This window comes from Cibotium barometz, chromosome 57 (genome assembly GCF_041138505.1).
Source record: "Cibotium barometz isolate CiBa-2024 chromosome 57, ASM4113850v1, whole genome shotgun sequence".
Taxonomy (NCBI): Eukaryota; Viridiplantae; Streptophyta; class Polypodiopsida; order Cyatheales; family Cibotiaceae; genus Cibotium; species Cibotium barometz.
This window is the reverse complement of record NC_141102.1, coordinates 38,205,935-38,350,113: the sequence shown is the minus strand read 5'-3', so window position 1 is coordinate 38,350,113 and position 144,179 is coordinate 38,205,935. Positions and strand designations below refer to the sequence as shown.

Here is a 144,179-nt window from a genome sequence, read left to right as displayed (position 1 = left end):
CTGATACTAAGAAAAAGGTAATTTCATATTGGGTGTATAAGTGGTGTGACTACTTTTATGTTGGCATGAACTTCCGGCTAGGGGACCTTGGAACTCTTTTCCTTGGTACCCGGGACAAAACCTTACCAAATTCTTAATTGGATCCCATCACTACAGTGGTTGGGCGGTTGGCTAACTTATGGGACTGGATGGGGTTAGGCTGGACTGATGGATCCGTAAATCGAGACTCAATTTCTGTTTACGATAGATAAAGAAAATCCCGGATAGTAATTGTTCTATGGATAGGAATCAACGGCTGTGCCTCTTAATAGGGAAAAAGCATTGATCCTAATGATCCAAGTGCAAGTTTCTTCCTTGATCTGAGACCGAGTATCTTTATAGGTGCAGTCGGCGGATCAGCTTGCTCAGTAATAATGGTCTTGACTATGTTAGAGCAAAGAGTTATCCTAGAGGAATCGCCCGTACTTTTCGGGTGAAGGAAGTTTTTCCGGGTTCGGTTTTGGAAAAACCGACGGATTAGTCTCTTGTCCGGATATCCGTGGTGGGCGAGGCCCCGAGTGTGGGACCCCTGTCCTGCGCGAGAAGTGCTACTTTCGTTGCTAGTACCCCGAATCCGTTGCTCGGTGGGAACAGGGATCTCACACCCCTTTTATAAATGTATTTATATAAATTTATTTTAAATTTTTAACTTAAAAAACCCCTTCATTTAACCTCAGGTGCTATACTTACATATTTTTAAGTGAACCCCCCCGAGCATGATGTACCTGTGGGAGAGAAGGAAAGACAAAGAGAGAGCTAGAGGTACAAGCCATGGAGATGGTGTTGAGAGCAAAAGAGAAAGTAAGAGGAAGGAGAGAGAGAGAGGAGATACTCAAGCCAAGAGAAAGCAAGTTTACACAACTCAAATGATATTCACTGAAATAATGAGTCCAACCCAAAATACATGAGCTACCAAGGCCTTATCCTTTTACCTGCTTGAGAGGGTGTTTACATACGCAATAATGCAGGCTGGCCTTTGTTGACGACTTACAGGAGGAGTTCTCCGCACAGTAATTCCCGGGGCATTTGCCGGGTAAGCCCCAGTCCAGCTTAAGCCCATAAGAGACGGGATTGGATTTATTTTGCCAGGCGATGAAGGTAGACCAAGCATTGAAAGCACTGAAATTGCTGTACTGGGAAGCGGAGAGAAGTGGGTATGTCTTGCAGCAGGGACTGGAAGGGGCCAGCTCCAAGGCACTGCAATAATCCGAGCCGTTATAGCTGCCCAATAGGGTAGTGCAGTTGGGTGTGCAGGAACGAGACGGGATGGACGAGCAGTTGAGAAGCTGGAAGACATTAATAGAAGCGATTGTGAAGAGGGGGTGAGTGGCGGCGAGATCGAAAGCATGCAAGCTGGGCAGGCTGCAAGTTGAGCATTATCCCCCCCCCTCCCCTGTAAAGAAACATATGACCCTCAACCTGTAGTTCGGTTTGATTGGGAAATACAGAGTCGTCTCGTTCTCGCACTCAAGTCCAAACTGGTCGGCTACGGCGGCCTCCTCTTGCAGGCTTTCTTTGCATGAAGATTCGTTAATTCCATTGCTCAAATGGAAAGGGTAGCGGACGATCAGATTCGCGCACCTTGCCAGATCTTTAATGCAAGCGCTGCTGCCCGCGCCTCGAGCTCCATGGCATGGCTCACTGAACAGCACCAATATTGTTGGCCACTGCAGCACGATGACAAGAAGAAGAGGGCTTTTCATGACTACTGAGATCGAACACGATCGATGACAAGAAGAAGAGGGCTGGCGGTGTTACACGATCGAACACGATCGATGACAAGAAGAAGAGGGCTGGCGGTGTTATATTTCCCAACAAGTATGACATCCAGGAAATGTGAGTAACGTACTCAATCGCCTACCACTGATTGCATTAGGTGAAAACTCTCTCATCTTTTGGAAGCTGGCATTATTGACAAGGTGTAGGGGCCCGGGGGACTGCAAATGAAGGGGAAAAAAACGTGGGGTATTGCCTTTACAATCTCTTGAGACGGGGTTCCAAAAAATAATTTTTCTAAGCCTTACATCAATCCTTTTCATTATGAAATTGTAATCTTGAACAAGATTTTTCTTTATACTGAAATCTAAATTTTGAATTTTTTTACGAGGCGTTTTTCCTTCTTCTCTCAATTTGAGAAGGTCTTTTTAGAAATTGAACAAGTTTTGTATTAAGACGAACCTATCTTTTCCCGAACCCTCGTTTCAGGGTGTCCCTGACTCCCCATACATGCATAAGGCGCGAGCAATAAAAGTGCTTCGAAGAGTGTGGTTTTCTTTATTGGTCCAACAAAAATTAAGTGCACTAGATTTGTGATTGGTCAATATTCAAAATTAGCATTAAAGGGGATCATTGACAAGGTGTGGGGGGCTGCAAATGATGAAAGGGAAGAAAATGTGTCCCCCATAACTCTCTCCAATTTCTTCACTTCCTCTTCCCCACCACGAGCAACTATAGCTAGATCCTCTACTATGGGGAGACCTTGTCAGACCACCAAAACTACCACACATCTTAAAAATCTCATTGGATGGGGTTAGACTCTTACATCCCTTGTTACATCTGGCTCACCTATCCCATTTCCACCACAAGATACGTGTATAAACACACTTAGATGGATGAAGAAAAGGGGTAATGGACCTCAACTTTATTTGCTGTAGGATGTGAGTAGTGGGATTAACGATGTGATGGTTGGGGTGCTAAAGGGCTGTTGGATTGGAAATGGTAGACAAGTGGATGGTCACATGATCCCGAGTGGCGAGTAATCTCATGTGGCCGGAATTAGGTGATTGCTGGATCTCACTCGGGATTACTCCTATCATTGGCATGAACGGCGATAGGGCAACATATGCACCGTACAACTGGCACGAGATGGCACCTTGGCATGCATGTTGTTTGTTGTTCAGGCATCCTTTGTTGAATAATAGCGCCATCCGGGACTGCCATAGCCTGAGTTTGAATGTCCGCCTGCTCCCCTCGCCCCCTAGCCTTGTTGAGGCCAGGCGTTACACAATGCCATAGCATGAGAACCGGCCCTGCGCAACCCACCATCACTATGAATCGGTTTCCTAAGAGGCCGTCATTCCCATAGCCATAGGAGGAGGCCATAGCCCTAAGCTCATGCCTGCATCCTAAGCCCACCGTTAATTGAGTTCCGCTTGCAGCACACCCATGCCATAGCCCCAACAGACAGAACTAGTTTACTATGCATTTTTCTACCAACCCTTCCATTAGGAGAAATATGGACTCTCCATTTTGCCCCCCTTAAGGAGTGAATAAAAAAAGATTGGCCTGACCAATCAGAGAGTTGGGATTCTAGATCCATGTAACATTGATCTTTTTGTCATATCTTTACCCGAATCTCTTAAGACAATAAAATAGTAGAGCCCATATCTTAAAAAAATAGAGAAATGTCAGATTTCATGTTAGATTCCATATCTTTCATGTCAGATGTACCTTGTGGTCAACACATGGAAGTTTGAAAACCGAATTTTATTTTTTTTCCATTTTTTATGTTTAAATTTTTACTCTCCCTCCTTTTGCATTTCATTACCTTTTCATTTTTTCCCTTTTTTGGCTGAATTCAATTTCGCCATATTTTCTGCAATTTCATTTCAATAAAGATAAGTATAAGTAAGTATAATTGTAAATATAAGTATAAATATATATTTAAGTGTAAATAATAACATAATTAATTATCCTAGAAATATAAATATGATTTATTTTAATGAAGTGTCATTAATTTTAAGTCTATGGATATAAGTATAAAAATAAATATAATATTAAGTATATATTTCAATGCAAATAACAATATAAGTAACTTTGTAAATAATAAAATATAATAATAATAATAATAATATGTAACAAGAAATAGAAGTATGATTTTATTATTTATTATATTTTATTGAAGTGTCCTTTTTTTACTAAAGCATAAACATAAGGTATTAAAATAAATACAAGTTTATAGATATTTTAAGTTACAATAATAAACATAAGTGTAAATCGCATCCATCCAGTCTTATGAAACCCAAAGCCATGACCCACCATTAGCTTCATTGAGTGCCATCACCTCCTCATGAGTTTTAATGAAATAAATATTACTCCATTAAAATTTTAATAAAATATATATTACTTTATTAAAGTTTTAATGAAATAATATATAAACTTATATTTATAAGTATAAGTAGGGGTTATTTTCATTCACTTCTATTGCATTCTCTATCTCTCACTTTCTATCCACCTTGCTTGTTGCTCCCTTTACGCCTTCATCATGGCTTCTCATCATCATGATGCATTTGCACACTGCATGAGTGAAACCCGTTTTTACGGTCAGATGTGGGACCAGATTTACCCTAGGTTTTGTTAGAGTGTTGAGCTAGAGAATATATTTAGGACTCTAGAGCCCTATAGCTTAGTGCTTACAATTTTTTACGCGGGATGTGATGATATCACATTTTTTATCCCTGACTCTACTGCTCGGTGGATACCCCTAGAGTTCCTCTTCTCCATGAAGAGTGGTGACAACCATAGAAAGGTTGTGCAAAGAGCACTTGCACATGTTCCCCCCCCTTCCTATCTACCTTTGTGCCCCTCACTTTTGAGGAGGCAAGCCTGATCGATCTCATCGAGCGGGATATTGCCTTTGCTATTTATATATTATGCTCTGATTTTGAAAAGGAGAATGATGAGGAGCGTCTTTGGACTTGTCGACTATCCACCAAGAGGAGGTAGCCCATCCTACTAACAATGCAAAACTTGCATCATTGAGTGCCATCACTATAGATGGTGTTGAGTACTTTCTCATGCAGGATGACCTTGAGATCTTGGATTTGAGGGAGGAAGAGCTTTGCTGCCACCTTGTGTCTAGGATGTTGATGAAGACCTCATTGACTTTGACACTATGGATGTCCCTCCACAAGTAACTCAGATTCACCGATACGATGGCATGACCATGGATGATGTCTCTGTAATCATCCACATCCAAAGAAGTGCTGCAAAAGCTACTCCTGAATATGATATCTTAAATACAAAATTTGAGAGGCTCTAAGAGGATCTCTTTGGACCTCGACCACGCATTGACCTCTCGGACCCTGTACATGGTGATAGAGTGATCCTTGGGGGCAGACCTAAATGCGTCGGACGGGAAATAAAATGATGAGGTTGAGAAGGTACGTAATTTTATTTAAATATTCTTAAAAATTTTGGTACGGGGCCTCACGGGCCTGGGGACTCCACACATGTAATCTCGGATGCATCACAACCCTCCACAGCTGGCGAGAATGGCCCTGAATGCATCCATCCCAAATTACATGTGTGGGGTCCCCAAGCCCTTGAGGCCCCACACACAGACAATTTTATCTCATTTGAAAATATTTTTTTTCATGCAATTGTATTTTGGAATAATTTTTGATATTTTATTTTTACATGCAAATATTTTCTTCATGAAATTGTCTATGTCGATGAGTTTGCATCTAGAGATGGTGGAACAAGGGGTGGCAGAGGAAGAGTCCAGGATGCAGCTTTAAAGGAGTACATTGGCAAAATCTTCCAAGACATTATTGTCTTTCACAAAGTATACTCCTGATGGACAAGTCTCTCTCATGAAGATCAAGGCTTTAACAAAGGGTGCTGCATTCAAGTCCATGCCTGTGAAATCAAGCTTAGAGAAGGTGGTGCTTGTGAAGCACTGCAAGATCCTATACTTGTTTGAAGCTCAGCGTGGAGGGAAGATTCATTCACTAGTTTTCCTAGGCCTTGCCACTAGGAAGATTGATCTTCATGCTATCCAGCTCGAGCTCGAAGGAAATTTTGTTGTAATTCCTTGGCTTAAACCTCCTACCGACTCTGCTCTGAGCCTAGTTCTAAGAGGCATACAGTTTATGGTTTTTGTACTTGCTTCTATGTCATGATGTAACAGTTTCTATATTAACAAAAATATATTTTTGAAGTTTTGTTGTATTCATGGCTATCAATAAATAATATTTAATCATTAATTTGAAATTGAAATCAACAAATAATATTTGATCATTAATTTGAAATTGAAATCACAATACAAGTAGACACTTGGCAAGGATTTTAAAAAAATATTATCATTAAGTAAAGCATTTACATCATGATCACATGAGATTGCATTGTGAAATATACATGAGATTATCCTAAACCCTAAACTGTGCCTCATCATCACCATAATCTTCCCTCCACTTCCGCATGCGTAGAACTAGTCGCATATCTTTGTCAGTGATGGTGACTCTCTTGGCATGGACTGCTGCGTACACTGTGTCACCATATATGTCCACACCAAAAAAGCTTCAGCAGCCTCTTGAACAGCTTCCAAAGCTACTACTGTCCATCGTGTGGGGAGCCTCACTATTGTCGACCCGACGATGCCATCGAGATAGCTGGCTCACATTCAAATCATCCATAATCTTCTTAATGAGGCGATGAAAAGGCCTCCTCGTGGGATCAGAAGGTCTGCTATCTTCTGATACTTTCTAATTTCCCAAAGAGTGATGGTGCTGGGTCTCCATCGAGGTTTGCGATGTGTGGGTGATGGTGGGGGCTTGACCTTCATGGGATCAACCCTCTTGGCAGTCTGCTTCATGCGAGCCATGTTCTTGAAAAAGATAAAATAAGAATAGAATGAAACGAAAGACTCTAAACTTATATTTATAACTTCAAAAACTAAAAATATAACTTATATTTACATTTTTATAGAATGAAAATAAATAACTCTTAATTTTTTAGTAATTTTTATTATGTTTAGTATTTGTTTTATTTATAAGAGCCCCTTTGATGCAACATCTCACTAATTCCCTAGGGTTTCTAGAACTTTGTCCCATGTTTCAAGTAATCTAATTTTTAGAGTAATTTTTACGAGAGAAATAGATAAAAACACCCAAGATATTGAGAAAGAAACATCAAATTGTACTTGTATTAAAAACACTTCTCATAGATTATAAGTACATTGAAACACTTCTCATACATTACAAGTACATTGAAACACAGGTTTACAATGCATCATATGATTTACTGAAATCATATTATCCATATTCAAACTGAAGGCATAACCATTATTTTATGAATCCTTCGTACAAGTCTCAAATCCTTGTCCATATAAGAGTGTTGCGCTTTGCATGAATAGCTGCCACAACTGACCATCATGCATGAGGTCCACTGAGTATGCCTCAGCTGCTTCTTGAAGAGCTAGCAATGCTTGGGCTGAGAATCACTGCACATTGTTGACTATAGAACTAAGTCTTGCATAGAACCTATTATGAGATATTCTCTAGAGATCTTGCAATATCTCTCTCACCAGTCTTGCAAATGGCACCCTCGGTGTGATTAAGTTTGTGCTTTTCTTATACTTCCTTATTTCTCGAAGAGCAGGAGTGCCTAGTCTCCATCTACGCTTCTTTTGTGATGTGGTAGATGTGGATGCGTTGTACCTGTAGTAGTGCCTCCATGATTGTCAGATTGAGTGCGCTCACTATACTATTAGTCTCCGTTGGTATATTGACCTGCGGGGCTATGTTGGGCCAGTCTTAGTAGGGTTCCTCTTAGCACTTTGCTTGGTGTGTGCCATGGCTTGAAAGCTAGAAGACTATAAAATGTAAATGTCTCACCACTTATAAGCACTTATAAATAATACTTTAGTCAACTTTAAAAATAACACAACTGTTCACACACAAGTATGCATATACTCTCACACATAAAATCACTTAACATTATGGTTATAGTTAGTGAGATTATGGGTGATATATCACATTGGTTTACAAGCTCTATGTGAAAGCCATTTTGGTTTAGTAGAGTAATACTTGCATCAACAAAAAATTACAGAGTTTCAACTTGCATTTGCTCGTTTCAAACACTTGACTCTCGGGTTTTCCACTTGCTTCCCTCTCTTTCTTGAGTTCTCAACCATTCAGCATATTTCTCTCTACCTGATGAATTCTCAAATCGTGCCTTTCTAACCTCACATATGACTTTGTGTATTACCTGTGATCCATTGGATATAGGTCTCTTCTCCTCTAACCTTATTACTATCTTTCTATACCACCACAGAAGTAATTGTTTCATTGGATTGACATCATAAATTCCACCTCCATGAGCAGTTATCTTATGGAAAGCATATCGTGCTTGCCAATGAGATCGCTCCATGCCCTATGTAGACCATATCGCTAAACTTCCTTCATTTGCAAAGTAAGGACCATGAGCATGCAATATATGCTACATCAATAAACAATGTAATCATAGTTAGTCTCTAAAACCATATAAATTAATTGTAATGTCACACTTACCATGTAATGTGTTATACTACTTGAAGTCCAGGCTTCAGCAACTAATGCATAGAATATACCAATCACCTCCTTAAAATCCTTGGAATCATCTGGTCCAAATGTCATCTTCTCCAAAAGCACTGCCAGTTTGTCAAGAACAATCCACACATTTGCTTTTGCTACTCTAGTCTTTCCTCCATTTCTTCGATCAGGAATGGCCATATGTAACTTTTTCCATGCTTCATATTTCTCTGGTTGTGGTACTAGTAGTTCTCCATTTTCATTTCGTGGTGTAGAGAGGAATTTCCTTGCTTTTGAGCCGCTAAAGCAAGGCTTGCATGGTACATTGCCACTTGCTCTGGACTTTTTTCATCCTTCTTTATTTCTACCTGGCCTCGATGTAAACCCATCCCAGATAATACTTCTTCCACCCTTTTACATGTTTCTTGGGCATCAGAAGCTGGCTGCATTTTATAAGCATATTCATAAACCGATTTGTCTATGATCCTCACTAGTGCATGCAAAGTGCAAAAGTGTACTCTTGTCAAGGGGATATCAAGAACAGGATCCCACTTAGGATCTACTCGTACCATTTGGTCCCCATGGCAAACAAATTGATCACCTGTAGGACACCCTTCTCTACCTGTTTCTTCCCATTCTTACCTTTCTTTCTAGAATGCATATAATATATGCAAGGAAACTCTGCATTTGACACACCAAACATGCACTTCAATGTTTTGAGATCTCCAACAAGGTGCCATTCCACTTGATACTCACCATGACCTTCCACGTGCAAACTTTTACCATGATTTTGATGTTGCATTGTACTAGGTATCTCTATCAAGTTAAAGAAAATCTTAAAAATCTTATAATCTTCCTTTGGTACTTCAAATGCAGCAAGCCACAAAATTTTATTGTCAGACTATACACTAAAGTAATCATCAGGAGGATGACCAGGCAAGATGTTAGGATCTAGTGCTCTATTCATGAGAGTAAGACTAACACGTTCTAACTTCTAACCTTTGATAACCTCACTTTCATCAAGCTTCAAACCAAATTTTAGCTTGCCTCCACATTTTGCAACAGTTATACTGTTAAATTTTACCATTAGAGATTGTAACTTGCATACATCTAATACAAAATTGTTATTTGTGTGCAAGACAAATGGCACTTCCTTTGACCCATACTTGCATACATTTTTATGACATAAGTGCATTGGCTCACCAATTAATTGTTCCACCTTACTGTTTAATGATTGTCGTGCGTGCACCACATGAAATGGTTTAGGAAAAGGCAATACCCTTTTCTTTTGCAACACTTTTTTAAACCTTGTATCTAAATTTTTGTATATCATGCCATAAGACTGAGAACTTATTCCTACCTTATCACATATTCCCTACATATCATTTGATGTGAAGGAATCACTTACCTCTTGTAAGCATTGTATGATAACTTCATCACCAACTAACTTAATTGGGCATTGAAGCGCAGACTTCACCATATCTTTAGTGAGTACCTTTTCAATTCCTTGATTCACTTCATTTTCTAGATTGCTAAACATATTTTGCATGTTATCACGTTGTGCATAGATCCTTCGCCTGTATTGTCCACCTGTCTTTGCCAATATGTGCATAGGTTTATATGACCTTTGGCGTTCACATACCTTCCGTGTTGTTGTGGGTCCATAAGTGATAGTCTTCTCTAGCATTGTCTTCATCTTCTTATTGCTAGCTAGCCTGTAAATCATCAAACTAGCATTTTGCATTACTATATCATGCATAGCATCTTACAAAACATTGTTCTCTTCTTGTTTTACCATCAATGATCTATTAAGTTTCATGATCTGTTGTGCAGAAACATGGGCTTGGGTTGCAAGTCTTCAAGTATAACCCTGTAAGCCTGCATTACCCTCACAAACATGCTTGACAAATGATCTTAGTCCTAAGAATTGGGGAGATTATTGTGTAATAGGATCAGGTGGATATATAGACCCATCAACCCAAAGATCTATATGTTTTTTCCCTGCTATTCTATGTAATTGCATCACCGACGGATTCATCATTGAAACCTCAATTCTCTTGTACAATGGGGCATACTCTTCATCTAGTTGGAAGTGTATACTTCTCTTCTGAGAGCTTCTTGATTCCTAAAACATCAAAAAACTAAAAACACTTAGATATATCACTATCTCCATTGAGGACAATCAATGCCTACAAGAAAACTCACACAAAATTTCATGATTATTAACACATATATGTAACTTAACACCAACTTTAACACATATTATTATTATTAACCAAATGTAATGCACATATAATTATTATTAACCAACATTAAAATATATCTTGCTATTAACTTTATTATTTAAAGAATAGTAATGCACATAACCAATAGGAAAACATAACTTATAGAACTCAATTGAACATAACCAACATCAAAACATTGCTAACCTCCATTTTTGTTCTCTATTACTTCTCTGTGTTGGCTGTGTGTTGTCTCTTTGTTCTCTAGCTTCTCTGTGTTGGCTCTGTGTTGTCTCTTCTGTGTCTCTCTGTGATAGCAAGATTAATGAAGAGGGAAATGGTTTCTTGGCGCCAAGAAAATGGCACCAAAAATTCAAATCACTCTTCATTCTCTAGCTTTGTAGTGAACAAGTGCAATAGAACAGGAGTGAAATACAAACTGTTTGGCAAATTTGAAAGTAGAAGAAGAAATGAGCCATGGAAAGAAGAAATGACCTAAAGAGAAGAAGAAGAAGAGAAAATTCGTAATGCACTATTCTCTAAAATAATAAATCTAAACACATTCTTAAAATCTTAAAAAATATCTATTCTCATCAAATCTCTATAAAAAAACATAAAAACGAACCAGAATGTAGTTAAAGCACGAATCTACATACTATAAAAAGAAATTATGAAATACAAATTACAAATCAAGATATTCCATTTTTAAGATAAATCCTTCTAGAATCACAAAATGATTGTTTCTTCAGTCTCATAAATGAATCTGGGCATCTAAGAATTTCATATCTTTTGAGATATTCGAAACCATCTCAAATAAAAAATAGTTTTTGAGATATTTGAGTTCTGAGCAGGTCTGGTACAGTTCTTGGACAGTCAATAAAATAATAAAGTGAATCTATTATAAAACTAATATTTTGAGATGTATAAGATTCAAAAAGAGAAGAGAGAGGAGCAATATTATAACAATATTTTTGCACTTTTCCTTGATTCATGGAAGAGAGAGAAAGCCCTTAGAGAGTCAGTTTATGAGTCCAAATTTTTCCTAATGACCCCTTAAACTCCTCTTTCCACAATCGACATACCAATAGGAATCTATGTGCTCCTTTCCCATGGTCGGCCTTGTCTCCCTGACCTGCCAGAATCACGTTCATTCGTTTAGTGCAACGATGAGAGGAAGAGAGAGAGTAACCCAAAATACACGAAAGCCCGCAAAAGAAGGCAAGAATGATGGGGAAACAATTGACATGTCATTCGAAAATTGCAATGATCAAAGAAAAAGCTATCCATCCGGAAAGCACGGACATTGTAAACAATCTAAAACTTATGTTGTTTACTACACCTAGCCAGGAATCGCAAGTAGGTCACATCATCTAGTTCTTTTAAAGGCATAAGTATTTTTTATGATTTTGCATTCTTGTCTATTATATTGCTTAATGCCATACATGAATGACTCAGATTCTAAACACAAATGAACAATTGAAACCAATGGCCAATGACTTTAAAGGACGAATAAATTTAGTAAAGAAAAAATTGAAGTTGAATCTTTGGACCCCAGGAGTAAGGAATAACAAAATAGTATATGTCTTAAAAAATAATTGTTGATTTACCATTAGGTCAACACATACTTTGAGAGGAAGTATTTCTTCTAAATGGATCCATCAATGGCTTGTTTTTGAAGACTGTCTAAGAGGAAACACAATTTACAAGAAGATTCAAATGTTGCGTCATCTTGAGTATAACCACAAAATTAAGGGTGTTGATATTCCAAAGTGCAAAATTGGAAGGCCCAAGGCAAATGAGAGACCAATGTTCTTATATCAAATAGGGGTAACAAGAAATATCATTCGTGTTTCACAAGCATTGTGCTTAATCTTGATAAAAAATGCAAGGAAGAAGTACTACAAGGGCATACTAAGCAAAACAGAATTGGCATGGGATCTTTCTGAGAACAAGGGTGGCATGACAAAGACTGAGTGGGAAGATGCCTACATAAAGAAGAAGATGGAGGAGTGGGAAAGGCAAATGCCAACCCGTGTCGCGCAAATGGAGAGAGAAGAATACAATGTAGCTATACACAAGAAGTAAGAAAACTTTCTAAGCATTGGAACTAGTAGGGTTTGAAGATTGCATGTGCGATAACTTAATGAATTGTGAAGTACCTTGCAGAGCCATAAGAAGCATCCAGTTGATGAGGATAGCAATAATGACAAGGGAGAGGATGATGTCACTATGTCTGTAAATATTTATGCATATTGTGCAAACTAATTTCCACCTCTTGCTTGTGCTGCGGGTCTTAATGTGTTGCACTTTTTCCAATGTAGACAACAAGTGTGACTGCGAGAGAGGTAAGGTGTACTTTTACGTAAGAGAAGAAAGTGTGTGATGCTTCCTCCCTTGCTAGTGGATGAGAGCTTCACCAGGTGATTCTCCTATCCTTGTTGTTGGTGTACTATGCATGATAATCTTTTCCATGTAGTATCCTAATGCATTTCACTCTTGCCATTGTAGAGGGTTGATGTGCAATTAGATCCACAAAACAGACATAGGAGAACAAAGTTCGATGATTCCTCCCCTGCTATTGTACTTGGCCAGCATATCGATGATGAGAAGGTGATACAAGAGCGTCACCAAGTGATTCTTCTATCCTTGTTGTGGGTGTACTATGCACGTTAATATTTTCCATGTAGTATCCTGATGTGCTCACTCTTGTCATTGTAGAGGGTTGATGTGCCATTAGCTCCACAAAAGACACATAGGAGAAGAATGTTTAATGCTTCCTCCCTTGCCTGCTGGACTTGGCCGGCATGTCGATGATGAGAAGGTGATACGAGAGTGTCACCAATTAATTCTCCTATCCTTGTTGTGGGTGTACTATGCATGATAATCTTTTCCATGTAGTATCCTAATGCCTTTCACTCTTGTCGTTGTAGAGGGTTTCATTAACTCCATAAAGGACACATAGGAGAAGAAAGTTTGATGCTTCCACCCATGCTACTAGACCTAGTCAGCATGTCGATGAAGAGATGGTGATACACGAGTGTCATCAAGTGATTCCCCTCTACTTGTTCTAAAGTGGTGGGTGTACTATGCACATTAATTAATTCCAGTATGAATGTTTTTTATGAAAGCAACCTGGGGAGAGAGCAAGTATAAGGAGAGAGCTAGAGGTTTAAGCCATGGAGATGGTGTTGAGAGGGAAAGAGTAAGTAAGAGGGATAGAGAGATGAGATACTTAAGCCAAGAGAGAGAAAGTTTGCATGACTCAAATGATATTCACTGTGATAATGAGTTCCACACAAAAACATGCTTCTATAGGCAGTAAGGCCTTATATTTTTTCCTAGACCTTAATAAGGGGCATTCACACCTAAGAGGGTTTTCACTCCAAATAAACTAGAAATATTGTGAGATGGCCGTTCACACCTAAGAGGATGTTCACACCAAATAAACTAGAAATAACCTTTCACACCATGCACTGAGAGAGAAATAGATCTATATGTATGTCAACGCACACATGGGTGGTTGCAAGATGAGGTTATCTAGTTTCATGTAGTGGGCGCCCTTGGCTTTAGCTGGAAAACAGGCATTTTTTCAAGAAAAATAGCCAATCTCTCCTAGTTAGCCAAGGAGTTTCACTTCAAGGTCTTCTAATGAAACATCATATGCAAAAGTTGGGCACCTAAAACTATAATCTGATCGAATATCCAATAATTGCAAATCCCCTTTTCTTTAGGAACCAAGTTTGTATACAGGCCCTGTCGTAGGTTTAGATAAGTACAGTGAATGTGAGTAAATTGCCTATAACTTTTACATTATTACTCATATGATATTCCCACTTTGCATATCACAAATACAAATAACATAGAGCTTAACTTGATTTATCGAGTAATTTTTGATGTGTTCTACTATTTTCTATATTATTTAAAAGATATTAAAATTATTAAAAAATATACTATTTTATCCTCCCACCACATCTACCATTTAAAATGCTCAAATTGTATGGATCTAGTGATGATTAGATTGGGAAAGATTAGTATAATGTGGGTATAAGGTAAAATTTCAAATCTAACGGTTGGTTTTTTGTAGATGTACTTTGGAAAATTTGTTATGACTGTTAGAGGCCCATTAAATCAATTGTAATTTAATTCTCGAAAATTAAATATTGAATCTTTCAATCTAAAAACTCTAGGGATCAATACTCTTGTTGCCATGAATTTATTAAAAAAATTTTGGCTTAATTTGAGTATGGGAAGGTCCATTTTCAATCCTCCCAAGTGAAAATTCTCATATTGTGTCCACTCTCCCCTTTTCAAGTCTAAAACCAATCCTAGTTAGGTTTGGAAATCTAGGCTTGGTAAACTTCAAAGCTTAGGTTTCATTCCATGTGTGAGGCTTGGGTAGGCACAAATCTTATATATGCATGTCACTTTATGTCCACGTGAGCTTCGAGAGGATCCACATAAGCAGCTTGCCACCTCAGCTTGTCACCTCCACCCTCCATGTCAACATGGTCAACCTAGTTGACTCCCCACCTCATCATCCTAGTCATCATTAATGTCACATCTTCTTGCCACCTTTGCATGCCACCTCGCACTTGGTGACATGGCATGCCACATCATGGAATTGCCACATCAACCATAATAGTACCACATGTCAAGAGAATGCCACGTGTCATCACGCACACGTGGCACCTCCTTCCCACCTCTCCTTTTTTTTCAAAAACATATTTTTGAAAAAGTTAATTTAGTAATTTAGAGAAATAGAATATAGAATATTAAATAATAAAATATATATAACTTATTAAATAAAAGAATTTAAAATCACTAATTTTAAAGGATTATATTTTGAGATTAGATCAATAATATTATTATTAAAGTTCATATTATTTAATTTAAAAAAAATCATTTTTTTAATTTAATATTTCTTAAAAAAAATTATGTAGAATAAACCTTTGAATAAAATTTAAAAAAATACTTTATTAAAAAAAGCAGTTATATAATTATAAAATAAAAGATATATTTATTTATCTAGTAATGATAAATATTTAGGCTTGTTAATAAATATTATTAATAATATTGATTTTTAAGTGGATAATAGTTTATCTTTAATTATCTTTATGTTTATCTTAATTATCCAATCAATCTTAGATAGAAAATCCAACGAGATTTGAAGTGAATAACCTATTTTTCCTATATAATCACACATCTCTAGTACTATCCCACACTTATCTCTTGTACTATCCCATCATTGAGCCGTTATAATATTTTCTCTCTTAGCTTCCTTGAGAATGGGTTCTCAAAGTCGTAGGAGTCGGAAACGTGATAGGACTAGACTTCCCCCCGTCCACCAAGTTCAAGAGGAGGAGAGGAGAAGGGTAGCTCGTGAGAGAAAGAGAGAGTGGAGAGCACGTCAACGAGCAACACCTTCCGTTTGGCGATGATCCAAGCCTTGCTCCTCCTCTTCCACTTCCTCTCCCTCCGCCCTTTTCCCCCCCACTACCCCTTAGTTTAGATAATCCACATGAACCCGCACTTCCTGAGTCCCCTTCTCTTCTATACAAGAACCCACCCCCCCTCCTTTGGGCGCCCTTCGTGTGGATAGGAAAGAACTATCAAAGTCAGGGGCACATTGTCGTGCCCATGCAATCTTCCATTCCTATTTCAAAGACCTCACACCTTCATCACAGGCATGTGTGCTTGATGCTTTGATTGATCTACCCAACATGGCCAACTGCAGGGCGCTTTCCGACATTGGAGGTCGAAGAGAGAGGAGAGCTGGCATGGCGGTGCTACAAAGTGTTCGTCATTCCTATATAGTTAACATGAAGAGGAACTCTGTGGATGCTTTGGCTGCTCGACGGGCTATTGTGGCAGCCATAAGAAGCTCCCAAATGAAGGGTAAGGTTAGTGCCACATCTCGCATCCTTTCCATAGCACTACACGCACTTAGAGTTGGGTCTATTAGATGACAAAGTTTAGATGCCAATGAGGTTGGTGCTTTGTGGGCGAGTAGTGGTCGTGTAGCTAGGGATGATCGCCTACTAGATGAAACCACTAGAACCTTGATAGAAAGTTTTTGGGAGGAGAATTGTCGTGCCTCACCAGTTTTCAAGAAAGCTTTGCATAAGAGAGTGACAAGAGGAGTGTTCATTGAGCACGGTGCTTGCTTTCTTGAAATGACCCAAACAAAGTTGTATTCTCAGTTTGTGGCTTCATTTCCAAAGCTTAAGATTGGGCAAAGGTCATTTGAGGGGTGTAAGCCTTGGTTTGTGAGTTACTCACGTCAGCGTGACACGTGTTGTTGTCGCTATACCATGTTGAGTTCAAACTTTTTTATGATGTGTTCCGTTCTCATAGAGAGTTGCCTCGTAGTCCTCGTGATTTCATCCACTCCCTTTTGTGTGCACGCACGGAGGATGCCCAGTTCCATAGGATGCCCAGTTCCATAGGATGCCTTGTGTGGAGAGCAATTGCACATCATGTGGTTCACTTGCACATCTACAAATGGTAGATCTTGATGCAAGTGACCAAGCGATAGTGGCATGGCAACGTTATGAGTATGTGACACACCAGCTCCAAAGTGGTGGTGGGGACAGTCCACCAGGAAGTTGCAGCTCGTGGACAAACATACACCACGTTGTCACTTCACATTTAGGGAGCAGATCTACCCCTATATATGGCAGAGTCATTGTGCCAAGTGGCAGGATCGTCAGTTCCGAGCATGCCTAGCAGAGTTTCCTATTGGTGTGGTTGTCTCTGTGATTGATTTTGCAAAGAACTACACCTTCACACCTTTTCAGAAGATACAATCTGAGTATTGCTTCTCAGAGCAGGTAATGGTTATATTTCATAATATTTGTTTTGTGTTTGAGCTACATTACTTATTTGATTTTTTGTGTCCTAAATGTCTGTATTGCTTACCTCACCAAGTTGCTATTATGTTCCACATTAGCTACATGAAGAGGCTCATGTAGATGGGATAGCGAGTATCCTTGAGACCCGTGTCATTATTCAAGAGTATCATTTCTATATCAGTGATGATAGTTCACATGATGCACATTTTGTGCAACACTGTTTTCGTCTCCATGACGATTTTTTAGGAGATTGTGGGATCATACGTGGCCAGCGATGGGTTTGGTCGGATGGTTGTGGCGTATTGTTCAAGTCATCACGACAATTCTATTGGCTCTATAGGTAGTACTTATGGTTCTCTTACATTTGCAATTAAACTAAATTCACTAGAACATCTTAAAGAAAACAATAACTAAGACTATCTTTTATGGATTTATAGGTGGCATGTGCAGTCTAGTATCCCAGTGATTTGGTCATTCTTTGAGATTGGTCACGGGAAGGGAGAGCATGATGGTGCGGGCGCGTGTGTGAAACGTGCCCTGAGGCATCATCAACTGGGCAGGATGCTCAGCGGTTCAGAGATGCGGGCCACGTAGTCGAGTGGTGCTCCCAACATTTGTGTGGGAGTGCAGCATCATCGTATCCCAAACGTGATGCTCGGATTGTCAGGAGATTTTTTTGGCATGTGGATGGTGACATGATTGACCGTAGAGCCTCCCATGATTGTGACATAGTACCTGGCACCTTGGGCTTACATTCCATCAGGAGCAGGTGCATGGTGGCCCCCACGATTTACACACGACGGTTTGCATGCTTCTGTGGAGCATGTATGGATGGCGATTGGTCACATTGTGCCTCGAGAGGATGGGTAGATGCATGGATACAGACATTCCTCTCCCCCGAGCATCCTTCACATCGAGTGTTGTTTGATGAGCACACAGGTCCTGCGTTCATGGTCAGTTATGATGACCTGACAGATTTGGTACAGGAGGGTGATGTATTTGCTGTTATATTGCTAGTGAGGGAAATAGCGAGGGAGTAGACTACTATCTGATGAGTTGCACAGATTTGGTACAGGAGGGTGATGTATTTGCTGTTATATTGCTAGTGAGGGAAATAGCGAGGGAGTAGACTACTATCTGATGAGTTGCACTAGGCCAAAGTGCATCCTTGACCAGGATACAGTGGATGATCATGGGTTTTCTTATGATGCCCATAGCATGATTGTGGTAGGCCGGTTCTACCAGCAGATTCAACTTCATCGGAGTCTTGAGTTCCAGCAGTGGAAGTGGGAGTTAGAGCCATTTCAGTTCTCTCATCTAGTGGTTGCTACTAGGCTCACTCTTGATCGAGTACAGAGCCGAAAACATAGTTCTCACCCTCGTTTTCGGCTTCGAGTGGATGATCAAGAGAGCATTCTAGAGCAATTGAAAGTTAGAGAGGGTGCTGCTGACTAGATCTCTATCTTGATAAGTGACTAAACTCAGACTAGTTGGGTTAGCTCACTTACATTGTACTTGGATTTTTTGGGAGTGACTAATCTCAGAATAGCTGGGGTAGCTCATTTTCAAAATACCTTGATCTTTTGAGTTAGTGGCTAAACCCAGAGTGGCTGTGTTAGCTCACATTCTGATGTACTTAGTTGATGTTTATATCATTATGAGTTTTCTCATTATTGAGGATCATTGCATTTTAGTTGATGTTCATGGTTTTCTAATTTTTTTACACTTTGGCTATCATATTGTTTGTTGAAAATCACCATCACCATGTCCCCCCCCACATGCTTGCAAAGTTTGGTTCCCATCGGAGCATGTTTGGGTACGATGGTATGGGGAAGGCCCGGATTTTCCATGGCTTCTTAAGCACCAAGAGACTTGAAAAATCCGCACTAGCCGCTAATTACCAGTCCAAACATGCCCCAATTGTGACCAAACTTTGCAATTATGTGGGGGTGGGTCCCTTGCACATGCTTGCAAAGTTTGGTTCCCATCGGAGCATGTTTGGGTACGATGGTATGGGGAAGGCCCCGATTTTCCATGGCCTCTTAAGCAACAAGAGACTTGAAATATCCGCACTGGGCACTAATTACCAATCCAAACATGCCCGGATTGTGACCAAACTTTGCAAGCATGTGGGGGTGGGTCCTCCCCACATGCTTTGCAAAGTGTGGTTCGCAGCATGTTTGGGTACGATGGTATGGGGAAGGCCCGGATTTTCCATGGCCTCTTAAGCACCAAGAGACTTGAAAAATCCACACTGGGCACTAATTATCAATCCAAACAGAACCCGATTGTGACCAAACTTTGCAAGCATGTGGGGGTGGGTCCCCCCACATGCTTGCAAAGTTTGGTTCCCATCGGAGTATGTTTGGGTACGATGGTATGGGGAAGGCCCGGATTTTCCATGGCCCCTTAAGCACCAAGAGACTTGAAAAATCCGCACTAGGCACTAATTACCAATCCAAACATGCCCCAATTGTGACCAAACTTTGCAAACATGTGGGGGTGGGTCCCCCCCACATGCTTGTAAAGTTTAGTTCCCATCGAAGCATGTTTGGGTACGATGGTATGGGAAAAGCCCGGATTTTCCATGGCCTCTTAAGCACCAAGAGACTTGAAAAATCCACACTGGGCGCTAATTACCAATCCAAACATGCCCCGATTGTGACCAAACTTTGTAAGCATATGTGGGGGTGGGTCCCCCCCACATGCTGGTTGCAAAGTTTGGTCCCCATCGGAGTAGGTTTGGGTACGATGGTATGGGGAAGGCCCAGATTTTCCATGGCCTCTTAAGCACCAAGAGAGTTGAAAAATCCGCATTGGGTGCTAATTACCAATCCAAACGTACTCCGATGTTGACCAAACTTTGCAGGCATGTGGGGGTGGGTGCCCCCACATGCTTGCAAAGTTTGGTTCCCATCGGAGCATGTTTTGGTATGATGGTATGGGGAAGGCCCGGATTTTCCATGGCCTCTTAAGCACCAAGAGACTTGAAAAATCCATACTGGTGGGTGCTAATTACCAATCCAAACATACTCGGATTATGACCAAACTTTGCAAGCATGTGGGGGTGGGTCCCCCCCACATGCTTGCAAAGTTTGGTCCCCATCGGCGGAGCATGTTGGGGTACGATGGTATGGGGGAGGCCTTGATTTTCCATGGCCTCTTAAGCACCAAGAGACTTGAAAAATCCGCACTGGGCGCTAATTACCAATCCAAACATGCCCTGATTGTGACCAAACTTTGCAAACATGTGGGGGTGGGTCCCCCCACATGCTTGCAAAGTTTGGTTCCCATCGGAGCATGTTTGGGTACGATGGTTTGGGGAAGGCCCGGATTTTTCATGGCCTCTTAAGCACCCCGAGACTTGAAAAATCCGCACTGGATGCTAATTACCAATCCAAACATGCCCGATTGTGACCAAACTTTGCAAGCATGTGGGGGTGGGTCCGCCCCACATGCTTGCAAAGTTTGGCTCCCATCGGCGCATGTTTGGGTACGATGGTATGAGGAAGGCCTGGATTTTCCATGGCCTCTTAAGCACCAAGAGACTTGAAAAATCCACATTGGGTGCTAATTACCAATCCAAACATGCCCCGATTGTGACCAAACTTTGCAAGCATGTGGGGGTGGGTCCCCCCACATGCTTGCAAAGTTTGGTCCCCATCGGAGCATGTTTGGGTACGATGGTATAGGGAAGGCCCGGATTTTCCATGGCCTCTTAAGCACCAAGAGACTTGAAAAATCCGCACTGGGCGCTAATTACCAATCCAAACATACTCCGATTGTGACCAAACTTTGCAAGCATGTAAGGGTGGGTCCCCCCACATGCTTGCAAAATTTGGTTTCCATCAGAGCATGTTTGGGTACGATGGTATGGGGAAGGCCCGGATTTTCAATGGCCTCTTAAGCACCAAGAGACTTGAAAAATCCGCACTAGGCACTGCATGCATGTGGGGATGGAGTCCCCCCACATGCTTGCAAAGTTTGGTTCCCATCGAGGCATGTTTGGGTACGATGGCATGGAGATTTTCAACAAACAATATGATAGCCAAAGTGTTAAAAAATTTAATAAAATCAAGAACATCAACTAAAATGTAATGATACTCAAGAATGAAAAAACTCATAATGATATAAACATCAAATAAGTACATCAGAATGAAAATGAGCTACCCCAGCTAGTCTGAGGTTAGTCGCCGCCCATAAATCTAAGTACAATGTAAGTGAGCTAACCAAGCTAGCTTGAGTTTAGTCACTATCAACAGCAACCCAATCAAAATCGTCATCTCTGGTTGACGTGCGCGTCGAGGCTGCTGTGCACGTCGAGGAGGCTGTGCCGACTGCGGGGGTGGTCGAATGTCTATGGGGAGGTCTGCCTCAAAGGCAAGATCGTGAGCTGGTGCCGGTGTACTCAGGAGCTCACGAGTCCCAAAAGCTGCTATAGCCCTCTCTCTCTCTCTACGTCATGCTAATGCAAGACGTCTCTGCCTATAAACCCAAAATCTATAATCTACAATGGTATGTGGTTGCCACTCTGCTCGTGTAAGCTCCTCTGCTGTAAGAACACACTGCTCATGAGAAGCAGCACTGCTGCTAGCACCATCACCCGAGGTGCCACTAGGACCAGTCTGGCTCTCATGTAGGACTCTCTGGTATGCATCAAACTCATGTGAGCTCCAGTCAATCTCTGGAGGAACCTCAGGCTCCTGATCTCTATCATCGAAGGTGTGGAGTCCTAAGTCAATAGCTGATGTAAAATCAATAGGCCTGCGAGTCCTAGCATCTACTCGAACGAGGCCTGGGTGAAGATCATCAATGCCCAAAATTCTGTATGTCACTAGGTCGACGCCGCGTGCACGGCAAGAGGTACATGCTGAGAACCGTACTAGCTCCTAGGTGATGCAAGACAAATGGAAAAAATGTCCACATCCCAGGGCATATCCACCCACCAGTAGTGTCAATGTCCTCAATACATAAAGCGCAGCATGCATCACGTAGGAAGGGTGGTGCATCTTGAGGGAGAGGTCGTCGAAAAACCTCTGTTAACAGGCCGTGGATATAAAGGTAGGTAAGGCACTGTCACGTCCGAGGATCTACAAAACTCTCGAACATGCAGCATCAACTACTCTGCCCTATGCTGGGCAATCCGCTCCATAATCTGGTGATGCTGTGCCTCAGCTCTAGAGCTCTCTACCTCGGTCCGATCCTACGCAAAAAAGTAAAGCATAAAAATAATTGATTAGTCTCTCTCATTAGGTATTACTTAAAGAAATTTATAACTTAGGACCTTAATTATAACTCTTTTACGTGCAAGAGAAACCTACCTACTGGATGTCGGACTCTCTCAGATGCTGTGCCTTTGTAGTAGCTGCCTCTGCCGTCTGTAATGCAGCACTAAGGTGGTCAATCTCCGCTCTCGCCTCTACCAACTCCTGAGAGTGAGTCTCTCAGTGGTAGGTGTGGGACCTTACGTGACACAATCAACCATGCCGCTCATGTAAAAATATAGAAAAGTACATATAAACATGTAAATAAATGACTAAAAAAACTTATGAAGTAAAAACTATGTAAATACCTCGACATGTGTCGGTATCGATCGTGAGAACAGGCGCACCACGTGCTAGATGCTCTCCGTGGTACTCCGTACATCGATGCCAACCTGGGTGTGCCAAGAGCCTCTACTGTCGACATAGGCACAAATGAAGGATCTGTAGGAGCTACACGAAGGGCTGCTGGTGGTGGAGGCCGCCTACCCTGGTCCTGGAGACGGCCTCGGCCAAGGCACCACCACCCGGCCGATGGCTAGTGTAATCCACCTCCTCCCTTAAGACAAACTCCACATATAATTGCTTTGCGAAGTATATGGGAATCTGGCAGTTGTTCGGCATCCTCCCATATGCGGTAACATATCGACTATAAATATGTGCCGTCGTACAAGGATGCGAACACTACAAAATAGTAGGCTCCATCCCTAATCGGCGGACCAAGATCACAGACCTGACGATATGTCACACCATGTGACACAAGAGCAGTGCGATGGTGGGCTATCCACTCATCTACATAAACAATATCGTGAAGACTACGAAGGGACGAAAGCATCGCCTCCAAGTCTGCCACCACGATATGTAATGTAGACGGCGTGTCTCTAGCACTCCTACAGATAGCCGCTAACTCACGGTCTATCTCTGCGAGATGAGGTCCACAATAGATGAGCCGCCTTCCTCGTGGCCCTCCTCATGTGACTCCATGCTAAAACCTAAGCCTAACACAAAGGTCCAATGTGAAGGGTCCAATGTGAAGGGTCTAATGCTTAGTGCTAAGTAGCACTAATGAAGCTATAAAACAATGCTAATGGGCCCACTAATGCTAATCCAAATCAAGAGAGCAAGGAGAGTGAAAACGACTTCTCACAATGAGGCAAAAAAAAAAGTTTTTTGGTTTTATAACCTTGATCGAGGTTCGGTAGCATCATGCAATTTAAGGTTTGCAAGATGTACGCTCTGGATTTTAGGGTTAGTGAAACATACGGCCAAGATACACACTTAATTTTAGGGTTGGTGAAGGATCGATGGGCTGAGATTTGATATTAGTATCTCGTTCGAGGTATATGGACGACTTTGATTTTAAGTCATTACCACGACCAAGGTATGTCGATGGAGATTCATTATATACCTCAATCGAGATATTTAAACGGTTGAGATCGCATCTTCCAACGTGCCTAAATGGACGGTGGAGATTGCGTCTCTATAACTTGAACGAGATATTTGGACGGTGGAGATTGCATCTACATATCTCGAACGAGATATTTGGACGGTGGATATTGTATCTCTGTATCTCGAACGAGCTATTTGGATGGTGAAGATTTGATCTCAATATCTTGTTCGAGATACGTGGACGGTGGAGATTGTATCCCTTTACCTCGAACAATGAATGGTCAAGATTTGATTTTGATATCTCGTTCGAGATACGTGGACGATGGAGATGGGCTAGTCAAATATGGCTAGGGGGATACAGCGTGGCCCTGATGTGGATCCGAGTGGCATAGATATCTCGATCGAGATAATGTGGTGGCGGTGACATGTAATGGTGACATGGATGATGACTGGAAACCCGGACCTGCTAGCATGGCATTAGTTGGTATCTCAATCGAGATATGTCGATTTAGGCTTGGGAGGCACGTGTCGTGTTTTAATTCACGGGTGATATCACGATCGAGGTACTCCGCCCGAGATGCATGGATGTCCTAATTTTGAAGAGAGTGAACGAAAGTGAGTACCCTCATCTTGCAACCTCCCACACATGTATGTGCATGTATACACACACACGACACACAGACACATACACATGCATGGACACATGTTCACACAAATACACATATAGACACGCTCACATGCATGGACACATGTTCACACACAGAGATATGCGCTCTTACATGCGCACACACACACACACATTATATTATGTGCATGTATAAGAGGGAGAATATACTTACATACACACACACAAATATATTATGTATGTATGTATGTAAGCATGGATATATAAATAGATCTATATTTATGTCGACACACACACATGTATGTGCATGTATACACACACACAACACACACACACAGACACAGACACATGATATGCGCACACATGCACACAAATACACATATAGACACACTCACATGCATGGACACATGTTCACACACATAGAGGTATGTGCTCTTACACGCACACACACACACACGCACTCAAGCTTGCACATACACATACATATATATACATACATACACTCATACATACATAAGTACATGTGCACAGACATGCATGCACACATGTATACATAGACGTAAATGCATACACATTTGCACATGGTACATGCACACACTCACACGTAGACATATGCACGTGCACATGCACATACATAGACAAAAAAAGATGTATACATGGATATATTCACATTCTCACACACAGGTACATGCACACACTCGTACATGGATACACACAAGCACAAATCCCCACGTATTAAAATTTAATATTAATTTACAATATATGTGTATGTGTGTTTATATATTTTATAAATTCACATGTATATATAGGTATATGTATCTAAATATTATAAAACATAATATTTGTGGGTGTGAGAGAGAGAGAGAGAGAGAGAAAGAGAGTGTGTGTGTGTACATGCGTGCATGAGAAAGAGAGTGTGTATGTGTGTGCATCGTGCATGTATGTAAGAGAGAGAAAGAGAGAGAGCTTCTATATGTGAGAGAGTGTTTGTGAGAAGTGAGAGAGAGAAACAAACAGAGAGAGAGAGAGAGAGAGAGAGAGAGAGAGAGAGAGAGAGAGAGACTGGAAGTCTATGTGTGAGAGTGTGTATGTGGGGGGGGGAAGAGTGTGTGTTTGCATTAGTGCATGTGCAGATGTGTACATGTGTGTGTGTGTGTGTGTGTGTGTGTGTGAGAGAGAGAGAGAGAGAGAGAGAGAGAGAGAGTTTTAACATTTGAGAGTGTGTGCATGTGTATGTGTGAGAGAGAGGGTGTGCATGTGTGTGTGTGTGTGTGTGTGTGTGAGAGAGAGAGAGAGAGAGAGAGAGAGACAAAGAGACATTACATGTAAGATGCATTTATTTGAGAGTGAGCACACCTCTCACCACGCATTCCCCCATTAAATTTTAATCTAAATTTTAATTAATTAAAATTATATATATGTGTGTGTGTAAATCTATTTAAATGTGTGTGTGTGAGAGAGAGAGAGAGAGAGAGTGTGTGTGTGTGTGTATGCATGCATGCGCATGCATGTGTAAGAGAGAGAGAAAGCTTCTATGTGTGAGAGAAAGTGTGTGTGTAAAGAGAGAGGGAGTGTGTGTGCATGCGCTATAGAGAGAGAGAGAATTTCTATGTGTTAGATAGTTTGTGTGGGAGGAGAGAGTGTGCGTTTGCATTAGTGCATGTGGAGGTGTTTACATGTGTGTGTGTATGTGTGCGTGCATGAGAGAGAGAGAGAGAGAGTGAGAGAGAGTGAGAGAGGTGTAAAGAGGGAGAGAGTGAAAAGAGAAAGAAAGATAGAGAATAAAAAGTAGCTTTTAATAAAATAAAAATTAAGTTAAATATATATATGTATATGTGTGTATACATGTGTGTGTGTATATATATATACACATACATACATATATGTATATAGGTATACACACACACATATATATATACATACATACATACGCATATATATGTACATACGTATGTATGTATGTACATATAAATACATACATACATACATGCATACATACATACATATATATGTACATACATACATACGTACATACATATATATATATGTATGTATGTATATGTGTGTGTGTATGTATATATGTATACACACACACACACACATGTGTGTGTGTGGGTATATATGTATGTATGTATATACATATATATGTGTGTGTGTGTATGTATGTATATGTATATACATACATATTACAGACACACACACACACACATATATATATATATGTGTGTGTGTATGTATGTATATGTATATACATATATATATGTGTGTGTGTGTGTGTGTGTAATATGTGTGTGTGTATGTATGTATGTATATGTATATACATATATATGTGTGTGTGTGTGTGTGTGTGTGTGTGTAATATGTTTATCTATATATGTAAAAGTGAGCACACCTTACCACCCATCTCCACAAATTAAAATTTAATCAAAATTAATTAAAATTATATCTGTATGTGTATTTATATTTTTAAATACATGTATATATATATATATACATACATATATATATATATATACATATATACATATATACATATATATATATGTATGTATGTATGTATATGTATGTATGTATGTAAGTATGTATAAGTATATGTGTCTATGTATAGGTATATGTATCTAAAACATAATATTGTATATACAATATATTCACATGTGTGTGTGTGTGTGTGTGTGTGTGTGTGTGTGAGAGAGAGAGAGAGAGAGAGAGAGAGAGAGAGTTTCAACATTTGATATAGTGTGTGTGCATGAGAGAGAGAGAGGGAGAGGGTCATATGCATGTGCATGTGAGAGAGAGAGGGAGAGGGTCATGTGCATGTGTGTGTGTGTGTGTGTCTGTGTGTGAGAGAGAGAGGTTGCTATAGAGAGGGAACTAGTTCTTTTCTAGACAGTAGCTCATGTAACTTTTTTAGACATTTGCCTCATGAGAGGGCAAATCTTCTTGGATAGTCCCATAGTTAGTGTTTGGAACATGGGAGGGTATTTTGGTATTCCTTCACACTTCTTGGCCATGTTGAGGTCCAGGGAGGGTATTGGAATTTATGGCCCCTCTACATGGCTTTAGTAGTAGACCTTAGTATATTATTTCTCTAGGGTTTAGTAGCTTGGTTTTAGTAGTAGACCTTAGTAGATTATTTCTCTACGGGTTAGTGGCTCCTTTTTTGGATGGTTCTATTTTCAGTTTTTTATATGCCTTAGTGGAGAATCTCTACATCTTGCACTCTACTCTAGGCTTTGGGTGCTCGCTTCTAGGCTTTGGGTGCTCGCTTCTAGGCAAGTGATAAGCATCTTGATTAGGATTAGATCCTAATCTCCTCCATAATCCTTTTGTACTTCAGCCTATTTAAAGGCTCCTCATCTAATGAAGAAAAAATTAAGCTTTTGCCTTATTCACATTGTCATTATGCTCATATCATTTGTCTTTAGCTAATCTAGCCATGTTTAAGCATAGTCTTGCTCCCTAGTTCTTTATCCTTGCTCTAATCATTTGTCTTTAGCTAATCTAGCCATGTTTAAGCATAGTCTTGCTCCCTAGTTCTTTATCCTTGCTCTAATCATGTGCTCAATCCATCCTTGAGCTCCCATGTTTTCTAACAGTCTGCACTCGTCCTGCAATCACTCTCTCTCTCTCTCTCTCTCTCTCTCTCTCACTCTCTCACTCTCCGCCTCTCTCTCTCTCTGCCATAGCATAGCCTCTACTTCCCGCCTACACAAAAGGGGCCTCTCTTCCCGCCTGAGCGCAAGCTGTATTCAATTGTACTGTCTCCCTCTCTCCCTCTCTCTCTCTCTCCATGAAGACTACAGTTGTGCTTTAATGGTCTTCTTTGCAATAACCTCAGCCTCCTAGCTCCCTCATAACTGCGTTAATGGTCTTCTTTGCAATAACCTTAGCCTCCTTGCTCCCTCATAATTCGCTCCACATGGAGTCTCATAGTGTACAAAATGGCAGTACACGCTCTGTATAGATTCCCCCATTGTCTATCACACAACACATCCCGAGAGAACTTCTGCCAGGTCTTCGAAACTACTGGGTTGCAAAGAAGAGGGAACGAAGAAGAATTGAGAAGAGAATGGCACGTACGCGCGAGGATGGTGACATTGATGAGCGAGAGGCAAAGAAAATCTGCAGAGCAGTTTCTCAGTGCTGGCGCAAACAAACAAACGGGCTTTCCGAGGGCCTTCAAACAAAGATTTTACAAAAGCTCCTCCGTCATCCAACGTTCTCACTCGGGGGGTGCACCTCAAAAATATGTAAGTCTACCACGTGTGATCATTAGGTGGGGTTTTTTTAATCCAAAATATTGGGTAAATTTACAGAAATACAATTACAAGTGGGGTATTTTAATTGTACTTTGGAAAAAAATCGTAAGTTTATAAAGAAAAAGGGGTAGTTTTATTAGCTCAAAATTCACAGATAAGGGGATTTTTAAATACCGCTTGAACGCACGTCGTAGGAGGGGCTTCCATATAGTGGACCCCCCGAGCGTTCTCAGTGTTGCAGCACATGTTAGAGACAGTTGAGAGACTCATTCTCTCTGTCATACATTATCTGAGGAGAAGACACCCCATTCAAATAACGAGTTGTTTTTAAAGCGGGCTACTGTCGTGGCATGCCTCAACGGCGCTGGTGTTGACAATCAAATGAGTGGTAGTGAAGTTACCAAGGCTTTGTCATTGTGGCCAATTTTTGGCTGCAACATGAAGCGGAGGAAGGGTCACTTCCCTTGGATTCTTGTCACTGTCAATTGCATAGGGCAAGCACTATCACAATTTTCGGCTGCAACATGAAGCGGAGGAAGGGCCACTTCCCTTGGATTCTTGTCACCGCAATTACATAGGACAAGCACCATCACCAGTGAAATCAACGAAATCGTGTTTCAATTTTGGTCGGTGGAAAGTCGCATCTTCCCAAACAAGAAAGATGTTGTTCGAAAGAGGATAGGCAAGAGTGCGCATGTACTGCATCCAGTGCATCTACTCGATTTGCCTCAGGTATATCACTCTGTTGAGAGTGTTGTAAGAGCTACACAGTTGCTCGCATATGATTGATAGTGTATCCGGATATGCTCTTCTATACGATACTGATTTCTAAATGTCAGTGGTTTAGAGTGCTTGACAGTACTTAAATTTTGTATGATAGGGCATTAGAGTGCTTTACCATGCTTCCAAATGTTTGCAAAAAGTGCCTCACAGTGCATTACAATGCTTAACCATGCACTATAGTGCTTTACGAAGCTTTACAATTGATTTCAGATGCTTCTGAGTGCTTGATGGTGATTCCAAGAAATTCCAAGTCATGAGTGCATCTTAGTGCTTCTGAGCATTTTAAGACCACTTCTGAGTGCCCGACAGTGCACTATATTGCTTAAACATGCTTTATAGTGCTTGACATACTTCTTCAAGTGATCACAAGTGCTTCTAAGTGGTTCATAGTGGTTCCAAGTAATTTTTTGTCATTCCAAGTGCATATAAATGTTTTTGTGTGCTTCTAAGTGCCTTTTGTTGCTTCTGAGTGCTTAATAGTGCTTCAAAAAGCTGCCAGGTGCTTGAGAGTTCTTCCAAATGCTTCCAAGTGCTTATGCTCGTAATGACTTAACAGAGCTTCAGAAGTGATAACAGGAGCTTCTAACTGCTCCAAGTGCTTGTAAGTGCTTGTAAGTGCTTCCAAGTGCATCTAAATGTTTTTGTGTGCTTCTAGGTGCCTTCTTTTGTTGCTTCTGAGTGCTTAATAGTGCTTCAAAAAGCTGCCAAGTGCCTGAGAGTTTTTCCAAATGCTTCCAAGTGCTTAAGCTCCCAATGGCTTACCAGAGCTTAAGAAGTGATAACAGGAGCTTCTAACTGCTTCCAAGTGCTTGTAAGTGCTTGTAAGTGCTTGTAACTGCTTGTAAGTTCTTCTAACTGCTTCCAAGTGCTTGTAAGTGCTTGTAAGTGCTTGTAAGTGCTTGTAACTGCTTGTAAGTTCTTGTAAGTGCTTCCAAGTGCATCTAAATGTTTCTCTATGCTTCTAAGTGCCTTTTGTTGCTTCTAAGTGCCTTTTGTTGCTTCTGAGTAATAGTGCTTCTAAGTGCCTTTTGTTGCTTCTGAGTAATAGTGCTTCAAAAAGCTGCCAGGTACCAGAGAGTTCTTCCAAATGCTTCCAAGTGCTTATGCTCGTAATGGCTTAACAGAGCTTCAGAAGTGATAACAGGAGCTTCTAACTGCTTCCAAGTGCTTGTAAGTTCTTGTAAGTGCTTGTAAGTGCTTGCTAGGGCTTCTAAATGCTTGCTAAGTGCTTGCTAGTGCTTCTAAGTGCTTGCTAGTGCTTCTAAATGCTTGCTAAGTGCTTGCTAGTGCTTCTAAGTGCTTGCAAGTGCTTCCAAGTGCTTCTTGTGCTTGCTAGTGCTTCCATGTGCTTCTAAGTGTTTCCATGTGCTTCTAAGTGCTTCCAAGTGCTTGTAAGTGCTTACTAGTGGTTCCAAGTGTTTCCTAGTGGTTCTAAGTGCTTCCAAGTGCTTCCAAGTGCTTCTAAGTGCTTGCTAGTGGTTCCATGTGCCTCTAAGTGCTTCCATGTGCTTCTAAGTGCTTCTAAGTGCTTCCAAGTGCTTTACTTGCTTCTAAGTGTTTGCTAGTGTTTCCAATTGCTTCTAAGTGTTTCCTAGTGCTTCCAAGAAATTCCATGTTATTCCAAGTTCATCTAAATGGATCCTTAGGTTTCTAAGTGCTTGTAGGTGCTTGAGAGTGCTTTATAGTGCTTTTCAACCATTTACTAGTGCTGCCAAGTACAGAAAGTGCTAATAAGTGCATCTAAGAGCTTTACCCAATGAGTGTCATAGCTTTACACTCATTGAAAGTGCGTCATAATGCTTACCAATGCTATAGGTTGCTTGAGAATGATTTATAATGCTTGATAATGTGTCTAAATTTGTCTTCTTTGTCACAGAGGGACTTCTATATGTGGTTCCACGTGGCTCATCCTAACATAAGGATCTCCCTAAGATGTTTTGAGGGTCTAAAGCCATACTTCGCACGCAAGTTGAAGGACCGCAACACTTGTTGTTGTGAATACCATGTGTAGCTTGTCTACTGCAAGGAAGCTCTTAATCAGATGCGCCAGGGAAGATATGGGCTACATGGCCGGCCATGCAGTTGTTGTTGCAGGTGCCTTGTTTGCAGTTCTCATGATGGGGAACAGCACAGTGCGCAGCCTCCAATGCCACATTTCCAAGCTTAACAGACCTGTGGGAGTCTGTATTGTCCCCAAAATCCATTGACTGTGCTTATTACCATAGACAATGTCTTTTGGGTACATGCAAACATTGTGGCATTAAACAGATCTCCTTGTGTCCACATGAAAAAAAGCGATGACATCTCTATGATGACTGTCAAGCTTTTTGATGACGTTCCTACATCGGAAGTGGATGAGAACGGTCAAGCAAATACTCGGAAAGATCTTGTTGTTCGCCAAGTCAGCCCGAGGACTTTCACTTCCTTGCTTCAAAGCAAATTGGAAAACTTCATCAAACACAATCATAAGTACACATGGCAAGCTAAACAATTCAAAGTGTTTGGATAAATTTCCAGATGATGTAGTGGTGTCAGTAAAGAATTTTGCAGAGAATTACTCCTTCAAGGTGCAGAATGAAATTCAGTCAATGCATTGGTATTCAACTGAGGTGACAATCTTGATCCACATTTCCTACCTGCATGATGTGCTTGGTACCATTCGGAAGACAACCCACTTCTACATCTCTGATGACAAAATCCACGACACTTTGTTTGTGCAGCAGTGCTTTATTTTTGCACAATGAGTGGCTGAAATCTCAAGGATGCAGTGTCAAGCGACACTGGGTGTGGTCTAATGGCGCTGCTTCACAATTCAAAGCAAGGAACCCTTTCTATTTTGTAGCCCGATACTTCAATATGACAGGTATTGAGATGATGCACAGTTTCTTCGCATCTGGCCATGGGAAGGGCGAGAACGATGGGGCTCGTACGGTGCTCAAAAGAGCTCTCACATAGGAGCAGCTGAAATCTGACGGATGGGTGTTACATAACGCTTCAAGTGTGGTGTCATTCCTCAACGCAACCCTCAGGAAAGAATTTCCATTGACAGGGAAGAAAGTCGATCGTAGATTCTAGGAGGTCAAGCTCGATGATGTAGTCTCAATCCTTCCACTGTGTCAATGGCTACAGTCAATCAGATATGCACGGACTACGGTGCAGGCCATTGTCTTGCTTTTGCCATGCGTGCATGAAAGGCTAATGGAGGAGATGTGTAAACAAGGACCACGTTGAGAGGTGGCAGTACTTGCGAATACAACCGACTGTCAATGTTCAAAACGATGGAGAAGCATCCAGCAATGATGAGTTAACAGGAGTCCCCATGTATGCTGGCCAACCATGACGACCTAAGTGATGCCTTGATGGTTGGCCAGAACTTTGCAGCAGTGAATGCAGAGAAGAGCCAGGTGGTGCAGACTTCTACATCTTGAAGTGCACTAAAACCAAGCGCTTGACCATCAAATCTGAAAGGGATGAATGGCATAACCGTATTAAAAAGAACTCATTTGTCTTTGAGGGACTCTTCTACGACAAGGTAAATGGCCAAGATGACACCTACGTTCTTTTGGATGACAATCCCCCTGGTTTTATCTACTCCCACCTGCTGCGATGCATCAGGTTTCCGATGTTCTTGGTAGAAGGTGAACCTAATGTACATGAATTGTCAAATGATGTATTTGAACAAATCTATAATAGCATGCCCCCAGAGGAGAACTTGTAAGTTCTAACTTTCAAGCTAGCACAATGTGTCCTCCTAAAGAAGCACTATTTTGCACGTTCAACTTTTTGACTGTACTTTAAGTAGTAGACAAGCACTTTAAGACCACTTGACAAGCACTTCTCTAGTACCTACACAAGCACTTCTAGGATCTACACAAGCACTTCTAGGATCTACACAAGCACTTTCAGAACTTGAAAAGCACTTTAAGTACCTAAACAAGCACTTTTAGTAACTAGACAAGCACTTTTAGTAACTGGACAAGCACTTTTAGACCACTTGACAAACAATTGAAGTTCCTACACAAGCACTTGACAAGCACTTGATGGTAAGCACCTGTTAGGTACTTTTAGTACCTAGACAAGCATTCCAGACCACTTGACAAGCACTTTAAGCACCTTGATAAATTCTTGTCAAGCACTTTCTAGTACCTAGACAAGCACATGTTTAGTACTTTAAGACTACTTGATAAATTCTTGTCAAGCACTTTCTAGTACCTAGACAAGCACATGTTTAGTACTTTAAGACTACTTGATAAATTCTTGTCAAGCACTTCAGTACCTGGACAAGCACTTTTAGTATCTAGAGAAGCACTTTCAAGCCACTTGACAAGCACTTCAATACCTAGACAAGCACTTTCAAACCACTTGACAAGCACTTTCCAACCACTTGACAAGCACTTTCAAACCACTTGACCAGCACTTTTAAACCACTTGACAAGCACTTCAGTACCTAGACAAGCACTTTCAAACCATCACTTTCTTATTAAGAGTCAACAAAATGCAACCACAGTTTAAACTAAAGAAAATGACACTAGATCGACACAAAATCGTTCCAAGGTCAAAACCATTTTTGTTTGTATATATGTCAAGGAGTGTTGGAAGTTAGCCACACAATAAAGGCACGGTGTCAGAGCACATTAAGCTACACAGTAAGGGCATGGTGTCATGGCAGTGAGGGGGCTATAGGCAGCCCTCTGTACAATGGAAAAAATGCCTGCAAAAGCACTTCTAATTTGTTGTTTTACTCTTTGGACGCTTATACTTTCTTTCTTTAGGATCCAGGTTGGGGGCTTCAATTTCTTTCATTTCCTCAACATTGTTCCGCACGATTCTCCAATTCGATCATTGCAAGGCATCATCCCTGACATCAAAAGGGCACTCTCTGATAGTTTTTGCTCTGTCAGCACTCGCTACCCATTGCAACACAAAGTCAGCCACATCCTGTTTCATAAAATTTTCCCACTGCCCCTCAGTCTGCTTCTCCACTTCAAGAAGGATCACATAGCATGCAGGATCATTAGAGTACATTTTATACAATGAGTCATCTAGCACAAGTGTATTTATCTTATTGAATTTTGGAAAAAGATGCCAGAAGGTATCCAGGATTTTCAAGAACATTGGCCTAGGAGGAATATCAAAGCGCCAAGTGCAAACATGGCAAGCGGTTTGCGACAGCCAGCCACTCATGCATTTCTTGACTTGAGGCAGATTTGATCCACCATAGCTCATCACATTGCTGATAATTTAACATGGTATCAGAGCCTAGCTTAGAATCCATCATATTTATGAGCCCATTATCTTGCTAATCACCTAGTTAATTAGGATTAGGAAAAAATAAAATTTTTTAGCTCTTTTTCAATTGACCTCTGTACCCCCATCTGGTGCAGGAGCTCTCTGTCCCTTCACACATAACATTGGGCCAAACCCTTTTATCCAAACATAGCTACACTCCCTGTGCTTCAGCCCATCAAGACGAATCGCAAACCGCCAAGAGAAGCTGTAGATTTTTGCGTTTTTTCAAGCACCATTTTTATGAAGCAAAACTAAGATCCCTTCTCCACACCAGATATAATTGGTCTATTTCCTCTTGGCCCCAGGGGTTTTCAAGGGTGCTCTACAAGCTGGTGAAGACAGTTTTTGATTTCATCAAGTCTACAATGAGATCCAAGCTTTGCATCAAATCTACAGGTGACTTTGGTAAAACAGAGATTAAGCCTTCAATGTTTGGTCAAATCTTGTGTTTCTTGGCTTAATCCTCTACTAGACTAACTCCTATTGATGGATTTGGAAGGAGTTGAGCTCATTTGAACTCTAAGGCCCCAGATTTGGACTCCCCGCATACTCTATTTTCTGCACACAAAATAGAGGATTATTTTGCTAATTAGTGATTAATAAGCACTAATCACTGTATCTTGGTGCAATTGACGGTTCAAATTAACCATTTGGCATCTAATATAGATCCCTATAACTTCATATTGCAATTCAGAGATAGTTTGATACTCCAACCATTTAGTACAGATTTCTTACCCTTGGCTTTATGTAATATCTGGTGAATTTATGCTATAAATTTGTTGTAATCATCACCTAAACACCAGATTGAGTTGTAAAAGGGTAGACACTACCCTTGAATCTTGAAATTGGATCAAGAGGTAAGACCCCCTTCACATCACATGAGCACGGCACAAGAGATAGTAGCCAAATTTAATGGTGGGGAGCAGTTTTATACATGGCAAACAAAAACCATGTATTTGCTTATGAGGAAAAATATGTGGGGGCTAGTTGAGGGAAGAGATGAATGCCCAAAGGTGAGTGGGAAAAATGAGTGGAAGAGCAGGAATGAGAAAGCATTAGGACTCATCGCACTCAGTTTAAATGATGAAATCATTCACATCACATCAGAGGGATACAATGGGCAAAAGATGCATGGGATGAACTCAATAAATTATTTGGCACTCAAGCAAAAAATTCAAAGATAAATTTGTTAATGAAATTCTACAAACTACATATGAAGGAAAGTGAACCTTTAATCACACACTTGAACAAATATAAAAGAATTAAGCAACAACTGGCATTCTTTAGCATTAAGCAACAACTGGAGAAGAAAACACATTAAGCAACAACTGGAGAAGAAAAAGCATTTCTTCACCCGAGGAGGATTCTTACGAGGACGAGGACGAGGAAGAGGCAGAGTAGGAGGAAGGACCTTCACTTGCCACAACCGTGGGAAGCTAGGACACATGGCAAGAGACTACTACAGCAAACCCAGTGAAGAAGAAACAATATCGGCAAACTTCATGGAGGCTCCTAAGGAAGTGGAGTCAGATCATCTTTTCAGAGAGAGAGAGAGAGAGAGGAACCCCACAACCCAATGTAACCTGCCCCAACAGAGTAAAACCACCTCTGAGGAGCCACCACCAACACAAGCAGCAACACTTCATCTCTGTCCGCTCTCGGCACCCTGCTCTGTCCACTGTCCTGTCTCCTAGGCGGCCCACACCAGCCTGCCTTGCTACCGGCCCACCACCAAGTAGCAACACTTCATCTCTGTCCGCTCTCACTGTCCTGTCTCCTAGGCGGCCCACACCAGCCTGCCTTTCACCTGCAGCTTATCTGCTCTTCACTTCACAAGCCACGCTTATACCAGCTGCACTAGAGGGAGCCCCAGGCGACTCTCTCTGCAGTCCTTCAGAGCCCCCAGCTCTTCACTCCACGGTGGTTTCCCTTTAACCACTCGCTTGCCAGCTTCAGCTGCTCTTTACACCAGCCCGTCGGTTGCCCACTCGCCTTCACACGGGAGGCCCCATCCGTCTCTGCTGCCTATCAGCTCTCTTGTGGTTTCTCAACATAACTCTCTCTGGCTTCCCCTCTGGCTACTCTCTCTTTGGTCTCCCTGGCGACTTCTCTGGTGACCCTGCTCTCGCCACTTCTCTCTTCGCTTCCCTCTCTATGTTGGCTCTGCCCGCTTACACAAAAACCCAGCAGCAGTCAATGCAACTACAGGCTGAACAACAACCCAAAAAACTCACCGGCCAGCTCTCTCTTCTCTTCAGTATCCTCAATGGTGGCTCTTTCCCCGCGGGGCGGCCCACTGTCTATCGCCTGTACTCTGCAGCTTCCCCTTTCCTTAGCTCAACCCCACCAGCAGCTCGCCTTGCATGCCAGCACCCACTTCTTTCCCAAAGGCAGTGCCCCACCAGCCTCTGCCTTCTCCAACACGCAAGCCCTCTTACTCCTTGTGCTTCTCTTCTTCCTCTATCAACCATGCTGTCACCTTAACGGCAGCCACCTCCACTTAGCCAAGCCCATACGCCTGCCAGTGCTTCCACAGTTCCCATATGGCCCTGTCCTTCTATCTCTCACAAGGCTTCACAACAAGCCCAATCATCACAAGGCGGCCAGCTCAACAATTGCCAACCTTCAATCCTCTCATTAGGGGAAGGTTGAGGTCTATAGGGGCCCTTTAAGATGCCATGTGATTAAAAGGTTATTAAGGAAAAGAGCCAATCGTGTGATGCCATGTATACAAAAATGTTGGGTGATTAAAGGTTGTCAAAAGATTCTCTAGAAGATGCCTTTTTGTACTTTTCATTTCCAAAAAGTGGGGAGAAAAGTTTTTGAAATTTCGGACGTCCATAACTTCTACATATGAGCTCAAATTTTGTCGGAGATTACAGATCCAGAATCTACTCGTCGAGCTCTTTCCATAGATATGTCACATGATATAGTTTTGCTCGCTCAATTTCAAATTCAATTTTGGCGGGAAACTTTGAAATTCAAACTTCTAGCCGTTTGAAGAACAAGAAGGTATCTAAAGTCAAAGAAACTTAACGTTTTAACAAAAAGTCATTAAAATCATAATATGGCAGCTTAAAGGGCCCCTATAGACCTCAACCTTCCCCTAATGCCTCGTGCGCGCTGGTAGCCCGTCACCCCACACGTTATACTCTCCACGCGTGCAGCAGCTACCCACTATCTATGGGCTCACTAGCCCGTCTACTCTTGACCAGGGAGGCCCACACCCGTCTCGTTGCAGCCCGTCAGCCCAATTCGAACAGCTGCGCTCCACTACTCAGCCCCACCAGCAGCTCGCCTTGCATGCCCAGCCAAGGCGGCTTCTACACAAGGTCACAGTCGGCTTCGCCTGCTCAATCAGCAGCAACCACGCTCAGCAAACCTACTGCCTTCACTGCTTTTCACAAGGGGGGCCCAAACAGTTAACACGTTGCCCACACCAGCCAGCCACCTTCGCCTGAGAGTCTCCTCAGCAAAGCGACCCCCCATCTGGAACAGAGCCACGGCCCTTTTTCTATCTGCAGCAGACAGCTGCCCGACTCGCCGCCTCTGACCGTCTTCTGGAAAATACGTTGGTAGCGTAGTAAAGTTCCACGCCTACTTTTCTTTTTTGGCCATTTCTCTTTATATATTTTTCATTTTACCTTAAATACCTTTACACACATATTGCTAATGGTTGCATTGGGCCATCAATCATTAAAAAAACTCCACGCTTTCCACACACCTCTTTCTCAAGGTAACACCGGCCCTCTCAGTGTTTAATGCCCATGCCTCCGTACACATTCCAAATACAGCCTTTCGATGCCCATTCTTTTCTAGGACGCGCACACATCCAAGCTGCCACGGACAGCTGAAACCACCTCCATCTGACCTTACTCCGGGTAGGCCTGCAACACGCTCAAATCCAAACCGATCCACCCAGAGCATCTGGCAATGCATTCCCAAACAAATCCTTTATTCAAACCATGCATACGCATGTACACAAGCCAAAAAGACCACTCAAATTTTAGCCTGACATACTTTGCCACCCCCCCATCTGCTAGAGCATTCATGCTCAGCAGCATTCAGACAGTTTCAATAATCATCCACCAGGATCAAAAGGAAACATCTGCTCATCATCCCATTCTCCAGCATCCCTCAAACACCATGGGTGTATCACTGCATACCAAATATTAACCACATCCATAAAACCATTTCCATTCATCATCTGATCAGCATTCACCGACTCTAACCACACAGCATCATCATCAAGCTTTTGCTCTTCACCCACAACCAACCTTCTCATCTTCAAAACCTGTGGCATTCCAGCATTTAGCATCCCATTCACCAACTCCAGTGAAGGCCAAGTTCCAGCATTTTGACCTGTCTGCACACCAAAATCCACATCCTCTCCAACAACAGTGTCCACCAGCACTTCCAACTCCTGCAGTTCAGGCATCTCTTCACCACCATACAGCTCAACTGGCTCAGAATCTTTGTCTTCCAGGGACTTTGCCTTTAGCATCTCAGCAACTCGCAAAGAAGCCTTAGCAACACTCTCGATCATATCTGCATCCATCTCCACCTCTGGCTCCTATTCATCAAGGCTAGCAACTTCCCAGATATCATCCTCAGGCACAATGCTCTCCTCACAACGCTCTTCATCAGCCCAATCCACATGCATACCTTCTTCAGTGTTGCCAACCCCCCTGGTATCATCGTCCAAAGACTTTCCAGCACACAATGCACCTAATGGACAAACATCCATACCTTTCATCGCATGTACCAGATCACCATTAAGCTGTCCCAGAAAATCCAAGATGATAGGATCTTCCTCCATGCTCTCCACATCTGCATCACAAACCATCTTCACTTCATCAGAAGTCTCTACCCCATCCTCCTCCCTCGTAGAATCTGTCAAAGAATCATCCTCTAAGCAACCTGTGTCCGGCTCCTCTTCCTTCTCCTCATCAGCCAATCCCAAGGCATCATCCTCTTTGCTTCCCTGTGCCTGCATGTCATCCAGATCCAAATGATCTCCAATATAGGGCCTTCCAAATCACTGTCAGGTACAGCCATGATGTCCAAATCCAAAGAAGAATCCACTGGCAACTCCTTATCTTCACTTTGCTCCTTCACCTGCTCTTCATCCACCTGCACATGCTTTTCAAACTTTGGAAAAAAATCAGAAGGCATATAAAACATACCCCTTTGCACCTGTATCGGCCTTTGAGGTTCTTGTCTGATCAAGCTTTGCATAGGACTCTTATCCACCTCAACTAGATTTACTTGCTTATTCCTTGCAACAGACACGGTAGCTAACTAGGCATGCCGGTAGCTTCCAATGCATGTTGAGTGCTTCCAATGCATGTATGCTGGTAGCTACCTAGGCATGCCGGTAGCTTCCAATGCATGCTTGTAGCTACCTAGGCATGTCAGTAGTAGCTACCTAGTTATGCCATTAGCTTTTAATACACATCAAGTGATTCAAATGCATGCCACTAGCTTCCAATGCATGATGGGTGCTACCTAGACATGCCGATAGCTTCCAATGTGTGCCAAGAGCTTCCAATGCATGCCGGTGTAAATAATTGGTGGAACACCATATAACCTTTATAGATCCTTATGCCACATTACCTCCGCTTTATCAATACTCACAAAATTGGAAAATAAAGGATTACTAATACATATTAGAAGAAAAAAAAACTTTGGATGTCAATAATATCAGATTATAACATCAAATTTTGGATGTCAATAATATTAGATTATAACATCAGATTATAACATCAAACTGAAGTATGGCCAAGGACATTCAAAATATGGCTTCCTTCTCACATAATTCAATGTGATAAACTTCATCTGGAAGATGAGACTCCATCTCAGTAATCTGTGGAGTATCTGATACTTGCAAAAGACGAAACCATTCGTATTCAGTTGTTCTGAAAGGAAAAAATACGGAAGTAGGAAACCCAACACATTTAACTTCAGTGATCTCAGTACCCAATACTAGGGAAAGAATCATGGTGTGATCATAACATTTCCCAGATAAATAGTGTAGCATAAAATTTCTGACAGATTAGTTCAAAGGACTTGTAGGGCTAGGAAATTTGTGGCAAAAAAAAATGGCCAATAGCACCACAATAAGAATCAGCAATTGCTTTCCAAATTAAGCTTCAATCTCTGATTATAGGCCTTCTTTTATGAGAGACAGCTCCACCCATAGGTTAACTAACCAATCAACAAAAGTATCAAAAAAGCCCAGAAACGGCCCTCAATCCTTCTTGTAAGAAATCAGCTTTCACAAGCTGACTAGCCAATCACCAATACAACAACAACTAGAAAAGGTCGGCTCCACACACATGCTTACTACCTTCAACAAAATATCAAGATCTAGAAAACGGCCAGTTTCCCCTACAGTGGGTCAAGTTTCCTGTATATACATTAAGTTGGATTTACACAAAAGAAAAAAACAAAAGAGACCGCTCTTCTTGCAACCTGTCAACTTCACATAAGCTTTCTTTTGCAAAGAGTTGGCTCCACACAACTAACTAACCATCAACCAAGAAGAATACAAGAAACTAGAAACGGCCAAGTTTCTCTTTGCACAGTCACCTTCACCAGTTTAACAAACCATTCACCAAGAAGATCAACACTACAAAAATAGCCAGTCTTCTACATGTATAGCGAGTCTTCTACATGTAGTTGGCTTCAGCACAGTCTAAATAGCCAGTCTTCTACATGTAGTTGGCTTCATCACAGTCTAAAAAGCCTTCAAAATATTAAAAACAATACAGCAATGGGCGTCTTTCTTATTGCAGCCCCTCATCGCCTTGTACTCGTAGTAGGTTTTTATAGAATCGTGTCTATCTTGCAATGTTCATCTTCCACCGCACCTTTCCTCACTAATTCATGCGTGCTTTTCTAACATATCCGGCTATAGGTGTGGTGGGTGACTAAGCCACCACTACCTCTTCTCTCTCGCTTTGCCATGCAACTAGAAACGGCCAATCCTTTAGTTGATGGTGGCTAGCTTCTTTTCCTTCTCCAGCATTCTTTTAGCTCTTTAGTGCAGATCCCTTCTTGTCTCCAATCGTGGAGGCGCCAAAAAAACCTTGCTTTACCACCCAGATACTGGTGGATTATTGAAATCTAACCTTTCCCAAATATGCATCACTACAAGAAGAGAATGAGAACATACACAAACTAGAGAGAGATGGAAGTGAGAGAGGGGCCATGGGTGAATTTATGATCTGGCGAGGTTTATGCGGCTATATGCGCAGCTATTTACGCGGCTATATTTTTGCTTCCCCTCTGCTCCCTTTGCTGTACACTCTCTTCCTAATGATGGCTCCACCTCACCCTTTGTCCTCTCCTCACACAAAGTCTCATCCCCACCCTTTGTCCTCTCCTCACACAAAGTCTCATCCCCACCCTTTGTCCTCTCCTCACAAAGTCTCCTCTAAAGTCCCCTCCCACTGAAGGAGGGTCCCTTACAAGGTAATCGAAAGTCTCCTCCCAAGTCTCCTCCCAAGGACGATTCCTCTCACAAGGTAATGTCTATCCCATTTGTCTCTCCCACCTCTTCATATATTCATGGTTTTTAAATGGTATGTTTAGAATTAAGGTTTTTGATTGGTATTCTTTTCACTCTCTCTTTCTCTCTCTCTCATGCATAAGCTTCTTATGTTTAAAATTTCTGAATGGTATTCTCTTCTCTCTCTCTCTCTCTCTCTCTCTCTCTCTCTCTCTTTCTTATGCATAAGCCTAAGAGACTTATGCATAAGATGCATAAGTGGCTTATAATTAAACCTTCTTATGCATAAGGCTTAAACCTCCTTCTATTCATACTTTTAGGGTTTTATATTACTAATTCTTTTCTTAACTTTTTGTTTTGTTTTGTAGGTCTTCTAATCCTCTCTTTCAACAACGTCACAAAAAAGAGGTAAATGCTTTTCTCTCTTTCCTCTCTTTTCGATTTTGTATGTATGCATTAGGTTCTTAAGGATTTTGTATGTACGCATTACTAATCCTTTCCTCACCCTTTTGTTGGTTTTGTAGGTCCTCTAATCTTCTCTTTCAACATTACCAAAAAGAGGTAAGTGCTTTCCTATCTTTTTATCCTCTCTTTCCTCTATTTTTATCTACCAAAAAAAGGGGTTTTGTTTTGTAGGTCCTCTAAGCATAGAGCTTAATTTATGAATAGAGCTCTAATCATAGAGCTTAATTTATGAATAGAGCTCTAATCATAGAGCTTAATCTCTGCATTAAGCTCTATTCGTAGAGCTTAATGCATAGATTAAGCTCTATGCATGCATAGTGTCGGGGTACGATTTAGTTTAGGCTAGCATGGTTTGCATAGTGCTTTATGCATAAGCCTCATGCATAGCTTTCTACATAAGACCTCATGCATAAGGCCTCATGCATAGATTTATGCATAGGTTTTATGCATAAGGCCTCATGCATGCTTTATACATAAGCCTTATGCATAAGCCTCATGCACAGCGTTATGCTTAAAGCTTTATGCATAAGGCCTCATGCATACTTTATGCATAAGCTTTAGCATAGCTTGCATAAGGCTTGCATAGAAGCATAGTTTTGCATAAGGCTTGCATAGCGGCATAGCTTGCATAAGCTTTTGTATGTAAGCATTACTAATCCTTTCCTCACCCTTTTGTTGGTTTTGTAGGTCCTCTAATCCTTTCTTTCAACATCGCAAAAAAGAGGTAAGTGATTTTCTATCTTTCCTCTATTATTATTGCACCCTTGGGTGCTGGAGATTTGTTTTGTAGGTTTGCGCATAAGCTTTATGCATAATGCTCATGCATGCTTTATGCATAGGCTTTATGCATACGGCCTCATGTATGCTTTATGCATAAGTCCTCATGCATAGTTTTATGCTTAAGGCCTCATGCTTAAGGCCTTATGTATAGTGCTTTATGCATAAGCTTTATCCAGAAGGCCTTATGTATAGTGCTTTATGCATAAGCTTTATGTAGAAGGCCTTATGCATAAAGCATCATGCTTAAAGCTTTATTATGCATAAGGACTCATGTATATAAAGCATTATGCTTAAAGCTTTATGCATAAGTCCTTATGTATGCTTTATGCATAAGCTTTAGCATCTTGCATAAAACTCAAATTTAGGAATTTTGGAAAATATGCACATTTTTGGGACAATACTTTGTTAGATCCAATACAATGTTTACTGTGCGATATGCAAGATTTATTATTGGATGTTCTCAACAAGCATTTGAATAATGCGATATGATTTATGTACTATTGTACATTTGTAACAAGTATATATGATGGTGGGATGTAAATTTGCCTACACACACACACACACACGCACCCAAAGAATTAAGTTTGTTTATATCACATAGCCTCTAGTTGACCACCATCAAACATAGAAACTTTAACAAAGAAAGGATATTCAATGTAACTTTAAGTTGTAAGAAAGACTAGGTGATAGAATTAAAAAGATCACCATCTGTATTAAATCAAAATTCTTGAACAATGGGTGAACCATAAATCTAAAAGCTTAAGAAAGCCTTACAATCTGAATAATGATTGAACTATGAGTTTGGTAGCTTCATACAACATTGCTAAAAGATTACAAAGCTAGTTGCCCATGTGCTAACAAATCATTCTTGCTCAACTGCACTGACGTGTGATGGTGCCTCACTTTCATGTTGATTCAATTGATTCTGTTTGGCCTTGAGTATTATAGCCTTTAGAATCTTGATTTTCTCTGGAAGTCGTCCACCCTTGGGCTTCCATGCCCAAATGATGCAGCTAGTGTCTTCCCAGCGCTGAGGATCATTTTTGTTCTCTCGCCAATACTTGTTCCAGCAATCCTTATAAACCTCCACATCACTTGCATTCTTCTTCTTTGAAATTGGTGCCCAATATTGTATCTGACCTTGTAGGTAGTTTATGGAGTTGTTGTTTTGATCACAACATCACTTGTTGTCACTCCCAACCATATTGGGTAATTTGCATCACAAGGTTGTACAAGCACAAATTCTCTTTTAGACACATCAAGAGTCGGGTTGAACTCTTCAGCAGGTCTATTGCGCATTGGACCACAATAATGGTCCTCATTTACATCAAACCTTTCATCTACATCATCCTCCACTTGAAGGTTAAGAGGCTCAGCTTTTTCGCATACACTCCTTGGCCAAAAGTCATGAAATCCAATGTCTTCCCTTGCACTAGGGTTTGCATGTTTAGCATAAGATTCTCCCAATAGGCAAAGACAGGATTGATCCACTTAGCATAATCACTTTGGTCTCCTTTCTCTTGCAAGTGCTCTTTCCACCAATTGACATGTTTTTTTAAGCCCTCCACAAACTTCTCATTTTCCTTAACATACTCAAAGGGTGGCAATACTTTTGGAAAACCTTCAAGAAGCTTGGGTCCTCCCTGGTCATTTCTCTTCCATAACTCTATACCGCTTTCTGGTATAACCAATCAACATTTTTGGGGTGTACTTTATATTGCATCAAAGGTATTCCATCACTCATATAAAACCTGAATTACAATGGCTTTGAATGTCCAATCAAGCTATCAGCTCCATCATGTAAGCATCCCTTGACAAAGCCTTTGAAGTCTGCCACCTTTTGTAGGAGAAAGGATGCTGGATGCATGCTAACACACTCATTAAAGATCTTCATCAAATGTGGAAATGTGAAAATGGTTTATTTACTCAACTTCTCAGAGAAGCGACTAAACAATGCATCAATATCTTCATGAGTATGACCAACAATATCTTCATGAGTATGACCAACAATAAGAAAACCAAGCTGCACCATGTCAAACACTCCTCGTGCAACCAATAGGGATAGATACGCAAATACATAACGATTCTTATTTTCAGAACCACAATTGTCAAGTTGCAACAACAACGTCCTTGGAAATCTCTTGAAAAACTTCCTTGAATTTGATGGCATTAAACTTGAGGCATTGACATTGCCCCTATCCTGCACATGTGTGTTAGTATGAAAGACTGACTGCATATGTGAAGAACAATTTCCCTCTATATCCACATTCGTTTCTACATCTGTCCCTGCCTCTGCATCCTCAATGCTCTACTTGCAATATGTGTTTCTCTCCTTTAGCACTTCCATATGAAATATTGACTGCATATGTGAAGAATAATTTGCCTCTGTATCCACATTTGTTTCTACATGTGTCTCTGCATCTGCATCCTCTCAATGCTTTGCTTTTGCAATATGTGTTTCTCTCCTTTAGCACTTCCATATGCTGATGCAGGGCCATAGTAGACAAAACACAATTAAAAAGATCTGTTCGTGGTTCTGCATCTGAGTTTTGTGAGCTCAAGTCACCATACATGTGTTGCTCTCCTCTTTCTAAGTTAAACATTTTGAGAGAGATGAAATTGTGAAGTTGGGATCACTTGGCCATAACCCCAAGGCAAAGTGACCATAAGCTGTTTGTCCATGTCCATGGGTGAGCATTCCTGTTAAGGATACTGGAAGCCTCTCAACCCCATTGAGAGATTTAGAAAGTGGTTTAATTTGTGGTATGGCCGTCTTGCTCTGGTCCATCTTATCATGTATAATACACAAATACCTGTTTGGGTTCATTTCAGAAGAGCTCCTCCAAGCATAGTATAGATTTTGCAACATGTGTGCCCTTCTTTGTGCCATGTATCTGGCACGCTCCTCTTGATTTTTTATTGATTCCAACTTGACCTTGATTGCCGTACAAATGTCACATTTTGAGAAGGTGCTGGTTTTTGATAAACTAACTGTCTTAAACTCTGTGTTCCACAATCTTGAGAATGATGGTTGTGACAGTGGCCGGTATTCGAATGAGACAAGTGTGTCATTCACTTCACGCAATATGTCCACCTGTTTGTACATTGCTGGTAGAACACGTTGGGCCTTGCGGGCTCCATGTATAGTTGTCCTTGACCTATGTGGCATTTGATCAGCATTATTATCTATGAATCCCTGTATGATTGATTTTTCCATCTCAACATGTGTCATGCCCTGCCGTATTATCCCATTGTTACCATGACTGACATTACATGCACCATTCAAGAACTTCTTTCTGAGCCTATAGAACGTTGACTTACCAATGCCATGCATTACATACCATGCTTTACTACAAACCTTCTTCCCATCAAATGTGAACTCAAAGCTCATCTTGACCTTGTTTATAGGCCATGCCCATGCAATCCAGTACAAATGTGTATCGTGTACTATAACTCTGTCCCCAAAAGTGTACCCTATCTTGCATGATTTTGGATCTATCTCCAAATTGACAACATTGCTTCTCACAACAATCAATGGTTGCGGCGTTGTGAATGTTTGTAACATCACATTTTTTGCTAGCTCCATGGGTTTTATCGTAATTTTTCATTACCCTTACCCTATGGACATAGCTCCTTTTCTTATTTGTCCCTTCAATGATATCATAGTCAGTGATCATGGCATCATGGTGTCTGTCACATCAAAACTATCGCCATCATTGCCCTCTACATCATCATCCTCTTTTTCATCACTTGAACTGTTTAGGCTATTAATATTTTTTTGCATGAAGTGATCTTGAATACCCTCATCAATAGAAGAAGATTCTGTGTCCTTCACTAATGGTTCACCATTCTCAAATGTGAGTTGCATGAAGTGATCTTGAATACCCTCATCAATAGAAGAAGATTCTGTGTCCTTCACTAATGGTTCACCATTCTCAAATGTGAGTTACATGATTGGCCAACTAACCAAATTCAGACCTGAAACACAAGTTCAACTTGGATCAGGGATTTAATATTCACGTGATCACAAGATTTTTTGTGATAATAACACATGTGAACAAGTTATTCACATGTTCTCATGTTACCGTTCACAAAATAATAGGTCACTTGCCATTTGGGAACCCCTTAAAAGCTTGGCTACACATGGGAATAAGCTATTCACATGTTCTCATGTTACCATCTTCACATAATAGCACGTTAGTGGCCACCTAAGAAGATGTTTTATGCCCGATAAAGATAAAATTTTTAGGCCCTTGTGAAAGCTTTATGAATATAACATGTGATCACAAGATTTTTTGTGTTATTAACATATGTTATTAACATATATTATTAACATGTTCACATGTTCTCGTTTACGTCAGTGAAATCCTTGACTTGGATGCAAAGATCCTTCTATAATGACACCCAAGCTACTCTCCCCTAGTTCTCTACAATTTATAGCCTCATATGGGTGGACCAGCAATACTACTCCATTGCCAAGTTTTGTAGATCTGTTGTCATCCCAGAGGATGACACTTTTCTCTTTCCAGCTCTCCCTATCTATAAAGTGATCTTCTTGATCAACAAGAAGTTTCATAAAATTATCCTCTTTGGTATTGTAATGTCTTTGTCCATAACAAGGTTGACCAATGGCCATTTGACGATGCTTCCAAATGCTTGAGACATTGTTCTTGCATCCATTGTGGCAAATGAAATGAGAAATGTGTCATCAAAGCTTTATTGAACATGTATTATTGCAAATGTCTTACCAATGAATTGAAAACCACATGTTTGAGATGCATCAATGGAATGAATAAACCTGCGTGCCTTCCTTGCAGAACCATCAATGAGAAACACTGAAGCACCCTTTTTTAGACCCTGCAATCCCTGAGAAAATCAAGATCTCAATAAGAAAGATTGAAGCGATGTTTTTACGAGAGTACACAAAATTTTAAATGTAATTCAATCTCAACATGAGTTCAGGCTCTAATCAAAGTTTGAATCTCACCTATCAATGCTAGTTTGCTAGGAGGCTAGGCTCCATCTAAAGCTTGAGCCTTGCCTACATATGCTAGCTTGTTTAGTAGGAGGCTCCATGAGCCTCACCATCATATGTTAGTTTGCTAGGAGGCTCCAGTTAAAGTTATCATCCTCACTTGCATAATATATTAGTTTGCATATGTTAGCTACTAAAAGGGTAGGCTCCTCCAACAACAATTTGAGCCTCACCCGCGGATGCTAGTTCACTTCTAGGAAGCTAAAAGTAAAGTTGTAGGAAGCTGAAAGTATATTTGGGTGTGTATGGGAAAAGAGGGAAGAAAAGAAGAAATCTCAAGCTCAAGCTCAAGCTTAAGGCTCAAACTTGAATTTGAGCCTTGTTTATTACACAAGCAAGTAGGAATAGAGAGGGAAGCTAGGATAATCCTAGAGAACAAGTGGGATGTGGGTGAAGAAGGGTATATAAACAAAAGTGAAACTACCTATAATCAAAAGACCTGGGACCTGGGGCATGGTGGGCATGGTGGGCCTGGGGAATGAAATCAAAATCAAAATTTCTTTTTGCATGATGACATGTGCGCCTCTCTCCCTCTGCCCACTCTCCTCTTCGAAATAGAAATTTTGCATGACGATGCGTGCGCCTCTTCCTCTTCGTGCAGCTGCTGCCCTCCCTCTGCAGCGCCCCTCCTCTTCTCTCCTTGCCGTCCTCTCTCCCTCTGCAGCGCCCCCTCCTCTCCCTCTCACCGTTGCCCCCCTCCTCTCCCTCTGTAGTGCCCCCCTCTCGTCTTCGCCGTAGCCCCCTCCTCGCCCCTCTCTCCCTCTATAGCACCCCCCTCTCCTCTCCCTCTCGCCGCCTGCCCCCTCTCCTCTCCTCTCGCCGCAGCGCCCCCCTCTCTCCCTCTTCGCTACAGCCCCCTCCTCGCCCCTCTCTCCCTCTGCAACGCCCCCCTCTCCTCTCCTCTCACCGCAGCGCCGCCCGCCCCCCTCTCCTCTCGCGTAGCCATGCCCGCCCTGCCCCGCTTCATTTGAAATTTGAATTTCAAATTTCCCCCCAACTACCTGCTCAGCACCCGCACCCCAATTTTAAATTTTTCATCCATGTTAAAAAAAAAAGAATGATCAACCTCACACATCCCTTCCATTAAAAACTACAAACCCTTAATACGATTAACGCGATTCTGCACCCAAAAACACAAGCGATTCTGTGTGGTGAGCGAACGCGATTCTGTGTGGTGAGCCTACAGTGCTCGTAATCTCCATCCTATGCAATAATCATCTCTGTTTCCTGTCTCTGAAGTACTCGCTCAGTCCTGTGTTTCAAACAGGTTCTTTTCCTCCTGCAATCGACACGTCTGCGTTGGTTCCGACCTCTGTTTCCTGCAAAACCATCATGCCCACACGCCATCGGAGACTTCAAGCATCCATCACGTCTGTGCGACATCGAAGACTTTTGTGCGCCCATCTGCGTTTCGTGTGTTCCCTCATCTAATTGAATACTTTACGCAACAAGTAAGTCCTTCTTTAATTGATTGTCTATATCAATATAAACGCTTACTTGATTGCATGCTAAGTGTGCCATTTGTCAATTGTTGCTCGTCGTAGATTGTTTGCACTTCTTGCTACTCTCTTTCGTATCTTCACATATGTCGAGAACCTGTAAAATTGATCTTTATGCACATTATATAATCTAAATGACAAGGATTTCCTATATAAACATGGTATATGTGTCACATATCTGAGTGCACAACTTGGATATAGACTCCATCTTAAGTTCGAGCCTCCCCTACATAGAACTTATGTGTTAACGCTCGACCTAGATTGAGTCTTCGTTCTCCATGCTAGTGTACCCTGGCCTTAAGGCTCGAACTTGAGTTTGAGCCTTTGCTCTCCATGCTAGTGCACCCCAGCCTTAAGGCTCGAACTTCAGATCGAGCCTTCGTTCTCCATGCTAGTGTACCCTGGCCTTAAGGCTCGAACTTGAGTTTGAGCCTTTACTCTCATTCTCCATGCTAGTGTACCCCGGACTTAAGTCTCTCGACCTTTAGATTGAGCCTTTGTTCTCCATGCTAGTGTACACCGGCCTTAAGGCTCAAACTTGAGTTGGAGCCTTTGCTCTCGATGCTATTGTACACCAGCCTTAAGGCTCGAACTTCAGATTGAACCTCCCCTACATGGAACTTATGTGTTAAAGGCTCATTCTCCATGCTTAACTTTACATGGAACTTGGCCTTAAGGCTCCAACTTGAGTTTGAGCCTTGCCTATCTATGCTAGCGTATCCCTAGCATATGAGTGCACAACTTGGATCTAGGCTCCAGCTTAAGTTCGAGCCTCTCCTACATAAAACTTGGCCTAAAGGCTCGAACTTGAGCTTGAGCCTTGTCTCTATATGCTGGTGTACCCCTGTCATATGAGTGCACAACTTGGATCTAGGCTCTAGCTTAAGTTCGGGTTTCCCCTATATGGAACTTGGCCTTAAGGCTCGAACTTGAGTTCGAGCCTTGCCTATCTATGCTAGCGTATCCCTAGCATATGAGTGCACAACTTGGATCTAGGCCGGGCCTCTCCTACATAAAACTTGGCCTAAAGGCTCCAACTTGAGCTTGAGCCTTGTCTCTATATGCTGGTGTACCCCTGTCATATGAGTGCACAACTTGGATCTAGGCTCTAGCTTAAGTTCGGGTTTCCCCTATATGGAACTTGGCCTTAAGGCTCCAATATACTACTGTACCCCTGGCATATGAGTGCACAACTTGGATCTAGACTCCAGCTTAAGTTCAAGCCTCCCATACATGGAACTTCGCCTTAAGGCCAAACTTGAGTTTGAGCCTTGCCTCTCTATGCTAGCGTACCCCTAGCATATGAGTGCATAACTTGGATCTAGGCTCCAGCTTAAGTCAAGCTTCTGTATGGATTAAGGCCAAACTTGAGTTTGAGCCTTGCCTCTCTATGCTAGCATATGAGTGCATAACTTGGATCTAGGTTCCAGCTTAAGTCAAGCTTCTGTATGGATTAAGTAAATGCAAGTGAGGCCCCCGCTATTCAAGAAAACTAAGTGAAGCATCAATAATTGTAGCATGCAGTAAGTTTCTTAAGTTTGATAGGTTTTGATTTGATATGTAGCATTTAAATCCATTTTTTTCTAAGGTTTTGAAACTTTTTAGTGCTTCACAGGAATGGAAGCTAGCAAAGCACCCGCTACATCGCAACCACATATCGCAACCACATGGTGCACCAATCTTTACTTTGGATGCTCTCGAAACAACAACTCAAGCTAAAAGTGTCACTCCTAGAATTAAGGTGGATAAAACCTTCGAATTGAGTAACCAAGAAGGAGTAAAATGATTTGTTGATAGCTATGATGCTAGTGCAAACTTCAAAGGAGTCCTCCATTTGTTTCTGTCTCAAGGTGATACATCATATGGAGATATGGGGATTGTGGTAGGCACTAAGGATGATGTGGATGCAAGAGAAAACCCATGCTTCACATGCAATGTATTGCTAGAAGGAGAAACTACAAAAGCAAATAAGTTTTGCTTATCATTGGACACTTTTCACCCAATGGACATGATTGGCAGTAAACTAGGAAAGGACAATTCTATTGTAAAGCTAGGATTGAAGATCATTGACTTTTCCAATCAAGAAGACTCAGGGGTGGATAATGTCGGTGAGGCATGCAAAGAAGGCTTTGGATTCACGAAAAAAGTCCATACCTGAAATGGAGACAACAACCACTCAAGTTAGGAAAATTGTGGAGAAAAAAGGCAGGGCCATAGTGAAGAGTGCACTTGAAGCATCTAGAAATGCTGGTGCAAATTCTTCAAAACATAAAAAGGAGGGTGACAAAACAAAAGTCCTTGATGTAAGCACAATAGCAGCTGAAGACATGGAAGGCTCTTAGGTGCAAGAAGAGGAGCAAGCACTTGCAAAGAAGAGAAAGGCAAAGCACTCTACAAAGGTTCAAGAAATCTCTTCAAAGAGGCAAAGGACAAAATCAGCAAGTGGTTCAAAGGAGATAGATGCGTCCGATGACGAGCTAATGGAGGTTGAGACTCCAAACAAGGGCAGCAAAGCAATGATCTCATTAGAAATAAAGAAGGGATATTATCCCTTTGGTCTAAATGAGGTCTTCAGCATTGATGTGATGAAATGTTATCCTGCTCCTTCAAACTATGTGTATAGAAGGTTAAATAAGGATTGGGTTCGTATTTTGAGCCAAGACTTTATTGAGGACCCAAAGCAAGAGGAGATACTTGCAATTTTGATGCCTTGTAATCACGCTACAAAACAACCCCTTATAAACTGGCAAAAGAAGATATTCATAAACTTGAATATTGGATTATCTCTGGACAACACTCCATTAGTGCTACAAAAATCTTGTAGGCTCTAAATATGGCTAAAGTGACCCCTCAACTGCGTCAGCAATTTAGGTTTAGGAGATCAAAGATAATTGTAAATTGCCCGCCCAAGATTTCTCGTGACATTTCCAAGGATGCAAATTTATCTGTTGCAAAGTCAATGCAAAAGGAGCCATTTCTCGATCAACTTCTATAAGCTCGAGCACAATGGCATGCAAATGGTCGTCCTAGTAAACCTTTGCCTGGTGTCAATCTACCCGAGATGGACGAGTCTTGGAAGGTAATCTTTTGATTCTTTGCTACATCTTGGTAAATCATAGACATACATTAATTCTTCTTTACTTTTCATAATATCTTTTACGGATCTATAGTTTCAAGTGTAGTAGTAGCATAAGAAAGATGCATGTGAGGCTTCTTCTCAAACTGCATAAACTTAATAGTTTGGTTTGAAATTGAACTTCAAGCCTCACCTCTCTGTGATGGTGTAGCACTTGCATATCTAATTGTGGCTCAAACTTAAGTTGGAGCCTCACTTGCAAGTGCTAGATTTGCATACGAAGGTGATGCTCAAACCTAAGAGATCGAGCATCACCATTATATACTAGTTTAGCACTAGCAAATGAGGCTCAAACTCAAGTTTGAGCATAAGGTCCAAATGATTGAAAACCCTAGGTGCATGATTCCTCCTAATATTTTGTGATATCTATAGTAAGGGGGCTAACTGCTTACTTTGCAACTTTGTAGGCCTTTGTGGAGACCACGAAGCACACACTACATAAGAATTTTGTCAAAAATGATTTACACTTGCTTCTATGTGATGATGATGCATGGAAGAATTGGGTTAAGATCATGAGGCTATATGTAAAAGGCTTGCTACTAAATACAAAGGGCGAAACGCAAACTAAACGTCTTGATCAAAATCCCAAACTTCCAACTTTAAAGAGTGGGCAAATTCAACAGGCACCAGCAACAATCACGCGAGGCCCAACATTGTTTAGGTGCATTTTATGCCTTCAAAAGAGTGAAGTTTTGGACATTCAAACAGCACTTCTTGACAATAGAATATTGCTTAAGATGGGAAAGCAAACCCATCAAAGAATGGATATGGAGGAGATGGCTTGGAAGCTAAAAACAGATCAAGTGCTCAAAGATGCAATAACCACCTTCTATTTTGATCTAACAAGGGAAAAAATGACTTGGGAACAGGTGTGTGAGACATATAAGCTAGGGGATTATGATTATAATCAATTGAGGAGCTACAGCCAGTCCTTTGTTAGGGACGCTCTCAATCGTTCAAAAAAAATCCTTCACTTCCAAAAAGTGTAGTAACTTTACTGAATCACCTATAGAGAGCATCTATGGATATTGTATCTCAACAAGAGTCTATTCCTTGGACAATTAGGGGGGTGGGGTTTGATATGACAAAGATTATAGCCTTATGTAGTGAAGAGCATGTACCATTTCAACTGGCAATCATGGACCTACATGGTACAAAGGAGCAACTCTCGTCAGAATTTTTCTCCAAGTTGGCACTTGCTTTGAACACACTAAACTCACAATATGAATATCGTTCAAAAAAAATCCTTCACTTCCAAAAAGTGTAGTAACTTTACTGAATCACCTATAGAGAGCATCTATGGATATTGTATCTCAACAAGAGTCTATTCCTTGGACAATTAGGGGGGTGGGGTTTGATATGACAAAGATTATAGCCTTATGTAGTGAAGAGCATGTACCATTTCAACTGGCAATCATGGACCTACATGGTACAAAGGAGCAACTCTCGTCAGAATTTTTCTCCAAGTTGGCACTTGCTTTGAACACACTAAACTCACAATATGAATATATTCTTATGTGTTTTGTTGATTTCATCACCATTGGAATGCCTATCGAAGGGATTTCTAGCAAGTCCACAAAGGTGCACTATGAATTTGGCGTAATCCACACACAAAAAGATGATGCCTGGACATCTGGAACAGTTGAGATTGCAACTGTTATTCTTTTCATCATCAAGGTTGACAAGTTTGAGGCCATTGATAATGTTCTCACAAAAATGTATTCATCTCAGGCTCTAATGGCCAAAATAGAGAATTTATCTCGACAAAGGCTTTATTGACGGTCTCATTCACAGGGTTTTGTCCTGAACATAGCTACGTTGTAGAGATATATTGTGGTAGAGTTGTGCTAGAGGAGAGCTTGCTAAAGAAGAGATGATGTATTGCTTTATGCAAAGATGATTTGGAAGCGATGGAATTAGAATCAAAGTGCTCTGCTTTTTAGACGTCACCCGTCCTTGTAAGAGTGGTGTGGTGCAAGTGGCGGCACAAAAAAGCAAACACTAGATGATGCAGAAAAAGAGAACCTTCAAAATCTTCACATTGACGACCCACCAAGTATAGAGGAGGAAGATGAAGGTGATGATATTGACATATGATAAAGAAGTTGGAGATGCTATAGACTTTGAAGATGCAGGGCAAAGGAATGAAGAGGACCAAGGGAATGATGCTCTATTCAATGAGGATGCCGAAGACAATTTTGAAGATATTGGAAGGCATGAAAATGATGATGAAGGTGGGAATGGTGATGATATATTGGATACTGCAAAAGCCATGGAAGCTTCAAATGTTGGGGTTGCTATGGCCGTTGAGAAGATTGGGGATACAGATGTCAACAAGGCTTTCCATGCTCATAGCCCATCAAGCTCTCAACCAAAGAAAGATAGAAAAGTGCATTGATAGTGCTTATGAATGTACAACGAATGGTGATCATTGAAAGGAGCTTATCAACAACTAATATTAACATAGGTCTTGTTCAAAGTGTGGATTTGTTGAAATAATTATTAGTCTTTTGATTAATACATTGGCTTTTTTGGATTCACTTTTAACATTTTTCTATTAAAGTGAATATTTCTATTCTAATTATCCTTTATTTCATGCCAACGTCTGGTACAAATGATTATGCACACTTACTAAGAAATTACTCCATATCCTAGTGTAGCAGTGAGGCTCAAAATTAAGTTTGAGCCTAATACAAATGATGATGCTGTGTGAAGTTTTTGGGGAACCTCAAACTCAACTTGTACATGTGTACATGAGTGATGTTTCGTGTTGTGGTAGAGTCATGGAGCACCCATTGACTCAGGGTGGGCGTTGTGGATACGCCAATCAAGCTTAGGGCCTTGATGGAAGTGTATGTGTAGAAAAAATGATCAAATCCTGGAAGCACAAGCTTGTCCGGAACGTGGTCCGCTAAAGGTGGTATCAGCTACTTGGCCTTGTTTGTGTGCGCGTCCCTACAAAATAGAGTGGGCACGAAGTTGCATTTGAAGGTGTGTGAAAGAAGGTGGGCAATTAATGGTTGGATAGCCAATTTAATATGTGCATAAGTTAGATCTTCATGGTGTGAAAAGCATTATGGCCATTTTCTAGGCCTTACAAAAAATGATCAATAATGATCCACGTGGCCTGCAATGAAAAAGACCACATGGAGGCTTGTGTTATTGCCAACACGTTGGCCAGCATAGCAATGGAAACGGCGTGGCGGGTGATGTGTAGCTGAAAAACAGAGAAGGTTTGGGCGCCTTGTAAAAAAAGGGTCGCCTGGTAAGTGAGCCAGGGTCCAGAAGTGGTGAATGGCCTTGAAGGCGTTGCAGCAGACAGCGTACAGGCCAGCAGGTAGCTGCCGTGTGCGAAAGGCCAGTCTTCAGAGAGAGAAGAGTACAAGACGACTGGGGAGCGTGGCTAGCAGCACATAGCACTGGGAAGAGGCGCTGGGGTGAAGTGGTCGCTTCGTGTATCAAGGGCTGGCAGGTTAGTGTGCGCAAGACCAGAGGCGAGGGGGGAAGGCCTTGTGAGAGGGCACCACCTTGTGGGAGAGCTACAAGTTCTCAGGCGTAGCAGGCACACGCTAGAAGAAGCCGCCTTTGCAGCTGGAAGCACTCTGGAGCGGACAAGCCGACATGAGCGTGGGTTAAATAGCCGCAAGTGTGGAGGGCGCAGCAGGTTCATGCAGAGGAGACTGATAGGCTGGCGACAGAAGGACTGCTGGTCGACTGGGCTGACGGGCAGACAAGAGAAGGGTAGCCGCCTTGGTTTTGGGCGTGCGAAAGAGCTGCGGGCGTCAAGAGAGGACGGGTTGGTAAGCTGAAACTGGCAGAGAGAGGTGATAGTAGAAGGAGAGCTGGTGATGGATTAAAGGAGGCCGCCTTTGAAGTGGCTTGGGCTAGGTGAAGCTGGATGTGAAAGCAAGGGCAGGTGCTGAAGACCGGGCTGTGGACAAGCAAAGTGTAGAGGCTGGTGGGGCCGAAAGCACTGCAGATAAGCTGCAAGAGGAAGTGAGGAAGTGGCTGGCAGAGGATCAGCACAGAGAGCCAGAGAGAGAGAGTGTGTGTGTGGTTTTTGTGAATTTCTATCTCCTGGAGTTTCAGGTCAGGGGTGTTGCTTTCTGTTGATTAGCAGTGGTGCTGGTGTTTGAGATATACAATTCTGTAAAGATAAGGATCTGTTCTAAAATATAAAACTTGTTCATGCTCTCGGGTCTGGTGTTCTGGTGTGTTTGCATGCGTGTGTGGAAGTGTGGCACCCTATAAGGGCGTAAACAGCTTTACCGCTTTTGTGCCATCTTTTTTTGGTGCCTCCAGAGAGGAGCATATTTCCTCTGGTTTGTGAAAGAAGACAGGGGTTGTGTGAAGTAAGGTTTGGAAAGATGGCTCAGGATTTTCCAGAGTTTTGGGGATTGCCACAGGAGAGTGCAATCAGGTTTCTGGAGAAGATGGAATTTACAGCCTTGATGAAAGACAGGGCAACCCCGGAGATCCTTTCTCAGATTTTGACTTATTGCTTGTAGGGTGATGCAAAAGCATGGCTGCAGATGTTTGTGACTACACACAGGAATGCTCATCGACAGGATCCTAAGTACCGTGTAGTCAGAGCTGCATTTTTGGCACAGTTTGTCCATGTGAAGAGTCCGAATGAAGTGTGGAAGGAGTTGTATAACATTTAGCAGAAGGACGATCAGGATGTGGATCAATATCTGATAGAGTTTGGTAGACTGTGGAGTCTATGGTGTGAGGCTTTGATTCCTGAAGTACTCCCGCAGATGATAAAGAGAGACCGATTTGTGGCTGGTGGTCTGGAGCCAACCCTACGTCTGAAGGTGGAGCTGAAGAATCTGGATAGCTTTGAGGAGGCTGTCAGAGTTGCTCGTGAGAAGGAGTGGAAGGTGAAGCGTCTGAGGCAGATGGGAATGCAGGAAGAGAGGAAGAGGTTTGTGAAGATGCCAGAGATTGAGAGTATGCATCCTGGAAGAAAAGCTGCTGTTGTTCCTAAATAGGGGGATTCTTTGAAGAAAGAGGTTCATGAAGCAGTGGAGCTCATGAAGTCTTTAAGTGTGAATTGGATAGAGTCTGCAGGAAGAGGACGAGGCATATGCGTTATGGGAAGGAAGACTGATGCATCATCTGGTTCTGGAGGAAATTCAACAGATATTGGAAGAGGGAGAGGGTATCTGAGTGATGTGCAATGCCGCAATTGTGGTGAGTGGGGTCATATCAGTCCGCAATGTGAGAGAATGTGAGAGACCAACCGAAGCTAATGGTGGCATATATCAATTGTCTTTGGGAATGAGTGATAAGGTGATGGGTCCTAATATGCAGGTGAAGGATGCAATTCAGCCCAATGTTTGTGAAGTCCATAAGGTCACATTTGCAGAGCAGGGTATGGGATAGATTAGCCTGTTGGAAATGAAGAAGGATGAGGGTTCTGGAATCAGCCCTGAAGAGCTTTCAGAAGGTAAGGAGGAGAAGGATGAGGTTATTGATGATGATGCTGTGGATTGTGAAAGTGATGCTAATGCTGAGGAGCCTGATGTGTTTGAGTATGGATATGACGGATGATCTTTTTGATTCAGAAATGAGTAATGAGTCGGTGGTTGTGAGTAGTGAGGATGCATGTGAGGCTATTGTTGTTGGTCAGGGGGACCAAGATGCTTTGCCTGGGAGTTTAGGGAGCTTGGACTTGGTAGAGATGCCTGTGCAAGATGTGGAGAATCTTGAAGGATCACCAATGGTCTTGAAGCTGGAGAAACTACAGGGAAGTGACAATGATGAGTCTACAGTGCATGAAGTTGCTGTGTTTGGTGTTGATGGGCTGAAGGGAAATGAGTTCATGGTGGACACACCTCATGTTGATGCTCAACATATGGGCGAGTGGTTTGGCTATAGTCCTTGTTTGGCAGTTTGCCCAGAGGAAGAGTTGGAAGCCAATGATGTAGGTTGCAAATTGGATAACCATGAGATGGAAGTTGATGATCAGATGTTTGTTATTTCAGTATATGATTATGAGTGGGACTCAGATGTGTCAGAGGGGAGTAAAGGTGAGGAATGGATGTTTCCATCACAAAACTGTGTGAGCTGGTATGGAGTAAAGGTGAGGAATGGACTCAGATGTGTCAGAGGGGAGTAAAGGTGAGGAATGGATGTTTCCATCACAAAACTATGTGAGCTGGTATGGAGGAGGAAGTGCAACAGTAGATGGTGATGAGGCCATATATAAAGAGCCTAGGGGGTTGCTGAAAATGGACAACCATGACAGGGTGTATCAATGGTTGTTTGATAGAGGAAAATGCTTGAAGGATTGGAAGGTAGATACACCAAGATTTCTGTTTGATCCACGGGGATAAATGTTTTCTGTTGTACAGCTGCTGGACATAAATGTCTCAGCAGAAAAAAGGGGGTTGCTAAATATGTGTGAAGTTTTTGGGGAACCTCAAACTCAACTTGTACATGTGTACATGAGTGATGTTTCATGTTGTGGTAGAGCCATGGAGCACCCATTGACTCAGGGTGGGCATTCTGGATACGGCAATCAAGCTTAGGGCCTTGATGGAAGTGTATGTGCAGAAAAAATGATCAAATCCTGGAAGCACAAGCTTGTCCGGAATGTGGTCCGCTGAAGGTTGTATCAGCTACTTGGCCTTGTTTGTGTGCGCGTCCCTACAAAATAGAGTGGGAACGAAGTTGCATTTGAAGATGTGTGAAAGAAGGTGGGCAATTAATGGTTGGACAACCAATTTAATATGTGCATAAGTTAGATCTTCATGGTGTGAAAAGCATTATGGCCATTTTCTAGGCCTTACAAAAAATTATCAATAATGATCCACGTGGCCTGCAATGAAAAAGACCACATGGAGGCTTGTGTTAATGCCAACACGTTGGCCAGCATAGCAATGGAAACGGCATGGCGGGTGATGTGTAGCTGAAAAATAGAGAAGGTTTGGGCGCCTTGTAAAAAAATGGAAACGGCATGGCGGGTGATGTGTAGCTGAAAAATAGAGAAGGTTTGGGCGCCTGGTAAATGAGCCAGGGTCCAGAAGTGGTGAATTGCCTTGAAGGCGCTGCAACAGACAGCGTATAGGCCAGCAGGTAGCTGCCGTGTGTGAAAGGCCGGTCGTCAGAGAGAGAAGAGTACAAGACGACTGGGGAGCATGGCTAGCAGCACATAGCACTGGGAAGAGGCGCTGGGGTGAAGTGGCCGCTTCATGTATCAAGGGCTGGCAGGTGAGTGTGCGCAAGACCAGAGGCGAGGGCAGGCCTTGTGAGAGGGCACCACCTTGTGGGAGAGCTGCAAATGATGAAATCATTCACCACATCACAGGGATACAATGGACTAAAGATGCATGCGATGAACTCAATAAATTATTTGGCACTCAAGCAAAAAATTCAAAGATAAATTTGCTAATGCAATTCTACAGACTTGACATGAAGAAAAGTGAACCTCTAATCACACACTTGAACAAATATAAAAGCATTAAGCAACAACTCGCAGTCATTAGTAAGAAGGTAGAGGATGATGAGGCACTAGCAGTGCTTTTGAAGAGTGCGGACAAAGGAGAATATGAAAACATTATGGCAACCTTAAAGAATGTACCAGAATTGAAGCTACATGAGATAGAAGGAGCTCTACTAGACCAAGAGATTAGGTCAAAGAGAGAAGAAAGGGGTGGACCCAACAATTGGAGAGGAAAAAGCATTCTACACCCGATGAGGATTCTCACAAGGACGAGGACGAGAAAGAGGCAGGGGAGGAGGAAGGACCTTCACTTGCCCCAACTGTGCAAAGCCAAGACACATGGCAAGAGACTACTAGCAAACCCAGTGAAGAAGGATCGACATTGGCAAACTTCATGGAGACTCTTAAGGAAGTGGAGTCAGGCCATCTTTTCTCAGAGAGAAAGAGAGAGAAACCCCACAACCCAATGTAACCTTCCCCAACAGAGTAAAACCACCTCTCAGCCACCGATGATGTAGACCTTGTGGTAGATGTATGTGTAAGAACTTTAGTCAAGGTCACGGGCACTTGTAGTAGTAAACCTTGGTCACATAGAGAGAGAGAGTGTCAAGGACTATGAGTTAGGGACTTGAGGCACTGGTCGCGGGCTACCAAGTAAGAGGGAAACTTGGTATAGGGTCCAAGTGTGCTAGGATTATTCACTTGAGGGGAGGCGTTGAAATATACAAGTGAATGGGTGTATGTGTGGGACCAAGCTCTTAGCAAGAGGGTGTAAAAGAGAGTCTATAAATGAGTGGGTAGCAGTAAAATGATGAATGGAATCTATTGGGAGAGAATAAAGGGTAGCATGAGAAGATCTAGGATGTGTGGAGATATTCTGGGAAAAGTGAAGAGGTGGAGAGAATCAAGAAAAAGAGGTGGAGAGAATCAAGGATGAGGTGTCCCCCCCAGATGTAGGGGAGGTGGCACAAATCAAGGAGGAGATCATGGACAAACTTATATAAATTGAGCTTGTGCTAATGAGAAATTACTGGTTTTTGAGTATTCATGCCTACATTAAGCTATCACTAATCTCATCTTAATCATCATCTAATCACTTGCTAATGATGTTGATTCTTGCATTTGATCCACCATAGCTCATCACTTTGCTTACATTTTTACTGAATCTACATCAACTAAATCTACATCTAGTACATCCTTAAGTTCTTATATAGATGCTAATCATGAGTTACCTTTTAATCCCATGTTGGAAGATATAGAAGATATGGAGGTAGTATTAGAAATAGGTATCTTTAGAGTTATGGACCTTGTAAGTTGTAGAAGATGAACAATCATGAATTTACTCTAATACTTTATTAAAATATTTACTCATTCATGTTATGTGAAAATTGAATCCACTACAGATTTTTATTTTGTAAAAGTTTTCTCTAAATGAATAGGCCTAATTCAGATAAAGAGGTAGTTCCTATCTACATGTCTCAGCTTGCAAAGGATGATCACATTTTGTCAAAGTGGCCATCTATCTTTCAATGCTAGTTGAGCAAAGATAGATGTTGGTTCATGAGCATGCATTTGATGTCTAAACACATTATTCTTCTCTCAAGTCATGTTTACATGTGGCTAAGCATGCTTTTAAATGACTCATGGAAGAAACACATTCCATGCCTCTCTCTAAAATCCTACTTAGAACTTCTCTCTTTCATCTTTAATGATATTGAAAGTAATTGGGTTATTCAATTTTTAAGTCAATCACTGAAATTCTATCTTTACATGTTTTCAAATACCGATGTAATTTTGATGAAGATACTGATGTATTTTCTGACATAAATACTGATATAATACCAACCCATATACTAAGCCCCCTAAGAGTCGCTGCCTAAAAAACACTCTCTATTTAAAATGTCAGTAATGGGGATAGATCTCTTGTAGTGTAATATGATTGATTATATAATTGTTGAGATAAAATAACAAGCATACTTAGATTTTATATAACTTTAAAATCCAAATTCTAAAAAGCTAAGCAACAGAAGATTTCACCAAACATTGCATGCTTAATCTCTGTTTTACCAAAGTCACTTGCAGATTTGATGCAGAGCTTGGATCTCACTGTAGACTTGATGAAATAAAAAACTGTCTTCACTAGCTTGTAGAGCACCCCTTGAAAACCCCTGGGGCCAAGAGGAATTAGACTAATTGTATCTAGTGCAGAAGGGATCTCAATTTTGCTTCAAAAAAACGGTGCTTGAAAAAATGCAAAAATCTGCAGTTTCCCGATTCGTCTTGATGGACTGAAGCACATGGAGTGTAGCGCTATGTTTGGCTAAAAGGGTTTGGGCCAATGTTATGTGTGAAGGGAGAGAGAGCTCCTCCACCAGCCTAGGGGTACTACAAAGGTTAATTGAAAAAGAGCTAAAATTTTGATTTTTTTCTAATCCTAGTTAACAAAGTGATTAGCAAGATAATGGGCTCATAAATTTGATGGATTCTAAGCTAGGCTCTGATACCATGTTAAATTTGCAGCAATGTGATGAGCTTTGGTGGATCAAATGCTAGAATCAACATCATTAACAAAGAGATTAGACGATGGTTAAGATGAGATTAGTGAGCAATTAACTGATAGCTTAATGTAGGCATGGATAATTAAAACCAGCAAATTCTCATTAGGCCAATGCCTCAATTTATAGAGTTTACATCCAAGCATCTAATCCCACTGATCTCTCCTTGATTCACTCCACCTCTTTTGCTTGATTCTCTCCACCTCTTCCCAAGATATCCCCACATATCCTAAATCTTCTCATGCTACCCTTTACTCTGTAGATACTTCTCGCCTTGTCAGACCTTCTCTCTCATTTACAAACTCTCGTTTACAGTCTCTTGCTAAGGGCTTGTTCCCGCACACACCCTTTTCACTTGTATATTTCAACACCTCCCCTCAAGTGAATAATCCTAGCACACGTGGATGCTATACCAAGTTTCCCTTACCACGACCAGTGCCTCAAGTCCCTAAACTCATAGTCCTTCACACACACACACACTCTCTCTCTATGTCCAAGGCTACTACAAGTGCCCATGACCTTGACTAAAGTGCTCACACATACATCTACCACATGGCCTACATCATCGGTGGCTCAAAGGTGGTTCTACTCTGTTGGGGCACGTTACATTGGGTTGTGGGGTCTCTCTCTCTCTCTCTCTCAGAAAAGATAATCTGACTCCACTTCCTTAGGAGCCTCCATGAAGTTTGCCGATGTTGTTACTTCTCCACTGGGTTTGCTGTAGTAGTCTCTCGCCATGTGTCTTGGCTTCCCACAGTTGTGGCAAGTGAAGGTCCTTCCTCCTACTTTGCCTCTTCCTCTTCCTCATCCTCATGAGAATCCTCCTCAGGTGAAGAATGATTTTTCTTCTCCAGCTGTTGAGTCCAACCATTTCTTCTCTTTGACCTTGGTCTCTTGCTCTAGTAGAGCTCCTTCTATCTCGTGCTCAGGTACATTCTTTAAAGTTGCTACAATGTTTTCATATTCACCTTTGTCCACACTCTTCAGAAGCACTGCTAGTGCCTCATCATCTTCTACCTTGTTGCCAATGGCTGCCAGTTGTTGCTTAATGCTTTTATATTTGTTCAAGTGTGTGATTAAAGGTTCACTTTCCTTCATATCCAGTTTGTAGAATTGTATTAACAGATTTATCTTTGAATTTTTTGCTTGAGTGCCAAATAATTTATTGAGTTCATCCCATGCATCTTTTGCCCATTGTATCCCTGTGATGTGATGAATGATTTTATCATTTAAATTGAGTGCGATGAGTCCTAATGCTTTCTTGTTCTCCTGCTTTTCCACTCATTTTTCCTAGTCACCTTTGGGCATTCATCTCTTCCCTCAACTAGCCCCCACAGATTTTTCCTCATGAGCAAATACATGGTTTTTGTTTGCCATGTTACATGTATAAAACTACTCCCCATTAAATTTGGCTCTCTTGTGCCGTGCTCATGATGATGTGAAGGGGGTCTTACCTCTTGATCCAATTTCAAGATTCAAGGAAGGGCAGTGTCTACACTTTTACAACTCAATCTTGTGTTTAGGTGATGATTACAAATTTATCAGCATAAATTCACCAGAAATTACATAAAGACAAGGGTAACAAATCTGTACTGAATGGTTGGAGTATCAAACCATCTCCGATTTGCATATATGAAGTTATAGGGATTAGTATCGGATACCCAATGGTTAATTTGAACCCTCAATTGCACCAAAATACAATGATTAGTGTTGATTAATCATTCATTAGTAGAATAATCCTCTGTTTTGTGTGCAAAAACAGAGTATGCGGGGAGTCCAGATCTGGGGCCTTAGAGTTCAAATGAGCTCAACTCCTTCCAAAGCCATCAATAGGAGTTAGTCTAGTAGAGGATTAAGCCACGAAACATAAGATTTGACCAAACATTGAATGCTTAATCTCTGTTTTACCAAAGTCACCTGCAAATTTGATTCAGAGCTTGGATCTCATTGTAGACTTGATGAAATCAAAAACTGTCTTCACCAGCTTGTAGAGCACCCTTGAAAACCCTAAATTAGACCAATTGTATCTGGTGCAGAAGGGATCTCAGTTTTGCTTCAGAAAAACGGTGCTTGAAAAAATGCAAAAATTTACAGCTTCCCTTAGCGGTTTTGCAATTCTTCTTCATGGGCTGAAGCACAAAGAGTGTAGCTATATGTGGCTAAAAGGGTTTGGGCCAATGTTATGTGTGAAGGGAGAGAGAGCTTCTCCACTAGCTAGGGATACAGAGGTTAATTGAAAAAGAGCTAAAATTTTGATTTTTTTCTAATCCTAGTTAACTAGGTGATTAGCAAGATCATGGGCTCATAAATTTGATGGATTCTAGGCTAGGCTCTGATACCATGTTAAATTTGCAGCAATGTGATGAGCTATGGTGGATCAAATGCTAGAATCAACATCATTAATAAAGAGATTAGATGATGATTAAGATGAGATTAGTGAGCAATTAACTGATAGCTTAATGTAGGCATGGATAATCAAAAACCAAGAAATTCTCATTAGGCCAATGCCTCAATTTATAGAGTTTACATCCAAGCATCTAATCCCACTGATCTCTCCTTGATTCACTCCACCTCTTTTGCTTGATTCTCTCCACCTCTTCCCAGAATATCTTCACACATCCTAAATCTTCTCATGCTACCCTTTATTCTGTCCCAGTAGATACTTCTCACCTTTTCACAGCTTCTCTCTCATTTATAGACTCTCTTTTATAGCCTCTTGCTAAGGGCTTGTTCCCGCACACACCCTATTCACTTGTATATTTCAACACCTCCCCTCAAATGAATAATCCTAGCACACCTGGACGCTGTACCAAGTTTCCCTCTTACTTGGTAGCCCACGACCAGTGCCTCAAGTCCCTAAACTCATTGTCCTTGACACACTTTCTCTCTCTATGTGTCCAAGGCTACTACAAGTGCATGTGACCTTGACTAAAGTGCTTACACATACATCTACCACATGGCCTACATCATCGGGGTGGCTCAGAGGTGGTTTTACTCTGTTGGGGCAGGTTACATTGTGTTGTGGGGTTTCTCTCTCTCTCTCTCTCAGAAAAGATGGTCTTACTCCACTTCCTTTAGGAGCCTCCATGAAGTTTGCCGATGTTGTTCCTTCTCCACTGGGTTTGCTGTAGAAGTAGTCACTTGCCATGTGTCATGGCTTCCCACAGTTGTGACAAGTGAAGGTCCTTCCTCCTACTCTGCATCTTCCTCGTCCTCATTTTTCTGCAGTGGTACTATACTACATTCAAATGTCACAACCAGTGACCTCAATGTCCATACATACACCCAATGGCAACTGTTGACCTCCTTGCAACAGCACACACAATGTCTGCACAACCAATCTGGCTTTCTGCAGTTCTTAAAACAGGGTTGGGCACAGAGAATCGATGACTTACCCCCAGTGCCCGAATCGCTTGCTTCCCAAAAAATGAAGGTCCTAATGCGCCCGAAATGCGTTTTCGGCCCAAAAATTTTGTCCATTAGGACTAGTTGCCCTATAGCTTTACTCCCGTGATGAAGAAAGCTCCTCAATCAGAGATCGTTTGCCGGTGCCTCCCGTAGAGCTCCCGACAAGGGTGTAGTCGCCAACACAAATAGGAAAGAGTAGATGAAGCTCTTACCCTCGTATCGCTTCCAGTGCTTCTCTTGCTTGCAGCTCAGCCCTTAGCATGAACCAGGTTCTGATACCATGAAAAGATGCAGGAGAGAAGAGAGCTTGAGCTCTTGTAAGCACACACACACTCACAAAACCCTAAAAGAGAACACACAAGGTGAGAGGCTGAAAATCTTCTTCTTCTTCACTCAACACTCAACACACCATATACAAAGATAAGAGTACACACTATATGAAAAGGTACTCAACCAAATACATACTAGGGTTCTCTATAGTGTGAACCCAACTAGATGAGCTGGCGCTATGACTATGCCAGTCTCTAGAATGGCTGTCACCACACAGCCTGTCATCCCACTGGCCGCATATCACCCATGATCTGACCAACCATGCTAGTGGTGTAACTGTGGGGCCTATTTCCCAAGCGAGTCATCAGTGTCCACCACCTCACTAGAGATGACCAACCATGCTAGTGGTGTAACTGTAGGGCCTATTTCCCAAGCGAGTCATCAGTGTCCACCGCCTCACTAGAGATGAGCTCGATATCTCAACACGATGAGTCCTAATGCTTTCTCATTCTAGCTCTTCCACTCATTTTTCCCACTCACCTTTGGGCATTCATCTCTTCCCTCAACTAGATCCCACAGATTTTTCCTCATGAGCAAATACATGGTTTTTATTTGCCATGTATAAAACTGCTCCCCACTATTTCTTCTGCCGTGCTTATGATGATGTGAAGGGGGTCTTACCTCTTGATCCAATTTCAAGATTCAAGGGCAATGTCTACCCTTTTACAACTCAATCTGGTGTTTAGGTGATGATTACAACAAATTTATCAGCATAAATTCACGAGCAATTACATAAAGACAACGAGAACAAATCTGTATTGAATGGTTAGAGTATCAAACCATCTTCAAATTGCAATATGAAGTTATAAGGATCTATATCAGATACCCAATGGTTAATTTGAATCCTCAATTACACCAAAATACAATGATTAGTGTTGATTAATTACTCTTCATTTGTATCTAACGTTTAGTGTTATCACCAAACAACCAGTTTATAAATCAATGATTCTTTGCTTTAAAATGCACAATTTAATGATAAGAGGCATTGGCACTATGTCAAACTTCAGCATAACAAAATGGGTGGTCATACGTCGGTAGTTAGGGATTCTCAAGCATATACAAGCTTGTAAAATGTACTCGGTGGATTTGGCATAGGGTTCGAAGTTTCGAACGGGGAACCGAATGTTTGTAACAAAAAAATATCATCAAATGAAGGCTTATTCACTAATATATAACCTTTTCGTGTGTGATGTTTAGCATCACTTATTGTCACATTTAATGTTGCACTTTGTGATGTTTAATAATATCACTCAACTAGGATGGTTGTGGATGAGTAGAAACAATTTGTTTTTTTAAAGAAGGTCTCTCTCTCTCTCTCTCTCTCTCTAGCATTTCTTATTATTTTTAATTGCATGATATACTCTTGTTTGAGATTCTCTCTTACATGTAACTCGCTTATAGTACTTTTTTACTCTCCCGCCTTCCTCTTTCGTCCAAAGTCTCTCTACCACATAGTGGATATCACCCAATTTTCGGGCAAAAGTACATGAGAAAATACATGGAAAAATGCCCCAATGTCCATCCCCAAAATGACCTTGAGCCCTTGGGGTCATGCAAGAATGGTCCTTAGGTCATTCTACCACCTGTTGTACATGAAAAGAATGGCCCAACGGCCATTCTTGGAAGCTCCATGGCCATTCTGAAATGACCTTGAGGCCCAAGGGGGCCATTCCAAAATGACCTTGAGGTCTTGGGGCATGCCGGAATGGTACTTACACTTGTTGTGCATGAAAAGAATGGCCCTAGGGCCATTCTTGGATGTTTCATGACCATCCCAAAATGACCTTGAGGCCTTGGAGTCATGCAAGAAAGCCCCTTGGGCCTTTCTTCTACCTGTTGTGCATGGAATGGTGGATATTTGAGGCCTTGGAGTCATGTAGGAATGGTCCTTATACCAGCTATGCATGAAAAGAATGGCCCTAGGGCCATTCTTGGATTCCCCAATGGCCATCCCAAAAATGAACTTGAGGCCTTGGGGTCATGCAAGAATGGCCCTACGGCCAGTCTTAGATGCCTCCATGGCCATCCCAAAATGACCTTGAGGCCTTGGGGTCATGCAAGGATGGTCCTAGGGCCATTCTTCCACCTGTTGTGCATGACAAGGGAATGATAAATTTAACTTTAGGGAAAAATTCAAATTTCAATTTTTGGGAGGAAATTTAAATTTTAAATTTTAGGAAAATTTTTGAATTTCAAATTCGAGGATGTAACTTTGTTCATGGTAGCTTGGCCGTATGGCCGATCTAGATTCTTTTGTGTGTGGTAGCTTGGTCCTAAGGCCACTCTAGATTCTCTTGTGTACACTAGGGCCAATGCAAATGGAGGCCAATCTACTCTCTCAATCTATTTAGTCCATCTCCCTCAAAGTTTAGACCCAATTTCAAATTCCCACTCTCACTTTAGATTGTCTACTCCATCTCTCCCAAAGTTTCCCACCCAATTTCAAATTCATAATATTTCAAAATTTGCCCTAGTTTGGACTCAAAAGTTTTCCCTACCAAGCTTTCCGTGCATCGGCATCATCTCAACATCCAACCAAAACAACAAAAAGGTGCACTTCCTTCTAGTTTGATTTTCCTACGTACGTGAAGTTCCATTAAAGTAGGTTTTTCCTACGTACGTGAAGTTCCATTAAAGTAGGTTTAATTCATATGCATATGTTAATTTTAAACTAAATAACTCTAAAATAAACTAATTAATCAACTAAACCAATCAAACACTAACTAGATTGTAAACACCAGTTATACATAAATTAGAATCTTAACATCAGTTAAATTTTAAACAAATTAAAATAATTAGAGAGAGAGAGAGAGAATTGTGTGTGAGCGATTAATTAGAGTGAGAGAGAGAATTGTGAGTGAAAGATTAATTAGATTTTAAATTAAACTAACTAGAGAGAGAGATTAATTGTGTGTGAGAGTGGGGGTGTGTCGATGTTTGAAAGAAAAGAGGTCAAGAGCAGAGAGTGACGTTCCAATTTAAAAAAAGAAATTATTAAAAATAAGGAGGAGAACCTTTTCCTGTGCCTCCTCCTCCCACCTCTAGCTTTCGATATGTAAGTTGCAATTTAGCTTCTTTAAATTTGATTTGCTTCCTAGTTGAATATGCTCTAGCCATTGAAGAAGATCTGGAGTTGTTTTGTCAAATTCAAGCCATCCCACCTCCTACTTTCACATTCGCTTAGAAGATGATGAAATCCGCCTCCGCCTCTGCCTCTCCCACACCTCAACCTTTGCATGTACTCACCTCCCTCTTCTCACTTACGGCTTGTACTTGCCTCCCTCTTCTCGCTTACGCAGCTGCTTTCGTGGGGCTAGCTATATAAGCAAAGCTAAAGCTAGGGTTACTCCTATAATTTAACCACTATATTATGGTTATGTAAGCATTAACCATAATATAATGGTTAATATAGGTTAACGATTATATAATGAGTAATGTAACCATTACTCATTATATATACATTAACCTATATATGTAACAAACACACACAAATAATATGTATATGTAATCGTATTTTTTAGGCACAAACATATATGTTGTATACTATACCAATGTTTTTAATTATTATAATAATATACAAGATATATTATTATATTTATTATAGATTATCATATATTATACCAACATTTACGCTCACGTATTTTATATATTCTATTTTATAAATACATTATTTTATCTATTTTTCTTTTTTTCACTTGAAATAATAAAATAATAAACTATTCACTAAAGTACGTATTATTTCAAAGAAGATATTTACTATAATTCTATTATCTTTATAACATCCATCTTTATTTTTCTAGAATTGATTTACTTATTTTCCTTTTACACAAATGCACACTTATTTTATATATCGTTCTTTCCTTTCTATTTCAATAAAAATATTGAAATAAATTGAAATAATATTGGAAGGAAATTTGAATTTCAAATTTTGGGAGAAAATGCAAATTTCAAATTTTGGAAAAAATTTGATTTTTAAAATTTTGGGAGGGAATTCAAATTTCAAATTTGAGGATGTAACTTTGTTCATGGTAGCTTGACCCTGGGGCCAAAACTAGATTCTTTTGTGTGTGGTAGCTTAGTCCTAAGGCCACTCTAGATTCTCTTTTGTAGAGTAGGGCCAATGTAAATGGAGATTGCCCTAGAGCTAAGCTACTCTCTTAGTCTATTTAGCCCATGCCTCCCAAAGTTTAAACCCAATTCAAATTCCCACTCTCAGTTGAAACTCTTTAGCCATCTCTCCCAAAGTTTAGAATGGATCTAGGGGCTTGGCTACCTAGATCCTCCCAAAGTTTAAACCCAATTCAAATTCTTTTGTGTGTGGTAGCTTAGTCCTAAGGCCACTCTAGATTCTCTTTTGTAGAGTAGGGCCAATGTAAATGGAGATTGCCCTAGAGCTAAGCTACTCTCTTAGTCTATTTAGCCCATGCCTCCCAAAGTTTAAACCCAATTCAAATTCCCACTCTCAGTTGAAATCTCTCCCAAATTTTAGAATGGATCTAGGGGCTTGGCTACCTAGATCCTTGCAAGAGAATCTAGCTTGGCCCTAGGGCCAAGCTACAATAAATAAATCTACATGATCTTTGCTAGCAGCTTGGCCCTAGGGCCAATCTACCAACAAAGATTTGGTTGCTTTGTTGATGGAAGCTTGCCTAGGGCCAAGCTACCAACAAAGAGGATGTTGATTAGTTGCCATTTCCAACATGATCTATGTGCCTTGGGCCGGTCATGCAAGAATGGCCCTGAGGCCATGCCACCTTGATGCTCTGGGGGGGCCAATCTTGCATGCTTTTTGCGGCCTTTAAGGCAAAACAATGACCTTATTTTGCCATGAAAGAATGGCCCTTGGGCCATTCTTGCACCTACTGTGCATGAAAAGAATGGCCCTGGTGCTATTCTTGCACCTGTTATGCATGAAAAGAATGTCCCTATAGCCATTCTTGTTTGTCCAAGAGCATGCAAGAAGGTTGGGTGGCACCAAGGCTATGCTAGAATGGCCCTAGGGCCATTTTTGCATGTAACAAGAGCATCGAGGCTGGCCCTACGGCCATTCTAGGATGCCCCATGGCCATTCTTCCACATGTTGTATAATAAGAAACGAATGGCCCTATGGCCATTCTTGGATGCCGCCCAAGAGCATGCAAGCAACCTTTTTATAATACTTGATATTTTGTATCAACATTATACAAAACATCAACTTCCCACAAAACTTGATGTTTTACATCAACTTTGATGCAAAACATCAAGTTTTGATGGAAAAGTTGATGTTTTGCATAACATCAACTTTTTCATAAAACTTGATGTTTTGCATCAACTCGATGCAAAACATCAAGTTGTGTGGAAAAGTTGATGTTTTGCATCGAGTTGATGTAAAACATCAACTTTTTCACAACTCGATGTTTTGTGTTAAAGTTGATGCAAAACATCAACTCTATCACAAAACTTGATGTTTTACATCAAGTTTGCTCCGGAGAAGAAAGTTGGAGGATCGGAGATTGATTTTCACAAACGGCCTATTTTAGCAATTCTGTTCACGTTGGGATGCTCAAATGACCTATTCCATAAATTTTGAGTACCAACATGACTATGTTTCGACGATGCGATTTTTTGCATCAGCAAGTTGCTTTGTGGCATCTGCTAATTGCATTGAAACATAGTCGTGTTCATAGTCAACATTTGTGGAATAGGTCATTTGAGCATGCCAGCGCGGACAAAATCGCTAAAAAAGGTCGTTTGTGAAAATCAACCTCTGATCCTCTAACTTTTTTCTCTAGAGCATCTAAAACTTGATGCAAAATATCGAGTTTTGTGGTAGAGTTAATGTTTTTCATCAACTTTGATGCAAAACATCGAGTTGTGTGGAAAATTTGATGTTTTGTATCAACTTTGATGCAAAACATCGAGTTGTGTGGATAAGTTGATGATTTGCATCAACTCAATGCACAACATCGAGTTGTGTGGAAAAATTTATGTTTTGCATCAACTCGATGCAAAATATCAACTTTTCCACACAACTCGATGCAAAATATCAACTTTTCCACACAACTCGATGTTGTGCATCGAGTTGATGCAAAACATGAAGTTTTATGAAAAAGTTGATGTTTTACATCGATTTTATGCAAAACATCAACTTTTCCATAAAACTTGATGTTTTGCATACAATTAAAGAAAAAATATACCTAGGAAAAGGTGATATAGGTAGAACATAGGTCTACAGCTAAGGACGTGAAAAACACATATGGTTGCAACCTTTGACTATAAATTTGAGAGGAGGTCATTAAAAAAAATGCTTGTCTATGTAACCATGTAACCTTTGTATCATAAATAATAATAATATCGCTACATAGTAGATGCCAAAAATTCATGATAACAGAAGAGCTAGATGAGATATCCATGATGACCTATAATCCATTGGTTTTAATCCAAATGTGCAAGGCTCCATTGATTTGGAATACCACAAGTCGATTGATTTGCCAATCCTGATTTTTGGTCTATAATTCAATTTTAAAGCTAAAGATATAAGCAAATACATGTGGTGCGACAATCTATGTCGAGGAGGGGGGTGCATGTGAGCTTGGACTGCCTATGTGCAGTAGTATGCTCTCTAGCATAGGGGACCTTGAATCTACCATCATCCTGAAAGCTCTAAGCTCTTCTCTACCACCATTCCAGAAGCCCTAAGCTCCTCTCTTTTCTCTTTGTACACAAAGACAATGTCGCGTGTGAAGATTGCATCTCTCAGCATCCTTTGTTGTCCTCTAAATCATTATAACCAGAGTTCATTCTACACTACCCTTAGACATACCATCTTTCAACATCCTTCACATGCACTATAAATAATTATAACTAGAGCTCATTCTTACACTACTCTTAGATATACCATCACCTATGTTCATGATAATGGCTATTTAAATCAAACATCAACATATGCATACTATGAATTTTTGCCACCACCACATATGTACATGATATAGGCTACAATTTCTTCTCACCACCCTTATCCATATTGCATAACAAAAATTTCCTTCATGAAAACAAATGCATTTGCGGGTCAAAATTTACACCCATAGGCTATATGATGTCTGCCTCTAAGATTGTCCTGTGTTGAAAAAATATCTCTTTTAACATGCTTAGGTTTACTCAGAGCCTCCATAGTTACCATATTCTACATATATATATGAATACAAGTCTACCTTTTCACACCTATAAGTTGACCTCGTTAAACTCTTAGCATTGGTTGTATATCATGCCCACTATCTGCTTATAAAATAATAGAGCAAATAATTATATCATGCAAATTATCAAGGTAAGTATATACTAAAGGCTTCACTATTTTGGTCTAGAAATAGACTCAAGGATGGTTGTAGTTTTTTTCATAAATTATGGAGCTTATATTGTTATGTATTCTAATATTTTTGAGTGCTTATCAAATAATGTGCATATTTATGCATAGTGGTAGAATTTGTCCCAAAAAGTCCATTAAAAAAAGTGTCTATTCATGAAATTTATAAAATAATTTTTTATTTGAAAAAGATTGATATTTCTTTAAGTTATGTAGACTCCTATGTAATTTTGTAAGCCAAGTTTATTTTTATGTCACAAACAAAAGCAGTTTATAAATCTATGAAGGTCATACATGTTTTCAATCTTGAAAAAAATAGCAGTTTATAAATCTATGAAGGTCATACGTGTTTTTAATCTTGAAAAAAATAGCAAAATTCATGTATTTTTTAAATTTATACATGGAATTCTAGATGTGTTTTCAAAAAACTATGTTTTTAAGCCATTTTTGAGATTTCACACATTTTGGGAGGGAATCTTTTTAGGTAACCCTCGTCAGTTACCTATTTTGCTCGCAATAGTGTTCTTTTATGGGATGAGAGCAACACCCAAATGATGTACAAGGGCTTGACATTGTGTGTGCTTCCAGAAGAAAACTGGGTCAACGTTGAATAACTTGGTGAGCATTGCATAGGTGTGGCTATTGATAGGGCGCAAGAGGGTACATTAAGTGGAAATGGTTATGAGGTGGAAAACATCAACTTAGTTAAGTGGCCTATCAAGCAAATTACAATGTTAGACAATACTCCATTGCAGTGCTATGCAGCCTTTGAATACATGCAGGGTGATGGCGAGCAAAACACTGTTGAGTATCCAATGGTGGATTAGGAGGTCCCAACCTCAAAAAAGAGAACCTATAATTTCATAAAAAGGACTCCGAATGAGAGAGAACCACCAACTTCAAGTTTCTATTTGTTAATAGAATGAGTGCAAAGGGTTGCCTCTATTGATTGTTGTAAAAACAAATGTTGTCAACTTGCAGATCGTGACATGATAATGCGCATTGTTACCATATTATAGTAGTGATGTGTGTGAACACACTTAGGACCGCCGGGGCACTTTTTCCCTCACTAGGAGGTTTTTTCCCCCGTGCATTGTATATATGCCCATTATCTTCTAGGGCTTGTTATCTTTCATTTTTGGCACTCATAATACACTACTGTGTTGTGCTCAAGCTTCCTCATCTTCTTGAAGTTGTGTGTGCATTCCTGCAACCCTAACTCCAACAATTGGTATCAGAGCAGGCTTCCTCCTCCCGGGCAGCATCACCGGCACCTGCCGCTTCATCTCCTCCGATTGCGATGAGGTTTCACGAGCGTCTGCAGGTTAGTATATGCCGTGGGCAAGCCTGTAGGGCTTGTTCGTTTCAGAATTTTGATCTGAAGTCATTTCGCCCTCCGTTTTTGCATTCCAAGTACTGCGCAGGCAAAATCGTCCTACTGTGCAGATTTTCTGTCAAGATTAAAATCTGCAGGACAGGTGCCCATTCGTCTGTTTTGGGCTGTGCTACATAGCACAGGTCGATTTTATACAGGTTTACCTCTTACAGACAGCATTTACATCTAGTAGTACAGTCATTGGCCATGGCTGACAACAATGATGTATTCCGCATGTTGGCTGCTGAGGATAAGTTGGATGGCACCAACTATCCATTGTGGGCATATATGATGCGACATGTATTGGTAGCAAAGGGGTTATGGAACATTGTGCAGGGTATTGATGCACGTCCTATTGTGGCTGGGAATGCTGCAAACACATCAGAAACAGGTACTGTTGATGATGGTGCAGGCACAAGTGCTGTAGCAGCTGTTCGAGAACCACCACTTTCAGCAGAGCAGATTCGTTGGGATGGTAGAGATGCGCAGGCTCATGCCTTGATTGCGCTGTCTGTCAAACGTACCATTATCCCACATATTCGCTCCTGCAGGACTTCTAAGGATGCTTGGGATGTACTTGCCACATTGTATCAGGCAAGAAATGAGGCTCGTGTTGCTTACCTCCGAAAACAGTTGGAGAGTGAGCATATGAACGAAGGTGATTCTATGGATAGCTTTTTGACAAAGATCAAGGATTTCAAAGAGCAGCTCATTTCTGCAGATGAAATCCTGTCAGACAGTTCACTTGTGCAGACTGTTTTGAATGGTCTACCAGATTCTTATCAGGGTTTTGCTTCCACTCTTCGCTTGATGATGAAAGGCAATCCCAATGCCTTATCATTTGAGGAGTTAGTTTCTGTTTTGCTGCAAGAAGACTAGTCAAGGCAAAACAGGAATATTATGCGTGTCGCAGATCAAGCTTTCGTTGCTAGTCAGAGAAGCGGGAAAGGTAAAGCTGGCTTTCCTTCTAGTAAGCAGAAATCTGCAAATGCTGCGCAACCAAAGAAGGAAGACAAAGATGAGAAGAAGGGTGACAAACAGAAGACATTTTGCAAGTACTGTAAGGGAAATGATCATGTCATCAAAGCGTGTCCTAAGCTGGCTGCGAAAGAGGCTAAGAAGAAAGAGGCTGGTATGGTTGTTGTTGCAGATGCCTCTCCTTCTAACAATGAATCTGCTAATGTTGTTCAAGATACAGAATGGGCATTCAATGCGCAGTGCAGTTATGACCCATCTTTGCATGACACATGTATGTCTGCAGTAGATTCAGATGTATGGTACTTTGACAGTGGTGCCACTAAGCATATCACCTCGCAGCGCAGTTTATTCACTTTCCTTGAGTCTGCTCCCACAGGGAATACTGTCACTTGTGCCAATAACTCCTCTTATCCCGTTAAAGGAGTTGGACAGATTGTGCTGAATGTTGCAAATTGCAACACCTTTACACTTTTTGATGCATTGTATGTGCCAGGGATCAAAAAGAATCTGCTGTCAGTCTCCGCATTTGCCAAAACAGGTTTGGTTGTAAAATTTGTGGATGACAGATGTACTGTTCATGATCTCTCTTGTGGTGACATCATTGTAGCATCTGGTTCACTATGTCGAGGGCTGTATAAGCTCAATATGGATGGCAAATGTGTAGAGGATTCAGCATGTGCTATTATGGATACGCAGGCTATTTCAAATGCAAAACTGTGGCATGCACGTTTTGGTCATCTGAATTTTGCAAGTTTGCTGCGCCTGCAGAAATCTGAAATGGTGTCTTCTTTGCCTAAGCTTGAGGCACCTGTCAAGCATGTTTGTGAGGGCTGCATATTGGGTAAAATGCAGCATGCTTCCTTTCCCAAAGATGGATCAGTGAGAGCTGAATGCAGATTGCAGCTTGTTCACAGTGATGTTTGTGGTCCCATGCAAACTCCATCATTTGGAAACTACCTTTACTTCGTGACTTTCATTGATGATTTTACCAGGCATGCATGGGTATATCCTTTGAAGGCAAAGTCCGAAGTGTTTTTGTGCTTCAAACAGTTTTTGGTTATGGCTGAAAATGTGTCAGAAAGTAAGATGGGCACCCTCCGTTCAGATCGAGGGGGGGAGTATATGTCTTCAGAATTTAATGCATTTCTGGCTGAGCGTGGGATAAAACACCAATGTACAGTGCCGTATACACCACAGCAAAATGGTGTGGCTGAGAGAAAAAACAGGTCTCTCATGGAAATGGCAAGATGTATGGTTAAGAGTCAAAGTCTACCACATGGTTTTTGGCTTGAGGCTGTCATGTGTGCCACTTATGTACTAAACAGGTGTCCCACCAAAGCATTACAGGTTGTCACTCCATATGAGGCTTGGCATAGCCGCAAGCCATCTGTTGGCCATTTACGTGTTTTTGGTTGCCTGGCATATGCATTAGTGCCTGTGCAACATCGCAGAAAATTGGATGACAAAGCTGTCAAATGTATTTTTGTTGGATATAGTGCTGAGAGCAAAGGCTATCGTTTGTATCATCCACAGACAAAGCGCATTTTGGTTAGCCATGATGTTGTATTTGTGGAAGATGCAGTTCAGCCCTTGGTTTCATGTACTAAGGAGACAGATATCAGCTCACGTGATGTCTATGATACATTGTTGCCTCTTTTCAGTGGTGCACAGTCAAGTGCAATACCTCATGAGGCAGTTTTTCAGCCTATGCAGGTTTTAAATGATGGCACAGATCAGCCTATATCTGATGCAGATGTGCATGATGCACTTGAGGATGAGAGACAAGAGATTGAGGGCTCTAGGAACATGCCTAGATGGCTGGTGCAGACTTTGCGTGACAGCAAGTTGGATGCCCCTTTGTCTAGTCGCACTCGTTCTGGCTCTCATGGTGCCTCTTATGCGTCAGATTGTTATGCATTGGCTGTTTCTAGTATGTGCGATGAAAGTGAGCCTGTTTCATTTGATGAGGCACAAAGTTCAGAAAATTGGATGGCTGCTATGCAAGCAGAATACGATGCTATTATGAAGAATAGTACATGGTCTTTATGTGACTTGCCCCCTGGCAAGAAGGCCATTGGCACTAAGTGGGTATACAAATTGAAGCGTAAGCCTGATGGCACAGTGGATCGCCATAAGGCTAGGCTTGTTGCAAAAGGTTATGCTCAAGAGAAAGGCATTGATTTTGATGAGACTTTTGCTCCCACATGTCGTATGCCCACTGTTTGTAGCATCTGTGCATTAGCAGCTCATAATGGTTGGAATGTACATCAGCTGGACATAAAGACTGCGTTCTTAAATGGAGATTTGCATGAGGAGGTGTATGTATCGCAGCCTCGTGAATTTGTTCAAAGAGGGCAGGAAAACAAAGTGTGCAGGTTAAAAAAGGCTTTATATGGTTTAAAGCAAGCTCCACGAGCTTGGTATGAAAAAATACATGCATATTTGACTGCACATGGGTTTCAGAATAGTCCAACAGAAAGCACTTTGTATGTTAAACGTGTGGATGGTGTACATCTAATCATTGCTCTCTATGTCGATGACATGCTGCTCACAGGACCAAATGAGAGTCATATTGCTGATTTTAAGGCTGATTTGAATGCCTCTTTTGAGATGTCAGATTTGGGGCATTTGCATCATTATTTGGGGATACAATTTAAGCAGTGTGATGGAGGTATTGCTTTGTGTCAGACAAAGTATATTGAAACATTGTTGCGGAGATTTGGCCTTGAAGACTGCAAGCCTATTGCTACTCCAATGGAGACAGGTTTGAAGTTGAGTCTTCATGATGCTGGAGATCACTTTGATGTCACACTCTATCAGACAGCTGTTGGTTGCCTCATTTATGTATGCATTACGAGGCCAGACATTCAGTTTGCAGTCTCACAGGTGAGTAGATTTATGCATAGCCCAGGCATTAAGCATTGGCAGGCAGTGAAGCGTATCTTTCGCTATTTGAGTGGTACTCGGCATCTTGGGTTGTTTTATCCCAAGGGGGGATCATTGCCGCCAGATTTACATGTTTTTTCAGATTCTGACTGGGCTGGTTGTTATGACACACGCGTGTCCACGAGTGGTTTTTGCTTCATGCTTGGAAGCTCATGCATATCATGGTTGAGCAAGAAGCAGCCTACTCTGGCCACTTCTAGTTGTGAAGCTGAGTACAGGGCAGCTTTCACAGCTACGGTTGAGTGTGTGTGGCTCAGACGCCTTATGGCTGATTTGGGTGTTGGGCAGCCATCTGCCACCACCATCTTCACTGACAGTCAGAGCGCATTGGCAGTCGCGCGGAACCCAGTGTTCCATGCTCGTACGAAGCACATTGAGGTGCACTACCATTATGTCAGGGAGAGACTCTCTGCAGGAGAGATCAGTTTGGCTTATGTGCCAACACAGGATAACCTTGCAGACCTTTTCACAAAGGCTCTGCCTCGTGAGAAGTTCGAAGCTTTTCGCAAAGCTTTGGGCTTACTCCCTTTTGTGGATTCGTCCACATAGCTAGACACTTCCCTATACATGAGTGCTAGCTCTTGTTCACCGCATCACTCCAGGGGGGATTTGTTACCATATTATAGTAGTGATTTGTGTGAACACACTTAGGACCGCCGGGGCACTTTTTCCCTCACTAGGAGGTTTTTTCCCCCGTGCATTGTATATATGCCCATTATCTTCTAGGGCTTGTTATCTTTCATTTTTGGCACTCATAATACACTACTGTGTTGTGCTCAAGCTTCCTCATCTTCTTGAAGTTGTGTGTGCATTCCTGCAACCCTAACTCCAACACGCATACGCCAAGATTTTTGGGGACACTCAAGAAATTCGGACACACTATGTATATGATGTGCTCTCTATGTCTTGGCTACAAGACTAAAAAATAAAGAAGATTAAATATGAATTTAAACTTAATGAGATGGGTGTCTATTGCCGATCATGGTATGAGGTGCATGGAATCTGGAAGACATCCTTTTACCACTACAGGGAGAGTTTGAGGCTGGTGTGCATCAACATGTACATGGAAACACAAGGATAGTCCGAAGAATCCTTGAGACTACTGGCATGGCTAGAGCACTGCTTGAGGACTTAATCAACGTTAACTCGGAGAGTACATGCCTAATAAGAGCAGAACTATGCTGGATGGCTCAAGGGAGACTTAGTTAAGGATACCCGAAACATACAAGCAGGTTGACATATTAGATAAGATCAATACAACGCTTGATCAATTGGGATATGAAAAGAAGTTATCCAAGTCTTCTTTTGGGAGCATATGGAATCAAGAGTATCCCCATGTGGCATTGACAAAGACAAGTGAGTTCTTTAGGTGCAGTTTGTATAGTTCATTGAAGGCTAGAATGGGAGCCAAGCCAAGTCTACAAGAAAGAGAAAAAATCATGGAGGAAATAAAAGTTCACATGAGTCAGCAAACAGAGTTGTGGAAACATGTACTATGCATGGTGTGCATTTTCAGAATTATAACTAGAGAAATATGTGTGCATCATCCATGATAAGATGGATAAAAAGAAGACGGCCATTCATAGACTACGAACGGTACCAAAGGACACACATTCAGCATGGCAGTTGCATGTGGCATTGATTGGTACGATCACTCATTGACATGGGGAGGGGCATTACGGTCACTTTATGCTAAATGGGTTATGGCCATCGGATCCTAATCTCACAATTGGATCAATTGCATTGTGTTTGCATAACCTAGAACGGTTGCATAACCTAGAACGGTTGGATAAGCACCCCCTTAGTGATCTAGCTACAGATGGGGCTTCAAGGAGAAATGTTTCGCTTCTCCATGCCTTGAGCTCAAGGGAAGCTTTAGATTACTTACCACTATGATACTGATGGTAAAGAGCTTATTGGGTGGCCAACAGGTATCGTGTGACAATGCACATGCAAATTGCACAGCAACCATTGTTCCAGGAGAACATGCATCATGTCCAAATGATTTACAAGGTGTCAATGTGATTTCATCTTTTCATAGATTGCCAGAGAACTTGCTACTGCAACTAGATAATTGTGTAGGTGAAAACAAGAATCGATATTTGTTTACATATCTATCTCTTCTAGTTGCAAGGGGGGTTTTTAAAACTGTTCAATTGGAATTTTTAATGGTCGGACACACACATGAGGACATAGATGCAATGTTTAGTAGGTTCTCAGAAAAATTGAGAGTCGGATAGACCTTCACTTTACCACATTTGATGGACACCTTAAGGACCAGCTCAAGCTCTTCACCAGTGCCTTTTTTGATAACTTAAGTGCATGAATTCAAGTGATATTATGATGGATACATTTGTGATGGGCAAGATGCACTTATAGGCCACCACTCTAGGCCGCTTCAATTTTGATTCTTCATGAATGGGGACATACCAATAATGCAATATAAAGTACATGTAGCAACACCTAATTGGAGGCCTAGTAACGAAGGTATTCCACTGTGGAAGAAAGATAGTTAAGGTAAGCCAATGTTACCACCAGGTAATCCACCTTTGTTGTCGAGGCAGAGCATGTAAAGGGGCATGATGATGTGATATCAGGTATAAAGTCTTATATTAGATTTTGGCAAAATCTTGGAAACGGTTCTTTTGTTCCAAGATATTATAGACCTATGATAGATTACTGGAATAATGTAATCCAAGAGCTTGATAAACCAATTATAGCATCGGAGGCGAGATTGTACAAATTTTTTTGGCCAAAGTCTTAAGGCTCTCAACAGGGGGACATGGATTATTCCTTTGAGCATGAAAGGTGCTTAGGTTACGAGGAGTGTAATGATCATTATTGTGGGTCTCAATGAGAGAAACCAAGGGAAGAATTCAACCTAATGCTAGATGTCTAGCAAGGGGACTTTATCTTGTTTCTCCCACCAATCAGAGATGTGTATCCTATTTGGCTTGCTATGGCTGAATCAAACATTGATATGGATAGGAAGTCACCAAACTACAAGAAGATTTCGATATAGTATTGGGCACCGTGTGTAAGAAAGGGTGGTTTGACAAATGCAAAGGCCTATGCTGATTGTTGGAAGGGGTTTTGGGTAGAGAACAAGGTAGATCCTCGGGTGTGGGAAGAGGCAGATGCAATTGTTTGGTCATGGAGGCCCAGACAACCAGGGCCTTATACGAGAATTAAGATACCAGTCAAGGAAGTCAAAAAATCACAAGAAGGAATGCGCCTAGGTGGAGCAGATCAACCTCATGAGGAAGACTTTGACATTGCATGTCTTGAAGAGTTATGACTTTTGTGGGTGCTATGACTTTTGTGCTTGAAATTTGCATGATAGTAAAAATGCACCAGTCTTACTTATTTGAAATTTTCTATTTCTCACAACCTAATTTGCAAATAAGATTGTTTTTCTACCATCGTACTTATTCAAGACTTGGTATTTAAATTTAAAGATTGTTTCATTTAATTGTTGCCATTGAAGGTAGAGTTTCATTTATTAGTTTGATCCACAATCATGAAGTCTGTGGGTATTTCTGTACAAGACATATGCGGGTATTTCTGTACAAGACATATGCGGCTTCCTTATCATGGTGTTTATCGACACCACCTTCCTACATGATCTATCTATCTCCTTCCAAGTATGTAATGGCCCAACGGCCATTCCATACACATGTACAAATTCCTACAATAAGTAAAAAATTCCCAATTTATACGAAACATACCAATTTCAAAATTCCCAAAATGTTAGATTTTTCCCATTTTATCTAATATAGAAAGTTCATTATTATAACATATATAAAGGGTTTAGATTGGAAAAAGATTGTGAAATAAAGTTGTACGATGCTCAAAGTTTGACTTGCCTTACATCATCTATAAAGTATTAAGCGCAATTATTGCTTTACAACTTAGTTGAGTATTTTGACATGGATACCATCCAAATACAAGCATGTAGGTACTTTAGAATGAAAACTTAATATTCATATACAATGAATGACACACTTATTATATTGAATGTAGATTTTTCATCCCCCCACCCAAAACCATGGGATACTACTTAATCTGTAACTCGTTGGCTCTTTTGGATGTTACATTTTTGGCCTTTTGTTTAGGTTCATTTTGATTGTAGCATGTGTGATGTTTGCATGCCAATCTTGCAATCCAATGGCTTATAGGTCTTGTTTGTTGTGATTTGTTGTTTTGTGTTCTAGCTCTGTTTGATGTGGGTTGAAATACTTTCCAAGGATATTGACCATTTGTATTTTGGGTTTATGTTTATGTGATCTAGTTACATATGATGTAGATGAATAACTGGAGTGATTAGGTCACGTTTTGGGTTGGGTTGGGTTAGATTTAACCATGGTTAGTTTTTGTTTATGTACAAAAGGGCATCTTAATGTCTTTTTTTTTGTATTGACCACCATCAAGAGAGCAAGGAGGTGTGACGTTCTCTCTCTATCATTTTTGAACACTTATGTCTCTATGCATCTCCTCTCTCTCTCTCTCTCTCTCTCTCTTTATCTATCTCTTTCCCCCATACACTCTGGTATATGCACACATACTAAAACACACTCATGTACAAATACACTCACCTCTTGCATGCATCTCTACCCCCCCATACATTAGTAATATTACAATGTTGTATATTGCAGAATGGCTTCATCAACCTGATCTCAAAAAGCTCGTCACAGCACCAACAAGATGTCATTAACATTTCTCAACCGACATTGTCCAAGAGCATTGAAAATGTAAGGCCAAGTGAGATTGTGTCAAATTTTGTGCAAGGAAGAAACGTAGCAGGCTCCTCTAGCCCATGGAGATATTTGTCACGCAATTGGTGGAAGAGAAGGACGAGATCTTGCCCTCTCTACCAAAAAATTTTGGGAGGCTGGTGCAAACTATGATATTGCAGGGCTAGTTGTCTTCGCACTTTGTCAATGATATGAGACTACCACGTATACCATTGAATAGGATTTATGTGAATCTAGTCATTCAAGCTACACACGACCATCTTTTGGAACTTGAAGAGAGCTTCAATAGGCATGGTTATGTGCCATCAATGGGAGAGTTAATTGTTTCTGAGACTTTTCCCGGGGAATCCCTCGCACAACATAACCCTAAGGACCCAAGATGGAGGAATTGTTGAAAGAACGGTAGAGGGGGAGGAGCAAACCCTAATGTATATTGCAAACCCTAACCATAGAGGGAAGCCATCTCCACTCTCACACAAAGCATAATGCCATCATCCATAATACACACAACACACTATGAGTTGTGTCCACACACATCTAACCCTAGCTAATGTCCACACACTATGACCAGCTGGACACACGGTCATTTATGTCTCACACATGTTCCTACCTAACATGCCAGCACATAGCATAGCTGGCTCACACTGACATCGAGCTTGAATCTCAACAGCCCCTCTCAAGCTCATGATGTACTACCGATGAAGATGTAGATGAGCTTGGGATATCAAAGCTCTCAACACTCCCCCTCAAGCTCATCCCATGTACTCCCAACATAGTACGGAAGTACTCAAACTTCTCCCTGCTAAGTGGCTTCGTAAAGATGTCTGCTCTTCAGTCTTCACATACTGTAGATCAACTGTACCATCTAGCACCTTCTCTCTGACAAAATGATAATGGACCTCTTTGTGTTTGGTCCTCACATGAAACACTGGATTCTTGGCCAACTGTATACTGCTCATGTTGTCACAATGAATGACAACTTTGCCATCAATAGGCTCACCCAAATCTGCCAAGAGACTCTTTAACCAAACTGCCTCTCAAGTAGCAATGGCTGCACCTCTGTATTCAGCCTCTGTACTAGATAGAGCAACAGTAGGTTGCTTTTTGCTACTCCAACTCACCACACGGCACTTCCAAGTGTAAAAGCATATCCACTAGTAGACCTCCTGTCATATGAGCTACCTGCCCAATCAGCATCTGTGTAGCCATGTATATCCAAGCTTTTACCACTCTCATAAAGTAGACCATAATGTGCAGTGGTCTTAACATATCTCATAATGCGTCTCACTGCATCCAAATGAGGCTTTCTAGGGCTCTGCATAAATTGAATGACTAGCCCCACAGCATAACTCAAATCCGAGCGTGTGATAGTCATGAGTTTGTGCCCATGGTGGTGGTTAGATTATGCCAATGGGACATACCCCCTGAGGGCAACTGCTCTCACTGTGCCCATCTTAGCCACTGGACTAAAGGTTTCATCATAGTCCAAACCTTGGGCTTGTGCATAACCCTTAGCTACCAATCTTGCTTTATGTCTCTCAATAGAACCATCAGATTTGCACTTCACTTTGTAAACCCATTCACATCCAATAACATTCTTGTCCTTTGGTAATGCAACCAAGTCCCATGTGTCATTATGGACCAATGCGTCCATCTCTACATCCATTGCTTTCTCCCATACACGCTCTCCAATAGCCTCTGTATAGCATGTAGGTTCCACATGCTTCACCATAGATGTCATATATGCATAGTGCATAGCAAAATCTCGATATGTCAATCTGTCAACTGGATATCTGACTCTCTAGGATCTCCACAATGCATGCGGGTCACTCTGTACACCTGTCACTCTAGCATGTGGTGGCACATATCTATCCTATCTAGCACCAGGTGTGCGTAAAACAGGTATGCCAAGCTCCTCATCCAAACTCTCTGAACTAGATGACTCATAACCTGTGATTCCAATTCCTTCGACCTTCTTCTTTCCTTTATCCCCATTGCACTACTCCCAGTGCTCACACTCTCATGCCTCAAACGTCCTGACCATGGACGTACTGTACTACTCAGCCTCTGCTCTGCTAACCCAGACATAGAAGTAGAACTAGAACTTGCTTGTGGCAAGTTCACAGGCACATCAGCCTCAAGTGACTCAATGACACCCTCATCTTTTGCTTTGTACCAACTAGCAAGCTCATCAAACACCACATCTCGTGAGATGACCACTTGTCTAGTTTGTGGGTTGTAACATTTGTATGCCTTTCGATCCTGTGCATATCCAACAAATACACATTTCTCTGCCTTAGGATCCAACTTCCTTCTTCTTTCATCAGGCACATGTACATAAGCTATGCATCCAAAAAATTTGAGGTGTCCAATGTCTGGCCTATAACCTGTAAGCCGCATCTCTGGCATGCTTCCATGAATGGCTGCTGTAGGTGTTTTGTTCTGTATATACACTGCAGTAGCACATGCTTCTGCCCAATAGTAATCTGGCATGCTCTTTTCATTGAGCATTGCCCTAGCCACTTCACATATGACTCTATTCTTTCTCTCAGCCCGCCACACCAATTTGGTGAGGTGTATACCTGCAAGTCAATTGTCTTCTTATTCCATGCTTCCTCAAGAAATGCTTAAAAACCTTTGAGGTGTATTCACCACCTTCATTTGTTCTCAAACATTTAATCCAATAGCCATATTGCTTTTCTGCAAAAGCTTTGAAATCCATGAACTTTTCCAATACTTCACTCTTCTCTCTGAGAAAGTATATCCATGTCATCCTGCTGAAATCATCTATGAATGTCACATAGTATAAACTGCCTTTGATAGATGGGTTTTGTGCGGGACCCCATACATCGCTATGTACTATCTCAAGTGGCCTGCTACTCATATTTCCTTCTCTAGGAAACCTCAACCTTGCCTGCTTTCCAAACTGACAGGCTTCACAAACATGCATATTCCCATCATACTTGAATCTAGGTAATCCACTGACAATGCCTCTTGTCTGCATGTTCTTCAATCTTTGTATATTGACATGTCCAATCCTCTTATGCCACATATCAATGTCCTGTACCACATTCTTGCTTTTAGAGAACATGGTTGATTTTAACTCAAGAATTCCAGCATCCAGCTTAAACAATCTTCCTTCTTTCTTGCCTTTAGCAATGACTCTACATCCATGTTTGAAGTCCTCAACGAAGCAACCATGCTCGTTGAAACGATCCTGTAATCCCTGTTCCACCATTTGACCAACTAAGGCCAAGCTCTTTGTGATAGAAGGCACGTACAATACATCTGACATAGACTTTGTTTAACCATTGTGCATAACCAATGGTACACTACCAACATGTGTAATGACATGCTGGGCGCATCATCACCTGTCTCCACATAGCCTTTCACATCCATAGGCTTCATATGCTCAAACCATTCACCATGACAAGTCATATGGTTTGATGCTCATGAGTCCATATACCAAGTATCATCATTCTCAGCATTTGTCATCATCGATCCCACAACATGCTTCATAGCAAACAAATGATTTGCAGTGCCATCATTACTGCTTGATGCATAGTTTCCACCATGTTGTGCATAATTTCCACCATAATGACCACCACGTTGTGCTCTACCCCCTCTCAAATCATTCTGTTTGCGAAAACAATCTCTCGCCATATGACCATATTTCCCATAATAATGGCATTCCACATCTTGCATAGATGTTTGTTGGCCTTGCCAACGTCCTCTACCACGGGGGTTACCTCTGCCTCTCTGAGGTGTATATCCACGACCACCTCTAGCACCATATGAAGGCTGAAAATTCTGTTGTGGTGACCTGTCCTGCCATCCACGACCATTACCACCACGTCCACGTGATGCGAATCTCCCCCTGCCGATAGGCCAAGCTCTCAGATCTGATAAGAATCGGTGTGCTCCAAGCTTCACAGCTCCAATGGCAAGCTTCACAGCTTCTCTTCACAGCTTCTTCTCCCTCTTCACTCACTCACTCATAAACCCTAATAAACAGCACAAGGCTCTGATACCATGTTGAAAGAATGGTAGAGGGAGAGGAGACACACACACAAGAGCAAACCCTAATGTATATTGCAAACCCTAACCATAGAGGGAAGCCATCTCCACTCTCACACAAAGCATAATGCCATCATCCATAATACACACAACACACTCAGTGAGTTGTGTCCACACACATCTAACCCTAGCTAATGTCCACACACTATGACCAGCTGGACACGCGATCATTTATGTCTCACACATGTTCCTACCTAACATGCCAGCACATAGCATAGCTGGCTCACACTGACATCGAGCTTGAATCTCAACTGGAATGTGATTTGGTGGCAACAATAGAATATGTTTGATGAAAAGCTCAAAGAAACAGAGAAGTGGGCTCACCTTACTAAGAAAAGTTTAGTTGTTTGGGACGAAAACCATAGGCTTGTGTCATGGTTTCATAGCATTGAAATTAGTAATTTAAATTCACTCTTCTTTCTTGGGAATGTTTTCTATCTTTCTTGAAAGCTCCAATATAACTTTCTTCATTTTCTTGGATAGAATGGTTACATTTGAATGATATGTATCCTCAAGTTCGGTGTCGCGTCATTTCCTTCACAAAGGAAGAAGAGACAGAGTTATTAATAAACCTTGAAAATCTCAACATGTATATAAATATTTTGCAATACAGATGTTCAATGTCTTGTATGTAAGTATTCTCTCTGAAGCTATTAATTGTTTTTTTCATCATGGGTGGTGACTCGTGTGCATTTACCACATACACCAGGCCATGATATTTCTCTGATCCACCTCTAGCAAACCCAAATACTCTGCTACTACAGAAGCTAACACAAGATGAACGGAAGTGACCACAATAAGTACTCGCAATAATAAAAAAGTGGGCAAACCAAGTAAGTACAGTGTCCCAATGGCACTGTTGTCCCAATTTGTTTTTTAGGTAATATTTGTGCATGCCTCTAACATTTAATTCAAAAATGTTACTTCTTTAGCTCAGATTTTCTTAAAGTTTTCCATCTTGATTTGTAAGAATGGGATGACTTCAAGAAGATGATTCAAAACAAAAACAAGAGGATTGCCTAAGGAAGGTGAATGCACAAAAGATGACGAGGAGGTGTACCAGAATTACTTAAAGAAAACAGAGATGATTTTCAAGAAAAAGGTGTACACATTTGTAGCTATTGCAAATCCTACAAATGGAAAGGATTTCTTTGATGTGGTATTTAAGTACCACGATTATCATGAGAAGCAGCAATTCACACAATCAAGACACTGCAACTCATTGTTGCTCGCTCCAGCTTGCCTCAAATGAGTAAGTTTCATCTGATGTGCAAAAAGCGAAAGCTGGTTCAAATAAATTTTGAGAGTGTACTAATGAATGGCTGCTCTGGTTTTGTAGAAAGGGCAAGTTGGCTCAAACCATTGCTAACGGAGAGAATACCATGAAGTTTGCATGGGTTCCATGCGAAGAACTTGCCTTCTACACGTTCTTCAACAAGTACGTGTATTGGCGTCATGTAATAACCACATCACTTGATATGAAGGCAAAATAGAAGAAAAGAAGCCAATCTTGCGGAGGTTCACATGGAAGGAGAATCAAAGGGAAAAAATTTCTTGAAAGATTATTTGAGCGATTGCAAAGCAAAACACTTCCACACTGCATTTGTATCGTGGCAAAAAGTGTCATAGCATCGGCTCAGCCATACCTCCTATGTACAGCAAGCCACACCATATATAGGTATGCTTAGAACAGAATATTTCATTCCATGAGCTTGTACACCAGGTATATGTATGCTGATAAGACAACTGAATTATCCTATTTATTACCATGTGGTGGATTTTGATGAACGACATAGTTTCTTTCCCCAAGGTTCATCATCCCACAGATGAGTGGGTGTTGAGGTTGAGGATAGTGGCATATCTCTAGAAATCTGGATAGAAGAACTTACCGGAAAAGAGGTCTAGGCCTTGTGGAAAAATATTATCCATGTCTTGCTCCCTATGATATATTGCATGCCTTGCTCCATGTTAACCATTTGTTCGATGTAATTTTGTGAAGCAGATCTACATCAACCTAAGTGGTCTAGAGATGACGGATCCAAGAAACCTATAGGCCATGGCAAGAAAGGTGTAACCAGGGGGGCAGGGAGTGGGGAAGCATTGCCTACAAATGTCGCAAAAGATGCAAGTGGGCGAGGCAAAGGTGCAACTACTAATCTTGGCACCAAAAAAAGGGTATCAAGTTAAGTGGAAATAATTGGTCCCAAAAAAAGGAAGAAATTCACAAAGAAAATAAAGGTTGTAAGCAAAGATGAGGAGGATGATGATGATTAAAAGGAGGATGATCACACGCAAGATGAGGAGGTGGAGGAGGATGAAGACAATGACACAAATACTTTAGACAATCCTCCAAGTAGTAATGTACACTAACCTTCTTTTATAGCTATTCTAATCGTTTCCTTCAAAGCATGTGTTTAATTGTGTAACCATGTACAAGTGTTTTGAAATATAGTACCAAAGCACATGGCTTTTTTGGGAAACATCACTAATATAGCTGACAATATAATTGGGAAAGACCTTTCACAGTAAGTGCATGAAAATCCCAACTTGTATTTTGAACATAAGTATTTGCACATCCAATAGGGTTCTAATATTTACTTGTTTCCCAGGCAATACAATAGGCTAGCAAAGTTTGATGGCGGCTTGAACAAGTCTAGAAATATAGGAAGCTATCCCTCATCTTTGGGAGAATGTTCAATGGTGTGGGCATATTTTTCCATACGGTTGCCTATAGACAAGGACACTCCGCTAGTCCCTCACTGGAACATTTGGAATAAAGAGCTTGTTAAGGTTGCATGTGTTCTTGTTGCCAATGCATTCTTAAGAGAGGATAGAACCTTTGTAAGCACTTGCATCGGTGATCATTTTGGTGATGTAGTGGAGATAGCTAGAGCACACGATCTTTCTCTACAACACACTTTATATCTTGAGTTGTAAGAGAGCTACCATTGCTCGATCGGAGATAGATTTTGAAGAGGTATGAACCACCACTTTATTTTCTTCTAGTATTGGGAAATTAAAAGAAAAATCTAAATTATTATTCTCACAAAAACGAGGTGTATGTCATGAGTGTGCAGGTAATAATGTTGATTGTTGGGATATTTGTTCGACACCCACCAAGCATCAAACCTCCAACATATATGAGCATGAACGATAAGGATGCATCTGCTATATGACCTCTCGGTTTACACACTACACTCACCTCGTGCATCACTCCGTCTAAAAGGAAGGCATGCCACTCATATTAGGGGGATAGATAATCAACTACTACGAGGTGCAACTAAGCTACCCATTGAGACTGCAAGGTATAGAATAAACAGTATGCATTTTTTATTGCTAATGATCGATACAATGTAAGACATTGATCTTAAGTTTTTTTTCATTTTGGCAAAGGGCTCCTTGGTACTTTCACAATGGAAGGGAAACTAGTACTACATTTCTTTGCAAGGACTGGTGTCATGGGTAACACATGCACGGAGCTTGGCCGACATTGTATAAGCATAGAAAATGATTGGTTGTGCTATAATAAGGAGTTGGCTCATTTGCAAATGTGCCCATAGATCAAGGTTCCACATGGTTTCAAGGTAAAGAATCCAAGAAATCTATTCAAACAAGCACACAACCTCAAATTTCATTGGAGGAACCTTGGCGTGGACAACCCCAATGGTTGCGAGGGCATGCTTCATATGTACCATGTGGTGCTACTTCTACATCTCGACAACTTTCTTACTATCCACCACCACGTGGAGCTACCAATACAGCCCAACAACTTGCCTATTATCCACCACCACTAGGAGTAGAAATGACACCAGCAATGATTGCATACCCTTATGGTATACCACAGCCTAACATAACGAACCCATATCAGTATCTGAATGAAGGGGGAGCTCCATGACCCAACATAAACCAACAAGATCATGCAACTTCAAGTAGTACTGGTGCCTCACTTGGAATATGAGTCAAGCGACATGACCATGTCATTGGTTGCCAAAAACATGTATTGTTGTTTTCCATGGATTTTGTATTCATTGTCTCATGTATGGAAGTGACTTTTATCAATATCTTGCAAAAGTTTGTGACGTGTTGGTGTGTAAATGTGTCAATATCGAGAGAGAGAGAGAGAGAGAGAGAGAGAGAGAGAGAGAGAGACAGAAATTTCATGTGCTACATGTGAAATATCTTGCAAAAGTGTGAAATGTGCTGGTGTGTAAATGTGTCAATATTGAGAGAGAGAGAGAGAGAGAGAGTGAGAGAGAGAGAGAGAGAGTGAAAGAGAGAGAGAAATGTTCTATGTGTTACGATTGAAAAGATATAGGGGAGAAGAGAGCTTGAGCTCTTGCAAGAGCTTGAGCTCTTGCAAGCACACACACACTCACAAAACCCTAAAAGAGAACACACAAGGTGAGAGGCTGAAAATTTTCTTCTTCACACAACACTCAACACACCATATACAAAGATAAGAGCACACAATATGAAAAGGTACTTAACCAAATACATACTAGGGTTCTCTATAGTGTGAACCCAACTAAATGAGCTAGCGCTATAACTATGCCAGTCTCTAGAATAGCTGTCCACAGCCTGTCATCCTACTGGCTGCATATCACCCATGATCTCTAGAATGGCTGTCCAGAGCCTGTCATCCCACTGGCCGCATATCACCCATGATCTCACCAACCATGCCAGTGGTATAAGTGTGGGGCCTATCCCCCCAAGCGGGTCATCAGTGTCCACCGCCTCACTAGATGATCTCGATATCTCAACACTCCCCCTCGAGCTCAACTCCATCTCATGTACACCAAGCGAAGCCCTAAATCTGTGGAGCTTCTCTGTACCGAATGCTTTGGTGAAGCTCTCAGTGACGTGATCCTGTGTGCTGACATAAACAAGGTCAACCTCTCCTGCCAAAACCTTTTCTCTGACATAATGGTAGTGGACCTCTATATGCTTTGTGCGAGCATGAAAAACTAGGTTCCTGGCCAATTGTATACTGCTAATGTTGTCACAGAAAATGACAACTTGTCTATCCACTGATAGACCCAAATCTGCAAGTAGCTTTCTCAACCAAGCTACCTCACATGCTGCCATAGCAGCACCTCTGTACTCGGCCTCTATATTGGATAGAGCAACCGTAGGCTACTTCTTGCTGCTCGAAGACACATCAACACTCCCCAAAGAAAACATGAAGCCACTAGTATATCTTCTATCTAAGATACTACCAGCCCAATCAGCATTTGTGTACCCATGTACACATATCTCTGTCCCAGTTTCATAAAATAGTCCACAATGCAAAGTAGACCTCACATACCTCAGTATGCATCTCAATGCATCCAAATGCGGCTTCCAAGGAACTTGCATAAACTGACTCACCAACCCAACAGCATAGCTCAAATCTGCCCTGGTGATTGTCATGTCAATCAAGCTTCCTACTATGCACCTATACATAGTAGGATCCTCCAAAATCTCTCCTGAATATGCACTCAACTTGCCATTCTGATCCAATGGCACTGAGATAGGCTTACAGCCTGTCATACCATACTTGGACAACATGTCGAAGCCATATTGTCTTTGCAGTAATCCAATACCATGTGGTGACCTAATCACCTCAATGTCCAAGAAATATCTGAGCTCCCTCAGATCCTTCATCTCAAACTTCTGTCTAAGGATCAAAGATCTCTGCATCATGGTCCCCCGTAATGATTAGGTCATCTACATAGATGACAACAAGCACAACCCCTCTATCACTGTGTCTCACATACAACGAGAAATCTGCATTGGCTACATGAAAGCAAATAGTGACAAGATATTCAAAAATCTTGTCAGACCATGCTCTTGGTGCTTGTTTTAAGCCATACAAGGCTTTCTTCAATCTGCAAACATGCTCGGGGTGACTCACATCCTGATAACCTAGTGCTGCAATATATACACCTCTTCCTACAAATCCCCATGCAAGAATGCATTCTTTACATTCATCTGATGTAAAGACCATTGCTTTGACGCAGCCACTGCTATCACAACTCTCACTGTTGCCATCTTGGCAACTGGTCTGAAAGTTTCCTCATAATCAATGCCATATGTCTGTGCATATCCTTTGGCTACCAATCTAGCCTTGTACCTGCTTATTCTTCCATCACTATTATGTTTTACTTTGTACACCCACTTGCATCGAACGACTTTCTTGCCTTCAGGCAATTGCACTAAATCCCAAGTCTCATTTCCATATAGCGCATCCATCTCTTCATCCATAGCTTTCTCCCAACACACATTTCCAACAGCCTCATCAATGCATGTGGGCTCTAAAACCTGTACAACTTTTGCCATGTATGCATAGTGATGTGCCACATAACCATCATAGGTAAACCTCTGCATAAGATTCTTCACTCTTCCAGATCTTTGTAGCTTTGCATTCATGGCTTCCATAGCCTTCTTTACACCAGGTGTTCTCATAGCTGGTATCCCAAGATCCTCATCAAGGCTCATCTCTGAGAGTCACTAGACTCTCCATCAACATGAGAATGCCCCACAGAAATGTCAGGCATACTAAGGGGCTCAACCACTTTCTCTTTGCCTTTATGTGATGTACTAATCACATTTGCGAGACTGGTATAATGACGCAGCCTGCCATTCCATGGTCTATCAACTGAACCACTAGATGAGGACTCTCCTGGTCCACTCAAAGACTGTGATTGCATTCTGTGCAACCACATTGTCACTCACATCAGTCCCAATAGCTTCTTTTTCAGCACCATACCAACTGCTCATCTCATCAAAAGCAACATCCCTGCTTACCCTCAACTCACGTCATGTAGCAAGGTTATAACACCTGTATCCCTTTTGCTCAAGGGAATACTCAACTTTTGGATCCAGCTTAGTTCTCAGCTCATTTGGCACATGCACATATGCAATGCATTCAAAGAATTTCAGATGAGACAAATCAAAATTTTTGCCAGTAAACCTCTCCTCTGGAGAGTTACATCATGTATGGCTGCAGTTGGAGTCCTGTTCATGATGTAAACTGTTATAGAAACAGCCTCATCCTCAGCCCAATAGCTATGCGGCATATTCTTTTCTCCCATCAATGCTCCCGCAATCTTAGCAATGTGACTGTTTTTTCGCTCCAGCAACTCCATTTTGCTGCAGAGTGTATCTGCATGTAAACTGTCTCTGAATACCATTCTTCTTCAGAGAACTCATTGGAGAAGTACTCTCCCCCTCCATCTGACCTTAGGCACTTTACATGTTTCCCTGTTTGCTTTTCAACAGCCATAGCTCAGGAGCTCACAGAGACACCAGAGAGGGTTCAACAACAAAGAGAGGTGGCAAGGACGAGACTCCAAACAGTAGGGGCTTCTCATCTTGGGAGTGGTGGTTACAAAACCATGCGCCATGAATTCGTAAGTATTTGTAGCAATTTTGTTTATCTAAATGTATGTATGTGGGCTAAATGTTGATATCTAAAAGTTGTAATTGTTAATTGTTTATGTAGGAGTTGGCCATGAATCGCCCGCCAAGTAGGTGAGAAGAGAAGTACGCTCACAAATATGGCCTTGTGGCCTTATTTGAGATGCTTGAAGTAGAAGGAGAGACCATCAATTGGGAGGCATTACCATAATGTAAGTCCTCTAAACTATTAGAAGGCGAGAAGAAGCAAAAGGAGAGACCATCAATTGGGAGGCATTACCATAATGTAAGTCCTCTAAACTATTAGTATATAAGCAAAATATTCATGAGTAATGTTTCTTGTTTATCTGAAAAAGGAGAGACCATCAATTGGGAGGCATTACCATAATGTAAGTCCTCTAAACTATTAGAAGGCGAGAAGAAGCAAAAGGAGAGACCATCAATTGGGAGGCATTACCATAATGTAAGTCCTCTAAACTATTAGTATATGAGCAAAATATTCATGAGTAATGTTTCTTGTTTATCTGAAAAATACAAAAACGAGCACGATTGTCTTTTGTGCTCTATTTTGGACAGAATGGTGATGTCTGTTTACTGCTATTGAGTCCTGTTGACTGCAGGCAGCAGGCAACACCATTCTGTCCAAAAAAAATTACTGGTATGGTCGTCGGTATACCCACCGGTAGAAGCGTCGGTATATCCGTCAGTATGCGTGCCGGTATATCCACTGGTATATCTGCCGGTATGCGTGTCAGTATAAGCACTGGTATATCCGCCGGTATGCATGCCGGTATAAGTGCTTGTATAAGTGCTTGTATAAGTGCTTGTATAAGCGCTAGTATGCGTGCCGGTATGCGTGCCGGTATAAGTGCTTGTATAAGCACTGGCATATCCGCCGGTATGCGTGCCGGTATAAGTGCTTGTATAAGCGCTGGTATACGTGCCGGTACGAGGGCCGGTATGTGTACTGGTATGAGCGCTGATATGAGCGCCGGTGTGAGCGTCGGTATATATATCGGATATTACCGATGCTAATACCAACGTTGTGGTTCCGGGCGCAGATACCAAGGTTTATACCGATGATGACGGGGCTTTTTTAGACCCCGTTTAATGACGTCGGTATAAGCGCCGGTATTAGGCTATAATGTAGTAGTGAGTGCTGAATACATGCCATCTCGCATGTCTTGGTCGTCCAAGCTGAGCCACTCCCCTCGTAGAAGTCACCACCTCCTATACTTGAAGAAACGAATGCACAATGTTTGTCTTGCAAATGAAGTACCTATCATAAAAAACAAACAACCAACATGAAAACATAAAATCAACAATCAACAATCAACAATCAACAATCAGTGTCTTACAATGAAGTACTTATGGATAAAAACCATCAGCAATCAACAGACATAGTAATTCTATAATCTTACCTATAGGTAACATCTGACATAGTAATTCTGCACTCAATGATATCATCATGGTGAGTTCTCTTGAGATGCCATGACTCACCCACTAATAACTGAGTTATCCAATCCTCAAATGGACACTTGCATTGATAAGTAATATTAGTTTTCTTAACTACTTCACAGGATCCAAACAAATGTGCAAACAAACCAAATGGTATAAACCAACTTAGATGCACATCTCTAGAGCCTGTGGATGATTTCATGGCAGCATGAACACCAGTTTTTATCTCTACCCTACATGCTTCTGACATGTCTAAGCTAGGATTATAACATTCCTGGCTAGACAACGGTGCTGAGATGCCAATTCACTTGCACTCTTGTTGTCATAGATCAAAGCACTTATCTCTGCATGTAAAACATTCTACATTATGCCATTCATGCAGAGTGGATGGATATAAAGCTACAAGCAACAAACATGCTTGTATTAAAACATGCAGAGTGGATGGACTCAAGCAACAAACATGCTTGTATTAAAACATGCAGAGTGGATGGACTCAAGCAACAAACATGCTTGCATTAAAACATGCAGAGTGGATGAACTCAAAGCACAAGGACACAGCACAAGGCCACAAAGCAACAAACATGCTTGTATTAAAACATGCAGAGTGGATGGACTCAAAGCACAAGGACACAAAGCACATAGATACAAACTTAATATTAGGCTTATGTCTTTCACTGAAGTTATCATGATGCACTCGAATCTCTTTGTGCATATAAACATGTTGAATGAAAGCCTCTGTTATTGTGCTCATACCATTTGTGCATCTTCTGAACTCTATGATTCTACCTTTCCATTGCTTGTTGGGGTCTGTGACATCTTTGACTGATCAAGGATCCAGTTACCTTCATCATCTCTCTTGTTAAACACCTCCAATGTGTGAATATTACTGATATTCCTCCTCCTTGAACACATCTAAATTAATAAAGCTATATTGCATGATTAATAAATATATATGTTAGATTGTAAGCAACAAATAAAGATTAAAACAATAAGAAATAAACAGTAACTTACTACTTTGATTTACATAACCTTGTTGCTTTGATTTACACAACCTTATTGCTCCTATGAAAATAAACATAAACACATCAAGACAAAACAATAACAAACCCTAAACCTATGATCATTACTTACATTAAGATAAAACATAGACAAACCCTAAACCTATGATCATTACTATTGTATTTTATGCCACTTGAAATCATTACTGTGCAGAGAAGATTGTAATAAACAAATAACGATTAAAAAAAACAAGAAATAAATAGCAATTTACTGCTCACAACCTTGTTGCTCCTATGAAAATAAACAGCAACATATAAAGAGAAAACATAAACAAATCCTAAACCTATGATCGTTATTGTGGTATTTTATGCCACTTCAAATCAATATTGTGCAAAGAAGATTAAAAGAAATAAATAAAGATTAAAACAAGAAATAAACAGCAGCTTACTGCTTTGATTTACACAACCTTGTTACTCACAACCTTGCTCCTGAGAAAATAAACAGCAACACATCAAGACAAAACATAACAAATCCTAAACCTATGATTATTACTCACATCCAGACAAAACATAGACAAACCCTAAACATATGATAATTACTCACACAAGAATTTGAAGCCGCTTTACATCAAGATAGCTATCTGTGGTGCAGAGAAGAGAAAGTTCATGTGAGAAAACGGGGATAACTCACATACGTTTTGTCCAAATGAGATGAATTTTTAGGAGAGAGCTATGGTGTAGAACAACATGACTGTAAATTTTCGTGAAGAAAGAACCAGAGTTGCAGAAGATATGGCAAAATTGAATTCCGCCAAAAAAAGGAAAAAAATGAAAAGGTAATGAAATGCAAAAGCAGGGAGAGTAAAAATTTAAACATAAAAAATGAAAAAAAAAATAAAATTCGATTTTCAAACTTCCATGTGTTGACCACAAGGTACATCTTACATGAAAGATATGGAATCTAACATGAAATCTGACATCTCTCTATGTTTTTAAGATATGGGCTCTACTATTTTATTGTCTTAAGAGATTTGGGCAAAGATATGACAAAAAGATCAATGTTACCATGGATCTAGAATCCCAGCTCTCTGATTGGTCAGACCAATCTTTTTTTATTCACTCCTTAAGGGGCAAAATGGAGAGTCCATATTTCTCCTAATGGAAGGGTTAGTTGCACAGGAGGGTTGGTAGAAAAATGCATAGTAAACTAGTTTTGTCTGCTGGGGCTATGGCATGGGTGTGCAAGCGGAACTCAATTAACGGTGGGCTTAGGGTGCAGGCATGAGCTTAGGGCTATGGCTATGGGAATGACGGCCTCTTAGGAAACTGATTCATAGTGATGGTGGGTTGCGCAGGGCCGATTCTCATGCTATGGCATTGTGTAACGGGTGGCCTCAAGACTATGGGGCAGGGGGAGTAGGCGGGCATGCAAACTCAGGCTATGGCAGTTTGGATGGCGCTATTATTCAACAAAGGATGCCTGAACGACAAACAACATGCATGCCAAGGTGCCGTCTCACGCCAGTTGTACGGTGCATATGTTGCCCTATCGCCGTTCATGCCAATGATAGGATTAATCTCGAGTGAGATCCAGCAATCACCTAATTCCGGCCACACGAGATTACTCGCCACTCGAGATCACCTGACCATCCACTTGCCTGCCATCTCCAATCCAACAGCCCCCTTTAGCACCCCAACCATCATATCGTCAATCCCACTACTCACCTCCTACATCAATGGAAGTTGAGGTCCATTACCCCTTTTCTTCATCCATCTAAGTGTGTTTATACACTGAACCAGATGTAACAAGGGATGTAAGAGTCTAACCTCATCCAATGAGGTTTTAAAGATGTGTGGTAGTTTTGGTGGTCTAACAAGGTCTCCCCATACTAGAAGATCTAGCTATAGTTGCTCGTGTGGGAAAGAGGAAGTGAAGAAATTGGAGAGAGTTCGGGGGGACACATTTTCTTCCCCTTCATTTGCAGCCCCCACACCTTGTCAATGACCCCCTTTAATGCTAATTTTGAATATTGACCAATCACAAATCTAGTGTACTTTCTGTTGGACCAATAAAGAGAGCCACACTCTTCAAAGCACTTTTCTTGCTCGCGCGTTATGAATGTATGGGGAGTCGGGGATACCCTGAAATCAGGGTTCGGGAAAAGATAGGTTCGCAGCCTTTGCCTTAACACAAAACTTGTTCAATTTCTAAAAAGACCTTCTCAAATTGAGGGAAGAAGAAAAAACGCCCCCTTAAAAAATCAAAATTTAGATTTCAGTACAAAGAAAAAGTTTGTTCAAGATTACAATTTCATAATGAAAAGGATTGATGTAAGGCTTAGAAAAATTAATTTTTGGAACCCCGCCTCAAGAGATTGTAAAGGCAATACCCCACGTTTTCTTCCCCTTAATTTGCAGTCCCCCGGACCCCTACACCTTGTCAATAATGCTAACTTCCAAAAGATGAGAGAGTTTTCACCTGATGCAATCACCTATCGGAGGGTGGATACGAATGAAAAACTTTGAGGTTCTCTCTCTGTCTCTCTCGCGGGGTGTCGATAGTCAACCTAAACAGTGGTAGCGCGATTGAGTACGTTACTTACATTTCCTGGATGTCATACTTGCTGGTAAATATAACACCCCCAGCCCTCTTCTTCTTGTCATCGATCGTGTTCGATCTCAGTAGTCATGGAAAGCACTCTTCTTCTTGTCATCGTGCTGCAGTGGCCAACAATATTGGTATTGTTCAGTGAGCCATGCCATGGAGCTGGAGGCGCGGGCAGCAGCGCTTGCATTGAAGAGCTGGCAAGGTGCGGGAATCTGACCATCCACTACCCTTTCCATTTGAGCAATGAAATTAACGAGTCTAATTTATGCAAAGCAAGCCTGGAAGAGGAGGCCGCCGTAGCCGACCAGTTTGGACTTGAGTGCGAGAACGAGACGACTCTGTATTTCCCAATCAAACCGAACTACAGGTTGAGGGTCACATATTTCTTTACAGGGGGGATAATGCTCTCGCTTGAACGGATCCTGCAGCCTGCCCAACTTGCATGCTTTCGATCTCGCGGCCGCCACTCACCCCCTTTTCAAAATCTCTTTTATTAATCACCTAAAAATATCTAAAAATATGTAAGGATAGCGCTTCAGTTCAAATGAAGGGGTTTTTTAAGTTGAAAATTTAAAATAAATTTATATAAATACATTTATAGAAGGGGTTTTCTTAATCGATTTTGAAAACAAACTCATAAATTCATAAAGAAAAAGGGGTCATTTTATTCATGAAAAATTCATAAGTAAGGGAGTTTTTAAATACCCTTTAAACGCATGTGATACATAAGGTTTCTTAGTAGTGCACCCCCGCCGAGACACCATGGATACCTTTAAGCCACCATAGCTTACACCATAAGGGTTTTTAAATACCCTTTAAACGCATGTGATACATAAGGTTTTTTAGTAGTGCACCCCCCAAGACACCATGGATACCTTCAAGCCACCATAGCTTACTCCCTCTCATTCTGTGATATCTAACAACCTATCTTTTTTTGTTTTCATAATTGTAAAAACTCTGTAACTTTCTAGATTTTCTTTCAAGCTTCATTGCCCCAATTTCAAAATATCTTAAACCTATCCCAACAATGCCCAATGTTACGATTTTGGAGCTTTAAAGCTTTGTTGTTAGATTTCAAAACATCTCAAACCTATCCAAAATTTATTCAATCTTGTTTCCAAAATTTCAAAACATCTCAATCCTGTTCAAAATGCATCAGTGTACCTGTGTTCACTTAGAAGTCAATTTGAAACTTTGCACTATTTTCAAGGTTTGCTTTACTTTTTTCCAAACTTTGCATTTTTTTCAATCTTAGTTGCTCAAATTTCAAAATGAATAAACTATATCTAGAATTCATTGAAGCTTGTTGCTCAAAATTCAAGACATCTCAATCATATACAAAATGCACCTTAGAAGTCAATTTGCAAATTTGTATTTTTCCAAGCTTCATTCAACATTGCCAAAATTTCAAAATGCCTTAAACCCATGCAAAATTTATTTGAGCTTGTTGCCTAAATTTCAAAACATCTCAATCCTATCCAAAAAAGCATCCTCGTCTTGTGTCCACTTAGACACATTGATGGTCCTAAGTAGCTGAGTATATAACCTTACTTTATTGTATCTTAAATAAGTCTATATTAATGGTCTACACACTACATAGTATCTTATTTCATTGTCATGAAGATCTTTTTGACTCTTAATTTGTAGCATGTGTTAAAGTACTAACCTATTCTACTAAAATAACTTACTATATCAAGCTTTGTAATTTCCTTACCCTCCCTCAACTAGTACACCTAGAGTAAACGGGCCATAATTAAGAATACTAAAGATGAATCTAGAAATGGGAATCAAGCAGTATATTTTTCTCTACAATACCTCCACCCAAGCATCACAATTTCATTCCTAATCCATGCGAAACATTTCTCAAGTATTTGCGTTCAAAAAGATGGGTTGTATTGCTGGGAGTGGTAGGGACCGATTTAAGTATACAAAAAGATGGGTTGTATTGTTGGGGAGTGGTAGGGATAGGTCTAAGCATACAAAAGGGGGAGAAGAAAGGCCAACCTTGGACCATGGAAACATTCAAATTTTGGAAATCAAAATTTGATAGCTCGTCGAATTGTCAAAGATATGGTTCTATCTTTCTTCACTAACATGCATATGAAGGAGGTGTGTGTGTGTGAGTGAATATGGGATGTTTTATTATTCCCTTGTACCCTGTCCTCTTTAGATGTTCCCTCTAGTTCCTATCCATTACCCCTTTTCTTCATCCATCTAAGTGTGTTTACACACCTATTTTGTGGAAATGGGATAGGTGAGAGGGATGCAAAAAGAGCTATAAGAGTCAATCCCCAGACAATGAGGTTTTTTAGGTATGTGGAAGTTTTGGGGGTCTGCCACCCACAGTCTCCGCATACTAGAGGATCTAGCGGTAGTTATTCATGGTGGGGAAGAGTAAATGCAGGCCCCGGGGCATACCCCCACATTTTCTTCCCCTTCATTGGCCGCCCCCTTACACCTTGTCAAACACCCCTTTAATGCTAATTTTAAATTTTGACCAATCACAAATCTACTAGTGCACTTTTTGTAGGACCAATAAAGAGATTCACACTCGTCGAAACACTTTTCCTCCTCATTCCTTATGCATGTATGGGGACACCCTCACAAGGCTTTCGACGAAAACTTGGGAAGAGGTAGCCAAGAGATTGTAAAGGCAAAAGCCTTCTCTATGGGGGCATACTCTAAGATTCCTTGGGGAGTGTCTTGTTCTTCTTTATGCACATTGCACATATTATGTGGAAGTGGAAGTTGAAATCCTAGTTAAGAAAACGTTTTGTAAATCTACTAGAGGGCTACTTTGGCTAGAGATCTCATTTTGGGCAACTTCTAATCAATTAAAACAAAATGTCTGTGATGTCCAGACTCCAAGTTAAAGGTAGGAAGACAGTGGAAACATGTAGCTTGAACTTTCCTTCAGAGGGCAACGTCCAATGACAACACACTTTGTCTTTAGAATCAACTTTACTCTTCTTTACCTTCAACTTATCACTAAAATGGATCACGATAAACTATTGTGAAAATTTCCATTAAATCACTTGTAAAGTCATTTGCGAGGATATGGTGGCTAAATATCTATCTCTCTTGATATACCTTGTTAGATATCACAAGATGAGAAGGAGAAAGCTATACTTAAAGGTATCCATGGTGTGCATGTGGAAGAGAAGCAAGTACAAGGAGAGAGGTGGACATTCAAGCCATTAAGATGGTGTTGAGAGAAAGAGATAAAGTAAGAGGGAGAGACATATGAGATATTCAAGCCAAGAGAGAGCAGGTTCATAACAACTCTAATGAGTCCACCCAAATACATGCTTTTATAGGCACCAAGGACTTAATATCTTTTAACCTAGATCTTAATAAGGAGCAATCACATCTGAGGGTCTTTACACCAAATAAACTAGAAAAAACCTTTCACACCACTACGACTCAGGTAATTCCAACATAGGCTTCAAACTTAAGGCCTAGGTGGACATTTAAAAAAAAAACCAAGTTGCATGTGCTAGGATCTAGTCTTTCTTCTAATTAGTGGCATTTTGACCAACTTTGGTACTTTTCACTTGGACCTTTGTAAAATAACAAGTTGTTGCACTAGTGAAGCAAAGGAGCACCAAGTAGACGAAAAGCTTTTAGATTCGACTAATGTTTTACCTTATACCAAACTTTGGAGATGATGACATGGATTGATAAAAACCACAAGAATGAAAAGAAATGTAGAGATTTGACAAAAATGCATATAGTAGTAGAAGTTGATGTAGACATAGAGCTTGGTAGCTTTGCGTTAGAGTCATACGCAGTAGTAGGTGGTGAAGAGGAGCTAGGCGATAGCATGCATAGGGAGAAATGCTGCCAAGAGGGGAGTGTAAGCGAAGAGGTCCATGCTAGAGCCCGTGGCTTGGAAGGTAGCGCCATGCTAGGTAAAGCAGTGGCTTGGAAGGCAGCATGCCAGGTAAAGTGGTGGCTAGCTGAGTATTGGCGATGGGTGCTATGCATTAACAGGCTTCAACGCATTTGTTGATCATAGCTTTGATGATGTTGGCAAGGTTGGTTAAAAAAGTAGTATGAATGGGGAAGTTCAGAGCATAGATAACCATTGCTCTCCCCCCTCTCTCTCTCTCTCTCTGTGTCTCTCTCTCAAACTTTAAACATAATTGAAACTTGTGGCATTAAACATAGAAAAGTTTAAAGAAAATTGTTATGCTCCTTATTTAAGACTGCAACCAGCGCCTTGCTTGTAGCCATCCCCTTGCTTGCAGGGAGTGATTTGAAGGCGGCTGACAGGAGGCTTTCTCCGCACAGTAATTCCCAAGGCAAAGGCCGGGGGAGATTGAACGCATGCAGGCTGTAGGATCCATTGAAGCCAGAGTCGAGCATTATCCCTAACTCCCTAACTTGGACTAGAGAATGGTAAGCTTGCAGATTGAGATATGGAACGGTCTTCCTTCCACTTTACGTTTGCACGATCAGGATTGGTTACAGATTTGGATGCCAAACTTGTTGATGCCAAGTTGGATGTCCCAGCATGCACTAATATTATAAACGTCTTTGCATTGTGAGTATGTACAGATGTCCTCAGCAATTGCTCTAGTCCTTTTATCACTTATTCATATGGTATAACACTGCTCATATGTAGAGAACACCTTGCCGAAGAACATCATTGACCAGGTGTGGTTTGTAGATAGTTTATGGTACACTTATTTAACCAAACATTCACCTGAGCTACACCACTTTCAGAACCTTTTTTGGACACCAAGCTTGGCTACTCATATGTTCAGTTTTTTTTCATATTATTGATAGGTATAGTGTGAAAGGAAAATGGGATGCTCATAAGCTGCTTGTCATGCTTGGTTATAAGGGTTATTATTTGTAGATCACAATGACATTTGTGATCTTCTGTAATGGAAACTTGGCATGTTTCCATGGATTTCAAAGAAAATGGTCTATTGTAATTTACTTTGATTCTTTATCTTCTCACTCTTAATGGACTATTTACCCACACTCCAACTCACAATATTGCTGTACTTTTCTTTGATTTTTTATCTTCTCCTTGTATTAGCATATTGCAATACTTCTCTAAGTTTTGTTCTAGTCTGAACGTGAAGAGTGCGCTTGAGAGCCCACAAGACTAGTGTGATATCACAACGATGGAGGTATGCTAATATGTTCATCTTTATTGTGTTTTTTAGCTCGATTGTTGTCTTTCTTCTATCAACATGGTTGTGCTCTTATATATCAGATGCCTTAAAAACCCAATGGCATTGATTGTGGATATTACACAATGGCATGCATGATGTTCTTGATTGAGGTAGGATTACAAGGCAAGAGGGCAAAGAAACAGGTAAGCTTTGAAGCCTCTTATTTGTTAGTATACCAAGTTTCTTGGACGTTTATATTACTATTACAGGCCGAAATTACAGTGCATGCTAGATTGGTGTTGGTCATCTCTAGGAAGTAATCTCGGGATCTTAGAGTAAACTTGGGAAGTCGAGATTACTGACACAAAATGGAAATAGAGTAGGCAAAAGGATTACCTGTCATGGTAATCTTAGGTGGCCCAAAATTACTCTTATAGTTCAAGATTACTATGTTGGCAGCAAGAGCAAAGTGCGATACAGTCTTCGTCCATGGAAAGTCTGTTATAGTAATCTTTAGTGGAAGAGATGTTATAGTAATCTCGAGTGGCCCAAGATTACTCTTACAATCCAAGATTACTATGTTGGCGAGAGCGAAGCGCAATACAGTCCATGGAAAGTTTGTTATAGGAATCTCGAGTGAAAAATTTGGTATGGTAATCTCAGGTGACCCAAGATTACTCTTACAGTCTGAGATTACTATGTTGGCGAGAGCAAAGTGCGATACAGTCTCTATCTATGGAAAGTATATTATAGTAATCTCAAGTGAAAATTCTATTATAGTAATCTCGGGTGGCCCAAGATTACTATCATAGTCCGAGATTACTATGTTGGTGGGGAGAAAACCGCGATACAGTCACTGTCCATTACAAGTCTATTATAGTAATCTTGGGAGGCTCTAGATTACTATGTTGGCAGGGAGAAAACCACGATATAGTCTCTACCTATTACAAGTCGATTATAGTAATCTAGGGAGGCTTGAGATTACTCTCCAAGTTTGAGATCACTATGTTGGCAAGTAGTCAAAGTCTCTCTTCTATGGAAAATAATCTCGGATTAGTGGGGGGCCTCCAGATTACTCACATAGTCCGAGATTATTATGTTATGTTATAGGGAGCATTGAGTCAATATCTGCCCAATGCATAGTAATATCAAAATCTTGAGATTACTTTACAACTTCCTATAGAGAGCTAAAACGTCTTCATGTAGTGTCATTGTCTGTTTGCCTAAGTTTTTTTATTTCCCAAGATTTCTTTCATGGGCACCCACCTTGTGCACGGAGCTCTAAATTGAAAAACTCTTTTACTTGTTAACTCTCAATGAATCGCATTCATTCGCCGCATGTGCTATTTATTAGCACATTTAACCCATAATGAATGATGGCATTTTGAATTGCATTCCTCTCAAGAAAGATTTGGAAATCCACCCCTCTCGAGATTAATTTGTTCCTCAAATTACTTTTTGCTGGAGATCACCGGCAACTGTCACCCGCATTGCGAAAATGGATCCAACAGCGCTCTTCCCCGATTTTACCCCGCACTGTCGATCCCACTACTCACCTTCCATGTCAAATAAAGTTGAGGGAGTGATGGATAGGAACTAGAGGGAACACCTAAAGAGTACAGGGTACAAGGGCATAATAAAACACCCCATATTCACTCACACCTCCTTGTCTTAGAACATAAGCATGTAAGAGATAGAAACATATCTTTAACAATTTGATGAGCTATCACATTTTGATTTGCAAAATTTTAATGTTTCCATGGTCCAAGGTTAGCCTTTCTTCCCCCCCTTTTGTATGCTCAAATCAGTCCCTACGACTCCTAGCAATGCATGTATGCTTAAATCGGTCCTACCACTCCCAACAATACAACCCATCCACTTTTGTAAGGGACTAGACACTAGCTTTAGATAATTACATTGCAAAGATCTTCCCATTTCCATAAGGAAACCACTTCAAATCCATTCATAGACGAGTTTAATGGTGAAGGTTTCCATACGTGTCAAGTAAGACTCAAGTTTGTTCTCATGAAAGATGAGCTTTGGGGATAGTAAGTGGAAGAGAGAAATGTTCAAGATTAGAAGGGGAAAAAAGATTTTAGATAGGGAGAGATGAGAGAGGAATACTCAAAGTCTATGCAATATTCACATACACATAAGTTTGTTAGAGATGAACCCAAATTTATAGAATAACCAAAGTCTATGCATATACATACCCAAAGGCTATGTATGTATACACACATACACATATATATACATCAACACATGATACTGTTACCTTGATGGATAAATGATATATATAATCATAAAGAAAGACATAAATAAGGATTCTTGTTTTGTTGTTCATAATGTTATTTAAAAGTCTTCCCACTAGCAACAATGAGTCTTCTAGTTTTGACACGGTTTCTCAATCTTTTATTATTGGCTTACGCTACCCATCCTACTATAGTGTCTTCTATTATTGTCTTACACTACCCATTCTACCATAGTTAGAGTTATAAAATTATTATGTTAACAAGGTATAAACTATTGAGAAAATAAAAGCTAGAACAAATGTATATTCCAACAAAAATAGGACTTTGATTTACGTTGATTTGTGTTCTCTTTTGGATTGACACTTCACTTGTGTTTTTATCTCCATAACTTAAACATTTCCCTCTTAATCCCTTAAATTGTATTAAGTCTTTAATAGAAGGTTTCTTGGATAAAATTTTATACCATTGGCTCAATTTGGTTAGCTTCATGTTTTAAATTCGTACATATATTGCAAGCACATCATTGTCTCTCTCTTTGTGTGTGTGTGTGTGTGTGTTTACATTAAAGATAAGAGCCAACTCAAGGATTCTCACCTTTGTTGGATAGCCCCTATAGTGGCAACTCAATGGCAACATCTAAATGACCTCTTGACTATTGAAGGATTCAAAGATAGAAAGTGAGGTATGGATACTTATAAATTTGATGCAACCATGCCCTATGACAGAAGGTCCCTTCTTCTCCCCACTAATAAGCTCTGTCATTTTTCAACTTCTCACTTATGTTGTAAAATTAAACTTATGAATTTTCCCCAGTTGTTATATTCAAATAAGGTGCATTTTGGATATGATTGAGATGTTTTAAAATTTTGGGCAAAAAGCTTCAATGATTTATAGATATTGTTTATATGTTTTTAAATTTGGGCAACTAAGGTTGAAAGAAATGGAAAGTTTGGGAAAAGTTGAACAAACCTTAAAAATAGTGCAAAGTCCCAAATTGACTTCTAAGTGGACATAGGTATGCCGATGCATTTTGGATAGATGAGATGTTTTGAAATTTTAAAAAATAGGATTGAGATGTTTTGAAATTTGGGAAACAATGTTGAATAATATTCTAATAGGTTTAAGATGTTTTGAAATCTAACAACAAATCTTCAAAGCTCCAAAATCCTAGCATTGGGCAATATTGGGATAGGTTTGAGAAATTTTGAAATTGGGGCCATGAAGCTTAAAAGAAAATTTGACACCACTGATACTTTGATAATTTCAACACCCCCTCCACTCTCAACTCCCCCCTCCCCGAGTCTTGAGAGTGGAGTCGTAGTAGCGAGAGGCCGGCCACACCAAAGGTTCTATATATTTTGGTTCCATTGTCGGGACATCACTCTCTTGCAAAGAAAAATGCATAGCTTGCTTGGTTATTTAGGTTACTAACGAGTTTGGAATGGAAAAGATATAGAGCCTCTTGAAGAGATGCAGGGGAGAAGAGAGCTTAAGCTCTTGCATATGTCTGTGAATGATTATGCCTTGAAGATTAAGGGCATTGTAGAATCCCTTGCATCTATTGTTGATGATGATGATGAAGGTGGAAGTATCTGTACGTGGTCTCGGGCCACAATACAAGGCATTCAAGATGTCTATTTAGACTCGAGAGAGAACATTCCTAACTTTACAGATTTGGTGTCAATGCTGATCATTGAAGAAAAGAGTGGGTACCAAAACAGGACACTTGAGTTGGTTTTCATGCAGGAGATGAGATAAATAAGCCATAATCTAATGTGTATGACACTAACTTAGCCTCCACTTAAGTAGGTTCTTATCGCCTAGTTCTAAAAAAACTGTAAAAAATAAAAATACAAAATTTGATCATCTTTTTTCAAAAACTAATCATAACTATGCTTGCACAAGTAGTCTACACCTATAGTTACAACAAATAATGCACTTACACAGCTTTCCCCTTTGATGAAAATCAAAATTAGGCTCATAATTAGACATTTTATGTATTAAAAACAGGTTGCGCAAAAGGCCATGTATGAGAAGAGGCCCAAAAAGTGGCTATAAAGTTTTGGAAAATTCAAAACAAAGTAGTATTTACCCTATATAACATGGGTGCACCTCAAGTTTTACATTATTAGCTTGCATATGGAAGGAGAAAAATTCATGCTCCACCTGTATAAAAAAACGTCATTTAAATATTAGCGAGTCAAAAATTTATCCAATAATTATCGTTTGATGATTCCAAGATTTAGTTTACATCATGGGCTTTCCATCAAGCCAAGTTTCATGATCAAACTATGTCCCTTCTAAAAGTTATGTACAAATTACTACTATTTTGAAAACATCAAAAATCATGCGTTTTATCAGCATGTGTCTAAGAAAATTAAAATATTGCCTTGCAAAAGCTAAGAAAAGTGCAATTTAAAAAATCTCAAGGATTTTTTGGGTCTTGAGGAACATCTGTGGATGTTAAGCAATTCAAAACTCTTAATAGATTGCCCACAAAAATTCAAGAAAAATGCTAACTTTCAGGACACTTTAGTGTCCTCAGGACATTTTAGTGTCCAATTACAGAACTAGTGTTAATAGTGGAGAGTCTAGTGGCTCGGAGATGAGCCTTGATGAGGTGCTTGGGACTCCAGCAATCAGGACACCTGTTGTAAAGAAGGCTTTATGAATATAAAGTTATAAAGATCTGGAAGGGTCAAAAACCCTGTGCAGAGGTTGACTTGTGATGGTTATGTGGCACATCATTATGCTTATATGGAAAAAGTTGTGGAGGTTGTAGAGCCCACATGTTTTGATGAGGCTATTGAAAATGTGTATTGGGAGATAGCTATGGATGAAGAGATGGATGCATTGTATGGAAATGAGACTTGGGATTTGGTACCATTGCCTGAAGGCAAGAAACCTATTGGATGTAAGTGGGTGTATAAGGTGAAACATAATAGTGATGGTAGCATAAGAAGGTACAAGGCTAGATTGGTAGCCAAAGGATATGTGCACACAGATGGGATTGATTATGATAGAGGAGACATTTTCCTCGGTGGCAAAGATGGAAACTGTGAGAGCTGCAATTGCGGTGGCTGCAACTAAAGGCTGGTTTTTACATCAGATGGATGTAGAAAATGTGTTCTTGCATGATGGTGACTTGAAAGAAGAAGTGTATATGGATCAGCCACCTGGTTTTGAGGATACAGGTTGCCCAGAGTATGTATGTAAGCTTTATAAGGCCTTGTATGGACTAAAGCAAGCTCCACGAGCATGGCATGACAAGATTGTTGAGTATCTTGTCACTATTGGTTTTCATATGGTAGATGTAGATCACTCTTTGTATGTGCGCAAGAGTGATAAGGGTATTGTGATCATCACCATATCCGTAGATGATCTTATTGTTGGGTGACAACTTGGAAGAGATTGAGCATGTGAAAAGCCTTCTCAAAAAGAAGTTTAACATGAAGGATTTGGGAGATCTGCGCTACTTTTTGGGCATTGAGGTCCTTCACACACCTGATGGTATTTGGCTATCACATAAAGACAGTATGTATTGGACAATGTATTGGACATGTTGTCCAAGTATGGGATGGCTAATTGTTGTAAGCCAATCTCGGTGTGCCATTAGATCAAAATTGAAAGCTTAGTGCGGATGGAGGCTATGTGTTGTTGGAGGATCCCACTTGTATAGAAAGATTGTGGAGAGTTTGATCTATGTCACGATAAGCAGGCCAGATTTGAGTTACATTGTTAGCTTACAGAGCCAGTTTACGCACGTTCCATGTAAACCACATCTTGATAGTGTGTGATGCACACTTCGGTATTTGAGAGCCACTGTTGATTAATCATTATTTTATATAGAAGATGTACCATTGGAGCTTTATGGGTACATAGATGCAGATTGGGCAGGTAGCATCTCAAATAAGAGATCTACTAGTGGATTTATGTTTTCATTGGGGAGTGCTGCTATGACATGGAGTAGCACAAGAAGAAGCCCACCGTTTCCTTGTCGAGTACAGAGGAGCTCCAGTTGCAGTGTGTGAGATAGCTTGGTTACGCAAGCTACTTTTTTATTTAGGGTTGCATGTGGAGAGAAAGGTTATCATATATTGTGACAATCTTAGTAGTATACAGTTGGCCACGAACCCAATTTTTCATGCGTGGACGAAACACATTGAGGTACATTACCACTTCATCAAGGAGAGAGTCTTGGCAGCAGAGCAGCTCAAGGCGACATCAACTTGGCCTATGTTAGCACATAGGATCAAGTCATTGACATCTTCACGAAGGCCTTGGAAGCTAAAAAGCTCACAGATTTCAAGATATGCTTGGAGTTCACGAGCTAGAGTTAAGCTTGAGGGGGAGTGTTGAGATGTCAAACTCAACATGAGCTGATACTCACGAGGCACCTTCATGACCGTTCGACTTTACATCACTGGCGGGCTTGGTCGTTGGCAGTGACATATCTTCGCCAGAGATTCTACAGCTGGACTACACCAACTAGTCCACACTTATCCACTCCACTTAGTGTGTTCACATTATGGACCGCTTGTATATACTCTAGTATGTGTGTTATTCACTTTATCTCTTTTGTAGACCTCTTTTTTTATGTGAAGAAGAAGAAGAATTTTCAACCTCTCGCTTTATGTGTTCTCTTCTACAGTTTGTGTGACTGTGTGTGTTTTTCTTCTCCACAATATGAATCTCATTCTTCAATTGAATCTTTCATGCCTTGGTATTAGTTTCATACAACTTCACCAAGGTGTCCCATGCCTCCTTGGGTGATTTAGCATCCTGTGTATGCCTAATCATAGTGTCCTGTATGCTAATAGAAAGCCAATACATGACTTTCCTTGCTCCTTGATTCAAATCCTTGTATTCTTTTACATCTGTAATAGTTGGATTAATCTTTGCTATCTCTAGTGCCTTCTCATGTTCACCTTCAATGTAGTCCCAATAGCATTTTCCCATCAGGAAATTTGTTAATCTAAACCTCCAAGCATAGAAGTTTTTCTTTTCAAGCTTTTCTGCAATAATTTGGTTAATTCCATCATTCGACATATTGTCTGCAACACAAACTCACCAAAAACAACACTCATGTTTAACCTGCACAAATTGCTATATTCTTTGTAGCGGTACTGTACTGCACCCAAACTGTCACAACCAGTCACCTTAATTTACACACATACACCCAATGGTAACTTTAAGACCTCTTTGCAAAGCAGTACACACAGTGTCTGCACAACCAAGCACCCTTCCTGCAGTTCCAAAAATAGAGTTCTACAAAGGATCAAAACTTACCCGCAATGCCCGTGAACGCCTACGAACTGAAAAACAGAGGTCCATATGTGCCCAAAACACAATTTCAGCCTGAGAAATGTTGTCATACAGCTCCGCTCCCATGAAGAAATCTCCTCAATCGTAGTTCGTTTGTCGGTGCCTCCCGAAAAGCTCACGACGACAAGTTTCTAGTATAGCCAACACAAAGGGGAAAGAGTAGATGAAACTCTTACCCTCGTACTGCTTCCTGTGTTTTTCTTGCTTACCTCTCAGCTCTTAGCATGAACCAGGCTCTGATACCATGAAAAGATGCAGGGGAGAGGAGAGATTGAGCTCTTGCAAGAACACACACACTCATACAAACCCTAGAAGAGAACACACAAGGTGAGAGGTTGAAAATTCTTCTTCTTCTTGACACAACAAAAGAGGCCTACAAAAGAGATAAAGTGACTAACACACATGCTAGAGTATATAAAAGCGGTCCATAATGTGAACATGCTAAGTGGAGTGGATAAGTGTGGACTAGTTGGTGTAGTCCACCTGTAGAATCTCTGGTGAAGATATGTCAATGCCAGCTACCAAACCTGCCCGTGATGTAGATGTTAAATGGTTATGCAAACGCCTCGTGAGTGTTAACTCATGTTGACCTTGACATCTCAACACCTCCGGCATGGCGAACCCCTTTCTAGGACTCCACTCTCAAGCCTCGAGGAGTCGAACTCTTTCCGAACTCAACATGCCATCAGAAACATAATGCAATAGAATGAAGCAACTCTCACTTTTCTCTTACTTGCTTTTGCTGATTTAGGGATTCCTTGTGGTCGTAGTGTCAAGGGATGTACGCTCTTGCAACAACTGAACTCTATAATGCCATCTCCACACCTCAAGTGTAGCCATTGAGCTCCTCCTCCTTCTCCCTCACACCCTCTCATTCTCTCTTCTCACACACACCTCTCACACACACACTCACACATAAGCAACAACTCACACCCACACTCACACAAGCTTCGAGGCAAGCTAATAGATAAGAAGATAGGCAAGAGAAAGAGAAGAGATACACAACATAGAAGAGAAGAGATCTAAGCTTTCACCTAGTCTTGATATGACATTCCAAGCTCTATTGAAAGCACAAAACCATGCTTACATGAAAAGAATACATTTTAGGTTTACAAAGTGGCTTTTATCCCCAATCCTTAGAATTCACATTGGGCGGTCATTAGGACTAGAAAATAATGCCTGTGCTAACATAAACCTCATCCACTAAGCCATGTGGTACGTCTTTAATATACAAGCAGCACGATCACCACAACAATGTGAATATGTAATATATATTTTTTAATACACCAAAAGTTAGGTGGCTGGAAATAATAATATTACTCCTATGATATGATGTATGCATAATAGGTAATCTTCTAATCAGATTCGTCAAACTCATATTGGTGGTATGTAATACAAGTTGCACCTCGAAGCAACAAATATTAAAAGATAAAGATGTTTTGGAACAAATGGAAGAAGAAGAGAATTCTATCCTCAATGATTTGGAGAAAAATAAAAGAGCTGCTCATGATGCCACTATTGTTGGTGGATCTAGATGAAGATACTGCCTCATCATCATCAACTAAATCTACATCTAGTACATCCTTAAGTTCTGATATAGATGCTACTCATGAGCCACCTTTGAATCCTATGTTGGAAGATATAGAAGATATGGAGGTAGTATTAGAAATGATATCTTTAGAGTTATGGACCTTGTACAAGATGAACAATCATGAATTTACTCTATTACTTTATTATAATATTTACTCACTCATGTTATGTGAAAATTGAATCCACTAGAGATTTATGTCCCATACAAGGTTGCTCTAAATGCATAGGCCTAATGGAGATAAAGAGGAAGTTCCTATCTACATGTCTCATGATCAGCTTGCAAAGGATGAGCATATTTTGTCAAAGTGGCCATCTATCTTTCAATTCTAGTTGAGCGTTGAAAGATAAACGCTAGTTGAGCATGCATTTCATGTCTGTACACATTATTCTTCTCTCGGCTTCTGTTTACATGTGGCCAAGAGTGCTTTTAAATGACTTGTGGAGGAGACACATTATTCTTCTCATGGGTTCTGTTTACATGTGTCCAAGAGTGCTTTTAAATAACTCGTGGTGGAAGACCCACATTCCATGCCTCTCTCAGAATCCTACTTAGAACTTCTCTCTTTCATCTTTGATGATATTGAAAGTAATTGGGTTATTCAATTTTTCAGGCAAGCACTGAAATTGTATCTTCACATTTTTTCAAATACCGATGTAATTTTGATGTACACACCGACATAGATACCGATATAATACCGACGCATATACCGAGCCCTCTAAGACCTGCTGCCTAAAAAACACACTCTCTTTAAAACTTTGGTAACAAATATCGGTAATAGAGACATCATCGATTACATAATCGTTGAGATAAAATACCAAGCATACTTAGATTTTATATATCTTTAAAATCTAAATTGTAAAGCTAATATATGATAGTTAATTCATTAAAATAATTATATAGATTAAACACAAAGCTTGAAATTACACACAAATCATAAGGTAAAATAATAAATGGAAATAAGAATATTGGAATTGTTTTTAAAAAAATGAGTCATAAATTAACAATCCCTTTTTCTCAGTAATGTTTTTTACAACAAAATAGTGCATGTGTCTAAACAACCCCTTTCTTTGCACCATCGGGCAACATATTGCCGATGTTGGTTGGGTAGTTATACCTTTCTCATAGGGGGATGCCTCAATCACACAAGTGGTAGTTTCAGGCTGAGTGTGGACACCATCATCAAGACGGTACTTCTTATTTTGAAAGCACGGAATCCTTGATTTTATACCCTTGTGAAGTGGTCTACTACCTCATACACTTGTGAATTAGTGGTCTCTTACCTCCCCATCTATGGTAGTACTAGTGTGGGAGATAAGTGGAGTTTATACTTGGGTGAAGTGGCAATTTTGATGAGACCATTTTTTATTATTATTGACTAGGTGCCATAGAGGGACTTCCTTAAGAGAGTAGTGGGTACTATCAGCAGGAGAAAGATTTAAGGGAGATTCAACCTGGGTTGTGCCCTCCAAGCACTTGACTACTGTGCTCATTTTGGGCCGGTGAGCAGGATCATCTTGGATACACCAAAATGCCACTTGAACTGCTCTCTTCACCTCTTCCATGTCTGCTTCATTTGCAATGCGCTGGTCTACTAACGCCGAGTAATCGCTCTTCTCTGCTTGCCCTATCGCCCAATCTGGAAAATACAGCTGAGATGACTTCACTGTAAAGTCCAAGTTTGCCCTCCCACCCACCATCTCAAGCAACACCATCCCAAAGCTGTATACATCACACTTAGCTGTGATCTGCCCTTGTATTACTTCTGGTGCTATGTAGCCTGGGGTCCCCCTTGCATTGTCAACACTGCTAGCTGCGTTGTTAAGGTTCCTCTCCATCAGGAATGCTAGGGCCAAAATCAGAAATCTTTGGGTTGAACTGAGCATCCAACAGAATGTTGTGTGGCTTGATGTCACAATGGATGATGCACTGCCTGCATTCCTCGTGCAGATATGCTAGTCCCCGTGCTGTTCCTAGTGCAATTTTGAAGCGCTCTTCCCAGTCTAGCTGCACTTGGCAGCTATGGTCTGAGAACAGATACTGCTCCAAAGACCCATTCTCCACATACTCATACACTAAGGTGTTGCTCTCCGTGTGATTGTAACAAAACCCCACCAACCTCACTAGATTCAAATGATGGATGTTGCCTATGGTGGCCACCTCAGTTAGGAACTGACCTTCATTGTGTTCGCCACTGTTGGAAGGCTTTAATACCTTTACTGCAACCTCATCACCATTAGAAAGCACACCTTTGTACACTGTTCCAAACCCTCCCGTCCCTACTTTTGTTTTGAAGGAGTTGGTTGACGCCACCAACTCATTGTAAGAGAATTCCATGGGAGCTTGAGACAAGGCAGCAAGCTCCCTTTTCAAGAACTCGTGATGCTGCTGCTTTCCACGGCCTTTAAATGCCCACAGTGCTCCTACAGTTGCCAAGCTCGCAACCAAGATAGCAATATCTAAACACAACCCCCCAATATATATCAAAAATTAACCCTTGAACGGTGTAAATACTAACTTATAAGGAAATTTCAAACACGTGTTGCATGATAATATAACCTAGCAGAAAACGGTGTAACCACTATTATACTAACTTGGAAAATTTCAACACGTGTTACCTATGATGATATAAAGTCTCTTGCCACATAAAGGCTTTGTACATCCTTCTCCACCGACATGGGACGTATCTGTTGAGGAATTGCCTATCATAAAAGTTGGTGGATTAGAGTAAACTTGATTACAAGGCTTTGCTATCCTTTTAAATAGCCTAGGCCTTGCCCTCGGAAGAGAAGCATGCATGGCATGCATGCCTACCTAGGGGAAATTTAAACAAACTTATTAGTTTTCAAAAGGATTGCTTGCATGATTTAGTCTATACCCAAATATAAAGGAATACAAAAATGCACAATATCCCTTGTCTAGACAAAAGAATTATTATCAAAACCTAAGGTCTCTTCCATTTCCTTTGTTTAGTGAAGAAGGAAGTTTCGTGTAGCTGTGAGGGTGAACCACGAGAGGAGAGGTTCAAGCACTAGAAAATCCTTTCACGTAGGTGTAGGGAACCAACCTCCCTTAAGAATAGATAGTAAAGAGAAGAACTTAAGTGAACGGTTAGTCCTCCTAAGGAGACCAAAAATATCTATTGTGAAAATCAAGTAAACTAAAATTTTTAATGATTCTTCATTTGAGTAAAGTTAATCTAATAATTCAAGCTTGATAATTTAAATCGAATCAACAATCTTAAATTCTTTTTGTTTGTTTGAGAGAACAATCTTAAGTTCTTAAAAAAATCCATAACTTATCATTGATTGAGTAAGGTTTTTTTAAGAATCTTTGACACATGTTGGCAGGCCAAGACATTAACACTTGTGCTACAGCCCTCTAGTGGAGTTTCTTTTATTTTGTGAACCTATTTGAAATGAATTAATGAACCTTTGGTATTGGCTCTCATCACTGATTGCTATTGTTGATGTTTCAGTAGTGGCTCTATCAAAAATTAATTAATGAACCTTTGTAGTGGCTCTCACTGCTTCTTATTATTGGTGTTTTGATAGTGGCTCTAACTTCCTACTTTATGGGTCCCTATTATTGTATATATGTGATGATGAACTAACTAACATTTCTCTCTTCAAAAACTTTAATGAACCCATATTCTCTCTCTCTCTCTCTAAAAAAGATGAAGATATTCTTTCTTATATTTTTCATGGCTTTGATTGAGCTCATATTTCAAGACCAATGGAATTTTTGTATGTCTACAAGCTAAGAATTTTAGTGATAAAACCAATGCATATGTAGTTACATTGAAGAAAAAAATGATCAAGGTGAAGACACCTTCTTCTTTGAGTGTTTTTGTAAATAAGGTGACATGTCAAATGCATCACGTGCACGGGGTTCTTATGTGTTGTAGCATTTATATGGTAGTGATGTGTGGACCTAGGCTAATATTTGGCTGGGACACTTTTTGCCTCTTTAAAAGGTTGTTTTCCTTAAGCATATGTACGTACTCTTATGAGCATGCAAGTGACCTCCTCATGTCACTTCACTTGTACTTTACTCATTCTCATCAATCTACTTTGAGTATTATGCCTCCATCAATCTCTTCTTGCTTGGCTGCATCCATGTGTGTGTTGCTACATTGATCTCCACTCCAACAATTGGTATCAGAGTAGGTTCTCTTAGCTCTCACCCCCTTGTCATGTTCTCCTTGAGTTTCCCTTTTGATTGTCTCATGCTATAAGGTTTTTGCAAGAATATCCAATGTTTTTGTTCAATTTTGGGTTTTCTACACAATAGCAACAACATTTGGTGTGCAAACAGTGCCTAGAACTTAGGGAGTAGCTAGAATATATTGATGAGGCCTATTCGGATAGTTCTTTAGTATCATAGTTCTACTAGGGATTCATACCAGGGTTTTGCATCTACACTCTAGCTCATGATAAAAGGTAATCTTAATGTCTTCACTTTTTATTAGCTGGTTACAGTGCTCTTGTAAGAAGAGAAATCTCTGTAAAACCGAGCTAGTACGCATGTGGAAGATTAGGCATTTATTGCCAGTCAAAAAGGTTAAGACAAAGCCTTTTCTCTGAGGGTGGCTCGGGGGGGGGGGGGGGGGGGGGGATAAATATTTAAGCGTAGCACATAACAGAAAGGGACCCAGTTTTTAAATCCTTTTTTAACACATTTTTTACATACATAAGGGTACCATTTAAAGGGCGAATTTACAAATTGAATAGAAAAAGGGTGTGTTTTATTCATAAAAAATTTATATATAAGGGGTTTTTAAATTAGACCTTGAACGCACGTGATATAGAGAGTTTACATATAGTGAACCCCCTGAGGAGGGTGGCTATAAGCCAAAGGCCAAACTAGCCCAGTCTTCTAGAAAGGATATTGAGAAGGGAGGTAACAAGCAGAAGAAGAAAGATAAATATAACTACTATCGGGGAAGCCAGGCCATTACAACAATGAATGTAGAAAAAGGATCGAGACAAGGAGAAGAAGAAAAAGCTAGGCATGCATCAACACACTAAGTGATGAAAAGAAGGAGTCAACAAACCATGCACATGATGATGGCCATTTTGCACTCCAGTTATGATCCTTCTATCCATGATGCATTCATGTCAGTGACATATCAATATGTCTGGTACTTTGATAGTGGTGCTAAAACAAGCACATTACTTCTCAACATGATTTATTTTCCTCACTTGAGTCTTCTCCTCAACAAGGAGGAATAGTACCATATATAAAGAACTCCTTATATGAAGTAAAAGAAGGAGTTGGTAAGGTTGTTCTCATTACTGCAAATGGTGGAACAATCACTCTCGTTAGAAGTCTTATTTGTGTGATAGGCATAAAAAAGAACTTATTTTCAGTATTTTCCATTGTTAGGGAAGGCCTAATGTGGTCAGATTTGTTGATGACAGGTGTATATTTTATGGCTAGAGTGATGGAGGCATCACTGTACTATCTAGTACTCTAAGCCATTGGCTTTCCAGGTTGGATAGGTATGAGAGATTAGTTGTTAAAGTACTATCACAGGTGCTATGACTTACAATTTATACAACATGATGATGCTATTTTGATGTTACAGTCAAAATACAAACAGAGGCTGCTTACACACTTTGGTATTAAAGAATGTAATCATGTTAGTACACCAATAGAGACATCTGCTAGGCTTAGTCTCGAGGATGCAATTGAATCATTTTATTCGCAGTTTAATATAAGGCCAACCATTCAGTTTAAAGTCTCCCAATTGAGCAAGTTTATGCACATTCCCGACACTAAGCATTGGAAGGCTGCCAAGTGAGTATTCATATACTTACAGGGCCCTTGTCTTATTTTACGCTAAGGGGGGTGATGTTTAGCTATATGCTTTCAATGATTCGACTGGGCTAGATATTATGACACGTGAGTGTCCACTAGCAGGTTTTTCTTTCACCTTTGTGATTCATGTATATCATGGCTCAGCACAAGAAGCAACTAATAGTGGCCATTTCGAGCTATAAAGGTGACTGCAAGGAAACATTTTAAATGACTATAAAGTGTGTATGGCTGAGTTGCTTTTTAGCGGATCTTGGTGTTTGAAATAGTCCCCCACATCCATCATCAGTGCATTAGACCATTAGCAAGGAACCTAATGTTTCATGCTTGCACAAAGTGCATTGAGGTGCATTATCATTATGTGAGGGAGAGGCTCATTGTAGGAGATATTAGATTAGCCTATGTCTCTACAAATGACAATGTGGTAGATATTTTCACGAAGGTGCATTATCATTATATCAAGGAGATGCTCATTGTAGGAGAGATTAAGTTGGCTTATGTCTCTACAGATGACAATGTGGTAGATATGTTCATGAAGGCTCTCTCGTGAGAGAAGTTCAAATCTTTTCGCAAAGCTTTGGGCTCATTGACATTTGGGGATTAATCAGCCTTATGACCCCTAAAAATGTTCACATCATCACTATAGGGGGGATTTGTAGTATTTATATGCTAATAATGGCCAAGGTAAGTTTTCCCTCTTTAGAAGGTTTTTCCTCCCGATGCCCTCTTATGAGTGTGTAAGTGACCTTATCATATCACTTCACTTGTATTTTACTCACTCTAATCAATCTACTTTGAGTATTGTGCTTCCATCTATCTCTACTTGCTTGCTGCTTCTATGTGTGTGTTGCTAGATTGATTGGGAGGTTTTTCCCCCTGAGTGTATGTACGCACTCTTATGAGTGTGTAAGTGACCTTATCATGGAGGTGAGGTGGCACCATTTGAATCCACATGATTTGTAACCTTTGGCTATATTAAGATCCATATGCTAATGAAGGACATAACTCGTTTTGGTTCATCCAAGTAGTGGTATTTTGTTTATGCCTCCTTAAGTTGATTAAGTGACACACTCTTCTTCCCCATGCACAAATCCATGGCTTCCTTCACATTCCATCCACCATAGCTCTCCCCTTTCTCATGTATCCACAAGGCCCATAAGCCTGATTTCAACTTGATAATATCAGAGCCAATGAGATCCTATGACATCAAACTCAATATTGGATAAAATGGAAAAAATCCCATTCCCATAAAAAAGTTGGGGTCATGGTAAACTCATTTAAAAGTTTGTCAAAACCTATCCATGTGACATATCGTTGGAAAGATCTTGAAAAGTAGAATCTAGAACTACTTTTGCCGACAAATTTGGAGTTAGCATGCTCAAGTTATGGACAAAACAAGCTCAAAATCTAATTCCCATTTTGTGGGATTTTTCCCGCTTTACCCTATATTGACTTATCACCTCATCTTTCTCTCTGAAGCCATATGCTATAATCCCCATTAATTACCACTTAATCTCAATCTTATCCTTTTCAAGCTCCCATGGAAGCTTGACCATAGCTTGGACGATTTCGAGAGCTATTCTGCACCTCTTTTAGATGTTTTTGATTCAAAATGTTGCTGACTAAAGGGCACACAAAATCCCCGAGGTAATTGCATTGAACCGGTCGCTTCGTGTAGTATTCTATGAACTCTGTAGTAGAAGGCACAATCTTTGACACAGTCGGCATCTGAGAGCTCCACGTGTTGATTATGGCTAATTCCACCAAGTCAAAGCTACACCTCCACTTGATCTACAAGCCCCAAAAAGAGTTTTAGGTTTGGTTCTATGTGCTTCACATAATCAAGGATCTATCAGACCCCTATCCAAGCTATCACTACTCTATTCAAGGTATACTTGAGTTTTTCATTAAAATCTTTAATCATAGTGATTAAAGTATTAATCTCAAGTTGAGCCTAAGTATCTTGAATCACTTTGGAGGATATTTTTTATAAGCCTTGCACCTGTTCACTCATATATCTATGTGCAATCACCACCAAAATCACATTCTTGTCATGTCAAGCACTCACTATTACATCCACATATCTTGATGTGTTGTGCATCCCATCGTTAATGGGTGTGTCACCAGGTTGAGGCATCCTGCAAATTAGTAAGGGATGTGGCATGTATGTAACTGTCTTCTACATTAAGGCAAAGTGGTGTAGGTTCATTCATAAGTCTCATTGAGCCCAACCATTGTAAAGGGTAGACACTGCCAGTTGTACCACCACATAGAAGTGGACATTGGTAAGACCCCCTATTCACCATGGCCTAAGATGAAATCGTCAAGTTTAGTGGTATGGGTTTTCACACGCGGTAGTCAAAAATCATGTATGCGCTCATGAAAAAAATATGTGGGGAATAATTCAAGGGAGGGACACTCAAGCAAGCCTAGGAACCACATGGAATGAGAAAAATGAGAGAGCCTTGGGACTCATAGTAATTGCATTAGGTGATGACGTAATTCATCACATAATTGGGATTGAGAAGGCCAAGGAAGCATGGGAAGAGCTAAACAAACTATTTGGTACATAAGCAAAGCACTCCAAAGTTCACTTACTCATGCAAGTATATCAACTCAACCTAGGTAATAGTCTTGATCTAACAAGCCACATCAACAAGTATAAAAGTATCAATCACCAACTTGCTATCATTGGTAAAGTACTTGATGATGATGAAGCTAAGGCTATCTTTCTTGCTAGTTGTGAAAGAAAGGAAGAGTATGCTAACATATTTGAAATCTTGTTTAATAACTTTAACACTAGTTCTATAATTGGACACTAAAGTGTCCTGAGGACACTTTAGTGTCCTGTTTCTCACCAAAACTTTGGAATTTTTTGGGGAACCTAGAAACAACATTTCTACACCTTGTTTCAACCATAGGTCGATTAAAAGTCAAAAAATAAAGGGGATTTTTCATGATGTCAAAACACAAGCTATATTAGAAATTTGACAAAAAACTCTAACTTGAAATTTTCATTAAAATTTGAAGCTGTTTTGTCAAAAATCCCATAAAATGCCTATAACTCCTTGAATAAATCATGTTTTTCATGTTTGTAAAAGTCAATTGGTAGAACTTAGGGTTTCAAAACAACACAATCTCCTTTAGGTCCTAGTTCCTAAGCTACTTGTGCCAAGATGCAATCATTGTGGAAAGTTGGATCACAAATTCAACACATGCAAGTTCAAGAACAAACCGAATCTTGAATGCACCATGTGTGGGAATGTAAGATTCCTCCCTCCCGCTTTGGAGATATAAATGTGTAAGAATCTCCCCTTCAGTTTCTATAATCATCCCCTATTTTTGAATACAAAAAAATATTATTTTTCCTTATTTTTGGCCTAGAGAGAGATAATACAAAATTGATATATTTTTGGATACAAAGTTCTCCTAATATCTAAGATGAATTCCCCTGAAACAAAAGTTCAAAAAGAATTTTCCAATGTGCATTAGAAATTAATTGAAAATGTATATAAGAGACCTTCGCCTAAGGGTCCACATTTTCAAAAAATTTGATTAAGGTCCAAATAAGGTTCCAAAGGGCCAATAGGATTAACCCAAGTGTTGGGATGACAACATTACAAAGAATAAAACGAAATCTCCCAAAAATGAGTAAATGCTCACATAAGATGAAGAGTTGACTAAGTACTGGGTTTATTAGTAAAAAAATCAAATCCTGACACCTTAGTAAGAAGGGAAAGGGCTCATGAAGGAGGCACCTTTTTTTATCATTACCTTGCATTTGTAATTCAAAAAAATTAGATATTTTTTATTTCTCCACTCTCGTCTTTCAAAATGGATCAAAAAGGGAGCCAAACTATTGCAAAACTTGTCCAAATTGGGTCAAATTGAAGCTGGAAGCCTCCAGAACCCAATTGGACTTGGTTAGTGGCCTCTCTCACCTATAAATAGACCCTCATTCCTTTGTATTTTCATCTTTGAGTAATTACATGCCAGTATTATCTTCATTTTAGTATAATTCTATTATCCCTATATTTTGCCTCTACTTTAGGAAGCTTTGGAGCTTTAAAATTATCCATCCTCTCTTGGAGATTATCCTCCCCAACTTGGTTGCCAAAGCTTGCTTTCTGGGCTTCACTTCTTTCTTTAAAGAATCAAGCCAAAATCAAAGGTAAGCCTTAATCCAATGGTTTTTCTATCTTTCTCAATGGTTATCTCCGATCCCAACCCCTCTAATGCTTGGGAAGCTTTCAATTAAATGGTTTTTATCGAAATCAAGCTTTCTAATGATTTATAATGTTTAAATGGTTTAATACTAATCTTTATGCTTAATTATAGTATTTTTATTAGTAAATCTCTCTTTTTTGAAAGATTAATCATCTTTATGGTTAGATCCTTATTACAAGGATGGTTCTTAATGATAAACTCATTATCTTAAACAAAACTCTAGGCTTGACAAGCTAGAGAAAAAGATTAGGTATTTTTATGATTTTAATCTAGTTAAAAATAATGATTAATTTTGTTAAACTTATTTATGATTAAGAAAAATTATATTAATTCATTTTAAGTTGAAAGAGGGTTATGCTAACATTTTTTGGAAATGAGGAATGGATATTTAAGAATAATCAAGAGATTTAATCGTAATTATGCTTATAATTATGTTATGTATGCATAAATAAATTTTAGTTTAAAAGAGGAGTTCTTATCATATTTCAATTATGAATGCACATTTAAATCTAGAAAATTAAACATTCTTAGAAGCTGCAGCGAAGCTATGGTAAAATTTTCTAGGAAAACGGATAAATCTTATTTTTATGCATAAATTTAATAAAGCAAAAAAAAGGAATTTCCATCATATTATAGGCAAAGATATTTTTATGCTAAAAGAATGATTTTTGTCATATTTATGGAAAATACTTTTATAGTATTTATGCATAATTGTTTAAGTAGAGAAAAGATGAATTTTTGTTATATTTTTTTTTCATGCATAAAAATTTAGATGCAAAAAGAGGAATTCCCACGATATTCTAGGTACAAACATTTTTAATATTAAAAGAAAATTTTTTGGCATATTTTAAAATATGGGTATTTTTATTTATTTAAAAGGAAAATTTTCTAGAATCATTCAATTTATGAGAATTATGAAAATGATTCATTTAGATGAATGGATGTGATATGGATGTAGGATGCAAGAATGCATTCTTTACATCCATCTGATGTAAAAACCATTGCTTTGACGTAGCCATTGCTATCAAAACTCTCACTGTTGCCATCTTGCTGCCATCTTAGTAACTGGGCTGAAAGTTTCCTCATAATCAATGCCATATGTTTGTTCATATCCTTTGGCTACCAATCTAGCCTTGTACCTGCTTATGCTTCCATCACTGTTATGTTTTACTTTGTACACCCACTTGCATCCAAAGGCTTTCTTGCCTTTAGGCAATTGCACTAAATCCCAAGTCTCATTTCCATATAGTGCATCCATCTCCTCATCCATAGCTTTCTCCCAACACACATTTCCAACAACCTCATCAATGCATGTGGGCTCTACAACCTGTACAACTTTTGCCATGTATGCATAGTGATGTGCCACATAACCATCTTAGGTAAACCTTTGCACATGATTCTTCACTCTCCCAGATCTTCGCAGCTTTGCATTCATGGCTTCCATAGCCTTCTTTACACCAGGTGTTCTCATAGTTGGTATCCCAAGATCCTCATCAAGGCTCATCTCTGAGCCACTAGACTATCCATCAACATGAGAATGCCCTGCAGAAATGTCAGGCATACTAAGGGGCTCAACCACTTTCTCTTTGCCTTTATGTGATGTACTACTCACATTTACAGGACTGGTATTATGACGCAGCCTGCCACTCCATGGTCTATGAACTGAACCACTAGATGAGGACTCTGCTGGTCCACTCAAAGACTGTGATTGCTGACTTGCATTCTGTGCAACCACATTTCCACTCAGATCAGCCCAACAGCTTCTTTTTCAACAGCATACTAGCTGCTCATCTCATAAAAAACAACATCCCTACTTACCCTCAACTCACGTATAGCAGGGTTATAACACCTGTATCTCTTTTGCTCAAGGGAATACCCAATAAACACACATTTTTCAGCTTTTGGATCCAGCTTAGTTCTTCTCAGCTCATTTGGCACATGCACATATGCAATGCATCCAAAGACTTTTAGATGAGACAAATCAGGTTTTTCGCCCCAGTAAACCTCTCCTCTAGAGTTACATCATGTATGGCTGCAGTTGGAGTCCTGTTCATAATGTAAACTGCTGTAGAAACAGCCTCAGCCCAATAGCTATGCGGCATATTCTTCTCTCCCATCAATGCTCGTGCAATCTCAGCAATGTGCCTATTTTTCCACTCAGTAACTCCATTTTGCTACGAAGTGTATCTGCATGTAAACTGTCTCCGAATACCATTCTTCTTCAAAAATTTAAAGAACTCATTGGAGAAGTACTCTCCCTCTCCATATGACCTTAGGTACTTTAAATATTTCCGTGTTTGCTTTTCAACCATAACTCTGAAATTCTGAAAATGAGTGAACACCTTACCCTTCTTCTTCATGAAGTATACCCACACTTTCCTTGTGTTGTCATTAATAAATGTCACATAATACCTGTAGCCTCCCATAGACATGGTCTTCATAGGACCCCATGAAAAGATGCAGGAGGGAAGAGAGCTTGAGCTCTTGCAAGCATACACACACTCACAAAACCCTAATAGAGAACACACAAGGTGAGAGGCTATAAATCTTCTTCTTCTTCACTCAACACTCAACACACCATATACAAGATAAGAGTGCACATAATATGAAAGGTACTCAACCAATACATACAAGGGTTCTCTATAGTGTGAACCCAACTAAATGAGTTGGCGTTATAACTATGCCAGTCTCTAGAATGGCTGTCACACAGCCTGTCATCCCACTGGCCGCATATCACCCATGATCGCACCAACCATGCCAGTGGTGTAAGTGTGGGGCCTATCCCCCAGGCGGGTCATCACAGTGTCCACTGCCTCACTAGATGAGCTCGATATCTCAACACTCCCCCTCGAGCTCAACTCCATCACATGTACACCAAGCGAAGCCCTGAATCTGCAGAGCTTCTCTGTACCCAATGCTTTGGTGAAGATGTCAGCTACTTGATCCTTTGTGTGCTGACATAAACAAGGTCAAGATCTCCTGCCAAGACCTTCTCTCTGACGAAATGGTAGTGGACCTCTATATGCTTCGTACGAGCATGAACAACCTGCACAACTTTTGCCATATATGCATAGTGATGTGCCACATAACCATCATAAGTAAATCTCTGCACAAGATTTTTCACTCTCCCAGATCTTCGCAGCTTTTCATTCATAGCTTCCATAGCCTTCTTTACACCAGGTGTTCTCATAGCTGGGATCCCAAGCTCCTCATCAAGGCTCATCTCTGAGCCAAGTGCTAGACTCTCTATCAACATGAGAATGCCCTACAGAAATGTCAAGCATACCAAGGGGCTCAATCACTTTCTCTTTTCCTTTACATGATGTACTAATCACATTTGCAGGGCTGGTATTATGACGCAACCTGCCACTCCAGGGTCTATCAACAGACCCACTAGATGAGGACTCTCTTGGTCCACTCAAAGACTGTGATTGCTGACCTGCATTCTGTGCAACCACACTTCCACTCACATCAGCCCCAATAGCTTCTTTTTCAGCAGCATACCAGCTGCTCATCTCATCAAAAATAACATCCCTGCTTACCCTCAACTCACGTGTAGCAGGGTTATAACACCTGTATCCCTTTTGCTCAAGGGAATATCCAATCAACACACATTTTTCAGCTTTTGGATCCAGCTTTGTTCTCAGGTCATCTGGCACATGCACATATGCAATGCATCCAAAAACTTTCAGATGAGACAAATCAGGTTTTCTACCAGTAAAGCTCTCCTCTGGAGGTACATCATGTATGGTTACAGTTGGTGTCATGTTCATGATGTAAACTGTTGTAGAAACAGCCTTAGCCCAATAGCTATGTGGCATATTCTTCTCTTCCATCAATACTCGCGCAATCTCAGCAATGTGCCTGTTTTTCTGCTCAGCAACTCCATTTTGCCTGCGGAGTGTATCTACATATGAACTGTCTCCGAATACCATTCTTCTTCAAAAATTCAGAGAACTCATTGGAGAAGTACTCTCCCCCTCCATCTGACCTTAGGCACTTTACTAATTTCATGTTTGCTTTTCAACCATAACTCTGAAATTCTGAAAGTGAGTAAACACCTCACTCTTCAACTTCATGAAATATACCTACACTTTCCTTGTGTGGTCATCAATAAACGTCACATAATACCTGCAGCCTCCCATAGATATGGTCTTCGTAGGACCCCATACATCTGAATGCACAACATCTAGTGCATTTTTGCTCACATATCTATTACGTGGAAACACATGCTTTGTTTGCTTCCCAAATTGGCATGCTTCACATATTTTTTGCATACCTTCCACTTTAAATTTTGGCAGCCCTGTCACAATTCCTTTAGTCTGCATAGACTTCAATCTCTGCACATTCACATGTCTAATTCTTTTATGCCAAATGTTTGTGTCTGCAACAATTCCTGAACCATTTGCAAACATGGCAGCACTCACTTCAGGTATGTTTACATTCAACGTAAACATTCTGCCCACTCTGTTGCCTTTTGCAACGAACCTGCACTTGTCTTTAAAGTCTTCAACATAACAACCATCAGGGTTAAACCGAACCTACAAACCCTACTCAATCATCTGGCCAACTGAAACCAGATTCTTTCTTATGTTCGGTACATGAAGTACATCTGCAAGGTACTTCACTTTGCCATCCTGCATAGATAATGGCACATCTCCAACATGGGCAATTGGATGAGCAGTGTCATCCCCTGTTTCCACAAAACCTGGTCTTTCCGAATTTTTTATCTCCTTGAACCACTCCCCATGACTTGTCATGTGGTTCGAAGCACCTGAATCAACATACCATACATCATCTTTTTGTGCTGCTTCAACATTTTCAGTCATGGCATTCATGACATGCTGCATAACAAACAACCTTTCATTATCCTCATTGTTTTCGCTTGAGGATGCATAGTTGTTTTGCTGTAATTTTTCATTTTGCATGTCGGCCTACTTCTTATAACACTCTGCCTGCTTATGTCCAGGCTTACCACAATAAAAGCATCCATGTGCATCGTTATACTGCCTTTGCCAATTTCCACGGCCTCTTTGACTCCCCTTGCCTCTGAATTGGCCTCTTCCACCTGCGTGTTGTTGTTGTTGTCGTTGTGAATTCTGGGACTATTGTTGTTGCTGCTGCTGGCCATAATTCTGATTACCTGTTCGGCCACCTCCTTGACCATGTCCACGGCCTCCTCTACCTCGTCCTCTTCCTGAACTTGTGTAGAAGGCCTGTTGCTCTGAACTATTTTTGTTTTGTGAAGACTGTTGGTCTTCACCCAAGCTCTTCTCTTCTATAATCAGCTTAGACACCAAATCTGTAAAATTGGGAATGTTTTCCCGAGTCTAAATAGACGTCTTGAACGCCTTGTATTGTGGCCCGAGACCACGTAGATAGACTTCCACCTTATCATCATCATCTAGTGACACACCAATAGATGCAAGGGATTCCACAATACCCTTTATCTTCAACGCATAGTCATTCACAGACATGCTCTTTTTCTCCACAATATGATGTTCATTCTTCAACTGTATCTTACATGCCTTGGTATTTGTTTCATAGAGCTTTACCAAGGTGTCCCACGCCTCCTTGGGGGACTTGGCATCCTGAATGTGCCCAATCATGGTGTCATGTATACTAATGGAGAGCCAATACATAACTTTCCTGGCTCCTTGGTTCCAGTCTTTAAACTCTTTCACATCTGCAGCAGCAGTCGATTTATGTCCGGTATCTCTGGTGCCTCTTCATGCTCACCTTCTATGTAGTCCCAATAGCCCTTTCCCATCAGGAAATTCGTCAACCTGAACCTCCAAGCATGGAAGTTATTCTTATCAAGATTCTCAGCCATAATCTGGGTTATGCCATCATTTGACATCTTGCTAGACACACAATTTTACCAGAAACCACACTCTGGTTTGTCCTGCACAAACTGTTGTATTTTCTACAGCGGTACTGTAGTACACTCAAATGTCGCAACTAGTGACCTCAATGTGTATACATACACCCAATGGCAACTAGTGACCTCAATGTGTATACATACACCCAATGGCAACTGTTGACCTCTTTGTAGCACCCACAGTGTTTGCACAGCCAATCAGTCTTCCTACAGTTCTTAAAACAGAGTTCTGCAAAGAATCGAAGACTTACCCGCAATGCTTGAATTCGCCTGCTTTCTGAAAAGTGGAGGTCCAAACGCGCCCAAAACGCATTTTCAGTCCAAAAAATTCTGACAGTATAGTTGCCCTATAGCTTCACTCCCACGAAGAAAGCTCGTCAATCAGAGATTGTTTGCCGGTGCCTCCCATAGAGCTCCCAACAAGGGTGTAGTCACCAACACAAATAGGGAAGAGTAGTCGAAGCTCTTACCCTCTTACTGCTTCTTGTGGTTCTCTTGCTTGTAGCTCAGCCCTTAGCATAAACCAGGCTCTGATACCATGAAAAGATGCAGGGGGGAAGAGAGCTTGAGCTCTTGCAAGCATACACACACTCACAAAACCCTAATAGAGAACACACAAGGTGAGAGGCTATAAATCTTCTTCTTCTTCACTCAACAGTCAACACACCATATACAAGATAAGAGTGCACATAATATGAAAGGTACTCAACCAATACATACAAGGGTTCTCTATAGTGTGAACCCAACTAAATGAGCTGGCACTATAACTATGCCAGTCTCTAGAATGGCTGTCACACAGCCTCTCATCCCACTGGCCGCATATCACCCATGATGTCACCAACCATGCCAGTGGTGTAAGTGTGGAGCCTATCCCCCAGGCGGGTCATCAGTGTCCACCGCCTCACTAGATGAGCTCGATATCTCAACACCCCATACATCTGAATGCACAACATCTAGTACATTTCTGCTCACATTTCTGTCACGTGGAAAAACATGCTTTGTTTGCTTTCCAAATTGGCATGCTTCACATATTTTATGCATACCTTCAACTTTAAACTTTGGCAGCCCTGTCATAATTCCTTTAGTCTGCATAGACTTCATTCTCTGCACATTCACATGTCCAATTCTTTTATGCCAAATGTCTGTGTCTATAACAATTCCTGAACCATTTGCAAACATCGCAGCACTCACTTCAGGCATGTTTACATTCAATGTAAACATTCTGCCCACTCTATTTTCTTTTGCAACCAACCTGTACTTGTCTTTAAAGTCTTCAACATAACAACCATCAAGATTAAACCGAACCTGCAAACCCTACTCAATCATCTGGCCAACTGAAACTAGATTCTTTGTTATGTTCGAAACATGAAGTACATCTGCAAGGTACTTCACTTTGCCATCGTGCACATCTCCCCAACATGGACAATTGGATGAGCAGTGTCATCCCTTGTTTCCACAAAACCTGGTCTTTCAAGGTTTTTCATCTCCTTGAACCACTCCCCATGACTTGTCATGTGGTTCCAAGCACCTAAATCAACGTACCATACATCATCTTTATGTGCTGCTTCAACATTTTCAGACATGGCATTAACGACATGCTGCATAATAAATAACCTTTCATTATCCTCATTGTTTCTACTCGAGGATGCATAGTTGTTTTGCTGCAATTTTCCATTTTGCATGTTAGCCTGCTTCTTATAACAATCTGCTTGCACATGTCCAGGCTTACCATAATAAAAGCATCCACGTGTATCATTATACTGCCTTTGCCAATTTCCACGACCTCTTTGACTCCCCCTGCCTCTGAATTGGCCTCTTCCACACCTGCGTGTTGTTGTTGTTGTGAATTCTGGGACTGTTGTTGCTGCTGCTGCTGCTGCTGGCCATAATTTTGATTACCTGTTTGGCAACCTCCTTGACCGCATCCACGGCCTCCTCTACCTCGTCCTCTTCCTGAACTTGTGTAGAAGGCATGTTGCTCTGAACTGTTTTTGTTTTGTGAAGACTGTTGGTCTTCACCCAAGCTCTTCTCTTCTATAATCAACATAGACACCAAATCTGTGAAATTGGGAATGTTTTTCCGAGTCTAAATAGACGTCTTGAACGCCTTGTATTGTGGCCCGAGACCACGTAGACAGACTTCCACCTTATCATTCATCATCTACTGAAACACTAATAGATGCAAGTTGCTACTTGTTATGCCCAAAAGTAATATGGCATATTATTTTTAGCCATCAAGGCACGTGCCACTTCTGCGATGTGCCTTTTTTTCCTTTCTGCAACACCATTCTTTTTTGGAGCGTACCTGCACGTAAACTGCCTCTTGAGTCCCTACTTTCTCAAGAAATTACTAAACTCATTAGAGAAATATTCTCCCCCACCATCTAATCTTAGGCATTTTATTTGCATGTCTTTTTCCTTCACGACCAAGGCTTTAAATCTCTGAAAGTGAGCAAACACCTCACTTTTCTCCTTCATGAAATAAACCCACACTTTCCTAGTGTGGTCATCAATGAATGTAACATAGTACCTACAACCTGCAATTGTTGCACTCTTGGTCAGTCCCTATATATCTGAATGTATGACATCCAATGGACCTAACATGCTTTTCATGTAAGAAAGCATGTTTGGCCTATTTACCAAGTTGGCACGCTTTACATACCTTATGCATACCGTCAACCTTAAACTTTGGCAAACCTGCAATAATATTTTGGGTGTGCATAGACTTTAGTCGCTGTACATTCACATGACCAATGAACTTGTGCCATATGTCAATATCTACAATGACACCTATTCCATGCACAAACATGGCTGCCTTTATCTCAAGCATGTTCACATCCAAAGTAAACATCCTGTCATTTCTGTTGCCCTTTGCAACCAAGTGACACTTTTTTTTAAAGTCTTCCACAAAACATCTTTGAGGATCAAACCTCACTTGCAGACCCTGCTCAACCATCTGTCCAATTGAAACCAAGTTCTTTGTAATATTTAGAACATGAAGTATATCAACTAAGTATTTCATTTTGCCATCCTGCATAGACAATGACACTTTACAACATGCGCAATGAGATGCGCAGTATCATCACCTGTTTCTATATAACCTGATTTTTCCATTTTCAGCATATCTCTAAACCACTCAGCATGACTGGTCATGAGATTAGAGGTGCCAGAATCCACATACCATATATTTTGAGATCTTGACACATCCCCTATTATGGAACTAAGCATGTGCTATCACAAACAGCGGCTCACTTCTATCATCACCTCCATGTTTGCTAGATGATGCATAGTTGCCTTGCTCTGCAACTTCCCACTTTTAATGTCATTCTACTTTTTGTAGAAATCCTTTGCCATGTGTCCTGGTTTGCCACAATAATAGCACTCTATTTTTTTGCATTTTGATTCCTTTGCCAACCACCTCGGCCTCTTTGGCTCCCCGTGCCTCTAGACTGGCCTCTTCCAGCTGTCTATGATTGCTGTTGTGAATCATTGGATTGTTATTGTCCAGAATTCTAATTTCCTTGGCGGCCACCACCTTGGCCTCGACCACGGCCTCTACCTCTGCCTCTACATGAACTAGAGTAGAAGGCTTGTTCCAATGTGTTCTTGCTTTATGAAGAAGAATACTCACCTAAAGCCTTTTCTTCTATGATCAACATAGATATCAAGTCCCGAAAGTTGGGAATATTCTCCCGAACTGCAAAATGGAAGCCTTGAATGGCTTGAACTCTTTGCCAAGCCCATTCAAACAGACACTCACCAAATCATCATCCTCCACCACTGATACATTGATAGACCCAAGGGATTCAACAATTCCCTTGATCTTTAAGGCATATTTATTGGTGGACATGCTTTTATTTTTCATGGTATGCAACTCTTGCTTTAACTGCAACAACTTCCTTGCCTTTGTGTTATTCTGGAACATCTGAACCAGATTCTGCTATGCAATTGCTGGAGTGTTTGCATCCTGTATGTGTCCTATCATACTGTCTATAACACTAATTAAAAGCTAGTACATGACTTTCCTTGCACCTTGATTCCAATCCTTGAATGTCTTTATATCTACAGGAGTGGCATTCTCCTCAGATAACTCTGGAGGCTCCTCATTGTCTCCTTCTACATAATCCCAAAATCCTTTACCCATTAGGAAATTGGTCATTCTGAACTTCCAAGAATGGAAGTTATTCTTATCTAGCTTCACAATCTGATTAATTTTGTTAGACATATTTTCCTACGGTAGTATCTCCTGTAACTGCAGTAGCAGCGATACTTCAGCGGTAGTATCTCATGTAACTGCTTGCACAGCAGTAGAGCGGTACTTCAGCATAGCCTTTGTGTCACCAAATGTGACCAGAGTACATGTACATGCACCCAATATCAACAATACATGTGCAAACCCTGTCTACACTTTCAAAATGCACTATTGTGCAATTGGAATAACCAGATTTTGACCAAAAATAGTTCTCTACTAGAACTTCTAGAAAACTACTGAAAATACCTTGCAGTGATAAAATAAGGCCCGTACTATGCCCGAAAAATATGACTGAAAAAACAACGTCCAATAAGACAATATACCTACCTTTGTAGCTCCTCTCCCATGAAGACAACTCCTCAATCGGAGATGTGTAGCTCCCAGAGGTACTGAGGGGGTGTTGTACCTAAACCAAGAAGAAGAAAGAGATGATGGTGCTCTTACCCATGTAGTTTCGCTTCTATCCTTGATTGTTCTTGCCTCTTGCTTACCTCCATAGCTCCCACACGGACCATGCTCTGATACCATAAAGACAATGTGGGGGAGAGGGAGAACTTCAAAAGCTAGCAAGCAAACACACACACACACAAGAGAGAGCAAGACACAAGAGAGAGATGGATAAGATAAGATAACATAAAGATAAGAGTACACAATATATGGGTTAGTACTCAACTACTACAACATATAAGGGTCAGTCCATAATGTGAACCCGAGTAAATGAGCTGGCGCTATAACTATGCTAGTCTCTAGTAATCCAAAATGGCTATCAAACAACCTGTCATCCCACTGGCCGCATATCACCCATAATCTCACCAACCATGCCAGTGGTGTAGATGTAGAATCTATCACCCAGGGAGGTTATCAATCTCCATCGTAGCACTAGTTGAGCTCAATATCGCAACAAACATTCACCTGAGCTACACCACTTTGAGAACTTCTTCGGGACACCATACTTGGCTACTCATAACAAGTCGAGGGAAAATAAATGGGTAAGCTTTGAAGCCTCTTATTTGTTAGTATACCAAGTGTGAAGTGGTAAAATTCATGGATGTTCATAGTACTATTATAGGCATAGATCATAGTGTATGGTAGTGTGACATGAAAAATTGATATCTTTCATTTTTAATTTTGGACATATTTTGATGGTTTCTCAATGGTAATAAGGTGGAAGCTTGTCCAAGAAGATTACGCGCCCACAATGGAATAACGGCATGGGGATGCGGTGGCTTGGCAGCTACCCTGATAACATCATTCTATCTTCAAATATAATGGTTTTACTTGATTTAGGATGCACACATTGTAAATGCCACAAGTATGCTTGATAAATACTTTGGTATGGTAGATAGGCTAGTGATGTGGAAAATAAAAGTGGGTCTTCATGCTCACATTGTAAATGCCACAAGTATGCTTGATAAATACTTTGGTATGGTAGATAGGCTAGTGATGTGGAAAATAAAAGTGGGTCTTCATGCTCACATGGATTTTAATTGTATTATTAATATAGTATTCACCATAAGGCTACAAGTTGGGGATTGTGGAAGGCATGTGGAAGAGTGTGTGTAGGTGCATAATTGGGAAAGATTCTTCTAGAATGCCTACATGGAAGAGGATGATTCCGCCATGTGTAAGTGGGATCTCCACCTGCATGCCACTTAGACTTGGCTTTTATCTCATCACACTTTCAAAGTCAAAAAGTCTTTAATTTAATAATCAATAGAATACTTAGCCCAAGAGGACAATTGATGGTGACATCTACTCTTATGTCACTGAAGGGTTGAAGATTTTTATGTTGTAATTTGTAACAATGGAATAGAGGGTGATTCTCCACCTATAAAAGGAGCCCTCCTCTCCCTTTAAAATCAATGAATGAAGCCTCCTCAATTGAGCATTTTGTGTCATTGCCATTCTCTTATTTTCAAACCCTTATTCAAACACTCTCTTTACATGTGAATGTCTCATTTAGCATTAGTTCCTCACACTTAACCCAATTTTAGACCTCTTTGATGATTCATGATAAGTGGGATGAGAAGTTATTATCTTGGTGGGCCTGTGACTTCTCAAGGTAGCCCTTGCCTTATTGCCGCCCTTCTTTGGAGGTACCAATGATTTTAGTGGTAATGAGCATATGGAAAGACTTTGGGAACCATAGGTAAATCTTTACAATTGTCCCGTTGAGCAATATTAACCCTTACCCTCTAGCTTGAATCATGAAGAAGATGAAAGGCAAGAGGCTATGTGAAAATTTAGGTTTCATGCAAAGAGAGGGAAGTGCAATTTTTGTGGTCTAATACCCAAATTTTAAAGTTTGGTAATTACTCACATCACTCGGGTATTGGTTTCTAAAATTAATCATATGGCTAGGAAGCTCTTTATATGCTCTTTCCACTCATTAACTAGTTTCTTAATCCTTTACTTCATTGGTGATCAGAATTTCTTCCAAAGTTGCTAACTTTTAGACGAATTTTGGTAGTTTTATAGTCTTGTAGTAAAATTCTCATAACGTTTCGCTCGGTTGCCCGATTTTGAAAGTTTTTATATAGGCACGAAGCTCTCTTCAAGCTCTATGTAGTGATGTAATCCTCTTTTGTACAATCTATATGGATTTAAAACTATAATTCTCTGTGTATCTCTGTTTTTATAGACTTTTGGCCATTATTTCTTCTTAATAGTGATTAATTCCTCTCAATCTCTTATCAAAAAGAAAATCCCATGTATCTTATCGTCTTGTAAAGTGATTGCTATATTCTTTTACTTTAAGATGTTTCGTCTAGATCTCCCAATTTGAACGGATGAACCTTACCAACATTCCCCGTATGTTTCCGTTCACATAATCCTGAGTCAGAAGATTTTCTTCTAAACAAAGAATTGCCCTCTTGTTTGGAGGTGCAAGACTGGCAGAAATTCTTGCTTCTCCTGAGCCTTTCATCTTTCCTTCCATGAATTATGATCTCACCTTTGATGTGTTTATCTTTATCTTAACTTAGGGAGAGAAAGGGAGGTGAGGAGGCTGTGAGGTTTCATACAAGTGTGTTTTTATTCTAAGAAGTGACCGAAGTCAAAACCCCAACTTTGTGTCACAGTAGATTGGTGTCAGTCGTATCTAACGAAGTAATCTCAAGCTCTTAGAGTAAACTTAGGAAGTAGAGATTACTCACACATAATGGAAACAAAGTAGGCAAAAGTAAACTTGGGAAGTAGAGATTACTCACACATAATGGAAACAAAGTATGCAAAAGGGATACCTATCATGGTAATCTCAGATGGCCAAAGATTAATATTATAGTCTGAGATTAGTATGTTAGTAGAGAGTAAACCACGATAGAGTCTCTGTCCATGAAAGTCAATTATAGTAATCTCAAGTAGAAAATTTGTTATAGTAATCTCGGGTGGCCTAAGATTACTATCACAGTTTGAGATTACTATGTTGAAGGGGAGCAAGCCACGATAAAGTCTCTATCCATTGCAAGTCTATAATAGTAACCTTGAGAGGCTTAAGATTACTATTATAGTCTCTATGCATTACAAGTCGATTATAGATTACTCTCCCAATCTGAGATTACTCTCACGGTCTAAGATTACTATGTTGGCAAGTAGAAATCTGCAAGTCAAAGTCTCTCTTCTATGAAAAGTGATCTCGGATTAGTGGGGCCCCGAGATTACTCATATAGTCCGAGATTATTGTGTTGTGTTAGAGGGAACATTCAGTCAGTATCTTCCCAATGCATAATAATATTGGATTGTTATAGTAATCATAGAATCTTGAGATTAATTTGAAACTTCTTACAGAGAGCTAAAACGTCTTCATGTAGTGTTATGGCCTATTTGCCTGAGTGTACTTATTTCCCAAGATTACTTTCATGGCCACCAACCTTGTCTGTAGAGCTCAAAATTGAAAAAAGCTTTTACTTATTATTAACTCTCAATGAATTGCACTCATTTGCCCCATGTGCTATTTATTACCACATTTAACCCACAATGAATGATGGTATTTTGAAGTGTTCCTCTCGAGAAAGATCTGGCGACGCACCCCTTCCAAGATCACTTTGTTCCTATGATTACTTTCAGATGGAGTTGACCCCGCAACATCAATCCCACTATGCATCTCCCATGTCAAATAAATATGAGGGGTAATGGATAGGAACTAGAGGGAACACCTAAAGAGGACATGAAACAAGGGCATAATAAAACACCTCATATTCACTCACACCTCCTTCTCTTAGAACATAAGCATGTTAGAGATAGAAACATATCTTTTAGAATTTGATGAGCTCACATTTTGATTTGCAAAATTTGAATGTGTCCATGGTCTAAGGTTAGCCTTTCTTCTCCCCCTTTTGTATGCTCAAATTAGTCCCTACCTCTCCTAGCAATCCATGTATGCTTAAATTGGTCCTACCACTCCCAGCAATACAACCCATCTTTTTGAATGAAAAGACTTGAGAAATGTTTGGCTTGAATTAGCAATAAAATTGTGATGCTTGGGTGGAGGTATTGTAGAGAAAATATACTTTCTGATTCCCATTTCTAGAGTTTTGCTTTAGTATTCATAATATGGCCCATTTACTCTAGGTGTACTAGTAGAGGGAGGGGGGAGGAGAAGGAAATTGCAGAGTTTGATATATTAAGTTAGCTTAGTAGAATATGTTAGTATTTTAACACATGCTACAAGTTAAGAGTCGAAATGATTTTCATGAAAATGATATAAGATACCTGGTAGTGTGTAGACAGTAAATATAGACTTATTTAAAGATAGAATAAAGTAAGGCCATATACTTACCAATGCCAATGTGTCTAAGTGGAGACAAGTAGAGGATGCTTTCTTGGCTATGATTGAAATGTTTTGAAATTTAGGTAACAAGCTCAAATAAATTCTGCATATGTTTAAGGCATTTTAAAATTTGGGCAATGTTGAACGAAGCTTGGAAAAATACAAAGCTACAATTGACTTCTAAGGTGCATTTTGGATATGATTGAGATCTTTTGAATTTTGGGCAACAAGATTCAATGAATTCTAGATATGGTTTATTCATTTTGAATTTTGGAAAACTAAGGTTGAAAAGAATGCAAAGTTTGGGAGAAGTTGAAATTTGAAAAAATAGGGTTGAGATGTTTTAAATTTGGGAAACAATATTGAATAATATTTGGAGAGTTTTAGATGTTTTGAAATCTAGTAACAAGCTTCAAAGCTCTAAAATCGTAACATTAGGCAGTATTGGGATGGGTTTGAGACATTTTGAAATTGGGGCAATGAAGCTTAAAAGAAAATACAAAGTTACAAAGTTTTTACAATTACAACAAAAAAAAAACCTTAGGTTAGGGTGTTAGATATTGCAATATGGGAGGGAGCAAGCTATGGTGTCTTCAAGGTATCCATGGTGCGTGTGTGGGGAGAGAATCAAGTACAAGGAGAGAGCTAGAGGTTTAAGCCATGGAGATGGTGTTGAGAGAGAAAGAGTAAGTAAGAGGGAGAGAGAGATGAGATATCTTAGCCAAGAGAGAGAAAGTTTGCACGACTCAAATGATATTCACGGTGATAATGAGTCCCACCTAGATACATGCTTCTATAGGCAGCAAGGCCTTATATTTTGTCCTAGACCTTAATAAGGGGCATTCACACCTAAGAGGATGTTCACACCAAATAAACTAGAAATAACCTTTCACACCATTGATACTTTGATAATTTCCACACTCCCTCCCCTAGGAGCAAAGGTGGTGAGACCCAAAGGTAAAAGAAGCAACCAACCTCCAACTCTATCATCACATCAAAGAGGTGATCTAGAGGCAACCTAGCCATGCTATTCTCTCAATGACTGAAGCTGGGACTATTGCTTAGTCACACCCCCCTCACCCGACTCTTAACTAGAATTAGATCTTTACCTTTTATAACATTAAGGATTTACAACAAATCTAAAATACATCCAAAATACTTAGATTTTGGTAAACAACCCGAGTAGAGAACCCTAGAATCAAACATAATTAAAAGATTATTTTGGAAGTTTTAAAACTCCCCATAGCAGAACATCGATGATTATTTGATACACTCTTCTTGCATTCAATGTTTCCAAAATTTTGACACTTGATTGTCAAGTGTGGGAGGAGTACTTGTTGAAAAGAATAGATGCTTTGTGATGATGTTTGCAGTACTGATGTTTACAATTGTTTTAGGCATGAAAGCCAAGGTAGAGAACCCAAGAGAACAGATGCTTCATGATCATGCTGGCACCACTGATGTTTACAATCATTTTAGGCATGAAAGCCAAGGTAGATAACCCAAGAGAATGGATGAACATATGCATGATATTTTAACTCAAATTGATATGATCACTTCAGGAGCACATGTGCAAGTTGTTGCATTGGTGAAGCTAAGGAGCCAGGGATTTTATATTCACGTGATCACAAGATTTTTTTTGTTAATAACACTTGTGAACATGTTATTAACATGTTCACATGTTTTCATGTTCTCAAAATAGCAGGTTACTAGTGACCTGGTAACTTGCCGAAGCCCGCCGGGCTTTTTGTTTTCCCGACGGGCCCGCCGGGAAAATCCATTTTCCGACGAAAAAAAAAGTTAAAAAAATGGTCAAAATATATTCATGTTCACAGTCATTCCTACCATTTTTGGGTCTTCTGGACTCATTTATGATGTCAAAAGTTCAAAATTCTTTGTACAAAAAAAGTTATCTCTAAATTTATCACCTTAAGCTCGATTACCATCAATTAGATCTTATTATACTTCCAATTGAGTCTAATTGACATCAATTAATATCCAATCGAGTCCAATTGGTATCAATTAAGTCTAATTGGGTGTCAATTGATCGATTGGGCTCAATTGACATCAATTGACACCCCATTGGACTCAATTGGGCTTAATTGGACTTAATTGGATTCAATCAATTGACACCCAATTGGACACAACTGGGCTTAATTGGACTCAATTGACATCGATTAACACCCAATTGATGTCAATTGAGCTCAATTGACATCAATCCTAGTCAATTGATATCCAATTGAGCCGAATTGACACCAATTGCACTCAATTGGTACCCAATTGATGTCAATTGAGTCCTCAATTAACATCAATTAACACCCAATTGAGTCCAATTGACATCAACTAATACCCAATTGAGTCAAATTGATATCAATTAAGTATAATTGGGTGTCAATTAATCAATTCGACTCAACTGATATCAATTGACATCCAATTAGACTCAATTGACATCAATTGGGTGCCAATTGAGTCCAAGTGACACCCAATTGATATCAATTGCATCCAATTGGGCTTAATTGACATCAATTCACACCTAATTGATGTCAATTGAGTCCAATCCAGTTCAATTCACACCCAATTGATGTCAATTGGGCTCAATTGACATCCAATTGATGTTAATTGGACTCAATTGACATCAATTAACACCCAATTGATGTCAATTGAGCTCAATTGACATCAATCGTAGTCAATTGACACCCAATTGATGCCAATTGAGACAAATTGAGCTTAATTGATATTAATTGCACTCAATTGGCACCCAATTGATATCAATTGAGTCCGATTAGACTCAATTAACATCAATTAATACCTAATTAAGTCTAATTGATATCAATTAATACCTAATTGAGTCAAATTGATATCAATTAAGTCTAATTGGATGTCAATTGATCAATTGGGCTCAATTGGTACCAATTGACATCCAATTGGACTCAATTGACATCAATTGGGTGCCAATTGAGTCCAAGTGACACCCAATTGATATCCATTGCATCCAATTGGGCTCACATCAATTCACACCTAATTAATGTCAATTGAGTCCAATCACGTTCAATTCACACCCAATTGATGTCAATTGGGCTCAATTGACACCCAATTAACTCAGCCCAATTGATATCAATTGAGTCTAATTCAAACCCGATTGAGTCTAATTACATCTAATTGGACTCAAGTGACATCAATTAACACCCAATTGATGTCAATTAAACTCAATTAACATCAATTAACACCCAATTGATATCAATTCAGCTCAATTGACATCAATCGTAGTTAATTGACACCCAATTGATGTTAATTGAGCCAAATTGGGCTTAATTGACATCAATTGCACTCAATTGGCACCCAATTGATGTCAATTGAGACTCAATTAACATCAATTAACATCCAATTGAGTTCAATTGACATCAATTAATACCCAATTGAGTCAAATTGATATCAATTAAGTCTAATTGGGTGTCAATTGATCAATTGGGCTCAATTGATATCAATTGACATCCAAGTGGACTCAATTGACATCAATTGGGTGCCAATTGAGTCCAATTGACACCAAATTGATATCAATTGCATCCAAGTGGGGTCAATTGACATCAATTCACACCTAATTGATGTTAATTGAGTCCAATTAGGTTCAATTTACACCCAATTGATGTGAATTGGGCTCAATTGACACCCAATTGATATCAATTTGGCTTAATTGATACCTAATTGATATTAATTAGACTCGATTGACATTAATTAACACCCAATTGATGTCAATTGAGCTAAATTGACATCAATTGTAGTCAATTGATACCCAATTGATGTCAATTGAGCTAATTGACACATCAAT

At 40.4% G+C, this 144,179-nt stretch overlaps 1 pseudogene; it reads right to left on the bottom strand.

Annotated features, from left to right (window-relative positions):
* Positions 1-50,061: 50,061 nt before the first annotated feature.
* On the bottom strand, positions 50,062-117,861 carry LOC147606726 (G-type lectin S-receptor-like serine/threonine-protein kinase At1g34300; annotated as a pseudogene).
* Between the last annotated feature and the right edge of the window lie 26,318 nt (positions 117,862-144,179).